General features: G+C 43.0%; 1 protein-coding gene and 1 pseudogene across 1 annotated transcript; both read left to right on the top strand.

Annotated features, from left to right (window-relative positions):
* Positions 1 to 24,826: 24,826 nt before the first annotated feature.
* On the top strand, positions 24,827 to 93,041 carry LOC141476809 (G kinase-anchoring protein 1-like; annotated as a pseudogene).
* A 13,032-nt stretch (positions 93,042 to 106,073) lies between these two features.
* On the top strand, positions 106,074 to 143,976 carry LOC141476559 (ubiquilin-1-like). Its single transcript, XM_074165250.1, has 11 exons — positions 106,074 to 106,290; positions 123,195 to 123,346; positions 127,783 to 127,898; positions 129,100 to 129,362; positions 130,708 to 130,866; positions 131,573 to 131,813; positions 132,364 to 132,506; positions 133,539 to 133,622; positions 137,700 to 137,815; positions 138,167 to 138,326; positions 140,151 to 143,976. Exons 1-11 carry the CDS (start codon positions 106,144 to 106,146, stop codon positions 140,301 to 140,303), a joined length of 1,734 nt encoding a protein of 577 aa, XP_074021351.1. The 5' UTR covers positions 106,074 to 106,143; the 3' UTR covers positions 140,304 to 143,976.
* The last annotated feature ends 203 nt before the right edge of the window (positions 143,977 to 144,179 follow it).

Raw genomic sequence — 144,179 nt, 5'->3', positions numbered from 1 at the left:
TATAGCTTGATGGTATTAGGGTACACTGTGCACCTGTGTCCACTAAAGCTCTATACTCCTGCGGGTCTGATGTGCCAGGCCATTGAATCTACACAGTCCAGTAAACCCGCTTGTCCCTTTCCCCCACCTGGCTGGAGGCAGGGCCCCTCTCATCCTGGTCATAGAATCCATTACTCACTTCTTGCAGAAATGACCTAGAAGTCCCTTCAAGAGGGTCAGAAGTAAGATCAGGCCTTCTACTCTGTCTGGTGGAAACTGGGGTGACACTTTTCCTGGAGGTGTTCCCTTTTCTGATTGTTCTTTCTTGCAACTCACATACTTGTTCTTCTAGAGGTTGGTAGGTTGTCCATCCCACTTCCTCATGTCCTCTCTGTGGTCACACAGGTAAAACCACAGAGTGCCTTGTGGTGTGTACCCTCTGTATTCTCTCTCTTGAGCAGAGAAACGTCTGCTCCTAGTAGCTGAGATACTGGCCCATATAGGTGGGAAGTAGGACATATTCTCTTCGAGTTACTTGAACGTCCAGGACAGTTTCCCCACCGCTGAGATGAGGGACGAAGGGGGACTTTTATTGTATCAACAGAGTTGGCCAGCCACCTCATCCACCATTGGATGAGGTTCCATTCACCTTTCTATTCCATTACTGCCAATGAGCTGGCATACGATGATGGTGTGCTCTGTACAAACTTCTGCCACTTGGGCCTTGTGCATTGTCCGGGTCATAATAAACTATTTCCCACATGGCTAATTCCCTCAGGTACTGGATACCTCTCCACTTGCTTGGATGACATAAAACATCTTCACTGAAGGGGTACCTTTCCCTCCCACCTGACAAGAGTCGCCTTCAGAGGCTGAGGGCTTGTGTCTTTTTCCCAATCGCCTTGTCAATGCCCCCTTCCCTAGATAGAGATCCCAGCTGCCTGGCTTCCCTACTCTCCAATTCCAAGCTACTTGCCCCATTATTCCAGCATTGGAGCAGCCAGGTGACAATGTGCTTGCCCGGATGGCAGCTGAAATCTTTTTGCACATCTCACAGCTCACTCAGGGATAGGGACTGAGTGATTATCTCTGGTTCTGCCTCTTCCTCCTGTTCTCGTGATGGCCCTGGTTCATCATCATCCCTTACTAATCAAACTGATTTCTTGGTGTATTTTTTCTTCTGTATTGGGGCGATTGATACCGGCACGGGATGGTTTTCTGGTTTAGCTGCAGTGCCTGTTACCAGGGTTTGAGTAACCACAGTACCTGTTGCAGGGTTTGGAGTAGCTGCAGTGCCTGTCGGTTTGGTTTCTTTTTCCCTCTCTTTCCACTGAGGGTGCTGCATAATATCAAGCAGTATTTGGTAGATACTGGCCAGGGCCCAGCACAGTGCACTAAGTTGTGTGTCTCTGGAATGGCCACAGCATTCTCCTTTCAAATATTCTATGGCTTTATCAGGGTCCTGTAGTTGTTTAGGAAAGAAGTTTCCGACCATTATAGGTGAGAAGTTTTCTAAATACCTCCCTATATTCTCCCACATGCCATGCTGCCCATGACTATCAAGCCTTGGGGCTGGTTTGAACATCCCAAGGATATTCAAAATTCTCAAAAGCTGTTGTACTTGGCCCGAAGGAGAAAAGGGAGGCAAAGGAGTGGAGGAAAGTTTCCCCCCATTTCCCCCATAGACTGTGATTATCAATAAATTCTGAGATTCTCCCCCCAGCGGCAGAAAAGGCAAAACTCATGGGTTGAGATAACGGCAGTTTAACAGAACACTGAAGGAAAGAGGAAAACAACAATAATACTGATAGAGGAATGTACAAAACACGATTAATGTACCACTGCTCTCCAACCAGAAGCCCCCAGCCTGCTCCCAAGTGGCGATTTCCTGCCCCCTCCCCTGGCTATTTACTGGACAAGGCAGTCACATGGAATCGAATACCTGTTTGGCTAGTTTGGGTCAGTATCCTCCCCCCCCATCTCCTTGTAAAAATTAACCCTATCCCCGCCAGAACCAGGAAAACACCCTACTTGTAAAAACAAACAAAAACCCTAATACCAGATGACAGGTATCATATTATCAACATTGTTTCTGTGGCCACAGGTCGAGATCTCACAAATAAGACTTTGACTTTAATACAGGATTAGGAGGGGACTGAACTTAAGATGCAATATCTCCAAACAAACCAGTGTTTTTCAGTAACTCTCAGTAACAGAAATATGTATGATAATGAAATAAATCCTTTAGTAGTATCATACTGTCATAGACTACTACAACTCTCCTATGTTCTGTCCTCCTAGGGGAAATTGTAAAATTGAGACAATTCTTTGGCTATGTATTTTACAAAATATATACACAAAACACTTTTTGAAATTACACATCGCTGAATCTAATTGTATAAGTTGCCTATGTTCTGTTGCTTCTGAAAAGTAAATTGCAAAAAAAAACCAACCACCACTACCTACCCTCCCAACCTTTTTATCCTTGCATGGACTTTTTTGTATTTAAATGCTGTGCTGAATATGAATCCTGGTAGAAGTTATTTGGACTGCCATAGTTGCATATTCAGGATTTTCATACCCCGACACATACACAGTGGAGTCCTTTCAGAGCTTTGTTATTGATGTTGCATGTATGTACCTTTTTTTCCTCATCATTTGGGACTGAGTATGTAAAATTTTTGTGATCCCCCTGTTCTCTGATTTTTGTACTAGCTGTACTATCACACTTTGATCTTCACAATACTTCTTTCCCTTCATATCAGTAGGTCAGAATTGGTCACGTCTCTCGATACTGGTTCATTGCACTGGAGAGGAGATGCAAGTGTCCCCATGTTTGGTAGCTTTTCCTGGAAAATGAGAGTGTTCTCAAAAAAGCAGTTTGGTTGTATTGCCATCAGGTAAAATGCTTCATTTTGGACGAACGACACTATCTTTGAAACATAGTATCATATACCTGTCGCGACGGAGGGAAGACAGGGTCACTCAATATGAGTGATCAGCAAGCTTCGTTTATTGAATAGTACAGCCGTCTTTTATGCTTCGTTATAATTAGCTAATACATATTCTGCAATACATCTTTCTGATTGGCCTGTCCTCCAAACTTCAACCCCGCCCTTAGTTCCTTCTTTACAGTTACTTTCATCCTCTTTTCCCATGCCTGAGCAGCTGCAATCTCCCTGTTATCATACAACAGTTACAGTCAAGGACAGGGTGTCCTTGCCAGCTCAGTAGTTACGGGGGCTGAATCCGATGTTTCTCAAGTTCTTGCTCAGCCAGCTGGATCATGTCTACGCGACCCTTCTCAGCTAGCCAGTCTCCCACAATTCCCCCGTTTTTATTTTGGGCAAGTAATACCTTTTCGGTGACTTGTTCAACTTTCTTAACTACACATCCCAGTATTACACGTGCTGCTATCAAAATCAGTATAATGATACCAACCCAACGAAGACCTTCCTTAATTCCATAATTATTTGCGTGGTTACATTAGATTGCTTAACTGCCCAACAAGCAAGCTTCTTTATGTGAGCTAAAGCATGTGCGGTCCCAACAGCGGGGATGATAGAGGCGACTACGTTAGTTGCTGTCCCCCACAACTCCACATTGTCATTACAATCAGAACCTAGGGTAGAAAGAGATCGTCTATTTCTAGTATGATATCTGAGGGTATGTATATCTGGAGCAAACAGTGTTAGTTGGCCCAGATAGCAGGGGCCTAGCGTAACATTAAGGCTATTAATTATGCATGATGCAGTTTCAGACACCTTGTCTTGGTTAGTACAGTTGCCTGTAGAGAACCCTTTCATTACAGTGGCTAGATGCTCAGGGTCTCCTATAGGCGCGCCAAACAAACAGGTTCGAAAGGGATCAGTAGCCGAGGCGAGGGACAGACAAAAGGAGGTCTGCCCTGTTTGGTTGGCCCACGTGACCCACATGTTTTTAGTTGGTTGAACTTCGTGGAGGCTGACGGCAGCGACGCCGCCCGCATTGCCGTGGGGTCCGTTGGCGAGGAGGCGTAGTAGCAAAACGACGACACAACTCCCCCCAATCCAGGGGACCGACCATCCACAGGCGGGGGACCTTAATGCCATCCCCGCACACTCTGGTCAACATTTGTGATTGTTGTTGCCCAAGGATTCTGTTAACCTCCCTGGTGATCTTCCAGCTCACCCTTGCCATGGTCTTTTGCTCCTCGCTTTCATACAATCGTGCTCCTTGGAATTCTGCAAGTACCATTCCAGGTCAATTTGCTTTATTGGCACCCATATTGTGCTTGGCGGGGTGCCATCCACCTGTAGGATACGGCACCGACCCTTCCTGATCAGATCTGCTAGCGTGGCAATTTTTTCCTGTATTATCCGCCGTGGTTGTAGCGGAGGGGCTATCCATTCCAATATGATAGTGGTGGACCCCTGCTTCTCCCCCGTTTTTATTTTTTTGCTGAGTTAAGGCTGCCATAAGATACTGCTCACCACATAAAACAGTCAAGTCAATGGGCAGACCTTCAACACGCCGATGCGTGGAACGTGTAGTTACCATAGAAGCTATTTGTTGCAGCGTTTGTCTTTGTTGCTCAGTAAGCTGCACTGGCGTTGCAGGATCCGTTCCGAGGCTTCCGCTTGTGGCTGACTGGAGAGGAAGGGGTTGTGCGCTGCTGGGTAGGCAGCCGCTTTTTGTGTCGGCGCGGGGCAGCTTTTCCCGCTGGGTTGTCCGTTTCCCGATCCAGCTCGACGACAGGCAGCTTCGTTGTGAGTGTCTGATCGACAGTTCTTGCACCACACGGAGCTGGCATTGCAGTCCCGCCTCATGTGTCCGGCGACGCCGCAACAGAAGCACCGCAAACGAGGTGGGCCGCGGGCATTTGACCGCCCAGCGGAGGTTTGCAAAGGAGCAAGGGCTGCTAAAACCTGACTCTGCGTAGCCTGCGCGTGTTCCTTTAAACTATTCCCTAGCTCCTTTACTGCCTCAACTAACATTGCCTGTGGCCCCACCGGTACCTGTGCCATTCTTTCTAGTCCTTCCTCGATGGTCCATGTCCCTGGCAATGTAGCCAAGATGTTACGCGTGGCCGGATTACTATTTTGTATAGCACACTGCTTTAGTATAGTGCCTTTGAGATAATCGGGCACCCCGGCCGCCTGTATGGCGTTTGCTACTCGATCGATAAACAAACCAAATGGCTCCTCTCTTCCTTGCTTAATACCCATATATGAAGGGATTCCTTTTTTTTTTTTTTTTTTTTTTTTGCTTTTTTTTTTGCTTTTTTTTTTTTCTCAGCTCGGTGTTGCAATGGGGCGTTAGCGACTGCCCGCCACGGCTTTATCAACTTTTTGGCTGATTTATTATCGCATATAACTTCGTCAAGCAATTTATCCCCATATTTACGCCATTCCTCGTGTTCAAAAACCGTATCTGGATTATCAAAGCAACCTCTCGCTACTCCATACACTAATAACCCAGGCAACTCCCTTTTACAATCTATACCCTGAACGCTCCGCTTTTCTAAAAAGCATGTGAGCAAATCATACGCCGCTTGTCTGTTCATACCTTTGTCAGCGCTGTTGCAGCCTTTGCAAGACCTCGGCAGCGCGTGGCCGGCGGGACCCTCTATAGGTGCTCCCGGGCGCGGGGATCAATCCCTTAATCCCTTTCGCCTCCTGCGCTGCTTTCAGGACCGGTACCCAGGCACGCTGCTTGTCTATTCATACCTTCGTCAGTGCTGTTGCAGCCTTTGCAGACCTCGGTGGCGCGTGGCCAGCGGGACCCTCTATAGGTGCTCCCGGGCGCGGGGATCAATCCCTTAATCCCTTTCGCCTCCTGCGCCGCTTTCAGGACCGGTACCCAGGCTCCGTCGACTCATAGCTCGCAGGTTCAGCCCTCTCTAGGGTCCCTGTTCGGGCGCCATTTGTCGCGACGGAGGGAAGACAGGGTCACTCAATATGAGTGATCAGCAAGCTTTGTTTATTGAATAGTACAGCCGTCTTTTATGCTTCGTTATAATTAGCTAATACATATTCTGCAATACATCTTTCTGATTGGCCTGTCCTCCAAACTTCAACCCCGCCCTTAGTTCCTTCTTTACAGTTACTTTCATCCTCTTTTCCCATGCCTGAGCAGCTGCAATCTCCCTGTTATCATACAACAGTTACAGTCAAGGACAGGGTGTCCTTGCCAGCTCAGTAGTTACGGGGGCTGAATCCGATGTTTCTCAAGTTCTTGCTCAGCCAGCTGGATCATGTCTACGTGACCCTTCTTAGCTAGCCAGTCTCCCACATCCACCTGAGGCTTTCATTGCCTTCTGTTGAAAAGAATAGTGGAAAATTTTACTAGAAATGCTAAGTAGTATTTTTCATATATAGAATTTTACATAAATTTCAGAAGTTCTTTGCAGCATAAAAATTAATAATTGAAACAATGAAATTATAAATTCATGCTTGATGAGAAATTTCAGACAGTATTTTTCTTCCAAATTTAATTTCTGCATGAGATGGAAATTTCCATTTGAATTGTCCCTTCTTCTGCTATTGCAAAATGTTGTAGTTCTGGAGTCTATCAATTCTTTACTATATATAACAAAATCTTAATGCTATCAAAAGAGCAATGTCCTGGGTTTTCATTAGCTTCAGGGCAGTAGGAGTTATAATGGGATTTGGTCTATTAATTAATTATTTATTTCCTGTTGTGATGTTTTAAATGATATTTTATTATTTAAGATACAAAATTGTCTATAGTATTCTCTAGAAGTAATTTTGTGCATCTATGCCAAGTAGGGAATGAAGTACAGAGAAAGAAACAGTTTTCAAAATGTTTGCAGAAGTTTCTGTTCTGTGAAACATAGGACATCTTGTTCTCTGTTTTTGGAGAATAGCACTTAATGACAAAAATATGCTCTCTTCTCAGGAATAGTCTTGTACTGTGTCTGGCTAGGATGGAGTTAATTTTCTTTATAGCAGCCTGTGTGGTGCTGTGTTTTGTATTTGTGACTAAAATAGTGTTGATACACCAATGTTTTAGCTATTGCTGAGCAGTGTTTACACATCTCAAGGCCTTTTCTTTTTCTCACTCTGCCCCCCAGCGGATAGGCTGGGGGTGTACAAGAAGTTGGGCGGGGACACAGCTGGGACAGCTGATCCAAACTGACCAAAGGGATATTCCGTACCATATGACGTTGTGCTCAGAAATAAAAGCTCAGGGAAATGAGGAGGAATGGGAGACGTTTGGAGATATGGCATTTGTCTTCCCAACTAATTGTCACGAAAATTTCACAACTGGCCCATGCTGACCAAGGAGAGAGGCTAGGACACAAAGTAGAGAATTACAAGAGTCATTCTTTATTCATGCACATGAGATGTCCCATTCAAATTGGGGCACCCCGAATGTGGTTTTATGCAGGGTCCTTATACCTTTCAAGCATTCAGATACAACGTGATTTGACCAATCACTACTTAAACACACACATACTGCTCTTTTGCAAAGCAACTATAATTCTATGGCATCACCATCCATCTGCTTCTCTCTTGATCTAGATATCCCTGGAGTTGGTCTTTCTACAGTTACCTATGATGCCAGATAATGGGAGGGTTTCACAGCGGTGTTAGAGGGGCTAGGATGCTGGGATTATCTTGGTAGCTCAGGGGTATACTTTATTCTTCAGGGTGGGGGCTGTCCTTCTCCTCTTTGCAATGAGCTGGGCTCCTTGAATCATGCTTACTTAAGCATGACTATGCAGTATACAATATAAACTATATATATTGTGGTGTGTTGACCTTGGCTGGATGCCAGGTGCCCACCAAGCTGCTCTGTTTCTCTCCCTCTTCAACTGGACAGGGGAGAGAAAATATGATGAAGGGTTCATGGGTCGAGATAAGGACAGGGACACCACTCAGCAATTACTGTCATGGGCAAAACAGACTTGACTTGGGCTAATTAATTTAATTTATTGCCAATTAATAAGAGTAGGACAATGAGAAATAAAAGCAAATCTTAAAACACCTTCTTTCCACCCCTCCCTTCTTCCTGGGTTCAACTTCACTCCCGATTTTTTCTACCTCCTCCCCTCTGAGCAGCGCAGGAGGATGGGGAATGGGGGCTGCAGTCTGTTTATCACACGTGTTCTCTGCTGTGCCTTCCTCCTCATGCTCTTCCCCTGTTCCAGTGTGAGTCCTTCCCACAGGCTACAGTTCTTCAAGAACTGTTCCAGCATGGGTCCTTTCCACAAGGTGCAGTCCTTCAGGAACAGACTGCTCCAGTGCGGTTCCCTCATGGGGTCATGAGTCCTGCCAGAAGACCTGCTCCAGTGTGTGCTCCTCTCTCCACAGGGTCACAGGTCCTGCCAGGAACCTGTTCCAGCATGGGCTTCCCACGAGGTCACAGCCTCCTTCAGGCACGTCCATCTGCTCCAGTGTGGGGTCCTCCATGGGCTCCACTGCTAACCTCCATGGGCTGCAGGGGAACAGCCTGCTTCACCATGGTCTTCACCATGGGCTGCAGGGGAATCTCTGCTCCTACGCCTGGAGCACCTCTTCCCTCTCCTTCACTGACCTTGGTGCCTGCATAGTTGTTTCTCTCACATATTCTCACTCCTCTCTCTTCTGGATGCTGTTGTACAGCAGTTTTTTTCCCCCGTCTTAAATATGCTATCACAAAGACGCTACCACGGTCACTGGTTGGCTCAGCTTTGGCCAGTGGTCTTGGAGCTGGCTGGAACTGCCTCTACTGGATATGGAGGAAGCTTCAGGCATCTTCTCACAGAAGCCACCCCTGCAGCCCCCCCGCTACCAAAACCTTGCCACACAAACTCAATACACATATAGCTCTCTCTCTTAAGAAAGTTCATACAATTTCATACTATAAAGACTAAGTGTTACAATAGTTAGGGAATTACATTTTCCTAATATAACTATTGTGCATGCTGAGGCCCTGCTTTTCAGGAAAGTGGCTAAACATCTGCCTGCCAATGGGAAGTAGTGAGTGAATTCCTTATTTTGCTTGACTTGCACGCACAGCTTTGTTTCACTTATTAAACTCTCTTTATTTTGACCCACAAGTTTTTTTCCCTTTTGCCCTTCCAATTTTCTCTCTTGTTCCAGTGTGGGGGAGGTGAGCCAGAAAGTAACTGGGTGGGGGCTTACCTGCCAGCCAGGGCCAACACAGCACAAGTCTGTATCTTGACAATAAGTAAAAATAAATTAGCTTTTAAAAATGTCATTTGTAAATTGTGGCTATACGAAGGAGGATGAAAATAAATAGAATTCCTATCTTTTTGTATTTAAGATTAGTGCAAAGACCTGCACCTGGGGAGGAACAACCCCAGGCACCAATGTATGTTGGGGGCTGACCTTCTGGAAAGCAGCTTAGCAGAAAAGGCCCTGGGGGTCCTGGCGGACACCAAATTGAACATGAGCCAGCAATGTGCCCTTGCAGCAAAAGAAGGCTAACGGTATCCTGGGCTGCATTAGGAAGAGTGTTGCCAGCAGGTCAAGGGAGATGATCCTTCCCCTCTACTCAGCACTGGTGAGGCCACACCTGGAGCCCTGTGTCCAGTTCTGGGCTCTCCAGTACAAGCAAGACATGGACATACTGGAGAGTCCAGTGCAGTCACAAAGATGATGAAAGGACTGGAACATCTCTCATATGAGGAAAGGCTGAGAGAGCTGGGACTATTTAGCCTGGAGAAGAGAGGGCTCAGGGGAGATCTCATCATACCTGAAGGGAGGATGCAAAAAAGATGGAGGCAGGCTCTTCTCAGTGATGCCCAGTGACAGGACCAGAGGCAACTGGCACAAACACAGGAGGTTCTTGTCTGATCATAAGGAAAGACTTTTTTACTGTGAGGGTGACTGAGTACTGGAACAGATTGCCCAGGGAGCTTGTGGAGTCTCCCTCCTTTGGAGATGCTCAAAAGCCATCTGGACATGGTCCCAGACAACTGGCTCTAGGTGGCCCTGCTTGAGCAGGGGTGTTGGACCAGATGACCTCCAGAGGGCCCTTCCAACCTCAACCAGTCTGTGATTCTGTGAAATGAGTAAAGCATTAAATTTATTACTCACTAGCCAAGATAACAAATGCTTTTTCATTGCCTCAAAATTATATGGTGCATATGTATAATACTTATCTTATGCTGGTGATATATGAATCTGAATAATATGTACTTTTGGTTTAAGGAAATCTGTTCACAAACTCTTATAGTTTAAAACAGACTGCAAAAATAGTTTAACTAATCATCTGCTACTAGCCCTACAAAGCAGAAAGTTTTGAAACAGGTTCTTGAATTACTGCCTTAGTGATATCGCGACTTTAAAATCCATTCTTTAATGATCTTTTCTCTAACACAGAAATGAAGGGATAGTTAACTTTCTTAATATATTGAAGTCTGTCTTGAAGAATATGAGTAGTGCACAACAAAAATGGGAATGACTACAGATTCTCTTTTTTTTTTTACTTGAGATGTTAATGAGCTGCTTAAGTGTCACAACCACTTTTTGTTTCCTTTTATTCCTCTCACAGACTTTCACTGTTCTCTATATAGTAAGAAAGTAAGGAGAGGAGTTGTCTTGTGTTTATGTAGATAGGTTTGGGTCAACTGAATGTTACCAACTCCTAAAATTTCTCAGACTGCCAAACTTTTAATTGAAAGCACTATAAAGGTTGAAATGATTTTTCAGATCATAGTTTGAGCTGTGGAATTACAAAATTTCCTTCTGCAACTTGGACCTATTTCCCCTCCTTTCCCCCCCCACCTCCCCAAAACCTCTTCAGGCACAGTTAGAATATTTTCAGCTCAAGAATACCAATATTAATTTTCTAATACTCTTCATATCTGTCAAAATAAAGAGCAACATTATTTTTAATTCCTTTTTTAAGAAAAAAAAAATAAATCTTGTAAAAGCGCTAGCAAACATACTTCCTCAGCTGAAATCTTTGAGTTATAGATCCATTGGTTTCCAATATTTGAGAATATTTGACACCATTAATGACTGTGAACTTAATAAAGACTGTGTTGTGCCATTTAATTACTTATATTAAGAACAAAATGTATTATAATTAGTACACAGAGCACTAGAGGTATCAAGCTTTTGACTGACAAAGTCATTCCGGAGAGGACTTTTAAATTTTTTTTTCCTTAAGTGGAATACAACAAGGAGTTACAAACTTCAAGTCTTATGACTGGTGCAGTGCCAAAAGTAACATCTGGTGTTGTAAGTTCTTTTAATACCATGACTGAGCACTTGTCTCTGATGGTGTGTCCCCCCCCTCCCCCCGAAGTATCTTTAACCTTTTTTAAGTTTTGGATTTCAATTTATTGCGTGTTCTAGAGTAGTAGTAGCACAACATCTCTCAGCTGTAACTAAGCTCCTAAGAAGGATAACTATAGTGTTCTTGAGTATTAAAATATATTTAAATAACAAACAAACACGCACACACACACAAAGGAAAACCCAAACTTACCATATTGCTTCATCATTTAAAGATTTTAGGTGTTCTTGACTTGTTTTTCCTTGATCCATGGTTTCTCACTTCTGCCCTGCTCCCAACACACCCTCAGACTTTTGCTCTAAGAATAGGTGCTTAATGTTTGAGAAAAAGTACCAGCCAGAATGCTGGGCTCACCTTCCTGTGGAGAAAATTGCTTGTTGAATTTCATAGAATCATAGAATGGTTAGAGTTGGAAGGGACCTTAAAGATCATCAAGTTCCAACCCCCCTGCCATGGGCAGGAACACCTCCACTAGAGCAGGTTGCTCAAAGCCCCATCCAGCCTGGTCTGAACACTTCCAGGGACACAGCTTTTCTGGGCAACCTGTTCCAGTGGCTCACCACCCTTGCAGTAAAGAATTTCTTTCTAGTATCTAATCTAAATCTCCCCTCTTTCAATTTAAAACCATTACCCCTCATCCTATCGCTACACTTCCTGACAAGGAGTCCCTCACCAGCTCTCCTGTAGGCTCCCTTTAGGTACTGGAAGGCCGTTATAAGGTCTCCCCCAGAGCCTTCTCTTCTCCAGGCTGAACAACCCCAACTCTCTCAGCCTGTCTTCATAGGAGAGGTGCTCCAGCCCTCTGATCATCTTTGTGGCCCTCTGCTGGACCTGTTCCAACAGGTCCATGTCCTTCCTGTGTTGAGGACTCCAAAGCTGGACACAGTACTCCAGGTGGGGTCTCACGAGAGCAGAGGGGTAGAATCACCTCCCGCGACCTGCTGGCCACGCTTCTTTTGATGCAGCCCAGGATGCTGTTGGCTTTCTGGGCTGCCAGCGTGCACTGCCGGCTCATGTTGAGCTTCTCATCCACCAACACTCCCAAGTCCTTCTCCTCAGGGCTGCTCTCTAGCCATTCTCTGCACAACCTGTATTTATGCCTGGGATTGCCATGTCCTTGGCTTGGTTTAACCTCATGAGATTTGCACAGGCCCATGTCTCAAGCCTGTCCAGGCCCCTCTGGATGGCATCCCTTCCTTCCAGAGGGAGTCCTGAGGGAATTGGCTAATGTAGTTGCCAAGCAACTCTCCATGATATTTGAAAAGGCATGGCAATCAGGTGAAGTCCCCAGTGACTGGAAAAAGGGAAACATTGCACCCATTTTTAAAAAGGGTAGAAAGTAGGACCCTGGGGACTACCGACCTGTCAGCCTCACCTTCATGCCTGGTATGATCATGGAGCAGATCTTCCCGGAAGACATGTCAAGACATATGGAAAGCAAGGAGGTGATTAGAGACAGACAACATGGCTTCACCTAGGGCAAATCATGCCTGGCTAATCTAGTGGCCTTCTACAATGGAGGGACTGTGTTGGCTGATAAGGGAAGAGCTATGAATGTCATCTATCTGGACTTCTGTAAGGCCTTTGATACAGTCCCCCACAACATCCTTGTCATTAAATTGGGTTTGATGGATGGACTGTTAGATGGATGAGGAACTGGCTGGATGGCTGTGTCCAAAAAGATATAGTCAATGGCCCAATGTCCAAATGGAGATCAGTAACAAGTAGTGACCCTCAGGGGTTCATATTGGGACCAGTACTGTTTAATGTTACCCATGGGCACGAACCACAATGAATTTCACACTGTCTTTCCTACCCTGAGAACCTGATCTGCTGTGAAATGGACTTAAGCTTTTGTATATAGAGATAAATTATAACTGAGTGATTTACACATATCTATCTATATATGTATGTATGTATAGATTTTATAGATGATAGCAGTTGTAATCTAAGCATGATGCAAATGGTATGGAATAAGGGGTGGAATGTCCCGGTTTGAAGTAAAACAGAACCAATTTTCTGTTCTGTAACTTTACATCCTAGCTAGGCCTCCTCTAACTCTGAAATTAATGGCATATTGTGGAGAAAACTGCTCGTTCTCAGAATGATAAGACCAATGTTTCTGCTCCATGCCACGGAATGGTATGCAGGGAGGCCCTTGCTTATACTTATTGCTATAACAACCAAGGTCAGCCAATTTCGTTATTTGCCCCCTTAGAGGGTCGGAAACGGAAAAAACATACAGGGATAGCTTTTACCTCTGCAAATTGACTTGATTCACCTTCTCCTTCAGTAGCTTCTGCAACTCGTCGTGTAGGACTCCATACAGCAGCTTTCCATCTTCGATGCTTTCCTACAATATGACAAGATCCATCAGTGAACAAAACATACTGTTTCTCATTATCTGAGAGTTCATTATATGGTGGGGCTTCCTCAGCACGTGTTACCACCTCCTCTGGTGGCATTGTGAAATCTCCGCCTTCAGGCCAGTTTGTGATCACTTCTACAATTCCTGGACGATTTGGATTTCCTATTCGAGCTCGCTGTGTGATTAAGGCAACCCACTTACTCCAGGTAGCATCGGTGGCATGATGAGTAGAAGGAACTTTACCTTTGAACATCCAACCTAACACTGGCAATCGGGGCGCCAGGAGGAGCTGTACTTCAGTACCAATTACTTCTGAAGCAGCTCTAACTCCTTCATACGCTGCCAAGATTTCTTTCTCAGTCGGAGTATAGTTGGCCTCGGAGCCTTTATAGCCTCGACTCCAAAATCCCAGGGGTCGACCTCGAGTTTCCCCTGGCCCTTTCTGCCATAGGCTCCAGGTAGGGCCATTATCTCCAGCTGCAGTATACAGCACATTTTTAATGTCCTGTCCTCTTCGGACTGGTCCAAGTGCTACTGCACACACAATCTCTTGTTTAATTTGTTCAAAGGCTTATCGTTGCTCAGGGCCCCACACAAATTCATTTTTCTTTCGAGTCACTTCACAGAGAGGTTTCACAATCTGACTATAACCTGGAATATGCATTCTCCAGAAACCCACAACGCCTAAAAGGGCTTGTGTTTCCTTTTTGTTAGTAGGTGGGGACATAGCTGTTATTTTGTTCATCACATCCATTGGGATCTGGCGACGACCATCTTGCCATTTAATTCCCAAGAATTGGATGTTTCGTGCAGGTCCCTTGACCTTACCTCTTTTCACAGCAAAACCTGCTTTCAGAAGAATCTCAATTACTTTCTTACCTTTCTTGAAAACTTCCTTTGCTGTATTACCCCACACAATGATGTCATCAATGTATTGCAGGTGTTCTGGAGCTCCACCCTTCTCCAGTGCAGTCTGGATCAGTCCATGGCAAATAGTAGGGCTGTGTTTCCACCCCTGGGGCACTCGATTCCAGGTGTACTGGACGCCCCTCCAGGTGAAAGCAAACTGTGGCCTGCACTCTGCTGCTAAAGGAATAGAGAAAAAGGCATTAGCAATGTCAATTGTGGCATACCACTTGGCTGCCTTCGACTCTAGTTCATATTGCAGTTCTAGCATGTCTGGCACAGCAGCACTCAGTGGGGGTGTGACTTCATTCAGGCCACGATAGTCTACTGTTAGACGCCAGTCACCATCAGACTTGCGCACTGGCCATATCGGGCTGTTAAAGGGTGAGCGAGTCTTGCTGATCACTCCTTGGGTCTCCAGCCGACGAATCAGGTTCTGAATGGGAATCAAAGAATCTCGGTTAGTGCGATACTGTCGTCGATGCACCGTGGAAGTAGCAAGTGGTACCTGCTGTTCTTCAACCTTCAGCAGTCCCACCACAGAAGGGTCATCTGAAAGGCCAGGTAAGGTAGACAGCTGTGTAATACCCTCAGTCTCTACAGCTGCTATACCAAAAGCCCACCGATACCCTTTCGGGTCTTTGAAATACCCTCTCTTGAGGTAGTCTATGCCAAGGATGCACGGAGCATCTGGGCCAGTCACAATAGGATGCTTTTCCCATTTATTCTTATTCAAGCTCACTTCGGCCTCCAGTACAGTCAGTTCTTGAGATCCTCCTGTCACTCCTGCAATAGTGACTGATTCTGTCCCTCTATGATTCCATGGCATTAGGGTACACTGTGCACCAGTGTCCACCAGGGCTCTATACTTTCGTGGCTCTAATGTGCCAGGCCATCGAATCCACACAGTCCAATAAACTCGTTATCCCTCTCCTCCTCCTGGCTGGAGGCAGGGCAACCCTAATGCTGAGGACGGCATCTACAATTGCAAGGTGAGTTCCTGTCTGGACAGGGGCAGTGCATATTCTGAACTGGAGCAGCCATATTCATGTAACCATCCTTTCTTCTGTTTGCTTTACCTTGCAACTCAAGCACTCGTGACTGTAGGGCTGAAGTAGGTTTTTTATCCCATCTCCTCATGTCCTCTCCATAATTGCAGAGGCAAAGCCACAGGAAACTTTGGAGCGAGTCCTGTTTCCCTTTGGTTGGTCTCATAGGAGGGCGTTTTTTCTTAATGGCTGCAACTCTGGTCTTAACTGCAGCTTGGGTCTGAGCAGGCACCTCAGTCTGAGCTGCAACTTGGATCTGAGCAGGAGCTTGAGCCTGAGCTGCAACTTGAGCCTGAGCTGGAGAAGAGTAAGATTCTCTCCCAGTCTCAGCAAGTTTTTCAAGCAGTTTGTGAAAAATTGTCTCGTTTTGCTCAACTATTGCCTTGGTCATTTTCTCCATTGTCTCAGTCTGTGTCTTATTCTGTTCAGCCATCTTCTCAGTTTGTTCAGCCACTTTCTTAGTCAGGTTTTCTATTGCTGCAACACCGATGGGACGAGAGAGACTATCTTCATCCTGTCATACCCTGTCAGCAACCTCATTTACAGTTGGTGTATCAGTATCAGATCCTCCCAGGGGATCCCCCCTCCAGGGGACCGAGCCGACCTCTTTTTCTGCTTCCTGGTCACCGGAGCAACTTGTGCCGGTTCTGCTGGCGCTGGGGGAGCGGCAGTGCTCGGGTTGGGGGCTGGAGCAGTGACAGCGCTGGCTGTCGGGGCCGGAGCGGCCGGTGCAGCTGCGGGCGTGGGAGGGGCTGGCGATGGAGATGTGGGGGGTGCGGGCGGAGTCACTTTTACCGCCGGCTGCGGAGTGACCGGGGCCGGGCCGGGCCGGGGCGCGGCTTGGGCCGGGGCCGGGGCCGGGGCCGGAGCCGGAGCCGGAGCCGGAGCCGGTGGGGGGGCCACCGCTGCCGCTGGGGCCGGTGTCGGCGGGGCCAGGGGCGTGGTTTTCGCCGGTGCCGGAGCCTTGGCTTGTGCCGGTGGCTGTGGGGGAGCAGCCGATGCCGTTGGCACCGGTGTCAGCGTGGCCTTGGCCGGTGCCGCTGGCTTGGCTTGGGCCGGGGCCTGGGCTTGGGCTGGTTCTGTTTGTGTCTGAGTAGCAATAGTGCATGTCACACAACGCTCACTTCTGCACTGACGTTTCATAGCAAATACTGCCTGCATTACATTCAGTGAAATCGACAGCACTATTACAATTAAGTGACCGTAACAATAATCACCATCATTCTCTGTGGGACAGGATTCAGCTGGTCTCAGCAAAACCCCCAGCACTGCTCAGTTGATAAAAGAAAATGTGCTGGAACTTGTGGGCCACAGGCCCTGGGAAAGATAAGATAAAAACTTTCAGAATAGGGAGTACTGACATCCTACAAGGACAGCTGGTGAGGCTGTAAAACAATTATCCTGTTGTCCTTGCTCAAGATAGATTTATAGGTGTTTAGAAAAATACTTTTTGCATTAGCATCAGCATTAGCCAATCTGTGAGTGCCTAATGTGGAATGTGAACCAATTAGCTTAGAACACGCTACCTTAGGACTAGTATAAATGTATGTAAAGAATTATAATAAAATCGACATCTTGCTTGCATCAAGCTGCGTCCCGTCTCTCCATCGCGGCAAATTGGTGACCCCGACGTGATGGGTTTATGAATCGCCTAGCTGAGCGACTTGCTGCGAGTCCCACAGAACTTTGAATGAGCTGCTGAAAGGAAGCAGGAGCCGGCCGGCAATCAATCCCTCCGGAGTAGAGAGGTGAGCTGTGGGAAACATGGGGAATCAAGCGTCTTCCCCTGAGAGAGACGTATATGAGCTTATGAAAGCTCTCCTTAAAAAGCATGGAAAGAATATCTCTGGGCATGATCTTAAAACGATACTTAAATGGGTGCAAGTGAAAATACCCACTGTGACTGCATCCACTATTTTTACGCGAGAACTTTGGGACGATGTGGGAGTGAAATTATGGGATGCAGCGACTACGGGGAATGCTGAAGCACAGCGCATGCTTCCGTGGTGGAGAAGTATTTTTGAAACTTTAAAAGCCCAGGAAAAAAGTCACAAAGATGAAGCAGAGAGAGAGGAAGACTCTCCTGCGATACCTCCGTTATCGTCGGAGGGTAAAAAATCCATTGCACCACTAGAGGTGTGTGCTGCGGGGTATCCCCCAGAGGAGGATCCCTTTGATCCGGGACCAGTGGACCCTGAAAAGGAGCCAGACCTCTACCCCCCCGACCCACACGATGTGTGGGCTAACATAAGGCGCCAAGCCTTAAAGGAAGGAGAACTAGAGATTGCTAAAATGATGGTAGCTCCGGTGATTTATCAAGGTCGGGGGGCACAGTGGGAAGCTCTATCTTTTCCGGTAGTTAAGGAGTTGCGCCGTACTGTCACTGAACATGGACTTTCCTCGCCGTATTTTGCAAGCTTGTTATCCTCTGTTTTTGATACATATGTTATGACTCCGCATGATTTAAAATCCTTAGCGCGATTGCTATTGACACCGACTCAATACACTTTGTGGGAGGCTCATTGGAGAGGGGGACTCCAAGCACTCCTTTTAACTTATGTAGGTCATAATAATAACGCTATTGCTGCACTGACCTTGGAGCACCTCACAGGCACAGGTCAGCACACTAACCCTGTAAATCAAGCTCGAATTCCACGGGAGGCCCTCGAGGCAACTCGTGAAGAAGCGAAAAAGGCCTTTTTCAAGGTTCCCGATTCTCAGAAACCGCAAAAGGCTTTTGCTACTATCACCCCAGAACCCCGAGAGCCTTATATGCAGTTTATTGACAGACTAAAACAAGCCTTGGAACGCCAAATAGATAACACAGAGGCACGGGAAATTTTGTTGCTAAAACTGGCTGTTGAAAACGCTAACGCGGATTGCAAAAAATTGTTAAAATCCCTCCCAAACCCGAACCCTACATTAATTGAAATGGTGGAGGCTTGTAATAGAATTGGTACTATGGATCATAAATTTGAGGCCATGGCCGCTGCTTTCGCAGCCATGCGTGGTCCAACAGGACCGGGGAACTGTTATGGTTGTGGCAAACCTGGGCATCTAAAGAAAAATTGTCTAAATGCTAATACCAGTGCTAGACCCCAAGCCCCCGGGATTTGTCCCAGGTGCCAAAAAGGGCGTCATTATGCTAATCAATGTCGGTCCAAGTATGATTTTCAGGGACAACCGATACAGGGAAACCGGCTACGGAGCGCGGAGCAGCGACGCGTGCAGACACAAATACCGCAGCCGACGCTTCAACCCCCTCGGAGGGAAGCAGCAGTGCCTCAGGTCTTCGCCCAGCAACAACAGGCAGCGCCGGACTGGACCTGGCAACCGCTCACACAGTAACGTTATTCGATTCCTCGGTTCACCTATTGTCAACAAATGTCTCGGGACCTTTACCCCCTAAAACACAAGCCTTATTATTAGGAAGATCATCTACAACATTGTCAGGGCTTTTTGTGTTACCAGGTGTTATTGACTCTGATAGCATTGATGAAATTAAGATTATGGCATGGACCCCGTTTCCTCCTTGCACTGTACCGAAAGATAGCCGTATAGCGCAATTGATACTGATTCCCACAGGCACAAGTTGCCCAATTTCTAGTCAGCTCCAACAAAGGCAGGGTGGGTTCGGATCTACGGGGAGCCCACAAATCTTATGGGTACAGTCTCTCTCCCAAAAACGGCCTATATGCCAATGCACCCTCATTCGCGGAGGGCAGCAGGTGGTGTTAAACGGAATTATTGACACTGGGGCTGATGTTACAGTAATATCTCAAGCTAAGTGGCCCCCACAGTGGCCCCTAGCCAATATTTCCCAGGCGTTAGCTGGGATCGGTGGAACCGGCAGCAGCCACCAAAGCTTGGAATTAATCCAAATTCAAGGCCCAGAAGGACGTATAGCCTCTGTCAAACCTTTTGTATTACCTGTTCCCATGATTTTATGGGGGCGTGACGTACTATCACAATGGGGAATGTCCATTCGAACTCATTTTTAGGTGGGGCCATTGAAATGCGCGACACCCTAAAATTAACCTGGAAAACCGATGTCCCCATTTGGGTAGATCAATGGCCCCTACCTTTAGAAAAGCTTCGCGCCCTTCAAGAATTAGTTACGGAGCAACTAATGAAAGGACATATTGTACCTTCTACTAGTCCATGGAACTCACCGGTTTTTGTTATTAAAAAACAGACCGGCAAGTGGCGCTTGCTCCATGACCTTAGAAAAATTAATGATGCTATGGAAGACATGGGAGCCCTACAACCCGGACTCCCGTCCCCTACTATGATTCCTCGAGATTGGCATTTGACTGTTATTGACCTCAAAGACTGTTTTTTTAATATTCCTCTACATCCAAATGATGCTCCTAAATTTGCTTTTTCAGTTCCAAGCGTCAACATGCAAGCTCCGTTACAAAGATACCAGTGGGTTGTGCTGCCACAAGGAATGAAAAATAGCCCCACGATATGCCAATGGTATGTAGCCAAAGTGCTTAGTCCAGTCAGGACTGCAATGTCTAGTGTCTTATTGTACCACTATATGGATGATATCCTGGTGGCTGCACAACATCACGAGGTCATGGAGGAAGCTGTAGCCCTTGTCACGGCTGCCATTAATTTGGCAGGCCTCTGTATCACGCCGGAAAAAATTCAGAAAACACTGCCGTGGAAATATTTAGGCTGGCGCATAAGGGCTCAAACTATAGTTCCTCAACCTTTACAGATACAGACAGATATAAAAAACTTGCATGATGTGCAAAAATTGCTGGGAACAATCAATTGGGTCCGACCGCTGTTGGGAATTTCTAATGCGGACTTAGGTCCTTTATTCGAACTGCTTAAAGGAGATACTGACTTGCGTTCCCACCGCAGTCTTGATCCTGAGGCCATTGACTCCTTACAAAAGGTTGCTACCGCAATCACTCTTAAACAAGCACACCGGTGGACTCCCGAACTACCTTTTTATCTAATTATTTTAAACCCCGCTCGACAGCCTCATGCACTAATATTTCAATGGGACTCTCAAAAATCAGACCCATTGCTGATTATCGAATGGGTTTTTTTGTCGAATCAATCTACAAAAACCATTTCGACGCAGCATGAGATGTTTGCTTCTTTGATAATTAAAGCCAGGCAACGCTTGTTAACGTTATCAGGAGTAGACTTTGCTTGTATTTGCTTACCTGTGACAAATATGTATCTACAATGGCTTTATCAGCAGTCAGACACCTTTATTATGGCGTTGGCAGACTATACGGGCCAACTCACATCCCACCCACCTTCGCATAAGCTGCTTAATGTCGATTTTCGCTTGATACCCAAGCCGAAAAGGAGTGATCAGCCATTACAAGCCCTTACTGTATTTACAGACGGGTCTGGAAAATCGCACAAATCAGTCATTTTATGGTGGGACAACCAGCATGAACGCTGGGACTCGGACATAGAGACTGTTCCTGGTTCTCCCCAGATAGTGGAGTTAACTGCGGTTGTTCGAGTTTTTCGGAGGTGGTCCACACCGCTTAATCTCATCACTGATTCAGCCTATGTTGCGGGGATTGTTGAGCGAGCTGAAGCATCTGTGTTACGCAACGTCCCACATTCTGACCTATTTGCTTTATTACAAGAACTTATCTTTCTCTTGGACTCTCACCCTCACCCCTATTTTGTTACACACTTCTCTACCTGGTTTTATTGCAGAAGGGAATCGACGAGCCGATTTGCTGACATTACCAGTACAGGTGTTGCTGGATCGCGTGGCACAGGCTAAACTCAGCCATTCCTTTTTTCACCAGAATGCTGGAGGTCTCAAACGGCAGTTTGGACTTACCTCTCAACAAGCATGTAACATTATTGCTGTATGTCCTGACTGCCAAAGGCATTCTTTCCCGTCAGTCGCAGGAGGAGTTAATCCCAGAGGACTACAGAGTCTACAGCTATGGCAAACAGACGTTACACATTATCCAGAGTTTGGTAAATTGAAATATGTCCATTCCTCCATTGACACCTTTTCAGGTGCTTTATTTGCTTCTTGCCACACAGGAGAGAAGGCACGTGATGTCCGCAAACACTTGATGCGCGCTTTTGCTACTTTAGGTATACCTTCACAAATAAAGACGGACAACGGTCCTGCTTATGTCTCTACGGCAACAAAAGCATTTTTTGACTCCTGGGGTGTGACTCACATTACTGGTATTCCTTATTCCCCTACAGGTCAATCTCTAATTGAACGCTCTCACCAATCTTTGAAGCGTTTGTTACAACAACAAAAAGGGGGAGTAGGAACTGCTACTCCTGAGGAACGTCTGCAGAAAGCTTTGTATGTTTTTAACTTTTTGAATTGCTCTTTGTTAGATAGCAACCCTCCAATAGTCCGACATTTTAACACGAATGCTTCACTTGAGGTGCGAGTCAAAGCCCCCGTGTTGGTTCGTGATCCGGAAACAGGTAAGATCATGGGACCGTATCCCCTTATCACATGGGGCAGAGGCTATGCTTGTGTCTCCACAGAGAAAGGCCCCCGATGGATCCCGGCAAAGAGTGTACGACCCTTCCGTGAATCCCTACCACAATCATCCAGCAGCTCAAAGCTGGGGTCTCTAAGCTTCGACAAAGCGACAGTTGGGATTGGTTAGATAAACTTTTTGAAGGATGGGGATTGTCAGGGTGGTTAAGGAGTCTTGTGAAAATGATTATGTATGCTTTGGCTGTCTTTGTTTTCTTGTTACTTTTTTTGCCGTGTTTGTTGCAATGCTTACAAGGATTGATAGCACGCTCCATAAAAAGAGTTCTTACTGTGCAACAAGAAGGGGGAGATGTGGGACAGGATTCAGCTGGTCTCAGCAAAACCCCCAGCACTGCTCAGTTGATAAAAGAAAATGTGCTGGAACTTGTGGGCCACAGGCCCTGGGAAAGATAAGATAAAAACTTTCAGAATAGGGAGTACTGACATCCTACAAGGACAGCTGGTGAGACTGTAAAACAATTATCCTGTTGTCCTTGCTCAAGATAGATTTATAGGTGTTTAGAAAAATACTTTTTGCATTAGCATCAGCATTAGCCAATCTGTGAGTGCCTAATGTGGAATGTGAACCAATTAGCTTAGAACACGCTACCTTAGGACTAGTATAAATGTATGTAAAGAATTATAATAAAATCGACATCTTGCTTGCATCAAGCTGCGTCCCGTCTCTCCATCGCGGCAATTCTCCAAAGAGCCCACAGGTTTCTCATCCCCTAATTCCGTTGGTATCACTTTGGGATAATCACTAAGAGGCAAGGTAAACTTTCCCCAGCAAAAATCAAAAGTGTGATTAGCAACAGAATCCATCATGTGATGCCCAAGATATGCAGGTACCATAGCAATCCAACTGACCACATTATACATCTGGAGGCACATCCACACGAATATAGCACGCTTGACCCACCGCATCCAAACACAGAACCAATATAAACCCATCTCAATACAACAAGTCAATATGTCCGACCAGTTAAGCACCACTACATCAATCAACTTCATACAAAGGTCTCTAAAAATACCATATACAATATTCTGTAGGTACAACATGGTGAAAGCTGTCGGTTCTCCCTGAGCAAACTGGAATTCAAACTATTCAGGCAATCTTATCAGACCACAGTTGTCGAGCCCCACGTTGGGTGCCAATAAATCTGTCGTGGTTTCGGCCGAATTTACCAAAACCGGACCGACAGATGGCCCTTCCCCCCCCCCCTCCCCCCCCCAAAAAAAAAAGAGGAGAGAGGAGGAGAAAGAGATAAAGGAAATTCAGAAGTTTAGAATGAACTAAACTACTTTAATGAAGAATTAATATTAAAATAAAAATAAAGAAGAAAATAATGAAATAGATACAATATATACAAAACTGTATCAAGCTCCCAGGATGACAGTCACATCACCGGCAGGCACTGGGGAAGTCCCAGACTGGACTCAGTGACGAATGGGAACTGGATTCCAGCTCTGGAGTCAGGAACACACAGATCGGGATCAAAGGCAGATGAACAGACAGAGTCCTCTCTGGACGTCGGCCATCGCAGGAAGGGGCTGACCCTTTGATCCCTCAGCCTTTATACTGAGCATGGGGCAGATGGGATGGAATACCCCAGTTGGTCAGGTTTGGGTCACCTGTCCTGTCCACTCCTCCCCACTGATGTGACCCCTCTACGTTTTTTCCGTTTCCGACCCTCTAAGGGGGCAAATAACGAAATTGGCTGACCTTGGTTGTTACAGCAATAAGTATAAGCAAGGGCCTCCCTGCATACCATTCCTTGGCATGGAGCAGAAACATTGGTCTTATCATTCTGAGAACGAGCAGTTTTCTCCACAATATGCCGTTAATTTCAGAGAGTTAGAGGAGGCCTAGCTAGGATGTAAAGTTACAGAGCAGAAAATTGGTTCGGTTTTACTTCAAACCGGGACAATGCGGTTGGCTTTCTGGGCTGCCAGCATGCACTGACGGCTCATGTTGAGCTTCTCATCCACCAACACTCCCAAGTCGTCCTCCTCAGGGCTGCTCTCTAGCCATTCTCTGCACAACCTGTATTTGTGCCTGGGATTGCCATGTCCTTGGCTTGGTTTAACCTCATGAGATTTGCACAGGCCCATGTCTCAAGCCTGTCCAGGCCCCTCTGGATGGCATCCCTTCCCTCCAGCATGTCGACCGCACCACACAGCTTGGTGTCATCGGCAAACTTGCTGAGGGTGTACTCTAGTTTCTTGGGAACAAAATTATACTATCCAAAGGTGGACTGTTGTCATCTCTGCCTCTGCATAATATCTACTTGTTTGCTTTCTCAAATGATGTATTTATCAGGCTCCAAGGATTGCATCTGAAACAGTTTTGGAGCACTATGTTTTTTTAAAATTTTATTTTATTTTTATTTTAGTTTTTTCCCCAGAACATGGAAGCTATCTTCTTTTAGAGGTTTCTACTTGATTATTTCCCCCCTCCCATGCTAAATGCAGTCTCTCAGGAGCAAATGTATTGAAGTCTCAACTTTTTGTTTTTATAAATTATTCTTTCCTTTTGTTCTTCTTTTTCAGGTATTTAAGATAATACAATGTAGTTGGTTAAAATATAAAGAAATAATACTATTGGTTAATTCTGATCTAAAACTGCTGCAGCTAAACAGATATCAGTTATTGATTCATTGATTTTTTGGTTAAACAGTATTTCCATTCTTATTTCTGTTCTGCTTTGCCAAGAAGCCTAATCATTAAAGAAGTTGTCTCAGTAGAATTTAAGACATGGCAATGGCATCAGCTGTAATCAGTTAATTTCCTACCACGGCATCTCATTTTGCCTTACTACAACATGACAGTGATACTGGTTCAGAGCCTGGAAAGGGCAGAGGTAGCCAAGGTGCTGGTAAATCTCAAGCTTCAGGAGAAAGCTCTACAAAATGACCGGCCGGTCACCAGTGGTGTCCCTCAGGGCTCAGTTTTGGGGCCAGTCTTGTTTAATATCTTTATTGATGATCTGGATAAGGGGATTGAGTGCACCCTCAGTAAGTTTGCAGATGACACCAAACTAGGTGGGAGTGTTGATCTGCTTGAGGGTCGGAAGGCTCTACAGAGGGATCTGGAAAGGTTGGATCATTGGGCCAAGGCCAATGGGATGAGGTTTAATAAGGCCAAGTGCCGGGTCCTGCATTTCGGTCACAACAACCCCAGGCAACGCTACAGGCTTGGGGAAGAGTGGCTGGAAAGCTGCCCAGCAGAAAAGGACCTGGGGGTGTTGGTGGACAGCCGGCTTAACATGAGCCAGCAGTGTGCCCAGGTGGCCAAGAAAGCCAACGGCATCCTGGCCTGTATCAGGAATAGCGTGGCCAGCAGGAGTAGGGAAGTGATCGTGCCTCTGTACTCGGCCCTGGTGAGGCCTCACCTTGAGTACTGTGTTCATTTCCGGGCCCCTCACTACAGGAAGGACATTGAGGTGCTGGAGCGTGTCCAGAGGAGAGCCACCAAGCTGGTGAGGGGTGTAGAGAACAAGTCATATGAGGAGAGGCTGAGGGAACTGGGCATGTTTAGTTTGGAGAAGAGGAGGCTGAGGGGGGACCTCATTGCCCTCTACAACTACCTGAAAGGAGGCTGTAGAGAGGTGGGTGTTGGCCTCTTCTCCCAAGGGAATAATGACAGGACCAGAGGAAATGGTCTGAAGTTGCGGCAGGGGAGGATTAGATTGGATATTAGGAAGAATTACTTTACTGAGAGAGTGGTCAGGCACTGGAACAGCCTGCCCAGGGAGGTGGTGGAGTCGCCATCCCTGGAGGTATTTAAGAAATGTGTAGACATGGCACTTCAGGGCATGCTCTAGTGCCCGAGATTGTTGGTTTGTGTCTGTTTGTGGGTGGGTTTTTTGGTTTTTTTTGTTTGTTTGTTTGTTTGTGGGTTTTTTTTTTGGTTGGACTCTATGATCTCAAAGGTCCCTTCCAACCATGAAGATTCTGTGATTCTGTGAAATGAGAAGAAACAAGAGAAAATGAGAAAGAAGAAAGAACATCAGCAGTCAGGCTAATGAGGTAAAGGGATTTTTCAACTGGCAAAATATATTTACTATTTGATTCCTTTGTTATGTGGCTGCAGTGTTCCTGATCCAATCTTAAGATCCAAAAGAAATTTTACCTTCTGGTGTGTACCATCACTGATTAAACAAAAATGTAGACCATACTGCAGAACAAGGTAAAATATATGCATGTCTATTAGTATGTGTGTCTGAGTGTCTTAATCAAGACAGTTTCTATATATTTGTTAATATTCTGATTAACTTACTGTGTTTTTCAGCTCAGAAATCTTGCTTTTAAAAAGATTCCTCCCAATGGAGGCTGTCTATCTCAGCATGAACAATCACTGCACACCACAAGGCAGATGTGTTCTCAGGAAGAAAATTGGCAGGAGTGGAGACAAAGAGATGAGCATGTACAGCTTACTGTATTGAGTTATCTTTGGTTTCCTGAAATATGTTACTCTATGAAGTTAAATCTCATGGATAGAGATGGCTGGGGAGAAAGAAAGGGTTTCAGTAGAAGGTCAGACTACATCTTCTGTCAAGTCTAGTGAATGGCTGTTCAGTATATTTGTAGCTTAGAGCCAGTACCTGCTGCTGCTTGCATGCCTCATAGGTGAGGTGTGAAATTTAGAGTGTGGTAGGGGGAGGATTTATATAATTTGGACAAGAAGTACAAGTATATCCATGGGAGGATGGTAAAGAGCTGTGGTGGAAGCAAAGCTGGGGATGTTTTGGTGGAATGATGTATGGATATACAGTACAGATCCATAGTAAACCAGGCTTTGAAAGTTCTGTTAAGCATGGAATGATTAGTACCTTTCTAGATAATCAAGAGTACTTGAACTCTGAAAGCTGACTGTCCTTTAGGACACTAGGATAGCTCTATCAGTTTAAGAACCTCTGGTTTTTATTGTTAGAACTTGGTTTTGGTAATAATATAATTGTTAGTAAGGTTCATGAATGCTTGAAGAATGCAGTAGAGATAAAGCAAAGACTGCCTGTGCATGTATGAAGAACAATATAATGCGTTTAGTGTGTTTCTGCCAAAGCTACCACTGTGGTGGGTTGAGCCTGGCTGGATGCCAGGTGCCCACCAAAGCCGCTCTATCACTCCCCTTCTCAGCTGGACAGGGGAGAGAAAATATAACAGAAGGCTCATGGGTCAAGATAAGGACACTCGGCAATTACCATCACAGGCAAAACAGACTCGACTTGGGGAAATTAGTTTAATTTATTACTAATCAAAAACAGAGTAGTATAATGAGAAAATAAAAAACAAATCTTAAAAACACCTTCCCCCACCCCTCCCTTCTTCCCGGGCTTAACTTCACTCTCGACTTCTCTACGTCTTCACCCCGGGGGTCACAGGGGGATGAGGAATGGGGGTTGCAGTCACACATTGTCCCTGCCACTCCCTCCTCCTTAGGGGGAGGACTCCTCACACTCTTCTCCTGCTCCAGCATGGGCTCCCTCCCACGGGAGAGTCCTCCATGAACTTCTCCAAAGTGAGTCCTTCCTATAGGCTGCAGTTCTTCACAGACTGCTCCACGGGGTGCAGTCCTTCAGGAACAGACTGCATGGGTCCTCCGTAGGGTCACAAGTCCTGCCAGAAAACCTGCTCCAGTGTGGGCTCCTCTCTCTCCATGGGGCCACAGGTCCTGCTAGGAGCCTGCTCCAGCGTGGGCCTCCCACAGGGTCACAACCTCCTTCGGGCGCATCCACCTGTTCTGGTGTGGGGTCCTCCACAGGCTGGCATTGGTTCTACTGGACATAGAGGAAGCTTCTAGCAGCTTCTCACAGAAACCATTCCTGCAACTCCCCCCCCACTACCAAAACCTTTCCACGCAAACCCAATACAACCACAAACAGAAATTGCATAAGAAATACACTTGATCCAAAAGAGTAAAAAAATCTTTAACTTAAACAGATGGACTACTTTGTTGACCCTATGATGTCAGTTAGGAAGAATACTTGCATTAAAACTAGTCATTTTGGTTCTTGACTGTATTAAAAAATATTTAAAAAGCTGAATTACTGAAGAATGTATAGCAATTTTTCTTGTATGATGCTGCATATAAATGTTTTGAATTATTTGCAGCATTTTAGCTATTTTAGATTAAAATAGCAGATGGACAAATAATTTCTTTCAGTGCATTTATTGGGTGATGCTTAAAGAAATATTTCAGTATGCTTTTTTCTAGATTCCTTTTAAATGACTGCCTGCTACAGATTTGTGTTTTCTTTTCCATATAACTCATTCACATAGATCCTCAGACATCTCGCTTCACTGTGGATAATACAGTTTGGGCTGTCCTTGAGATGCTATGCTTGGGCTATACTTGAAGATGCCCTTGAGAGTATTTAACTTTGAACAGACGTTTTTCAAGGCAAACCACAAATAAGCGATACCAACTGGAGTTACAAAGTGTTTTGTGAAGCTACTGAACTTCTATGCTGGCACCTACTAGGATGTTATTTTCTTTTACAGAGATATCTTCAACTTATGTCTTGCCAAAAAGGATTGTATTGAACTGCTGTCTGTTTAATTAAGAGAAAATACAGGAAGCTATATTGACAAATGATTACTGTTTGGATGCTGTCCTTAGTTTTTGATTGTTGCTAATGCTTTTTTATATGTGCCTCCTAAAACAGTATAGCCAAGTTCTTAACTTTCTAGGCTTCTGAATGATTGTCCTAGCAGTGGAGTAATGACCTGATAATCCTTTTGAAAATTTCCTGAGCTAATTAGCTTCAGTATTACTTTTAAGGTACAGGTTTACTTTGTTCAGTACTTCTTGTATTCTGCATGCTATAAAGCAAATTCAGGCAAATAAGAGCATTGTACAGTCTAACTATTGGATGGTAAAATGGTCAGACAAAGTAAACTCAGTTACAAACAGTTTATTTTTATTCATATCTTACTGATGTATAGGCTACACTTCTGTAAAAGTTGCCTTGGGATTCTTTTATTTTAAAAGTAATTTTAGAGTAATACCAAAGTTGTAACATGATAGTTATGTTTCAGTTCTGAAGATGTTTTATATCCCTCTTTATGGAAAAAACAAAAACCAGACCAAACCTAAATGCTATCACAAGATTCAAGGTTGGAGAGCAGATTGTTTTGTAGTATAGCTACATTTCAAAAAATTTTCTGCAGTCACAAGGGTCTGAGCATAAAGAATGGAGGTACAATGCAGACTGTAAATATTCTTCTGACAAATTCTGTGTTAACTTTTATTTTGCTAGAATGAAAGTTTAGTGAAATAGTTGACATGGGAATGATTACTGTTAGAGTGCAGTGTTGATATTCCATAAACATGAAGGCTCATGGGGAGAAGGACTTTTTTCCTATCTTCCCACCACTCCATTGATTAGACAGTAAGAGAGTCATGACCCTGAAATAAACTTTAAATAGAAAGGCCAGTGTCAAGCACAGCCATGTGGCCACTTCCTGTAAATACTGACCAGCCTCAGCTATACTTTTCCAGGATGATGCTTTATTGTCCTAATCAGTAGGTGAGGGTTACTCTGCTATTAAAGCTTCCTAAAGCCATACACACAGGGAGTGGGATACATTACCCTGTGCTTCTCTCAGCTGCTGGGTAATCATAGGTTTATGCAAGATGACATCCAAGCATTTTAATTCTTTAGGATTTAAATATACATTATCTCCTCCAAAGTCCAATATTCACAATAGCCAGTGTGCCAGCCTTTCTCCTGGCTTTTGCTGACATGTTTTTGTTAAACCTTGCAACTTAGGCTGTATAAAATTGCACACTGAAATAGCATGCTGGAATGCCCCCTGGGGGCCCCCTTTGCTTTGTGGACAGAGGGAAATGCTGTTGCCACACATCCTCTGATCCCTCTGTCCACTTGTCCTCACCAGAGGAACAAGGATCCTCATCCCACCATTCATCCTTCTGGCAAATAACTTGTACCTCAGTGGTGCCCTTCCTGGGCTGCACTGTGGGTGCCTGCACTGCCATTTGCAGCCCAGGGGCTGCTGTGCAAAGATGTGCCTGCAGCTTGTAGTTTTTTGCATCAGCTCTAGACATCCCCATGTTCAATTGAAGCATGTTAGTAACAACCAAAGATGGTGCAAAGTTTCCTTGACTTTTTCTTTCCCTAGCCCCTGTTTTCTAAGACAACATAATACTTCAGCTGGGGTAGGGCATTCCTTCTCAGTTTCCCACCTTTAATATTTGTTTATATGAGATTTCTTTAAAATCATTGAATCATAGAATGATTTGGGTTGGAAGGGACCTTTAACAATCATCTAGATTTGATCGCCTGCCATGGGCCATCTTCCACTAGATCAGGTTACTCAAAAAAACCCCGTCCAATGCTTCCAATGATGGGGCATCCACAACTTCTCTGGGCAACCTGTTCCAGTGGCTCACCGCCTTCATCATAAAAAATGTCTTCCTGTCCTGGTTTGAGGTAAAACAGAACTAATTTTCTGTTCAGTAATTTTTCCTTTTTAGCTGGGCCTCTTCTAACTAACTAAACTCTGAAATTAACAGCATATTGTTCAGAAACTGCTCGCTCTCATAGTGATAAGACCTGATAATACCAAGGAATGGTAGGCAGAGAGGCCCTTGCTTATACTTATTGCTATAACAACCAAGGTCAGGTAAATTTGTTATTTGCCCCGTTGGAGGGTCGGAAGTGGAAAAGCGTAGAGGGGGTCACACCTGTAGGGAGGAGCGGACAGGACAGGTGACCCAAACCTGACCAACAGGGTATTCCATCCCATCTGCATCATGCTCAGTATAAAAGCTGAGGGATCAAAGGGTCATCTCTCTTCCTTCAATGGCCGACATCTGAGGAGGACCCTGTCTGTTCGTCTGCCTTTGATCCCGATCCAAGCAATCCTGACTCCAGATCCGGAATCCAGCTCCTGTCCATCACCGAGTCCAGCCTGGGACTTTTCCCCTGTGCCTGCTGGTGACGTGTTCATCACCCTGGGAGCTTGATACGGTTTTGTATATACTGTATATATATATTTTTTTTTCTTTTTTCTTTTTTTATTATTTATTATTTCATTATGTATTAATATTTTCATTAAAGTAGTTTAGTTTTTTTCTAAACTCATACATCTCTTTTATCTCTTCCTCTCCTCTCTTTTCCTTGGGGGGGGGGAGGGGCCATCTGTCGCTCTGATTGGTTAATCTGGTCAAAACCACGACAGATTTATTGGCGCCCAACGTGGGGCCCGACTGTGGTACGACTAGAGCTCTGGTAGATTGTCTAAATAGTTTGAATTCCAGCTTTCTCAGGGATTAAAACAGACAGCTCACATCATGTTTTTAGACAGGATATTGTATCATATCTTGATGGGGATTTCGTCCAGGTTACTTGATTCGGCACTGTATAATTTGCCTTGTGTTGTATAATTTACTTGCTCTTTGTGTCTGTATGCGGTGGTTCAAACGTGGTATTCTGGTATTGTGTTTGATCCTGATCCATACCATGATTGAATGGCTGGTTTCTTTACCTAGATTCCTCGGGCATTTTGTACTGAATTCGGTTGCTAATTATACTTCGAATTTTACCTTGGGAATGTTTACTTCACCCTTTACTGCTTATGCGAATATGTCATCATCAGAGACAGAGGATGCAGCCCCTTTGAATAGTGTGAATGACAGCTGCATTTTTAAAATCATTATTTTAGTGTCAGTTTTGCTGCATGGGCTGCAGGGGTGGTTTCTCTTTAAATCTTGGCGCAGAATTGCGATATGCACTGACACTGACCTTACTCGGACTCCATCCGCACCGGTACAAGTTGCTCCGGTGACCAGAAGGAAAAGGAGGAGGTCAGCTCAGCCTTCTGTCCCTAGTGACAAACAGCAAGTAAGGCCAGACAGCAGGGGAGAGGACTTTTCTGACGGAGATGCAGAGGAGGGTTCTTCTAGAGCTGATAAGGGAGAGGCTCCTGTGCCAGCAAGGGAGGAGGACTCAGACACAGAGATAATCATTAAATCCTTCTCTATGAAGGATTTGCGGAATATAAGAAAGGATTTTAGCCGTAATGATGGTGAGACACTTGTCTCCTGGTTGCTCCGATGCTGGGATAATGGAGCTGGTTGCATGGAATTAGACGGTGCCGAAGCCAGGCAGTTAGGAAACCTGTCCAAAGAGGCCGGTATAGATAAAGCTCTTGGGGAAAAGTCACAGACTCTCAGTCTCTGGAGACGACTCTTATCAGCTTTAAAGGACAGATACCCCTTTAAGGATGATATTGAATGCTGCCCAAGTAAATGGACCAACATAGAGAAAGGTATTAAGTACCTGAGAGAATTGGCTGTGAAAGAGGTGATTTATGGTGACTGGGATAAAGCTGTAAATCCTGATGAGATGCCATGCAGACAACCTATGTTGTGGAAGTTTTCACGGAGTGCACCACCAATGTATTCCCACACTTTGTCGGTACTGATTTGGGCAGGAGTTGATGATGATTCATCATTAACTGTAAGTGAAGTGGCTAGCAGAATGCGACAGTATGATGACAGTCTCTCTCGTCCCCTAACTGTAGCAGCTGTAGAAAAATTGACTGATAAAACTGAGAAAATGATTGAGAAAAATGAGAAACTGTTTGATAAACTGTCTAGGATGGAGGAAAGATCCTATTCTTCCCCTCCATGGACCAATGTTGCAGCTGTCAGGAGAAGACACCCTCCTGTGAGACCGACTCAGAGGAGACAGAACACGCTACGAAATATCCTGTGGTTTTGCCTCTGTGACTATGGAGAGGACATGAGTAAGTGGGATAAAAAACCTACCTCGGCCCTACAGGCACGAGTAAGTGAGTTGCAAGGTAAAGCAGATAGAAGACAGAATCATTCCAGGAGGACTGCTGCTCCAGTTCGTAGGGGGCGGTTCTCCGGTCCACGTAGAAACTCATCTGCCAATTATAGACGTTAGAGGTGCCCTGCCTCCAGCCAGGAGGAGGAGAGGGATAACCAAGTTTATTGGACTGTGTGGATTCGATGGCCTGGCACATTAGAGCCACAAAAGTATAGAGCCCTGGTGGACACAGGTGCACAGTGCACCCTATTGCCATCGAATCATAGAGGGACAGAATCTGTTACTATTTCTGGTGTGACTGGTGGGTCTCAAGAACTGACTGTACTGGAGGCTGAAGTGAGCCTAACTGGGAATGAATGGGAGAAGCACCCCATTATCACTGGCCGAGATGCTCCATGCATCCTCGGCATAGACTTTCTCAAGAGAGGGTATTTCAAAGACCCAAAAGGGTATCTGTCGGAGTGGGAGACGGACCCGGAGTAACGATGAGTCTCAATATGAGTATGGTCGTTCTTCCTTTATTCAAGTTCACACAGAGTATATAAAGACAGACAAGCAGAGCACGCGCTAGCAATGATTATACGATTGGCTTACAGTCTCTGTTCACGCGCCTAGAGCGCTCACACAATTAGTGCAGACCTCTTGTCCACGCGCAGCAGATGTTTCTCTATCTCCCGGAGGCAGTACCACTTATCACTTACTTATCATGTAGCTACTTCTTCATACTTCTGTTTCTCAAGGACAGTTCACAGCCTCCTCCAGGCTTTCATCCCTATCAAAGACTGGGTTGCTCATTGTAATCAAGTCATGCCCTTTTTCACTCAGCCATTCCTCCACAGGTATCGATGGGCTTTTGGTGTAGCAGCTGTAGAGACTGAGGACATTACACAGCTGTCTACCTTACCTGGCCTTTCAGATGACCCTTCTGTGGTGGGACTGCTGAGGATTAAAGAACAGCAGGTGCCAACTGCTACTGCCACAGTGCATCGGCGACAGTATCGCACTAACCGAGACTCCCTGATTCCCATTCAGAACCTGATTCGTCGGCTGGAGACTCAAGGAGTGATCAGCAAGACTCGCTCACCCTTTAACAGCCCGATATGGCCAGTGCGAAAGTCTGATGGTGACTGGCGTCTAACAGTAGACTACCGTGGCCTGAATGAAGTCACACCACCACTGAGTGCTGCTGTGCCAGACATGCTAGAACTGCAATATGAACTAGAGTCAAAGGCAGCCAAGTGGTATGCTACAATTGACATTGCTAATGCCTTTTTCTCTATTCCTTTAGCAGCAGAGTGCAGGCCACAGTTTGCTTTCACCTGGAGGGGTGTCCAGTACACCTGGAATCGACTGCCCCAGGGGTGGAAACACAGCCCTACTATTTACCATGGACTGATCCAGACTGCACTGGAGAAGGGTGGAGCTCCAGAACACCTGCAGTACATTGATGACATCATTGTGTGGGGTAACACAGCAGAAGAAGTTTTCAAGAAAGGTAAGAAAATAATCGAGATTCTTCTGAAAGCAGGTTTTGCTGTGAAAAGAGGTAAGGTCAAGGGACCTGCACGAGAGATCCAGTTCTTAGGAATTAAATGGCAAGATGGTCGTCGGCAGATCCCAATGGATGTCATTAACAAAATAACATCTATGTCCCCACCTACTAACAAAAAGGAAACACAAGCCTTCTTAGGCGTTGTGGGTTTCTGGAGAATGCATATTCCAGGTTATAGTCAGATTGTGAAACCTCTCTGTGAAGTGACTCGAAAGAAAAATGAGTTTACGTGGGGTCCTGAGCAACGACAAGCTTTTGAGCAAATTAAACAAGAGATTGTGCATGCGGTAGCACTTGGACCAGTCCGAAGAGGACAGGACATTAAAAATGTGCTCTATACTGCAGCTGGAGATAATGGCCCTACCTGGAGCCTCTGGCAGAAAGCACCAGGGGAAACTCGAGGTCGACACCTAGGATTTTGGAGTCGGGGATACAGAGGATCTGAAGCCAACTATACTCCAACTGAGAAAGAAATATTGGCAGCATATGAAGGAGTTAGAGCTGCTTCAGAGGTAATTGGTACTGAAGTACAGCTCCTCCTGGTGCCCCGATTACCAGTGTTGGGCTGGATGTTCAAAGGTAAAGTCCCTTCTACACATCATGCCACCAATGCTACCTGGATTAAGTGGGTTGCCTTAATCACACAGCGAGCTCGTATAGGAAACCCAAATCGTCCAGGAATTGTAGAAGTGATCACAAACTGGCCCGAAGGCGGAGACTTCACAATGCCTCTAGACGTGGTGGTAACACGTGCTGAGGAAGCCCCACCATATAATGAACTCTCAGATAATGAGAAACAGTATGTTTTGTTCACTGATGGATCTTGTCGTATTATAGGAAAACATCGAAAGTGGAAAGCTGCTGTATGGAGTCCCACACGACGAGTTGCAGAAGCAACTGAAGGAGAAGGTGAATCAAGTCAATTTGCAGAGGTAAAAGCTATCCAGCTGGCCCTAGACATTGCTGAACGAGAAAAGTGGCCAATGCTCTATCTTTATACTGACTCATGGATGGTGGCAAATGCTCTGTGGGGATGGTTAAAACAGTGGAAGCAGAGCAACTGGCAGCGCAGAGGTAAACCCATCTGGGCTGCTGACTTGTGGCAAAATATTGCTGAACGGATAGAGAAACTAGTTGTAAAGGTACGTTATGTAGATGCTCATGTACCCATGAGTCGAGCCACTGAGGAACATCGAAACAATCAGCGAGTGGACCAGGCTGCTAAGATTTTCCAGACAGATTTGGACTGGGAACATAAAGGTGAACTGTTTTTAGCTCGGTGGGCCCATGACACTTCAGGTCATCAAGGAAGGGATGCAACATACAAATGGGCCCGGGACCGAGGGGTGGATTTAACCATGGACGCTCTTGCGCAGGTTATCCACGATTGTGAAACATGCGCCGAAATCAAGCAAGCTAAAAGGTTAAAACCTTTGTGGTATGGGGGACGATGGCTGAAATATAAGTACGGAGAGGCTTGGCAAATAGACTACATCACACTCCCTCACACATGCCAGGGTAAGCGTTACGTGCTTACAATGGTGGAAGGAAGCACCGGATGGTTGGAAACCTATGCCGTGCCCCATGCCACTGCCCGGAATACCATCCTGGGCCTTGAAAAGCAAGTCTTGTGGTGACATGGTACTCCAGAGAGAATTGAGTCAGACAATGGGACTCATTTCAAAAACAATCTTGTAAGTACTTGGGCAAAAGAACACGGCATCGAGTGGATATATCATATCCCCTATCATGCACCAGCTTCTGGCAAAATTGAGAGATACAATGGATTGCTGAAAACCACTCTGAAAGCAATGGGGGGTGGAACCTTTAAAAATTGGGACAAGCATCTAGCACAAGCTACCTGGTTAGTTAACACCAGGGGATCCATCAATCGAGCTGGTCCTGCTCAATCAGACATTTTACATAATGTAGAAGGGGATAGAGTCCCTGTGGTGCATGACAGGAATATGTTGGGAAGAACTGTTTGGGTTTTCCCTCCTTCAGGCAATGGCAAACCCATTCGTGGGACTGTTTTTGCCCAAGGACCTGGATGTACTTGGTGGGTGATGCTGGAGAATGGAGAAAGTCAATGTGTACCTCAAGGAAATTTAACCCTAGGTGAGAATACTCAATTCTGAGCTGTATGATATTAATTGTTATATAATACTAACTTTATCTAATCAGTGTTTTTCAGGATAAATAGTGGTGGTGAAACCTGAGCTAGCTTCTCCGAGTGATGTCCAGCAAACTCTTCAAGAGGGACATGCTACCTGTGGATATGGACCACAATGAATTTCATATCATCTTTTCTGCCCTGAGAGTCTGCTATGACAAAAACCTGCAATTATGGACTAAAGGAACTCAATGAACTTTTGTGTATAAAGATAAATCATAAATAAGGGACTTCTGTATATATATTTGTATGTATTTGATGGATAAGATGTAATGATAATCAGAGCACAATGCAAATGGTATGGAATAAGGGGTGGAATGTCCTGGTTTGAGGTAAAACAGAACTAATTTTCTGTTCAGTAATTTTTCCTTTTTAGCTGGGCCTCTTCTAACTAACTAAACTCTGAAATTAACAGCATATTGTTCAGAAACTGCTCGCTCTCATAGTGATAAGACCTGATTATACCAAGGAATGGTAGGCAGAGAGGCCCTTGCTTATACTTATTGCTATAACAACCAAGGTCAGGTAAATTTGTTATTTGCCCCGTTGGAGGGTCGGAAGCGGAAGAGTGTAGAGGGGTCACACCTGTAGGGAGGAGCGGACAGGACAGGTGACCGAAAACTGACCAACAGGGTATTCCATCCCATCTGCATCATGCTCAGTATAAAAGCTGAGGGATCAAAGGGTCATCTCTCTTCCTTCAATGGCCGACATCTGAGGAGGACCCTGTCTGTTCGTCTGCCTTTGATCCCGATCCGAGCAATCCTGACTCCAGATCCGGAATCCAGCTCCTGTCCATCACCGAGTCCAGCCTGGGACTTTTCCCCTGTGCCTGCTGGTGATGTGATCATCACCCTGGGAGCTTGATACGGTTTTGTATATACTGTATATATATATTTTTTTCTTTTTTCTTTTTTTTATTATTTATTATTTCATTATTTATTAATATTTTCATTAAAGTAGTTTAGTTTTTTTCTAAACTCATAAATCTCTTTTATCTCTTCCTCTCCTCTCTTTTCCTTAGGGGGGGGGGAGGGGCCATCTGTCGCTCTGATTGGTTAATCTGGTCAAAACCACGACACTTCCTTATGTCCAATCTAAACCTACCTTCTTTCAGTTTAAAACTGTTTCTCCTTGTTCTGTCACTACAGGCTCTGATAAAAAGTCTTTCTCCATCTGTCTAATAAGCCCCCTTTAGGTACTGGAAGGCTGTTATAAGGTCTCCCCAGAGCCTTCTCTTCTCCAGGCTGAACAACCCCAGCTCTCTCAGCCTGTCTTCATAGGAGAGGTGCTCCAGCCCTCTGATCATCTTTGTGGCCCTCTGCTGGACCTGTTCCAACAGGTCCATGTCCTTCCTGTGTTGAGGACTCCAAAGCTGGACACAGTACTCCAGGTGGGGTCTCACGAGAGCAGAGGGGTAGAATCACCTCCCGCGACCTGCTGGCCATGCTTCTTTTGATGCAGCCCAGGATGCAGTTGGCTTTCTGGGCTGCCAGCGTGCACTGCTGGCTCATGTTGAGCTTCTCATCCACCAACACTCCCAAGTCCTTCTCCTCAGGGCTGCTCTCTAGCCATTCTCTGCACAACCTGTATTTATGCCTGGGATTGCCATGTCCTTGGCTTGGTTTAACCTCATGAGATTTGCACAGGCCCATGTCTCAAGCCTGTCCAGGCCCCTCTGGATGGCATCCCTTCCTTCCAGCATGTTGACTGTGCCACACAGCTTGGTGTTGTCAGCAAACTTGCTGAGGGTGCACTCTATCCCACTGTTCATGTGTCTGACAAAGATGTTAAAGAGCACTGGTCGCAGTACCGACCCCTGAGGAACACCACTCATCACTTGCTTCCACAGTCACTTCCCTCAACCTGCTGGCCAAGCTTCTATTGATGCAGCCCAGGATACAATTGATTTTCTGGGATGCAAACGCACATTGCCGGCTCATGTCCAGCTTTTCATCTATTAGTGTCCCCAAGTCCTTCTCTGCAGGGCTGCTCTCAGTCCTTTCATCCCCCAGCCTGTACTGATGCTGAGGGTTTCCCCAACCCAGGTGCATGATCTTGCACTTGGCCTTGATGAACTTCATGAGGTTCACACAGGCCCACTCCTCAAGCCTGTCAAGGTCCTCCTGAATGGTATCCCTTCCCTCTAGACAATCAACTGCACCACTCTGCAAACTTGCTGAGGGTGCACTCACTGTCTATGTCATTGATGAAGATATTAAACAGTACTGGTCCCAATATGAACCCCTGAGGGTCACTACTTGTTACTGATCTCCATTTGGACATTGGGCCATTGACTATATCTTTTTGGACACAGCCATCCAGCCAGTTCCTCATCCATCTAACAGTCCATCCATCAAACCCAATTTAATGACAAGGATGTTGTGGGGGACTGTATCAAAGGCCTTACAGAAGTCCAGATAGATGACATTCATAGCTCTTCCCTTATCAGCCAACACAGTCCCTCCATTGTAGAAGGCCACTAGATTAGCCAGGCATGATTTGCCCTAGGTGAAGCCATGTTGTCTGTCTCTAATCACCTCCTTGCTTTCCATATGTCTTGACATGTCTTCCGGGAAGATCTGCTCCATGATCATACCAGGCATGAAGGTGAGGCTGACAGGTCGGTAGTCCCCAGGGTCCTACTTTCTACCCTTTTTAAAAATGGGTGCAATGTTTCCCTTTTTCCAGTCACTGGGGACTTCACCTGATTGCCATGCCTTTTCAAATATCATGGAGAGTTGCTTGGCAACTACATTAGCCAATTCCCTCAGGACTCTGGGATGCATCTCGTCAGGTCCCATAGACTTCTGTATGTTCAGGTTCCACAGGTGGTCACGAACCTGATCTTCTCTTACAGTGGGAGGGACTTTGTGGTTTATCCACTTGAGAGGTGTGGGAAGACAGGTTGCCAGTGAAAACTGAGGCAAAAAAGTTGTTGAGTACCTCAGCCTTCTCCTTGTCTGTTTTTATCAGTTTGCCGGTCATGTTCATCAAATTCTTAGAAGCCATGTCAGTATTGAGCTGAACTTTGAGCTTTGCATGGCATTTTAACACTCTGGGTAATCAGGCTAAGAAAACCTTAGATCAAAGCCTATTTGAACAGATTCCAGACAATAAGTGAGCACTGTTTTCTTTCTGTCTCTCATTCTTTAATAGAACAAGCTTTATCTAACCATATCTGTGATAAACCTCATTGTCTCTGACAACAGTTTATTTGGAATTAGGTTTTGGATTGTTTTTTAAATTAAAGAGCCATTTAATACTATGCAAGCTGAGCAGTTCTGCATCCTGATACACTTGGATTATTGAGCTTCTTGATGTGTATTGTGAAGTTGTGCAAGCTGTAGGGTGACTATAAATAAAATAACACTTTTGGGGGGCAGCTAATTTCCAATTTGATCCACAAAAGATGATGGCTTGATTCATAGGAGACAAAAGCTTCTCCCCTCCTCTTCAACACAGTGAAATGAGGTGGTGGAGCAAACTGTCAGGAAAAAATACTTAATAAAGACTTATTAAATGCACACTGTCCCCATGAATGGAAAGATATGAAGAATATGAATACATTCGGTCTCTTAACATGATACTCTCTTATAGTGAGATTAGGGAACAAAGGAAATACAATGTAGGCTCTTTAGAATTTTGCTTGTTACCTTTAACAAATGGATCCCTATGCACAGAATTCACTGTATGTCCTCAAGCTTTAGCTACAGGGAATACCTCTTCTGTTGCAAACACAATAAAAATATTTTTTATCTGTAGGTGTTATTTAAGACAGCAAGCATGTTGTTTCAGGTGTCCACTGTTCTACATATGGCAATTGTCATAATAAATATAAATTCCTAGACATAATTACTAATCAGATGATTTAGACAGGGCAAAACTGAACCAACATCACAAAGATGAAGCAGATAAGTCATGCTCAGGCTATAGGGAAGCTACAGGGAAAATACAAAAGCCCACGACTTGCAAATATCCAAGCAATAATCAGAAAGTGCTCAAATAAGAAGTGGAACCATGTGAGACGATGTATATAAATCTCCCTCTTTGAGACAAAAAGAAGAAAGGAGAGGTTGAGTGAGGGAAAAAGATAAAATATAAGAAAGACAAAAGGTCTGTTGGGAAATTTAACAGTTGTTCTCATGATCATCAAAGGAACTTGATATTTAAAAGATATCATGACCGGCATATGTTGCCAAAAAGTAGAGGAGCAATTCTGCAAGACTCTCTTTGTATTAGGAATATTAATATAAAAGCACACTTTGTAGATGATGTGGCCCATCATAACCCAAATGGCAGGTTTTAGCACAAAAATTATTGCTGTATGCAAAGCTTTTGCTCTTCCAATGGATTTGTACATTGAAAAGTACTTGCAGTAGCATAGAAATTAAATTGCAGTATCTTTCTTTGAAGATTATAATTTTGTTTATTCTTGGAGATTATTTATGAGAGATTGCTTTTAACTCACAGCATTCAGATCAGGATGCAAAGTTTATCAAAAGTCAGCTATATTCAAATATTGATTTTTGGTTCAAGCCCTTCTGTAACTTCATTAGATTTTGCTTACAACTTTGCCATGCTTAAAGCTAAGTTTTAGTTTCTATTCTCAACATCCTTTCTACTTTCACATGCTTTCCTCTGGACAAGTTTCTTGGGGGGTATAGATGAAAAGTTTCTCAGAAATAATTGTGCACTTTGATACCATCAGGCAAAATGTAAGACCATAATGGGGGTTAAATAGCTATTAGTTTATTGATAACATATTCACACTCCAATCAGCGTGGGGAGCCCCAGTAATCACGCAGAGGGTTGAAAGGGAAAAGCGAATGGTTGGGTCAGGCGTCCAATCAAGGCTCAGCTCAGGGACGTCCCTGACAATTTATATACTCTTTTCTTTTTGACAGCAGATTACATCATGTCCACATAGTTACACATCAAACAATACAATGTTATACTTTGAAGCTAGGGTCACTGTGACCTGATGATTAACAGTGGGGAGAGGATGTTTGCTTTGTGAACTGGGACTAGATTGCACACACCAAGCCGTGTCCTTGATTCCTCATCAGACTTCCAAGTCCTCCCCTTATAGGGGGTCAAAGTTGGTAGCCTCTGGATAAGAATGAGGGAAAAAAAGATCAGTGGAGCCCTGTGCTGATGCGCAGGCATTCTGCATAGTCTTCTGTATGAGATTACTCTCCAGTTTTTTGTCTAATGATAGCCTTTAATGAGTGGTTCCTGTGCTGTAATGCAAAGGGAGAGAGGAAATAAGATCCTAGTGTCTTTGTCACCTTGCACAACCAGAATAATGCAGCTTTATTAAATTATTCCATCTTCAATTTAACTCCTCCCCCTCCAATGCTCTGTACTAAAGGAGGGTTATAGACAAGATTTTTAAATGTACAGAAGTAAAGCCATTCGAAAATAGAATTTTCCTCCCAACACTTCAAAATTACTTTTTGCTTTAAAATCAGAATGTAAGTTAAAACAGAGGACACTATTCATTTTGTCTCAAGTGTCTAACTGAAATGTTGAAATGGAAAAATGTGTATCTTCAATAAAACTGAAATGGTTTAGTATTTTAAAATCAAAAGTTCATTTTGAGTAAATATTTCAAAACTGGATTTAAGGGGTTTTGGATCAGCATTTTGTGGAAGGAAGCTTTTTTCATTTTGGAATGTTGCATTTCACTCTCTTTTAGAAAGCCCAAAAGGCAACTGAAAATCAACATTTTTCCTGCTGCTGAATCTTTATTTTACATTGTTAAAATTTTTCAGTCAAATTTTTGGACTGGTTTTATGCTAAAGTCAGTGATATGGGAATAAAAATTTTGAACTTATATACATTTAAAATTTGACATAGTTTCTTTTGTTCCTATATCTGTTTCCATTAATTTTCTTGTTGAACTCATCTGGGAGGGAGAGTCACTCTAAAAGAGAAATGTGGGTTTATGTAATTGCAAGTGATATCCAGCTAGTCCAAACTTTCTTATATTAAAGGGTGAAACTCCACTGAAGTCAATGGAGCTTTAAATGCTGGCACCAACAGAAAAAATTTTCCCCTTTAGTGCAATTGCATTGTCATGTATTGAATACCATTCATGCTCATGATAGATGTTAGTGAATGGCTCTCTTTTCAAGCAGATATTTATTAATTTCAAAACTCATTTCCGAAGAGAGATCAAAAGTTCTTCTCATCACCATAATGAGCCAATGAAAATTTTGGCATTCTGAAGTATGACAATTGTCCAACTGCATTAAACTGTTAACACTTTTTTTTTGTTTGTTTTGTTAACATGTTGTGGTTTTGTCATGAATCAAAAGTAGTGGAATCTATTTTTTGCTTAAGAGAAAAGCATTCCAGCAGGAAAAATGTCCCAATAAAATGGGATTGCTTCCAACTAATCCATAAAATAAATTCCAATAGTGAAAATGCCTTATCCCCAATTGTTTTGTATCAGTAGTGCAATGCTAGAATACCATTTTATACTATGCTTCTGGCAATCCTTGGTATAATCTATATAAAAATTAGATTTCAGTTGTCCTCTGAGAACCAAACATTTTTCCCTGCTTGGCTGTACAGTAATGGAGTTTTCCCCCCTCACTTGTGCTTATATTTGTCCTTAAGAAGAGAGGAGAACAATGCAGTTGTTTATGATTATTATTTGTTTGCATTACTTTAGAGTCCTAAAGCCAAAACAAGATCTCACTGTGAAAGGCACTTTGGGACTCTACAGCCACAGATAATCCCTGCCTTAATTGCTTTTGGGCTAAGGCTCTGCTCCTGTAACCTGGAACTAGTTGGTTGGTCCCTGTGCAGATTACAGACTTGGGGCCTGGTGCATAGGATAAAGAATGGGAGAAGGATGCTTTGTTGTCCTCCTTGCATGGACAGGGAGACGCATAGATTAAACACTTTGTCCCAGCTCACACAGGAAATCTGTGGCCAATCTTGAAGTGGAAGCCAGATCTCCTGCCTGGTGGCATGGCTCCTTGGCTCCTGACCCATCCTCCCTCCCTAGTGTAATGCTGGCCTCCAGCACAGAAACTTGTGTCCAATGAATTGTCCATTAGAGTTTTGCTGTTGATGAGTTTCTTTCTCACCAATAGGTGGAAACTGACAGTCTGGTTTCTCAGGTGAAACAAGGAACAGTTTTGCCATCCTAAATGAGGCAGGGAAAAACACCACACAGAACAGGGAATTTTCCATAAGAAACTCAACCATAGCAACTGAAAAAGACATTAAAGCACATCATTGTACTTTCTCTGCTTGATGCAACCTGCATAAACTCATAAATCTCTTTATCTCTTCCTCTCCTCTCTTTTTCTTAGAGGGGGGAGGGAGGGGCCATCTGTCATTCTGATTGGTCAATCCGGTCAAAACCACGACAGATTTGATGCAACAGGACATCAGAAAAGCAAAGACGGGTTTTTGTTTTTCTTTTCCTTACTTAATTCTTTAGCCAGATAACTTACTGCATTAACTGATGATGCTTGGTCATAATGAATTTATTGCAAAATTGTGTAACCTTTCCGCTTCTGTCTCCAAAGTCCATGCTAGAGTCTGTGTTCTGGCATGTGTTATCATGCTCTAGCTGGAAAGGATGAGGGAACTACATCTGCAGACTTCCATAAGAGATCACAAGCTTTTGAAACTGTGGAATCACTAACCAAATGCAATACAGAAATATTTCCAACAAGCTGGCAGCTGTGCAATATGTGGCACTGAAAATAAATCTGAGTCACTAAGAAGTAGTGGCAAATGACTGGCAAAAGTTTGTCTTTTTTTTTTTCTAAGCATACTCCAAAGAAAATTGTCTAGTGCAACAAAAAAAAATCATGTTGCAGAAACAAGTGGCTGTGACACTGGTTTGGATATGGACAATTTCTTGCTGTCTTAGGGATAGCATTTAATGAAAATGTTGTATAAACTAAGACAAGTCTTTGCTGGGCAGATGTTTAGCATGTTCCTGAGCAGCTGTAACAGGCTGTTCAAGATGAACAAATCTAAATTAACAGGAACTAAAATGCTGAAGTGGGAGGAAATCTGATTAGCACTACTAATCAACTGAGGTCTGGAGATTCCCTTCCTTTTGAACTGGAACTGTTTAGTCACCTTCTTTTGCTTTTTTCAGAGTTCATACTTCACCTTGCCTATATTTGATCTCTCCCTTGTGTCCCTTTGTCTTGGTTGAGGTAAAACAGAACTAATTTTCTGTTCAGTAATTTTACTTTTTAGCTGGGCCTCTTCTAACTAACTAAACTCTGAAATTAACAGCATATTGTTCAGAAACTGTTCACTCTCACAGGGATAAGACCTGATTATGCCAAGGAATGGTAGGCAGAGAGGCCCTTGCTTATACTTATTGCTATAACAACCAAGGTCAGGTAAATTTGTTATTTGCCCCGTTGGAGGGTCGGAAGCGGAAAAACGTAGAGGGGTCACACCTGTAGGGAGGAGCAGACAGGACAGGTGACCCAAACCTGACCAACAGGGTATTCCATCCCATCTGCATCATGCTCAGTATAAAAGCTGAGGGATCAAAGGGTCACCTCTCTTTCTTCAATGGCTGATGTCCGAGGAGGACCCTGTCTGTTCGTCTGCCTTTGATCCCGATCCAAGCATTCCTGACTCCAGATCTGGAATCCAGCTCCTGTCCGTTGCCAAGTCCAGTCTGGGACTTTTCCCTGTGCCTGCTGGTGATGTGATCATCATCCTGGGAGCTTGATACAGCTTTGTATATACTGTATACTTTTTTTTTCCTTTTTTATTTTCTTATTATTATTTATTATTTCATTATTTATTAATATTTTCATTAAAGTAGTTTTATTTTTTTTCTAAACTCATAAATCTCTTTAATCTCTTCCTCTCCTCTCTTTTTTAGAGCGGGGAGGGAGGGGCTATCTGTCATTCTGATTGGTCAATCCGGCCAAAACCACGACACCCTTTTTGAGCCCATTAGCAGTTCAGTCTAGTGCTTCTCACTGGAGAAAATGATCTCCATGATGTGAATGATCCTCATCTGTATCTACAGTATGAATTACTGGGTGGAGAGATGCATCATATTGTTGTCCCAAAGCAGGGTCATTTACCCAGTGTGAAAGATGCCAATATACACACAGAGGAGAGGTATTTATTTAAATAATTTCTGTAGAGATGGGTGCTAGGTGGTAATCCACAAAGCTAGCACACTGGCCTCCTTTTCCTTGGAAAATTTATATGATTCAAAACAGAAATACACACCCTTAATTATAAGTATTCGTTAGTACCTTATCTTAACAATTTCTATTGGTTAGTACAGTCTCTGCTACCACCAGCCTATTCTGTAGAGCCATTTTTGCAGTTGCTTGCAATTATTTAAATCTTGTAATCCAGCTTTGGTTGCATTAGCTAATAATTCCACCTGGCCTGTCAGATTATTTAACCACATTCCATTTTGAAAGGAAGTGATATGGGGGTTGAAGATAGCTTCTAAGGCCCATTCTACCTTAATCACAGTGGATGGATGTCATCAAGGGTCTATTTCATTTTGTTTTAATTTCCCCCATAGTAGTTTATCCAAGGGTCTTTGTCTCCATAAGGGACACAAGGTTAACATACCTAAAGTATGTTGACGCACTTTTCCTTCTAAGGGTAATTGAGTAGTCCAAGTTCCATCACTACTAACCCAGACAGTATGACCCACGGAAGGCATTGCTTTCTCATTGCATTTAACAGATTCCTTTCGTATCATGGTGCCGGTCCAATTATCATATATATGAGTGGCATGGTTTCTACAAAGGCACCCTAATCATAAGGCTCTGGCCACTAGACCCAATCGTTGGATTCCATAATCAGTTGTAGAACAATTAAAGACTTGTGTAGAATTCCATTTAGCATTTTGGGATTTTCTGCTCCTTGTTTAATGACTGGATATTCGCATCCTTAAATTCCTCCTCTCCAGTCCATCCAATACACCAGGGGGTATTTTGCATATAAGGCCACTTGCCTTCTTCTAACTTTGGCCAAATTTGTGGTAAATCCATTCCCCAGGGAAATTGTTGGCAAGGTGCAGAGGATGCAGTTTGCACATTCCAGCACATATTTTAACCCTGATCATTTTTAAAACAATCTAATTGTTCTGCCAATTGATTTTCCTTCTCAGGGTATTGCAGGGGTGATAATTCTAAATGATGTTCTGGAATTAGAGCTCCTTCAAATTTTGATTTCCTTAGCGCCGCTTCTTTTGCTAACTGCTTTTCGGTTTTCCTTTGTGATTTTGCTGTTCCCTTTCTGATGAGTTTTACAATGCATTATTTCAACCTCCTTTGGTTGAAGGACTGCTTGCAAGAACTTCATTATTTCTGCTCCATATTTAATCGGAGCCCCTTGTGAACTTAGTAATCCTCTTTCTTCCAAAATTGCCCCATGTGCATGTACTACTCCGAATGCATATTTAGAATCTGTGTAAATGTTAACTCTTTTTCCCTGGCTGAGCTCTAAAGCTCATGTTAGTGCAATCAGTTCTGCCTTCTGAGCAGATGTATTGCTGGGCAAAGATTTAGCCTCTAAGGCCCGAGTAGGTGTTACCACTGCATATCCAGCTTTTCATTGTCCTTCCAACTTAAAGCTGCTCCTATCAGTAAATAGCTCCAGTTCTGCATCTGGCAAAGTTTCATCTTGCAGATCAGGCCTACTAGAATACACTTGTTCGATAGTGGTTAGACAATCATGATGTAGTTCATCAGATTCAGAAATCAGAAACAGGGTGGCAGGGTTTAGAGTAGAAGTCACTGAGATTGTAACATCATCTTTTTCCAACAGCACAGCCTGGTATTTAGCTAACATGCTTGGGGGGATCCGATGATGCTCTTTGTTTTCAAGGAGAGAAAAAACATCGTGAGGCACAAACACAGTAACTGGTTGACCTAAGGTCAATTTCTGGGATTCTTCAATCAAAGTTACAGTAGCTGCTACTGCTCTTAAACAAGCAGGCCAACCTTTACTGACTTCATCTAATTGCTTGAAAAAATATCCTACCGGTCTTTTCCAGCTTCCCAGTGTTTGTGTCAGAACTCCTAATGCCCCTTGTTGTCGTTCATGTACATATAATTGAAAAGGTTTCCTCAGATTCGGGAGTCCCAAAGCAGGAGCTTCCATGAGCTTTCTTTTAATTTCATCAAAGCTTTTCCTGCACTCAGGTGTCCATTCAAGAACTCCCTCAGGCCCTTTTATAGCAGCATACAGTGGTTTTGCAATTAGTCCAAAATTGGGAATCCATAAGCGGCACCATCTGGCCATCCCCAGAAACTCTCTTAATTGCTTCTTAGATGTAGATACAGCAATTCTACAAATTGCCTCCTTTCTCTCTGTACTTAAATCTCTCTGTCCTTTGGTGATCTCAAACCCCATGTATTGGACCTTTTCCTTCCCAATGTGAGTTTTCTTCTTAGAAACTCAATATCCTGCCAGGCCCAAAAAGTTAAGCAAACTGATGGTAGCTTCCAAACATGCCTCATAACTGTCAGAACCAATCAGTAAATCATCTACATATTGTAACAGTGTTACAGTATCATAGAATCATAGAATCATTCAGGTTGGAAAAGACCCTTGGGATCATCGAGTCCAACCATCTACCCTACTCTACAAAGTTTCTCCCTACACCATATCCCCCAACACCACATCTAAGTGACTCTTAAACTCATCCAAGGATGGTGACTCAACCACCTCCCTGGGCAGCCCGTTCCAGTGTCTGATCACTCTTACTGTGAAGAATTTCTTCCTAATGGCCAGTCTAAACCTACCCTGTTGCAGCTTGAAGCCATTCCCTCTTGTTCTATCGCTATTTGCTTGTGAGAAGAGACCAGCATCAACCTCTCTACAATGTCCTTTCAAGTAGTTATAGAGAGTGATGAGGTCACCCCTCAGTCTCCTCTTCCTCAAACTAAACAGTCCCAGCTCCCTCAATTGTTCTTCGTACGATTTATTCTCCAGGCCCTTCACCAGCTTCGTTGCCCTCCTCTGTACCTGCTCCAGTCTATGTTTTAAAAAGGAGCTTATTATTGGTTTCATTCCTTTCCGGGCCTCTAACTTAATGGGGTACTGTTTTTTTCTTACCGGTTGAACTCCTGGCTTCAGTTCAATTTTTACCACACTTACATTCTTTGTAAGATACCAGGTATCTTTGATGCCCGTACCAGAGGTACAATTGCATTCAATATTTCCTCTGGAATATTTATTTCTTCATTAGGATCCTTTTCCATTAACAGACATATCTGGGCTTTCCAGGCAGCTTCTGGAGGAATATGTAACTGAACAGAGGCTTCAGTAAAGGTTAGTTGTACATTCAGTTTGCAAAGTAAATCCCTTCCAAGCAAGGGGAGGGGGCATTCTGGCATATAGAGGAATTAATGAACTAATTTAGTATCTCCAATTGAACATTCCATAAGCTGTAAAAACGGCCTTAAAGTCTTTTTCCCTGTTGTACCAACAACGCTTGTCTTAGTTTTACTCAAGGGTCCCTTACAGCTAGGTATGACAGAGTATGTGGCTCCGCTATCAATTAAAAAATCTATTATTTCCTTGTCCAGCTTAACTGGAACCAGAGGATCGGCTGGGGAAACTTTAATAAATTCCTCCGGTCCCCTTCAGTCCAATCCGATCTCTGCCATGACCCCTGTGACTTCTCTGATCTTTCTTTCCTGACTAGTCGAAAGGCGCAATCTTTTTTCCAATGTCCCTCTTGCCTACAATATGCACACTGATTTGGTCCCAAAGGAATGGCACAACGATTTCCATTACAGTTCTCACAGCTCCTTCCTTGGCCCCGAAATCCACTCTGCACATTTCCTCTACCTCTCCCTGTTTCTTGTCCTCCAGTCAAGACAGCCAGCAAAGAAACTTGCAGCCTTGCTCGTCCTCATTTCTCCTTCTCTTCCATTTCTTCCCAATTATTATACACCTTATATGCAATTGACAATAGCTGTGAGATTGTCATGCCATCCACGCCCTCCACCTTCTGCAATTTCTTTCTTATATCTGCTGCCACTTGGCCAATAAACAGCATGTTAAACAACTTCAAATTACTAGCATCCTCCGGATCCAGATCTGTTCATTTCCAAGCCACATCACACAATCTCTCATAAAAGGCTGCCAGCGTTTCCTTATCATTAGTCTTGATTTAAGAAAAAATTTTTTCCAATGAGACTGTTGAGATGCTTAGCTAGAATAGCCTTCATTGGGATGCAGTTTACCATTTTCCTAATTTCTACAACTAGCACTTCTGATGCCTACATTTAGCACAATATGAAGGAAAAACATTCCAGAAGGTCCTGTTCAGAAATTTTTATTTGTTTACATTTACAAAGGTGTGGAAAGCAAGCTAGAGCAACTAGTTTTGAAGTGCAGGTTGCGGTATGTTAATCACTGAAGGCCTGTTTATTTTTATGCAGGATGGAAGATAAAAGACTGTAAACTAACAAAAAACATACTGGAGTAATTGAAGAATGTATGGCAGTTAGCTAAGCAGCAGACTAAGCAGGTTTGCATGGGCCCACCTCTCAAGCCTGTCCAGGTCCCTCTGGATGGCATCCCTTCCCTCCAGCGTGTCAACTGTACCACACAGCTTGGTGTCATCAGCAAACATGCTGAGGGTGCACACAATCCCAATGTCCATGTCACCAACAAAGATGTTAAATAGTACCAGTCCCATTACCAACCCCTGGGGAATGCCACTTCTCACTGGTCTCCACTTGGACATTGAGCTGTTGACCGCAACCCTTTGAGTGCGACCATCCAGCCAGTTCCTTATCCACCGAATGGTTCACCCATCAAATCCATGTCTCTCCAGTTTAGAGACCAGGATGTCGTGTGGGACAGTGTCAAACACTTTGTATAAGTCCAGGTAGATGATGTCTGTTACTCTCCTCTTATCTACCAATGCTGTAATGCTGTTGTAGAAGGCCACCAAATTTGTCAGGCACAATTTGCCTGGCACAATTTGCCCTTAGTGAAGCCATGCTGGCTGTCACCAATCACCTCCTTATTTTCCATGTGCCTTAGCAGAGTTTCCAGGAGGATCTGCTCCGTGATCTTGCCAGGCACAGAGGTGAGACTGACCGACCTCTAGTTCCCTGGGTCTTCCTTTTTTCCCTTTTTGAAAATGGCGGTTACTTTTCCCCTTTTCCAGTCAGTGGGAACTTCACCAGACTGCCACATCTTTTCAAATGTAATCAAAAGCGTTTTCCTTCCAGAGAGGGCCCACATCTTCCCTAGTCTTGCCTTTCTCTCTGACATAGTTACAGAAGTTCTTCTTGTTGTCCTTGATGTCCCTGGCCAGATTTAATTCTATCTGGGCTTTATCTTGCCTAACCTGGTCCCTGGCTGCTTAGACAGTTTCTCTGTATTCCTCCCAGTCTACCTGTCCTTGCTTCCACCCTCTGTAGGCCTCCTTTTTGCTTTTGAGTGTGTCCAGAAGCTCTTTGTTCATCCATGCAGGCCTCCTGGGTTTTTTTGCCTGACTACTACTTTCTTGGGATGCACCGCTCCTGAGCTTGAAGGGAGTGATCCTTGAATACTAACCAGCTTCCTTGTGCCCCTCTCCCCTCCAGTCCTATATCCCATGGAACCCTACCAAGCAGATCTCTCAGGAGGCCAAAGTCTGCTCTCCCGAAGTCCAGGGTAGCGAGCTTGCTGTGCACCCTCCTTGGGGCCCTAAGGATCTTGAAATCTATCATTTCGTGGTCACTGCAGCCAAGGCTATCCTTGAGCTTGACATTCCCCACTAGGCCCTCCTTGTTGGTAAGGACAAGGTCCAGCATAGCTCATCTCCTAGTTGGCTCCTCTGTCACTTGGAGAAGGAAGTAGTCATTGACGCATTCCAAGAACTTCCTGGATTTCTTGTGCCCTGCTGTGTTGTCCTTCCAACAGATATCAGGGTGGTTGAAGTCCCCCATGAGGACCAGGGCCTGTGAACATGAGGCTGCTCCTATCTGTCTATAGAGGACCTCATCCACTCTGTTGTCCTTGTCAGGTGGTCTGTAACAGACCTTCACTGTAACATCACCTGCCCCTGTGTTCCCTTTAATCCTGACCTTGTTTGGCTCTTCATCTATCCCCAGGTGGAGCTCCATGCGCTCCAGCTGGTCATTGACATAGAGGGCAACACCCCCTCCTCGTCTCCCCTGCCTTTCCTTCCTAAAGAGCCTGTATCCCTCCATTCCAACACTCCAATCATAAGAGCCATCCCACCATGTCTGATGCCAATGAGATCATAGCCCTGGAGGCATGTGCACATCTCTAACTCCTCTTGTTTGTTCCCCATGCTATGTGCCTTTGCATAGAGGCACTTAAGCTGCGTCCCCTATTGTCCTGGTTTGGGGTGAAGCAGAGTCAACTTTCTGTTCAGTGAGAGAGGCTCTTGCTTATACTTGTTGCTGTGGCAACCAGGGTTAGCTGACTTGCTTGTTTACCCTGTGGAGAGGATGCACCTGTGGGGAGGAGTGAACAGATCAAGTGACCCAAAAGTGACCAATAGGATCAAAAGGGTCAGGGTTTTCTTCAGTGGCTGACATCTGAGGAGGGCTCTGTCAGTTTATCTACCTTTGATCCCAATCTGTGGGTTCCTGAATCAAGATCCAGAATCCAGTTCCCATATGTCACTGAGTTCAGTCTGAGACTTCCCTAGTGCCAGCTGGTGACATCTCTCTGGGAGCTTACTATGGTTTTGTATATATTGTATCTATTTAATTATTTCCTTTTTTATTATTAATTTTTCATTAGTTTTTTTCCTAAACTCACAAATCTCTTTATCTCTCTTCTTCCTCTCCTTGGAGTGAGAGGTGGGGGAGAGCATCTGTCATCTTGTCATTGGGCAATGTCCCGGTTTGAAGTAAAACCGAACCAATTTTCTGCTCTGTAACTTTACATCCTAGCTAGGCCTCCTCTAACTCTCTGAAATTAACGGCATATTGTGGAGAAAACTGCTCGTTCTCAGAATGATAAGCCCAATGTTTGTGCTCCATGCCAAGGAACGGTATGCAGGGAGGCCCTTGCTTATACTTATTGCTGTAACAACCAAGGTCAGCCCATTTCGTTATTTACCCCCTTAGAGGGTCGGAAATGGAAAAAACGTAGAGGGGTCACATCGGTGGGGAGGAGTGGACAGGACAGGTGACCCAAACCTGACCAACTGGGGTATTCCATCCCATCTGCCCCATGCTCAGTATAAAAGCTGAGGGGTCAAAGGGTCAAGCTCCCTTCCTGCGATAGCTGACGTCCAGAGAGGACTCTGTCTATTCATCTGCCTTTGATCCCGACCCGTGTGTTCCTGACTCCAGAGCTGGAATCCAGTTCCCATTCGTCGCTGAGTCCAGTCTGGGACTTCCCCAGTGCCTGCCGGTGACGTGACTGTCATCCTGGGAGCTTGATACGGTTTTGTATATATTGTATCTATTTCATTATTTTCTTCTTTATTTTTATTTTAATATTCTTCATTAAAGTAGTTTAGTTCATTCTAAACTTGTAAATCTCCTTATCTCTTTCTCCTCTCTCCTCTTTTTGGGGGGGGGAGAAGGGGGGGGAAGGGCCATCTGTCAGTCCGGTTTTGGTTAATTAGGCCAAAACCACGACAGATTTATTGGCGCCCAACGTGGGGCTCGACAACTGTGATCTGATAAGATTGCCTGAATAGTTTGAATTCCAGTTTGCTCAGGGAGAACTGACAGCTTACATCATGTCATACCTACAGAATATTGTGTATGGTATTTTTAGAGAGCTTTGTATGAAGCTCATTGACGCAGTGGTGTTAAAGTGGCCGAATATATTGAAAGGTTTATTTGTTTTTTGTGTTTGGATGCGGTGGGTCAAGCGTGCTATATTCGTGTGGATGTGCCTCCAGATGTATAATGTGGTCAGTTGGATTGCTATGATACCTGCATATCTTGGGCATCATGTGATGGATTCTGTTGCTAATCACACTTTTGATTTTCGCTGGGGAAAGTTTACCTTGCCTCTTAGTGATTATCCCAAAGTGATACCAACGGAATTAGGGGATGAGAAACCTGTGGGCTCTTTGGAGAATGATGGTGATTATTGTTACGGTCACTTAATCGTGATAGTGCTGTTGGCTTTACTGAATGTAATGCAGGCAGTATTTGCTATGAAATGTCAGTGCAGAAGTGAGCGTTGCGTGGCATGCACTATTGCTGCTCAGACACAAACAGAACCAGCCCCAGCTCCGGCTCTGGCTCCAGCCCAAGCCCCAGCCCCGGCCCAAGCCAAGCCAGCGGCACCGGCCAAGGCCACGCTGACACCGGTGCCAACGGCATCGGCTGCTCCCCCACAGCCACCGGCACAAGCCGGTGCTCCGGCCCCGGCGAAAGCCACGCCCCTGGCCCCGCCGACACCGGCCCCAGCGGCATCGGTCGCTCCGGCACCGGCTTCTGCCCAAGCCGCGTCCCGGCCCGTCCCGGCCCCGGTCACTCCGCAGCCGGCGGTAAAAGTGACTCCGCCGCCCGCACCCCCCGCATCTCCATCGCCAGCCCCTCCCACGCCCGCAGCTGCACCGGCCGCTCCGGCCCCGACAGCCAGCGCTGTCACTGCTCCAGCCCCCAACCCGAGCACTGCCGCTCCCCCAGCGCCAGCAGAACCGGCACAAGTTGCTCCGGTGACCAGGAAGCAGAAAAAGAGGTCGGCTCAGTCCCCTGCCCCTTACGACAAAAACGTGCCCAAGCCAGACAGCAAGGGAGAAGGCTACTCTGATGAAGACCCAGGACAGGGTCCTTCTGATGGGGATAAAGAAAAGCACCCTCTTACAACACAGTCAACCAGTTGGGGAGCTCCTTCTCAGGTAGATAGGGGAGAGGGTCCTTCTCAGCCAGCCTCGATACAGGATGATGCCTCAGATGTAGATGTAATTATTAACTCTTTGTCCTTAAAGGATTTGCGAAATCTGAGGAAGGATTTTACTCGTCATGATGGGGAGCCACTTCTCTCTTGGTTGCTCCGATGCTGGGACAGTGGAGCTAATTCCATAGACTTAGATGGTAGAGAAGCCAGCCAGCTGGGAAATCTGGCCAAAGAGGGAGGTATTGATAAAGCGATTGGGAATAAGGCAGATGTTCTCAGTCTCTGGAGGCGACTGTTATCAGCTGTAAAGAGCAGATATCCCTTTAAGGATGATATCCAATGCCGTCCAAGGCAATGGACCAGCATGGAGAAAGGTATTACATACCTGAGAGAACTATCTATTCGAGAAGTGATTTATGGCGATTGGCAAGTGACTATAAATCCTGATGAAATGCCATGTCAACGACCTTTGTTGAAAAAGTTTGTGCAGAGTGCACCATCAGTGTATTCCCACACTTTGTCAACAATGGTCTGGGGAGGATCTGATACTGACACACCAACTGTAAATGAGGTCGCTGACAGGGTACGACAGGATGAAGATAGTCTCTCTCGTCCCATCGGTGTTGCAGCAATAGAAAACCTGACTAAGAAAGTGGCTGAACAAACTGAGAAGATGGCTGAACAGAATAAGACACAGACTGAGACAATGGAGAAAATGACCAAGGCAATAGTTGAGCAAAACGAGACAATTTTTCACAAACTGCTTGAAAAACTTGCTGAGATTGGGAGAGAATCTTACTCTTCTCCAGCTCAGACTCAAGTTGCAGCTCAGGCTCGAGTTCCTGCTCAGATCCAAGTTGCAGCTCAGACTGAGGTGCCTGCTCAGACCCAAGCTGCAGTTAAGACCAGAGTTGCAGCCATTAAGAAAAAAAGCCCTCCTATGAGACCAACCAAAGGGAAACAGGACTCGCTCCGAGGTTTCCTGTGGCTTTGCCTCTGCAATTATGGAGAGGACATGAGGAGATGGGATAAAAAACCTACTTCAGCCCTACAGTCACGAGTGCTTGAGTGGCAAGGTAAAGCAAACAGAAGAAAGGATGGTTACATGAATATGGCTGCTCCAGTTCAGAATATGCACTGCCCCTGTCCAGACAGGAACTCACCTTGCAATTGTAGATGCCGTCCTCAGCATTAGGGTTGCCCTGCCTCCAGCCAGGAGGAGGAGAGGGATAACCGAGTTTACTGGACTGTGTGGATTTGATGGCCTGGCACATTAGACCCATGAAAGTATAGAGCCCTGGTGGACACTGGTGCACAGTGTACCCTAATGCCATGGAATCATAGAGGGACAGAATCGGTCACTATTGCAGGAGTGACAGGAGGATCTCAAGAACTGACTGTACTGGAGGCTGAAGTGAGCTTGAATAAGAATAAATGGGAAAAGCATCCTATTGTGACTGGCCCAGATGCTCCGTGCATCCTTGGCATAGACTACCTCAAGAGAGGGTATTTCAAAGACCCGAAAGGGTATCGGTGGGCTTTTGGTATAGCAGCTGTAGAGACTGAGGGTATTACACAGCTGTCTACCTCACCTGGCCTTTCAGATGACCCTTCTGTGGTGGGACTGCTGAAGGTTGAAGAACAGCAGGTACCACTTGCTACTTCCACGGTGCATCGACGACAGTATCGCACTAACCGAGACTCTCTGATTCCCATTCAGAACCTGATTCGTCGGCTGGAGACTCAAGGAGTGATCAGCAAGACTCGCTCACCCTTTAACAGCCCGATATGGCCAGTGCGAAAGTCTGATGGTGACTGGCGTCTAACAGTAGACTATCGTGGCCTGAATGAAGTCACACCCCCACTGAGTGCTGCTGTGCCAGACATGCTAGAACTCCAATATGAACTAGAGTCGAAGACAGCCAAGTGGTATGCTACAATTGACATTGCTAATGCCTTTTTCTCTATTCCTTTAGCAGCAGAGTGCAGGCCACAGTTTGCTTTCACCTGGAGGGGTGTCCAGTACACCTGGAATCGACTGCCCCAGGGGTGGAAACACAGCCCTACTATTTGCCATGGACTGATCCAGACTGCACTGGAGAAGGGTGGAGCTCCAGAACACCTGCAGTACATTGATGACATCATTGTGTGGGGTAACACAGCAAAAGAAGTTTTCAAGAAAGGTAAGAAAGTAATTGAGATTCTTCTGAAAGCAGGTTTTGCTGTGAAAAGAGGTAAGGTCAAGGGACCTGCACGAAGCATCCAATTCTTGGGAATTAAATGGCAAGATGGTCGTCGCCAGATCCCAATGGATGTGATGAACAAAATAACAGCTATGTCCCCACCTACTAACAAAAAGGAAACACAAGCCCTTTTAGGCGTTGTGGGATTCTGGAGAATGCATATTCCAGGTTATAGTCAGATTGTGAAACCTCTCTGTGAAGTGACTCGAAAGAAAAATGAGTTTGTGTGGGGTCCTGAGCAACGATAAGCCTTTGAACAAATTAAACAAGAGATTGTGCATGCAGTAGCACTTGGACCAGTCCGAAGAGGACAGGACATTAAAAATGTGCTGTATACTGCAGCTGGAGATAATGGCCCTACCTGGAGCCTATGGCAGAAAGGGCCAGGGGAAACTCGAGGTCGACCCCTGGGATTTTGGAGTCGAGGCTATAAAGGCTCCGAGGCCAACTATACTCCGACTGAGAAAGAAATCTTGGCAGCGTATGAAGGAGTTAGAGCTGCTTCAGAAGTAATTGGTACTGAAGTACAGCTCCTCCTGGCGCCCCGATTGCCAGTGTTGGGTTGGATGTTCAAAGGTAAGGTTCCTTCTACACATCATGCCACCGATGCTACCTGGATTAAGTGGGTTGCCTTAATCACACAGCGAGCTCGAATAGGAAACCCAAATCGTCCAGGAATTGTAGAAGTGATCACAAACTGGCCCGAAGGCGGAGACTTCACAATGCCACTAGACAAGGTGGTGACACCTGCTGAGGAAGCCCCACCATATAATGAACTCTCAGATAATGAGAAACAGTATGTTTTGTTCACTGATGGATCTTGTCGTATTGTAGGAAAGCATCGGAGATGGAAAGCTGCTGTATGGAGTCCTACACGACGAGTTGCAGAAGCTACTGAAGGAGAAGGTGAATCAAGTCAATTTGCAGAGGTAAAAGCTATCCAGCTGGCCCTAGACATTGCTGAATGAGAGAAGTGGCCAATACTCTATCTTTATACTGGCTCATGGATGGTGGCAAATGCTCTGTGGGGATGGTTAAAACAATGGAAGCAGAGCAACTGGCAGCGCAAGGGTAAACCCATTTGGGCTGCTGAATTATGGCAAGATATTGCTGACCGGCTAGGGAAACTAGTCGTGAAAGTACGCCATGTAGATGCTCACGTACCTATGAGTCGAGCCACTGAGGAACATCGAAACAATCAGCAAGTGGACCGAGCAGCTAAGATTTTCCAGACAGATTTGGACTGGGAACATAAAGGTGAATTGTTCTTAGCTCGATGGGCCCATGACACTTCAGGTCATCAAGGAAGAGATGCAACGTACAAATGGGCTCGTGACCAAGGGGTGGATTTAACCATGGATGCTATTGCGCAGGTTATCCACAATTGTGAAACATGCGCCGAAATCAAGCAAGCTAAAAGGTTAAAACCTTTGTGGCATGGAGGTCGGTGGTTGAAATAGAAGTATGGGGAGGCTTGGCAAATCAACTAAATCACACTCCCTCAAACCCACCAGGGTAAGCATTACGTGCTTACAATGGTGGAAGGAAGCACCGGATGGTTGGAAACCTATGCTGTGCCCCATGCCACTGCCCGGAATACCATCCTGGGCCTTGAAAAGCAAGTCTTGTGGCGACATGGTACTCCAGAAAGAATTGAATCTGACAATGGGACTCATTTCAAAAGCAATCTTATAAGTAGCTGGGCAAAACAACATGGTATTGAGTGGATATATCATATTCCCTATCATGCACCAGCTTCTGGAAAAATTGAACGATACAATGGATTGTTAAAAACTACCCTAAAAGCGATGGGTGGTGGATCCTTTAAAAATTGGGACAAGCATTTAGCTCACGCGACTTGGTTAGTTAATACCAGGGGATCCATCAATCGAGGTGGTCCTGCTCAATCAGACCTCTTACATATTGTAGAAGGGGATAAAGTCCCCGTGGTGCATGAAAGGAATATGCTAGGGAAAACTGTATGGGTTTTTCCTGCCTCGGGCAAAGGCAAACCCATTCGTGGGACTGTTTTTGCTCAAGGACCTGGATGTACTTGGTGGGTGATGCTGAAGAATGGAGAAGTTCAATGTGTACCTCAAGGGAATTTGACCCTGGGTGAGAATACTTAATTCCGAGTATGATGTTAGTTGTTTATAATACTAACAGTGTTCTATAAGTGTTTTTCAGGATGACACTGCAATGATGAAACCTAGCCGGATTGATCAAGTGGTGTCTAGTAAAACTTCTCCGAGATGGACATGTTACCCATGGGCACGAACCACAATGAATTTCACACTGTCTTTCCTACCCTGAGAACCTGATCTGCTGTGAAATGGACTTAAGCTTTTGTATATAGAGATAAATTATAACTGAGTGATTTACATATATCTATCTATATATGTATGGATGGATGGATTTTATAGATGATAGTAGTTTTAATCTAAGCATGATGCAAATGGTATGGAATAAGGGGTGGAATCCGAAACCACGACAGGAGCCCAGGTTAAGGACGTTACCAGGAAACTTCCTGGCTTAGTACATCCTTCAGACGATTATCCATTACTGGTTTTTCATATAGGCACAGAGGAATCTGCAACTCGCAGCCCCAGATCCATAAAAAGAGACTTCAGGAAGTTGGGAGGGCAGGTAAGAGAGTCTGGGGCACAGGTTATCTTATCATCACTCCTTCCAGTTGCGTGTAATGATGCTGGGAGGAACAGACGAATACAAACAATTAATACATGGCTCCGTGGCTGGTGTCACCACCATAATTTTGGGTTCTTTAACAGTGGATTCACATATACAACACCGGGCTTGTTAACAGCAAATGGAAGGCACCTCTCTCAAAGGGGGAAGGGGGCTCTTGCGCAGGAGATTGCGGGGTTGATTGACAGAGCTTTAAACTAGATGTGAGGGGGGAGGGGGTTAATAATATCAGACTTGACTGTAGCAAGCTGAGTGATAACACATCAGGGTTAGGGGAACAGGATGCTAGTAAGGACCTTCAGCCTGGCTCCCTGAGCCAAGCTGATGACACTGCATTTCACTCAAAGTCTTATGGAGAAGAGCCAGCAGCTCCTGAGGAAGTTGAAGTAAACAGAGAAACCCCTGTGAGACACCTCAAGGGGTGTTCCCTTAAAAAGGCAGCACAGCCAACAGCCCAGCTGAAGTGCCTCTACACAAATGCACCCAGCATGGGCAACAAGCAGGAGTTGGAGGCTATCATGTTGCTGGAAAGATATGATATAGTGGCCATCCCTGAAACCTGGTGGGATGAATCCTACGACTGGAGTGTGGCTATTGAGGGCTGTGATTCTGTGATTTCGTGACTTGTCAAATTTCATCCCATTAATCATTGCCCAATGCTCCAATCTATCTAGACCCCTCTGCAAGGCTTCTTTGCCCTCAAGAGTCACCAGCATTTCCCAGTTTAGTATCATCAGCATACTTGCTAATAGTGCATTCAACTCCTGCATCCAGATCATTGATAAATATATTGAACAGAACTGGCCCTAGAATTAAGCCCTGAGGAACCAGGACTGGTGACCAGTTGCCAGCCAGATGTAGCCCCATTCACTACAGCCCTTTGAGCCCTGCCCTTCAGCCAGTTCACCCAGTGCACCGTGAACCCAACTCATCTCACAGTTGGACAACTTGTCCAGAAGGATGCTGTGAGGGGACAGTATCAAAAGCCTTCCTAAAATCCAGAAAGACTACATCCACCACCTTCCCATCTTTTACTAGGCAGGTGACCTTATTGTCAAAGGATATTAAATTAGTTAGAAAGGACTTTCCCTTTGTGAACCCACATTGACTGTGCCTTTCAGTGGAATTATTCCCAGTTTACACTTTCTGAGAGCAGAATTAGTTTCATGGTATAATAAATAACACTGAAGAATGCGAGAGAGACAGTGATGTTGTAAAACCCTTTTTCTGAATGTATTTTTTTCCTTCCAGTTGTTCTTATTTCTGACTCTGTTTAATGCATTTAAACTTTCAAAGAAGCCAGAATCCAAATGAGATATTTGTAAAAATGAAAGGAACTATTCATTACAACCAAATTCACATCTTAAGAGTTTCCAAATGAGAATCTGCGATTAAGTGATGGATAGGAAGAGTTTCAACCATTGTTTTCAAAATATACTAAATAAGAACTTTGATGAATTTAAGGCTCACGCTTTAAAGTTTTGTGACATTGTCCAAATAGAAAGTAATAAATCTTTAAAAAAGCACTATTTCTCTGAGATAGTCAGGTAAGCATTTCCATCCTTATTTTTCAGATGAGGAAAACAATAATGAAGGGATTCAATGAGCAAAACCTTAGAAGTGTTGTTTGTTAAAGCCCTGATGCCAGATCTCTTTCCATCTTTGTTTGTGTGTCTGTCTAAGTTTCAGAAGTAAACAATGATGCTTCTCTGTAGTTTGTAGGGTGTCGGAGTGGGAGACGGACCCGGAGTAACGATGAGTCTCAATATGAGTATGGTCGTTCTCACTTTATTCAAATTCACACAGAGTATATAAAGACAGACAAGCAGAGCACGCGCTAGCAGCAATTATACGATTGGCTTACAGTCTCTGTTCACGCGCCTAGAGCGCTCACACAATTAGTGCAGACCTCTTGTCCACGCGCAGCAGATGTTTCTCTATCTCCCGGAGGCAGTACCGCTTATCACTTACTTATCATGTAGCTACTTCTTCATACTTCTGTTTCTCAAGGACAGTTCACAGCCTCCTCCAGGCTTTCATCCCTATCAAAGACTGGGTTGCTCATTGTAATCAAGTTGTGCCCTTTTTCACTCAGCCATTCCTCCACAGTAGGGAAAAATGCAAATCAGTAATGCTTACCTTTGCAGTTAGGGCATGTTACATTTTTGGAACATGTGGTTAAATTACCATTCTCGTAACCAGGGAAATGTTATAACAAGGGAGGAATAAATATGACAGCAGCAATGGTGAAAGCAATACACTTCCCTGTAAGTTAGTTATAAGAGTTGCACATGGGAAAACATTGCAAAAACTACCCCATAAATATTGAAAATGGTTTATGAACAATTATGTTAGCTTTCTGACCAATCTTCCTCTCTTTAAAATTCTGACTAGTAGAGGAGACTAGAAACCAGTGTCTTGGGAACATCCTGAGGACGATTTTGTGGATGCTGGACTATCAACCTAGTCTCCCAGCTCCATAACAGGCTCCAGACCAGTCCTTCCTAAAACCAAATCTTTCCTTGCCCTCCTGCTACTAGTGGTCTTTACAGGAGGCGATAGTTAACCTATACTGCTTGTAGTCTGCTAATCTACCCTGGTGACATCTGGCGTGTAGGGCTGAACAGTAACTATCATTTCCTGTACTTCCATGTTTTACTTTAGTATATACTGTGTACATGTCAACAAACAATACCTTACCCTTTTTAAAAATGGGTGTGATGTTTCCCTTTTTCCAGTCACTGGGGACTTCACCTGATTGCCATGCCTTTTCAAATGTGACGGAGAGTTGCTTGGCAACTACATTAGCCAATTCCCTCAGGACCATGGGATGCATCTTGTCGGGTCCCATAGACTTCTGTATGTTCAGGTTCCACAGGTGGTCTTGAACCTGATCCTATGATGTCCTGAGGTTCAGGGACTCAAAGAAATGTGGGAAGAGCAATTGCAGGGAAAGCTGAGGCAAAAAAGTTGTTGAGTACCTCTGTCTTTTCCATGTCAGTTGTCACCAGATCCCCTGTCTCATTTGTTGGGGGTGGGTGTGTGTACAATTTCTTTTATCTTCCTTTTCTGGCCAACGTACCTGTAGAAGCCCTTCTTATTCTTCACATCCCTTGCCACATTCAGTTCCAACTGTGCCTCAGCTTTCCTGATCCCACCCCTACACTCCTGGAAAGTTTCCCTATATTCTTGCTGGGATACATGGCCCTGGTTTTACTGTCTGTGTATTTCCTTCTTACACTTTAGTTTGACCAGGAGGTCCTTACTGAGCCATGCTGGTCTCCTGCCTTACTTGCCCGAAAATTAGTTTTACCTTTTCAGTTTTCTGCACTATAAAGACACTGTAATTTTAAAAATTCAACAAGAGATCCTCCCCTTACTTCCTCAGGAAAAAATCCATCGTGCTTGGAGAGTCTGAGAATGAAAGCACTGACTTTGCTTTATGCCCTGAAGTGTTAGTTATGTTAGTCTTTTGCATTTTTGCTAACGCTTTTTCTGTTTTCTCCCCTCTGTTTTGTGTTTAAATATTTTAGTTCTAATAAGCAGTCTACATATTTCTCTTATCTGATCAGGATGCTATTTCTGGCTACTTCTTTTAGGGAACACAAGGACTGGCTGCAAAAATGTATGTCATAGTGTGCTCAGATGAATTTTTAATTTCTAACAGGAACTTATTTCTTATTTTCAGTGTCAGGAGCCTATGGAATGTTATGAAAATTCATTAAATTTTAACAATTAGGCATCATAAAGAAGCAAAAATTACATATCTACTTTTGTGCAAGCACCATTGTACAATAATTCAATTTGGAGGAATACTATAATTATTAAAAAAATCAGTATTAAATTTGTGTATTAAAAGTTCTTTCTGAAAGTGAAGACTCTTCAGGCATAGTGAAATAGCAGCTTTTGTAGACTTCTTGAGAATTAACTTTGCTGAACAATTTAAAGTGTATACTGTATCTCTTAAATATACGGTATACATGAGTATAGATAAACAATTTTGCTTTTACAGAAAAAAAAAGTATTCAGTTTCCATTATTGTTTTCTATATAACAACCTTTTCTTAAGATTATTTTGGCTAAGAATCAAACCAAATGTAGGATATTGACAATTTGCTAAGAATGTCAATGCAGATGGAGGGGGGAAGTGGCACAGGCAAGTCTTGGATTAAAATGGATATCATGTATCAGCCTGTCTGTTTTCAATAGGAGACTGGGGTCAGTCTTTTTTCAGTAGTGCCCAGTGACAGGACAAGAGGTAATGGGCACAAACTTGAACATAAGAAGTTCCATCTAAACACGAGGAGGAACTTCTTTACTTTGAGGGTGGCAGAGCACTGGAACAGGCTGCTCAGAGAGGTGGTGGAGTCTCTGTCACTGGAGACATTCAAAACCCGCCTGGACACGTTCCTGTGCAACCTGCTCTAGGTGGACCTGCTTTGGCAGGGGGGTTGGACTAGATGATCTCCAGAGGTCCCTTCCAACCCCATATCATTCTGTGATTCTGTGATAAGGTTGTTTGGTAGAGCATTGCTGCACACTAATAGTTGTCTGACTCCTAGTGAATGAGTAAGTATATTTTGAGAATAAAATGAAGGTACGGTATACCTGCTGTGTGTAGCACTTTGTCTTCCTGTGTTTGACTACATTATGCTTTCAGATTATCAGATTTTGGACAAAAATTTATCTAGGTTATAGGGGGTATTAGGCTGATAATTCATTCACTACTTAGTGAAGAGCAATACTCTATTTCAGAGAACAGAGTTGATGTTCAATTGCTGATTGGCTTAAAGAGTATAAGGCACCTATCAGAAGCCTGCAAGTTATTGTACAGGCTAATATCTGCTGTAGTATATTATAATTTATTTTTTTCTTTATAAAACTTGGGAAAAATATTTGGGTATTGAAGAAAATGATACCAATGTGACTTTATTCTTCCAGAATTATGAAAACATGGAAAATCCTTCACCTCAGTCAAAGTCTGTGAATAAGAAATAGAAAAGAAAGAGCCAGAAAGGAAAAGACAAACCTCTCACTGTGTCTCTGAAAGATTTTCAGTCAGACAGTAATATAGGTATGCCTTATCATATTAGTTCATGAGCTATTCTACTTGGAATTTTGACAGTGTGTATATTAACAGCAAAATGCCCTCTGAGTTGGAAATCTATATTTTTGTCTCTGTTCATTAATACTGTGTGTTATGGTTTGAGAAAACCATAACAACCTGTTGTCATTTAGACAATCATTCTATCACCCGATGACCCCTCCCCACCCAGGAAGGGGAACCAGGGAAAACAAGGAAACACGAGGGTTGAAATATAAATAGATTTAATAGGATAAGACTAAATAATTAGCAATAATAATAAAGAACCAGTATTGATCCTGATACCAATATAAAATATACAAGGATTATACTCAGACAATTATATCAGTAGGAAGCTGTGCACTCCCAGCAGTGGACAGCAAATGTCAGACACTGCGAGTGTTACGGCTTCGGGAGGAAGGGAAAGCCTCAGGGGTCCTGCACTGGGCAAGAAATTCTCTGGACCGCTGCCATCAAGGGAGAGAGAAAAACTACATAGCAAACTTTCTAATTTATATTGAATGTGATGTTCATGGTATGAAATACTCCTGTTGGCCAGCCTGGGTCAAGTGCCCAGGCCTCGCTCCTCCTCATTCCTGCACCTGACAAGGCTTGAAAACACCAAGACCTTGAATCCCACAGAGCCTGGCTGGCTATAAAGTAAATATTTTCATGAATTCAGACACTAGAGCCTTCTAAAAGCACAGTGTTCCCAAGCATTAGAAGAGAAGTTAGTCCTGCGTTGCTCAAACCAGGACACTGTGCTTGAACACTGTGTGTCCTATTAAGTCTAAAAATCTAAAAGTTCATTATATAACAGTGGACTAGTTTTAGAAGATGTTAGGGAAAACATAAGTTCATGTATTACTAGGGTGGGAGTGTGGAATAACTCCTAAAATATATTTTTTATTAAAAATATATAGCATTGTTCACACATTAAGGAAAGGTATAAAATCGAAACGTTTCCAGGGTGGAACACAGCAGCAGCTGGTATGCGAGGAATCCACTACATCTCTGACTCCCTGAACAATATTGCTTGCAAAAGCAACACGGAGGATGGAGTGGAGTGAAGATTCCACGGCCAAGCTCTGTGATTACACAGCAGATATGGGAACAAAGTGATCCTATGGAAGTGATAAGCGGCATGCTTGCTACCCTGAGCCAACAGTCTGTCAAATTTTGATGAAATGCTGTCCTTTGTGCAAACTTTGCTCATTATAATGTCATTATAATACCAAAACACACCTCCAGCCCGAAGGCTACCTGCCTCCAAGGTGCGACCACTCCTCCTTGAGTCTGCGCCCTGAATTTTTCATAAACTATACCTTTAAATGTGAGGCGAGAGAATTTTACACCAATCATAATAAAGGTATTTATGACTAGAGTCACTCAAACTCCACCTTGAAGGTAAAAAATAATATAAAAATAGCCCGAGAAAGGGGGGATGCTAGGGAAGACACCATCGTAAACAAGTCAGGGAGGACCCCATCATGGACTGCCTCTGACTCCCGGGACCAGTCGACGGGATGAGCCTTTCTTCCCCCCCATAGGGATGCCTGTGGGTAAGACTTAGACTATACCGAGTGCTTCCTCGGGGAACTTAGAAATCTCTCTAGAGGGTTATCTTTTTACATTTATAGCCAGGCTGTATTGTTTGCAAGTTTGTCGCACACTTTGTACCATTAACATTTTTTCTTTTACTTCCACGTGCTTTGCAGACAGCGTATTTATCACCAGCAAACCATAAGAACCTTTATATCTGTTGCTTAAATAAACTGCACTGCTTAAGTAGCTAGCCGTTTCAGTTTCTCATTGAACGCGACCAAACATTAAAGTGTGGCCGTGCTAGTTCATGAGCATGACTAGACTGAAGGTGTGGAGGAATGGCTGAGTGAAAAAGGGCATGACTTGATTACAATGAGCAACCCAGTCTTTGATAGGGATGAAAGCCCGGAGGAGGCTGTGAACTCTCCTTGAAAAACAGAAGTATGAAGAAGTAGCTACATGATAAGTAAGTGATAAGCGGTACTGCCTCCGGGAGATAGAGAAACATCTGCTGCGCGTGGACAAGAGGTCTGCACTAATTGTGTGAGCGCTCTAGGCGCGTGAACAGAGACTGTAAGCCAATCGTATAATTGTTGCTAGCGCGTGCTCTGCTTGTCTGTCTTTATATACTCTGTGTGAACTTGAATAAAGTGAGAACGACCATACTCATATTGAGACTCATCGTTACTCCGGGTCCGTCTCCCACTCCGACATCTGGTAGCAGAGGATGCCCAGAGATCCATAGTTCAGCGGGACTGAGTTCTCCGAGTCTGCGGTAAGCAGCTAGAGGAGGGGAGTGGGAAACCACGGCTGGGAGAAGTGCTGCTCGGGCGCAAAGACGGGAGCAGACAACGGTGCGAGGTGGCCTCTCGCCTCCCAGGCGCAGTGATGCAAGTAGAAGCTGCGGCCACGCTACTCGCTGGAATCCTCTCTAAGAGAGGGAGTGAAATACCGGCGAAACTGTTGATAAAGTTAATTAAATTAGGACAGCGATGGGGTCATTTTTCTGACACACCTATGCTGTTTTCTGTTTCGGAATGGCAAGATTTTGGAGGGACGATGTGGCAAAAAACAATCGAGGGGGATGAAAAAGAGGAGAAAGAGATAAAAGCCGTCCGTGGGTTGTGGCATACTGTGCTAGAGACTTTAAAAGCGATGAAAGCGGAGCGGGAAGTAGCCTGTGCAGCTGCTCAAATGTTAGGTCCAGGAGCGGCCGCCTTAAAACCTGAAAGTAAGCCTGGACCTATTGCGCGGTTCTTTGGGCTGCCCGCGGTAAAGGGAATGACCGGGACTGTGTGTAAAACTGTTGCTGAAATTCGAGCTAATGAGGACTCCGACCCTCCTGAGAAAAGTAAAGACTTGCCGCTGAACCCCTTGCAAAACTCGGGAAAAGCGGAAGTGACCGATGCGAAACCAGAACAGAAAAGTAATGCAAATGCGGAAGCGTCTCCTCAGAAAACTCCAGCAGGGGAGGGGCCTGAAACGTCTACTGATCTCATCGATTTGGGAGGAGCAGCGTGTCGCCCTCCGCCCACAGCACCGCCTCCAGCAACTCCGCCTCCCTTGTATCCACCGCTACCCCCCTCCAGTGACTGTCTGGTCCGCCAACTCCACCCCCGGACAAGAGTCGTAAACTGTCCACAGACAAACTGCTACAGACAGTTTTAAGGTGGCTCGACGAGTTAGATTTACGTGTGGGAAGGAAGGATGATAACATGCCTCCATGGCTAGTGAATCCCTCAACACCTCCGAGAACTGCACGCTGGAGTGGCGTTATTAGAGACGCTATACTAGAAGGACAATGGGGAGCAGCCGCTAGTTTGGGTGGAACTCCACCTCTCGCGTGTCCTGTCATACATGTAAACAATACTGGCAAATGGGAACCACATGATTGGAAAATTTTACAACAAGCTCGCACCACCATCTCAACTTATGGATTAAAATCTGAGGCTACCCGACAAATTGTCAGCTGGATTTTTTCTGCTGATCTGATGTGTCCATATGATTGTCGTAACCTAATGAGACTGTTGCTTACTCCAACACAATATTTGTTGTGGGAGTCCTCCTGGCAACAACGAGCTATGAATGAAGCAGCTCGAAGACAAGGGGAGGGAGACCCCCTCCGTGGAGTCACGGCAGAGATGTTCACAGGGCATGGAAAATTTAGTGACTTGGAAGTACAATTGACATTTCCAGCAAACCTATTACAGCGATCGGCGCAACTTGCCCTAGAGGCGTTTCTCGGCCTCCCAGGATCTACTATTCCGTCATTTGGTACCATGATGCAAGGAACTACAGAAAAATATAGTAACTTTGTTGACCGACTGTGGGAAGCAATCATGAATCACCCTGATTTAGATGACAGCGGTAAACAACAGATGTTCAAAGTACTGGCTTTTGATAATGCCAATAAGACCACCAAGCAAATTCTAGCCAGTCTACCAAAAGGAGCAGGTGTTGAAGAAATGTTATTGAGAGTAGAAAGGGCTGAAGCTCAAAAACAAAGCACCATGGTCCATCATAGACTCCAACATTCGACCACAAAAAACCGAGCTTGCAACTCAATTGCGCACACTGACTGATGTCCAAACCCTGCTTGGAGACATTCAATGGGTGCAGAACTGTGTTGGTATCTCCAATACTGACATTGCACCCTTAACAGAATTATTGAGAAGCAATCATCCAGCCAACGGCATTACTCTGACAGTGACACAGCAAGCAGCACTACAACAAATTGCACAAAAACTGCAGTCGACGTGGTCATCTCGACGCATTTTAATGTTGCCAGTGTCTCTGATAATATGTAATGGGAAAGATTCACCATATGCAGTCATTTGTCAATGGCAAAACAAAAAGGGGGAACTTGCTACTCTCTCCTTCTTTGGTGATGCCACTGACAAATGCGAAGGGAAGGTAACAAAAGAGAATGTGTTCAATGTCTTAGAATGGGTATTCTTAAGTGTACAACCAAAAACGAGCATTCAAACGCGAACTGAAGCAGTAGGTGAATTGATACAAAAAGGAAGATCACGAATCATAGAAATCAGTGGTAAAGAACCAGAGGATATTAGCATACCTGTTAACGCTGTAGATTTAGAATGGTGGCTGCGTAATGATGCTGCTATGCAAAAGGCCTTGTTAGGCTACAGTGGGAGAGTGCATTCACAACAGCCACAAGGGAAATTATGGCAAGTTCTAAAAAGAAATCAGTGGCTAGAAAGACCCAAGGTACGGAAAGACCCATTGTCAGATGGTATCACTGTGTATACAGATGCAGGCAAACGCTTGCGGCGTGCAGCCTGTGTTTGGCAGGAAAAGGGTCAATGGTGTCAGCATATCATAGAGGGACAACCTCGAGATTCCCTTCAAACATTGGAACTAACTGCAGTAGTTTGGGCCTTGAACAATTGGTTAAGCACTCCCTTGAATGTAGTAACAGATTCATTATATGTGGCTGGAATAGTGCCACGCCTGGAAGACGCTCTACTTAGAGAGACAGCTAATCCTAGGCTGGGGAGTTTATTTATTCGGTTGCGATCTGTACTTGACCAAAGAACAGCTGCCTGTTGTGTTATCCATATTCGTAGTCATCAGCTAGACCTTGGATTAGGCCAGGGCAATCAACTTGCTGACAGCCTGGTTAGCTCAGTGTGTCATGTGCCCCCTATGGATAAATTTCAACAAGCTAGGCAGAGTCATGAGAATTTTCACCAAAATGCAAAAGGGCTAAAAAGACAATTTAATTTAACAGAAAATGAGGCTCGAGGCATTATCCAAGCCTGCCCGAAATGTGGGAGCCATGGCCCAGGAATAGGGTTAGGAGTGAACCCAAAAGGATTAAAAGCGTTAGAGTTGTGGCAGATGGATGTCACACATATCCCAGAGTTTGGTCGCTTGAAGTATGTACATGTGACCATTGACACCTTTTCAAAAATGATCTGGGCAACTGCATTGCCTGGAGAAAAGGCACATCATGTATGTAAACGCTTGCTTGCTTTGCTGTATTAGGAGTGCCTGAATGCATTAAAACTGATAATGGGCCTGCTTATGTTAGTCAAAAGGTTAGAAAGTTCTTGCTAAGATGGGGAGTCGATCACACGACAGGGATCCCACATTCACCTACGAGACAAGGATTAGTGGAACGCACTCATCAAGTATTGAAGGACTATCTAGGTAAACAGAAGGGAGTAGAGACAGATGCCCAGCAAAGGCTACATCGTGTGCTCTTTACGTTGAACTTTCTCTGTCTCATGGGTGATCGAGAGGAACCGCCAGTGATGATTCACCATCAAAACCTTAAGTTCAATAGTTCAACAATACTCCCGCAACTCAAAGTGATGTATAGAGATCCAGTCTCTGGAATTTGGATGGGGCCTGTTCCTGTTATACTTAATGGTCGAGGTTATATGTGTGTCTCCACAGATTGCGGTCCAGTGTGGGTGCCCAGTCGAGCTGTAAAACCTGCTCTGACTCGACATGATCCGCCTGACAACCAAGATGTTCAAGATCTTGACCCTGGGGATATTGATCCCGGCGGTAATGACCCTCCACAAGATTGAACCTAGGGAAAACGTGGGTCACCTGGGCGAATAAGACAGGACAACAAGCCTTTTGTCTATCGCTTGCCTCTGCTACAGAGCCTTTTCGGACATGTTTGATAGGAGTACCTGGTTTTAAGGTAGAAGACTTTAGCAAGTATAGTAAGCAGAACTGTATTAATTCTCAGAGTGTTAGTAATTGTAGTGCCACGCTCCTTAATAGCCTGAATGTTACGCTGCCTTGGGACCCTCAAGAATTAGAACTGTTAGGATCAATGAGAGTTGGAAATGCCTCCCAGAACTGGACTCAAACCTGCATATTTTTTGGAGGACCTGCCTTTACTGGCGTAAATTATTATCGATCATTTAATTGGACGGGGTGGACAAACGTCACACCGAAAGCAAACTACTATGACTATAGACATAAAGGTGCATTTTGTGGCACAAATGACACATCAAAACAAGGATTGGGAGCCCTTGGGGTTGGAACAAAAGGGGAACAGCAAATTTGGAACAATGGCACCCCAAAAGCCTTGCCGCCAGACATGTTTTTGATATGTGGTGACAGGGCATGGCAGGGAATTCCGAAAAATGCGATAGGTGGTCCATGTTATCTTGGCAAATTAACGTTGTTAGCCCCAAATCAAAACTGGTGGAAAAATGTGACCAAGGGAGAAAACGCCGCACGTACGAAACGGGCGGTCACGGGTCTCCCACCAAATTGCAATGATGAAGTCACCTTACTCAATCCCACTGAGAGAGTGTTTTTATCCCTGTTTGTACCTGGGGCAGCAGCAGGCAGAGCTTTGAAGGAGATAGGACGGTTAGCTTGTTGGGCTGAAAAACAAGCTAAAGTCACCACTGAGGTAATAGAAACTCTGTTAGGAGATCAAAATAGCTTACGCCATGCAATTTTGCAGAATAGAGCGGCAATTGACTTTTTGCTATTAGCTCAAGGTCATGGTTGCGAGGATTTTGAAGGCATGTGCTGTATGAATTTGTCCGATCACAGCGAATCAATTCATAAACAATTGCAGTGGTTAAAAGAGCATGCAAACAAAATTCATCAAAACCATGGATTTTTAGATGGGTGGCTGACTAACTTGTTTGGGAATATGCCACAATGGTTAGTAGGCTTGCTTATTGAAGGCTTGCGCATTATAATAACTCTTGTGATTATAGGTCTGTGCTTATGTTTAGTGCTTAGTTGTATTAAGAGAGCTATGTTAAAAGTAGTAAACCAAGCCTGGATTGCTCAAAACAAAAAGGGGGAATTGTGGAGGAATGGCTGAGTGAAAAAGGGCACGACTTGATTACAATGAGCAACCCAGTCTTTGATAGGGATGAAAGCCTGGAGGAAGCTGTGAACTGTCCTTGAGAAACAGAAGTATGAAGAAGTAGCTACATGATAAGTAAGTGATAAGTGGTACTGCCTCCGGGAGATAGAGAAACATCTGCTGCGCGTGGACAAGAGGTCTGCACTAATTGTGTGAGCGCTCTAGGCGCGTGAACAGAGACTGTAAGCCAATCGTATAATTGTTGCTAGCGCGTGCTCTGCTTGTCTGTCTTTATATACTCTGTGTGAACTTGAATAAAGGGAGAACGACCATACTCATATTGAGACTCATCGTTACTCCGGGTCCGTCTCCCACTCCGACATGAAGGTGCAGTCCTGTCCTGGTTTGAGGTAAAACAGAACTAATTTTCTGTTCAGTAATTTTACCTTTTTAGCTGGGCCTCTTCTAACTAACTAAACTCTGAAATTAACAGCATATTTTTCAGAAACTGCTCGCTCTCATAGTGATAAGACCTGATAATACCAAGGAATGGTATGCAGAGAGGCCCTTGCTTATACTTATTGCTATAACAACCAAGGTCAGGTAAATTTGTTATTTGCCCCATTGGAGGGTCGGAAGCGGAAGAGTGTAGAGGGGTCACATCTGTGGGGAGGAATGGACAGGACAGGTGACCCAAACCTGACCAACTGGGGTATTCCATCCCATCTGCCCCATGCTCATTATAAAGGCTGAGGGATCAAAGGGTCAGCCCCTTCCTGCGATGGCCGACGTCCAGAGAGGACTCTGTCTGTTCATCTGCCTTTGATCCCGATCCGTGTGTTCCTGACTCCAGAGCTGGAATCTAGTTCCTATTCGTCACTGAGTCCAGTCTGGGACTTCCCCAGTGCCTGCTGGTGATGTGACTGTCATCCTGGGAGCTTGATACGGTTTTGTATATACTGTGTACTTTATTTTTACTTTTTTCCCCCCTTTTTTTAATTATTAATTATTTCATTATTTATTAATATTTTCATTAAAGTAGTATTTATACTACTTATATAGTTATACTTATATACTACTTATATAGTTATAGTTACTACTTATATAGTTTTCCTTAGAGGGGGGAGGGAGGGGCCATCTGTTGTTCTGATTGGTCAATCTGGTCAAAACCACGACAAGTCCATTATTAGTGTATCTGGACTCGTGATAGTTTAATATATATTAAACGCGACTGGACTGATAGTGGTGAATTGGGCATCACTCAGAATTTAAACCTAGCCGCCCCTAGCCTCCCACGTCGGTGAGGAGTGTTAGAACGCAAGGGGGTTTATTTTCTGCCAAAACTATTTTGCCTCTTCACGCAACATGGGAGGTGGTGGGGGACTCAAATACTCTTAATGTGACTTTTTTTTTTTCTTTCTTAGTTTCCTTTTTAAGTAGAGGGTTTTGGGGGTTGTACTAAGCCTGAACTTCTTGGGCAACTGAGTTCCTCTGTTCCCTGGGTATTAGCAAGGCACTGTTTGCCTTTCTTCATGGTAGTTTTATTAAAATGAGCACAGAATCACAGAATCCTCATGGTTGGAAGGGACCTTTGAGATCATCAAGTCCAACCACAAAAAAAAAAAGAAAAAGAAAAAGAAAAAGAAACCCACACAAACAAACCACAAACAGACACAAACCAACAATCTCGGGCACTAGAGCATGCCCTGAAGTGCCATGTCTACACATTTCTTAAATACCTCCAGGGATGGCGACTCCACCACCTCCCTGGGCAGGCTGTTCCAGTGCCTGACCACTCTCTCAGTAAAGTAATTCTTCCTAATATCCAATCTAATCCTCCCCTGCCGCAACTTCAGACCATTTCCTCTGGTCCTGCCATTATTCCCTTGGGAGAAGAGGCCAACACCCACCTCTCTACAGCCTCCTTTCAGGTAGTTGTAGAGGGCAATGAGGTCCCCCCTCAGCCTCCTCTTCTCCAAACTAAACATGCCCAGTTCCCTCAGCCTCTCCTCATATGACTTGTTCTCTACACCCCTCACCAGCTTGGTGGCTCTCCTCTGGACACGCTCCAGCACCTCAATGTCCTTCCTGTAGTGAGGGGCCCAAAACTGAACACAGTACTTGAGGTGAGGCCTCACCAGTGCCAAGTACAGAGGCACCATCACTTCCCTACTCCTGCTGGCCACGCTATTCCTGATACAGGCCAGGATGCCGTTGGCCTTCTTGGCCACCTGGGCACACTGCTGGCTCATGTTAAGCCGGCTGTCCACCAACACCCCCAGGTCCTTTTCTGCTGGGCAGCTTTCCAGCCACTCTTCCCCAAGCCTGTAGCATTGCCTGGGGTTGTTGTGACTGAAATGCAGGACCCTGCACTTGGCCTTATTAAACCTCATCCCATTGGCCTTGGCCCATTGATCCAACCTGTCCAGATCCCTCTGTAGAGCCTTCCGACCCTCAAGCAGATCAACACTCCCACCTAGTTTGGTGTCATCTGCAAACTTACTGAGGGTGCACTCAATCCCCTTATCCAGAACATCAATAAAGATATTAAACAAGACTGGCCCCAAAACTGAGCCCTGAGGGACACCACTGGTGACTGGCCGCCAACAAGATTTCACCCCATTAATCACAACTCTCTGGGCATGGCCAGCTGGGCTTTTGCCTTCCTAATTTTTTCTTTTTATAACCTAACAAGATCTCTGTACTCCTCCTGAGTTGCCTGTCCCTTCATCCAAAGGTGGTAAACCCTCCTTTTTTCCCTAAGTCCCATCAAAAGCTCTTTGTTCAACCAGGCCGGCCATTTTCCCCGCCCTTTAATTTTGCGCCTCATGGGGACAGCCTGCTCCTGGGCCTTTAGGATTTCCTTCTTGAAGAGTGTCCAGCCTTCCTGGACCCCTTTGCCCCGCAGGATTATCTCCCAAGGGACCCTCCCAACCAGGGTTCTGAACAGGCCAAAGTCCACCCTCCGGAAGTCCAAAGTGGAGGTTTTGCTAACCCCCTTCCTTACCTCACTAAGAATTGAAAACTTGACCATTTCATGATCGCTAAGCCCAAGACGGCCTCCGACCTCCACATCTCCCACTAGTCCTTCTCTGTTTGTGAACAGTAGGTCTAGCGAGGCACCTCCCCTGGTAGGCTCTCCTACCAGTTGTGTCAGGAAGTTATCTTCCATACACTCAAGGAACCTCCTAGACTGCCTGCTCTCTGCTGTGTTATATTTTCAGCAGATATCTGGTAGGTTGAAGTCCCCAACCAGAACAAGGGCTGGCGATTGCGAGACTTCAGCCAGCTGCTTATAGAATACTTCATTTGCCTGTTCATCCTGGTTGGGTGGTCTAGAGCAGACTCCCAGCACAAAATCACCCACAGCAAATGTTGAAAGAACTGCTGCTTTCAATTACATAGTCTGAAAGATCTGGGAAAAGATGCAAGTATAGGGATTGACCTAAAACAGTGTTTCATCTTCTCTTCTAAAGCTTTAGTATAACTCTTTTTTTTTTTTATGTGGCTTTGAGAGGAGAGATAATGTTGAAGAACTCTAGTAGATTTCTCTTCACTTTTCAAAATGCCTTGCTTTAATATCGAGATGTACAAGATTTGAGTAACTTATTGTTGTTGCCTCTTTTTTCATATTCTTTTTCAGATAACCTTGGTAAAAACATGAGTCTTAATATTTTAATTAAACTAGTAAGACTAAATGTTTAGAAAGTAGCTATTTCTGCAAAAGGTATGGTCACTCACCATAGCAACAATCAAATATATATTCCAAAACTGACCGATCTGCATTGGGAAAATTTGTACAGATGGATGCAGATTTACTGGAGTTCTATGTCTGCAGGTCTAGTATGAGAGAACTTAGCAAAAGCTAGCTCTAAGAAAGCCTTTAAGACTATTTGAAAGCTAAAAAGTACATTTTGCAATTTTCAGATTTAAAAGCATGTCCAAATATATCAATTTTAGTACCTGTCGTGGTTTGGCCTCAGATGGCAACAAAGAACCACGTGGCAGCCGCTCACTCAGACCAGAGCCCCCACCGCCAGCACGGCCGTGAGGGGAGAATTGGAAGAAAAAGGCAAAACTCGTGGGTTGAGACAAAGGCAATTTAACAGAACAACAAAGGGAACAAGAAACAACAACAACAATAACACAGAGAGAGGAATATACAACCACGATTACAATACCACCACTTGCCGACCGGACCTGGGAAGCCCCAACGCCCCAGCCTGCTCTGCTCCCCCGTGGTGACTTCCTGTCCCTCCCCTTCCTCCGTTAGCTCCGGCTACCCCCTGGGCATGGCTCACATGGGATGGAATACCTGTGTCCCTGCTAGGTCCTGGGGAGAATTAACCCTATCCCCGCCAGACCCAGGACATCATCCACCCCTTATTCCATACCATTCCATGCCCAGATCCTACAGTTTCCAATTAAATGCTATCAGTTTCCCCTGACATATATATATGTATATATATGTATATCCCCATGCAGGTATAATGTCCTTAGTCTGTGGGCCATCACTCTAAAATGTCCGTTGAGTTCATTTAATTCATGACTTTGAGCTCCATCTGTTAGAACAGTCTCTCAGGGCAGGCAAGATGGTGTGTGTGGGGCTGGACTGTCGCATGCTGTATTTCTGGGGCTTGCAGCTGATGTATCCGGTGCAGCTCATGCCCATGGTCCATGGGTTGAAGATGTTGATCTCAATGAAGTTGCTGGGTGCCAGCTGCTGAGGTCAGTTCTGATCCCTTCACCTCTACACTTTACTCGTTTTTTCATCAGAGTCCATCTGTCATTAGTTTGGGTGATTCTTACTACAGTACAACCAGTAGCAGTTACAGAAATGAGATGTACAGTGGCAGGGTCATTTAGCAATTAACATCATACAGTTTCATTCATTGGCTATTCTCACCCAAAACCAGGTCCCCGTGAGGTACACATTGAACTTCCCCATCCTTCCACATCACCCACCAAGTGCACCCAGGTCCTTGAGCAAAGACAATCCCACGGATGGGTTTGCCTTTGCCTGAGGCAGGACTAACCCAGACTGTCTTCCCTAACATATTCTTCATGTGCACTACAGGGACTTTATCTCCCTCCACAGTACGTGGAAGTTTTGATTGGGCAGGGCCAGCTCGGTTGGTAGACCCCCTGGTGTTAACTAGCCAGGTAGCCTTTGCTAAATGCATATCCCAAGGTTTTAAAGTCCCACCACCCATTGCTCTCAGTGCAGTTTTTAACAGTCCATTGTACCGTTTTATCTTCCCAGAGGCTGGTGCATGATGGGGGATGTGATAGACCCGTTCAATACCGTGCTCTTTGGCCCAGGTGTCAATGAGGCTGTTTAAGAAATGAGTCCTGTTGTCTGACAATTCTCTCTGGGGTGCCATGTCGCCACAGGACTTGCTTTTCAAGGCCCAGGATGGTGTTCCGGGTGATGGCATGGGGCACAGGGTACGTTTCCAGCCATTCGGTGGTTGCTTCCACCATTGTGAGCACGTGGTGCTTGCCTTGATGGGTTTGTGGGAGTGTGATATAATCGATCTGCCAGGCCTCCCCATATTTATATTTCCGCCATTGTCCTCCATACCAAAGAGGCTTTAATTGCTTGGCTTGCTTGATTGCAGCGCATGTCTCACATTCATGGATGACCTGTGCAATAGTGTCCATTTTCAAATCCACCCCTCGGTCACGAGCCCATCTATATGTGGCGTTTCTTCCTTGATGGCCTGAGGAGTCATAGGCCCATCAAGCTATGAATAATTCACCCTTATGTTGCCAGTCCAGATCCACCTGAGACACTTCAATCTTAGCAGCCCGATCCACCTGCTGGTTGTTCTGTTTGTCAGTTGCCTGACTCTTGGGTCCATGGGCATCTACGTGATGTACTTTCACAGACAGCTTTGCTAATCGATCAGCAATATCTTGCCACAGTTCAGCAGCCCAGATGGGTTTCCCTCTGCGCTGCTAATTGCTCTGCTTCCACTGCAGTAACCACCCCCATAGAGCATTTGCCACCATCCATGACTCAGTATAAAGTATTGGCCAGCTTTCTTGCTTGGCTATGTCCAAAGCTAGCTGAATTGCTTTTACCTCTGCAAACTGGTTTGATTCACCTTGTCCTTCAGTGGCTTCTGCAACTTGTCTTGTAGGACTCCACACGGCAGCCTTCCACTTTCAATGCTTTCCCACAATCTGGCAGGACCCATCAGTGAACAGGGCATATCTCTTCTCATTTTCTGGTAGTTTATTATACGGTGGGGCCTCTTCTGCACGTGTCACCTCCTCCTCTGGTGACATTCCAAAATCCTTGCCTTCTGGCCAGTCCATGATCATTTCCAAAATTCCTGGTCGACTGGGGTTTTCCATTCAAGCCTCCTGTGTGATAAGTGCTTATTCCACTTATTCCATGTAGCATCAGCTGCATGATGTGTAGTGGGGACCCTCTCTTTGAACATCCAGCCCAGCATCAGCAGTCAAGGTGCTAGGAGGAGCTGTGCTTCAGTACCAACCACTTCCAAAGCAGCTCAAACCCCTTCATATACCGCCAATATCTCTCTTTCAGTTGGAGTGTACTGACCTTCAGATGCTCTGTATCCCCGACTCCAAAACCCTAGGGGTCTCCCCTGGCGCTTTCTGCCAGAGGCTCCAGGTTAAGGCCATTCTTCCCAGCTGTGGTGTAGAGCACATTTTTAATATCTTGTCCTGCCCGGACTGGCCCCAGAGCTACTGCATGGACTATTTCCTGTTTAATTTGGTCAAAAGCTTGTCGCTGCTCAGGACCCCATTTAAAATCATTCTTCTTCCGGGTCACTTGATATAGAGGGCTCACAATCAGACTGTAATCTGCGATATGCATCCTCCAAAAAGCCACAATGCCTAGGAAAGCTTGTGCTTCCTTTTTACTAGTTGGTGGAGACATAGCTGCTATTTTGTTGATCACATCTATCAGGATCTGACGGCGTCCATCTTGCCATTTTATTCCTAAAAACTGGATCTCCTGTGCAGGTCCCTTGACCTAACTTTGTTTTATGGCAAAACCAGCTTTCAGAAGGATTTGAATTATTTTATTCCCTTTCTCTGCATTCTACTGCCAGAGGGATTGAGAAGAATGCATTAGCGATATCAGTTGTGGCATACTGCTTGGCTGCCTCGGACTCCAGTTCATATTGAAGTTCTAACATGTCTGGCATGGCAGCACTCAGCGGTGGTGTGACTTCATTCAGGCCACGATAGGCCACAGTTAGCCTCCACTCTCCATTAGATTTCTGCACTGGCCATATGGGACTGTTAAAGGGCGAGCGAGTCTTGCTGATCACTCCTTGAATCTCTATTTGACAAATCAGCTTATGGATGGGGATCAGAGAATCTCGGTTAGTTCAATATTGCCACTGATGAACCGTTGTGGTAGCGATTGGCACCTGTTGTTCTTCGACCCTCAACAACCCCACAACAGAAGGGTCCTCCGAGAGACCAGGCAAGGTAGACAACTGTTTAACTTCTTCCGCCTCCAAGGCAGCTATGCCAAAAGCCCACTGGTACCCTTTTGGGTCCTTAAAATACCCTCTCCTGAGGTAATCGATACCAAGGATGCATGGAGCCTCTGGGCCAGTCACAATGGGATGCTTTTGCCACTCATTCCCAGTTAGGCTCACTTCAGCTTCCAGTACAGTCAACTCTTGGGATCCCCCTGTCACTCCAGAAATACAAATGGGTTCTGTCCCTCTATAGCTTGATGGTATTAGGGTACACTGTGCACCTGTGTCCACTAGAGCTTTATACTCCTGTGGCTCTGATGTGCCAGACCATTGAATCCACACCGTCCAATAAACCCGGTTGTCCCTTTCCCCCACCTGGCTGGAGGCAGGGCCCCTCTAATACTGGTCATAGTATCCGTTACTCACTTCTTGCAGAAAAGACTTGGAAGTTCCTTCAAGAGGATCAGAAGTAAGCTCAGGCCTTCTATTCTGTCTGGGGAACTGTTAGGTGGAAACTGGGGCGGCACTTTTCCTGGGGAGATCCCCTTTTGTGGTTGTTCTTCCTTGCAATTCCTGTACCTGTGCCCATAGGATCCAAGTACGTTGCCCATCCCACTTTCTCGTGTCCTCTCCGTGGTCACGCAGGCAGAACCACAGGGTGCCTCGTGGTGTGTACCCCCTATATTCTCTCTCTTGAGTGGAGAAACATTTGCTCCTAACAGCTGAGATATTGGCTCATACAGGTGGGGAGGACATATTCTCTTCAAGTTGCTGGACCTTCTGGGACAGTTTCTCCACAGCTGAGACGAGGGGAGAAGAGAGATTTTCTTCATATTGCCGAAGTCGGGCAGCCACCTCATCCACCGTTGGTCCCTCTTCGCCTTTCCATTCCATCACTGCCAATGAGTTGGCATATGACGATGGGGCGCTCCTTACAAACTTCCGCCACATGGACCTTGTGCATTGGATCTCATCAGGATCTGTGGGTAACTGTGCATTGTCCAGGTCATGATAAATCATCTCCCGCATGGCTAATTCTCTCAGGTACTGGATATCTCTTTCCATGGTGGTCCACTTGCTTGGATGACATACAACATCTTCACTGAAGGGGTATCTTTCCCTCCCACCTGACAGGAGTTGCCTCCAGAGGCTGAGGGCTTGTGTCTTTTTCCCAATTGTCTTGTCAGTGCCCCCTTCTCTAGACAGAGATCCCAGCTGCCTGGCTTCCCTACCCTCCAATTCCAAGCTACTGGCTCCGTTATCCCAGCACCGGAGCAGCCAGGTGACAATGTGCTCGCCTGGAAGTCGGCTGAAATCTTTTCACATGTCCTGCAGCTTGCTCAGGGACAGGGATTGAGTGATTATCTCTGGTTCTGCCTCTTCCTCTTGTTCTCGTGATGACCCTGGATCATTGCCATCCCTCACTAAGCGAACTGGTTTCTTGGCATTTTTCTTCTTCTGGATAGGGGCAACTGATACGGGCACAGGTTGGTTTTCTGGTTCAGTTGCAGTGCCTGTCACTGGGGTTGGAGTAGCCACAGTGCCTGCTGCAGGAGTGGCAGTAGCCACACTGCCTGTCGGCCTGGTTTCCATCTCTTTCTCCTGAGGATGCTGCACAATATCGAGCAATGCTTGGTAGATACTGGCCAGGGCCCAGCACAATGCGGTGAGTTGTGCCTCTCTGGAATAGCCACAGCATTTTCCTTTCAAATATTCTATCACTTTATCAGGGTCCTGTCATTGTTCGGGGGTGAAATCCCAGACCATTGGAGGTGAACAACTCTCTAGATACCTGCCCATGTTCTCCCACCTGCCATGCCACCCATGGCTATCCAGCCTTGGGGCAGATCTCTGGGTGGTAGTCTTAAATAGTTGCTTAACCCTAAACAAAACCTGAAACACATTCAGGAGACCTAGCAATAGGACCAAGCTGGTTTGCATGTCCCAAGAGTATTCAAAATTCTCAAAAACTGGCATATCCAGCACGAAAGAGAAAAGGGAGGTGAAAGAGCTGGGAAAAGTATCTTCCCCTGCTTCCCCCATAGACTGAGTGTGATTATTAATAAATTCCCCGAGGTATGGGCAGGAAAGCAGTGCCGAATAAATGCCCCAACATAACCATCTGAACAGTGATGTTATCATATCATAAATTGATATCACACAGGACAGCAAAATTATAATCCTGATCCCTCTCCCAGAGGTGATAAACATCATCACGGGAAGTACATAGGACATGTAAGAATTTACATAGCACAGCCATGAAAACAAACGAAGCAACATTGTGCCCAGAAAATAATACAATAAATGCATATAACAAATTTGTTTTAACACGCTCTGGTCAGATCTGTCGTTATCTCAACCCTCCGAGTGCCCCACGTTGGGTGCCAAAAAGGACTGTCGTGGTTTGGCCTCAGACGGCAACAAAGAACCACGTGGCAGCCGCTCACTCAGACCAGAGCCCCCACCGCCAGCACGGCCGTGAGGGGAGAATTGGAAGAAAAAGGCAAAACTCGTGGGTTGAGACAAAGGCAATTTAACAGAACAACAAAGGGAACAAGAAACAACAACAACAATAACACAGAGAGAGGAATATACAACCACGATTACGATACCACCACTTGCCGACCGGATCTGGGAAGCCCCAACGCCCCAGCCTGCTCTGCTCCCCCGTGGTGACTTCCTGTCCCTCCCCTTCCTCCGTTAGCTCCGGCTACCCCCTGGGCATGGCTCACATGGGATGGAATACCTGTGTCCCTGCTAGGTCCTGGGGAGAATTAACCCTATCCCCGCCAGACCCAGGACAGTACCAAAAAAAGAGAAGCAAAGTAGATAAAAGATACTGATGGTACTATGTACCAGTACAGTCCGCTGATATTAAAACTCTTAGAGAGAAGAATAGTTACCAGTGAAATAAAACCAATTAGTGTGGGCATGGTGCAAAAATATTAAATTCTAATTTAATGCTTTTGTGTAATCTCATCAGTTAAATGTTAATTGATTTCTAGACTCTTCAACTGGAATAATTTTCTAGGTGGAAGTCACAGTGTTCTCGTGACGTACAACAATACATCTGGGTTTTGTGCTTTTCTGTGACAAGCTATTTTTTAAACATTTTTTTTTCACTCAATATTAACTTATGTTTAACGGGAGATAAGTTATAATACTTTTTTTTTTTTTGACAGAAACTGAACTCATCTCAGACATGATGGTTACATGGTGGAGGGTTTTTCATTAGGGTGGAAGATGATGTTCGATGTTCACAAAATACTTAAAACAGAAAAAAAGGAGAGTCCAGGTCACCAATTACAGTGGAATGGATAACCGTACATCTCATGAATGCAACCAGGCATGTATGATGGGAGTCACTTTTAAGTGAAGAAAGCCTCTTTAATGATTAGAAGAGAGCACCCGATTAGAAGATATCATGAAAAAAAGCATGATAATCTTAAAAGAGCATTTAAAAAACATGTTTGTATTCTTCTTTTACTGGAAGAAGTATTTAAATCACTTAGTGTTTTGTGGGGTTTTTTTAACAGAAAACACTTGTGATGATTGAAATATTTTTTGCTCCATAGAACATGCCAATACTTCTTTTTTTCTATAACAAAGGAGAAAAGTTTCCTTTCCCAAGAATAAAGTTCACATAACTGAGCTATTAAGAAATGATACTTGCTTGTTTATAGGAAAGTGTTTTGAAACATGGATAAACAGAAAGGCTAAAGTGCAAACTTGAAAAGAAAGATGTAGAAATTCAGCAACTGAAAAATATAACAACTCAGTGGGAGGTATGTAGCTGATAATACCTTCAAGTAGTAAATTTAACCTTTTTATACATTTGGAACAAAGTATTTATTAAAATGTGACTAATCTGTAGGGATGCTTTAGATTGGCTACAGATTATTTCCTTTCTAGAACAAAGTTATTCCTGCAGTACCACATGAAGTGGTCTTTCTTGCTAAGTTAAGCATCTAAAAGTAATTAAAATATCAAAACAAAAACATCCAGGAATAAACTTTGTATCTGATCTATCTACCCACTAGCTGTTTCCTAGTGTTGCTCTTTTGTTCACTGTCAGGAAAAAGCAAAGACTTGATCTAGGATTTGGCAAGACCTTGAACAACCCGATCTGACTTGTAAATTAGATCTGCTTTGAGCAGGAAGTTGGACCTCCATGGGTCTTCTCCAACCTATTTTTTTTCCTAAGATTCTAAGAAGCTTTTCTTGCATTTAAGAACACTATATTGTTGTGGGATTTTGTATATTTGCTCCACTATTTGAAGTGCTTAAAGAGAACAATGTATATTTTGTCAGATTTAAGAGGAGTCCTTTAAAGCTACAGTGTAAGAATAATGGAACCCTGTGTTCTGTTTTACCTTCTCCTATTACATACAAGCAAGGCTGGAGATCAGATTCAACATATGCTCAAACACACCAGGAAATAGATTTGCTCATTAAAAAATATCACAGTGTTGCTATATAGAGACGTGAACTTTGTTAACAGCTATCTTTACTATGCAGTAGAGTTGGACTCCCCAAATGAAAATTTTGAAGTATAAAATAATTTATATTTACTGCAAGTAGCACTTGATTGCACTTGACAGAATGTCGTGGGCGGAGTGATTAACTTCACTCGTAAGAGAGAAGTAGTGAAATATTTATTAAGGTGAAACAGTGATTTAACAAAACCAGTAGTAAATGCGATAGTGTTTTACGAGATTCGATGTCAAGGTACACTTGGTTATTTACTGCATAGAGGACAGGGTCAGACAAGCTGTCAGGGAGACCCTCCTGTTGAGTCACGAGGTTCAGAAAGGACCCCCTTGCTTTCTAAACTCCTTCTCAGAGAGGAGTCTAGGTGTGGCTGGATCCAATCCTAGTCCCAGACTTGGTCAATGGTTTATGTCTAAAGGATTATACATGCGCAATCAACCCTTTACATTACTTAGCTAAGATTTCAAAGTTTATCATGCTATTAGTCACTTACCGAGAATCTGTTGCGGCAAGGAATCTCCCAACCTCGAGGAGTAGAACCTTAAGCGAGCGTCCTCACAAAAGGGGAGATCCTCGCTTGTAGCCCGCTGCCATACAGGAGAGCTCAAAGGGCTCTTGGGCTGTCCACTATTTATAGAGTAAGATAATTGACCTATAGTTGTATTCTCATGGGAATAAAATACCTAGGTCCCCACTCCAGACAGTGTTTTGGCTGTGTTGCCAGCCATCCCCCAAAGTCCAGGTGCAAGTTATCGCAACTGATGTTGTGATGGCCATGGCCCAAGCAGGAGCCGGGGGGGGGGGGGGGCGGGGGGAGAAGAGGAAGAAAAATAGGGAGAGCACACCGCCACACAGAATAAACACAGTGCATAAAGATATTGGCAAGGTGATGATTTCTTTTATAGCTGTTTGACTTTATAAACTTTTCTAGAGAGCCTAATACAGTTCTAGGTGGCCATCAAAGGCCTTGCTAACATGTATTTTTTTGAAGTATTAAATACTGCATCTATTAAAAAGTGATTTCATTTCCTTCCTTCTAGTTCCTGTAAATACTGACATTTATTGTGATACGATGTTTTGATACACTACAATTGGAAAGTTACTCTGTTTTTAAAGATCCTTTTTTTTTTGGGGGGGGGGGTGTTACAGCAGCGAAATGTGATGCATGTGTATGCATATGTGTGCATGGTTCCATGACATTAAGAAACTGGGCATTCCACTGAGCTGTACTATAGCCATTTCCTGTTTCCAGTGGGTTGGAGGGTAAACAATAACTGTTTTAACTTTCTGAATGGAGTAAAAATTAATTAGGGACTGGGGTGATATATTATAAGTTAAAGGTGGCAGCTTCTTTATTTGAAAAAAGCTCTTTCAAAAACCAACAAGAGCAAGCTATACACGAAGAGATTTGTGACAGGAAAAATAAGTATACAGTTAAGATACATGGCTAGAATTGACATTGATGGCCAATTAAGGAAAAGGCTGCCTTATGAAGAAAGTATGCAGGTAGATAGATAGGTTGGAAAAAAATCAAACAAAGATAGGTTCCCAAGTAGAAAACTGTAAATAGTCTAAAATGAAAGAAAGTGGGGGAGTTCTACTAGTTGCCAAGCAATATAAACCATTTAAACTATCACAGTATCCAGAAAGTGCATTAAAATCTTTCTGTGGTCTAGTGAAAGGTGTCCCTGCCCATGGCAGAGGGGGTGGAACAAGATGATCTTTAAGGTCCCTTCCAACCTAACCCATTCTATGATTCTAGGAATATTTTTTTCAGAGGAGAAATCATAAAGCCCTAGATGTAGTAGGCAGACCTGTATGGCAGTTTCTGCACTGACATCTTTTATTATTTTTTTTTTTTTTTTTTTTAAGCTTTAGCTTAAAGGCTTTAGCCTTATGCTTGCATTAATTTCTGGACTCAGTTATCAACCCATTTGCCCTGTGGTACATTCATTCCTTTGGCTGTGGTTTAAGACAGACATCAGATTCCCTCCTGTGTGAGCCGATGCAGGCAGAACACAGGAACAACCACAAAACCGTGGATTAAGGGCAAAGAACAAATTTAATCTCAATACCTCATGGATTGGGGAACCTCTGAAGCAGCACCCAGGCAGAGGCATGCAAGCAGGGGACACAGGCACCACAGAGCTAGAGAGAGTCCTTATTAGCAAGAGAGTCCTTGTTAGCAAGGGAGTGTGAGAGCGAGAGAGCTCCCACTTGCTGTTTGGGCCTGTATTTCAAGGATTCCGGCAGGCAGAGTTTTCCGCTGTGCTTTGTTCTCTTCAACAGCAGGGCAGGAATCTCAGGCGTGTTCGATAAGGTGCCCCTGAGTCCATCCCAGGCCTACTTTATCTAAGTGCAGATGTTCTACTTGTTGAGCACACAAAACTAAGCAACAATTAGTGTGATATCTGTGTTTTCCAGCACCCCACATGCAAGTCACTTGAGCGTGTTTACAGTCCTCCTCGCCAATCTTCCATTACTTTCCCACACCTGCAAAAGTAATAATTTTCAACTTTGTAACATGCTCATTTTATAGAATACTTCTTTTATAGGGTATATATCTAATAATTCCATCTCTTTAATACCAGGCAAAGTATAAAGAAACAAAAGCAAGAAATGCACAACTTCTGAAGATGCTACAAGAAGGCAAAAGTAAGTAGAGTTTTGTCAGGCAAACTTGAAAATTATTTTTAAAAGTTGGAAAGCACTTTCAAAGCAGCTTTTTAAAAATAAATTGATACAGTGACAAATATAAGAACTAGGAAGTTATTAATATGCAGCAACTCTAGTGAAATATGCAATTTGGACCACACTACTGCGTTTCTGTTATAATTAACTTTCAAATAATTATATTAAAATGCAACTGATTAATTCCAATAATCATTGTGCCTAATACATGACTGAGCAGTTGAAGTAGACTTTCCTTTACTAGTGACTTGATTTCTTCTGGACTGATCTTACCATAATCTCTGTTCAGACCCTCAAGGAAGCTGTTTAGTTCAAAGCTGTGATTTGAACTGTTAGAAATGTAATACTACACCTAAGCAAGTCTTTTGTCATACAATGAATAGGGCCAACTAAGCTAATATTCAGAGAGTATTATATATGTAACTCTGTGTTAACTTTCTTTTGTTGCAACACTATTCATAGTTTTTATAATTCAGAGCTTGATGTCAAAGACTGATTATATAAGTAAATTTACCGGTATCTTTAAATTTGTTACCTGTAGTTATCCTTTAATATTCCTCATCTTGCATGATGTTGTCTATGAGACCAGGCACACTAAGTGGGTTTACAAAATTGCCATTGCTTTTCAAGTTTTTAATTTAGCTCTTAAATGTAGTTTCTTCTCTGGACTAAATTTTTGAAATAAAAAAAGAGCTGAATTTTTGTTATTTAAAATATGTTTATAAACAAGCTATGGCTAAGCCAGTCCAAATGTTCACAATGTCATTGAGCACTGCAAATTTTAACTTGTGGGAACTTTATTACTTCAGGTCAATCTCTGAGCCAAGATGAAATATTTTCATCTTGAAAGGAAAGAGGTGAAGTTCTTGCTTAAGGTTGGGTTTTTTTGGGTTCCCCCACCTATGTTTGTGGAATAGTAATGTACTATAAAATAGTAATTCTGTGGTTTTACCAATTCCAATCTTCTACAGATTTAGTAATATTCTCTATTTGGGGGAAAGACAGTTCATGGCAAAATTGAGCCTTGAAAAGCCTTAGTTTCTGCATATGGAGAATTTTAAGTTATCCATAGATATTTCATAGACGTTAACTAAATAAAAACTTTAAACATTCTTATTTTAGTAAATATTTAATACTACTATAAATTTCCATATCTATGTCTGAACTCATACATTAAGTTTACAGTCCCAAAATCTTGACCCATGGCCAAGATTCAGTTTTCCAATGAATTTTGTTTACAATGGATGTCTCTCAAATCCCTGCTGCCTACAGAGTTAACTATGGGGAAACTAGAGCAATGTTGGGTGTTGTAGGAATGCCACCTAGACCATGGTAGGAATTATGCAGTTCCCACCTCAACAGAGCTCGTCCCTAGGTTCCACTTTAATAAAAGAATCAGAGTTCCTTCTTCTACTGTCACCAAAATCGGGAATAAACTCCTTAACATCAATGTAGTCTTAAGAAGCAGGCATTCTTTTATTCAGCACCGGGGACATGGGGGATCTATCCACCCAACATGTCCACCGAATGCGAGATTCAGAGAGACTTATATCCATACAGAATATGCATAGTCATTACATTTCCCAGAACTCATTATAATATTCACATCACCCTGGCACATGTGCATTAAGTCCGTTAGGGGCTTCATGGAAGGTCTTGGGCGGTCCCCAGTGGTGTTTGGTGGTCACTCAGGAGGGAACTCTCAGTGAATTCTTGGTGGTTCTTTCCATGTGAGGCCTTGACTTGGAGTGTCCTTCTGTTTGATCAGTAGGGCTGGTTTGCGCTGATAACTCTTTGAGTGGATTGCAAAAGCTTTTGCAACTCCTCCATTTATTTTGCAGGCTTGTAAACAGGTTCTTTCTGATGGTATTCTTCACTGTCTGTTTTTGCTCGTATTTGCGAAAGGTGCCCTTAATCCTTTTAGTTACACATTTATATATCCGCTAGACTCTCAGTTCCTGACTGTAACACTACTATGTTTAATATGCATTAGTAGTTACAGCTCGAGCTGGGTGCCTCTGAAGAGGAACCCCGCCTGTCAATTGTTACTGGATTTTATAGTCTCTATAGGTCGCTTGATTTCCTGATGGCACTTCTGCTCATCCAATCCTGTTCGCAGAGTCTGGGATCTTCTCTTCTAATTTGCTTTTGCAGCCTCCAGGCACCCTTTTTTTCTGTCTTGAGACATTTCCTTATCTTTTGTTACAGAATATCCTGTAGTTAAAATTTTACTTACACTTCCTTCCCTACCGCTTACATTTCCATAGATAAAAACAAGGTTGAAGCCTTAGGCCGTATGAATTGTACTTTGTTTACTTTAGTCACTAGTGCTAAACTCTGGCACAAATTAGTCTCTCACTTCATTGGGGGTTACTCTTCAGAACTTTTCAAGCTGCTACTAATGGTTTTTTTTTAATTAACATCTACTGTTCTCTCAGTGAAAATGGGAGTTATTTTAAAACAGTGAAATAGAGCAATATTACAGTGCTGTTGCAGATAAAGAGCTGTAAATCTAGAAAAATCTTCACACTCAGTTTCTCTCTCTCTCTGTAGTGAAAGACGAAGCAGAAATATTGCTACAGGTTAATGAATCGCAAAGTATCAAAAATTGACCATACAGGTGAGCAAGGATTTCTTAATATAAAATTTCATGATTGTTTCAAAGATGCACTTTATTTGGGCACACAGAGATGGGGTGACAAACAAGCAAAAAATGTTACATTTCATCCTTAGCCAGGCACTATGTGTCAGAGGACGTGTATTATGTAAATTTCCACCATGATACATTTAGAGGTATTTCTGTAATACTTCAGCATGCCTGAAAGGATCTTGCCCTCAACAGCACTTTAAGAATATCATCGTTTGGTAACCCAAGCTTAGGAAGCTCAGAAAGATGCTGCAGAAGAAGGTGCTGCTTTCCCTTTTTTTGCTTTTTAGTCTCAAGTTTGAAAATGGCTGGTTTACCAACTTAACTGAACAATGAATTATTTATGGACATAACTTAATAAGGCACTGTAGTAAGTAACATGGAACATTTTTGTGTTTAGTTTTGGTTTGCAGTGACTATTAGTTTTAAGTCCTTAACTTGCACAAACCTAGTATCATAGAACACTACTAATTTTTGAGGGTGATGATCATCTGTATTGCATAATATTATATCAGTTAAGTGCTCTATGGCAAGAATTAATGCAGAGTCCAAAACCTGGAAGAGTTTCTAACTTTGTATCTTTCATATAACATTACAGAGGTAAACCAATAAATGTCACTTGGGAAATAATTGTCATTATGCAATATTTTACTTGTTCATGCACAATCATAGTATTAATCTTTCTTGAAGCCAGCATGTATTGCTTGTTTATCCAACACGATACTAACTGAGAACTATTTTGATTTGGTAAACTTGTGGATGTAAAGCATATTTTATAAATTAACATTCTGTGTGTTTTTAGGTAACTATGCTTCATGCTGCATTAGAGCAAGAAAGATCGAAAGTGAAACTATTGCAGGCAGAATTAATAAAATATCAGGTATTCTTATTTTCTGTAGATGAAAATTTAGCTGTTTTTCAAGATGGGCTCAGTTACATCAAGTAATGTACTTTTGTCCTGGTTTGAGGTAAAACAGAACTAATTTTCTATTCAGTAATTTTACTTTTTAGCTGGGCCTCTTCTAACTAACTAAACTCTGAAATTAACAGCATATTGTTCAGAAACTGTTCACTCTCACAGGGATAAGACCTGATTATACCAAGGAATGCTATGCAGAGAGGCCCCTGCTTATACTTATTGCTATAACAACCAAGGTCAGGTAAATTTGTTATTTGCCCCATTGGAGGGTCGGAAGCGGAAAAGCGTAGAGGGGTCACACCTGTAGGGAGGAGCAGACAGGACAGGTGACCCAAACCTGACCAACAGGGTATTCCATCCCATCTGCATCATGCTCAGTATAAAAGCTGAGGGATCAAAGGGTCACCTCTCTTTCTTCAATGGCTGATGTCCGAGGAGGACCCTGTCTGTTCGTTGGCCTTTGATCCCGATCCGAGCATTCCTGACTCCAGATTCGGAATCCAGCTCCTGTCCATCGCTGAGTCCAGTCTGGGACTTTTCCCTGTGCCTGCTGGTGACGTGATCGTCATCCTGGGAGCTTGATATGGTTTTGTATATACTGCATACTTTTTTTTTCTTTTTTTCTTTTCTTCTTATTTTTTATTATTTCATTATTTATTAATATTGTCATTAAAGTAGTTTAGCTCTTTTTCTAAACTCATAAATCTCTTTAATCTCTTCCTCTCCTCTCTTTTCCTTAGAGGGGGGAGGGAGGGGCCATCTGTCGTTCTGATTGGTCAATCCAGTCAAAACCACGACAGATTTATTGGCCCCCAACGTGGGGCATGACTGTGGTGCAACTAGAGCTCTCGTAGATTGTCTGAATAGTTTGAATTCCAGCTTGCTCAGAGATTAAAACAGACAGCTCACATCATGTTTTTAGACAGAATATTGTATCATATCTTGATGGGGATTTCTTCCAGGTTACTTGATTCCGCACTGTATAATTTGCCTTATGTGTTGTATAATTTACTTGCTCTTTGTGTCTGTATGCAGTAGTTCAAACATGGTATTCTGGTATTGTGTTTGATTCTGATCCATACTGTGATTGAAGGATCCCATACTGGGATCAAAGGGTCACCTCTCTTTCTTCAATGGCTGATGTCTGAGGAGGACCCTGCCTGTTTGTCTGCCTTTGATCCCGATCCGAGCATTCCTGACTCTTCCTGTTAGCTCTATGTTTTTCCGATTTAAAAAACAAAAAAATCTGTGGTGGTTCATATGGTAAGGAAAAAACAGTAGCAAAACTGAAGCACAGTTTTAGCAAATAGAACTTTGCCCATTTTGTGCTTTGAAACTTATTGAAGTATGCTGGTAAATAAATAACAAATGCAACAAATTCCTTTAATACGCTAACTGTGTATACCTCGACTAACTTGGACTTCATGGCTTTTTTTGCCATGTGTTCTTTCACGTATTCTATATCTTATTTCTGTATGTAATCAAGTCTTTGTAGGAGATTCAGAGCAAATTCTTTTGAAGCGTGAGTGATCAGTGTCTTGCTGATTGTAAGTATGCTTGTTTGTTCAACTTGGCTGCGAATGCATCTCATGTTAGTGAATTTCAGTTAACTTTCATATAAATAGTATGCTGCTTAAACTTCTGAGGACTTAAAGTGTAGTTATTTAGTCCCATGAGAATAAGGATTTATACTTGTGCATGGCTTATTTAACACACTTGTATTTTTCTTTGACATTTCGCATAGGTTACAAGGAGAGCTTATAGTTTATAATGGAAACTTTTCAGGTAGGACTGTAGTCTTTGGCAAGCGATCTTGTTTCAAGTTGTAACACACTGTTTGTGTTGGAATGCTATAAATTCATGAAAGCTGACTCATTAAGCCATAATTACTCTATCTGAAACAACAAATCTTTTCTGATTATATCAAATTCTTTGGCTAGCATTACATGGTGTTCTGTACTTAATCTCGTCTTTTTTCCCTTGTCACTTTACCATGAGTAAGCTCCTTCTTAAAATTGTCTTACAGCAGTTCCCAAATATATGTTCTTGTTCAGTCCCTTACAGAAAAGCTGAGTGTTTATACCACTATTTTCAACAAAAATAAATCTATTGTTACTGTCATTTATTCACATCTCTTTTCAAACTTACAACTTTAGTCTTTCTGCCTTCCTCTGCTCCCATGTTTTTGCTAGCGTTTAGTATTTTTCTCTGTAAATAGAAAATTTTGAAAAAGAAAAATAACTGGTTTGCAATTAATTGTAATAAATTAACAGAATAAAAGAATTGACAAAAAGTCTTGGTCTTTGTTTCATGCTTCATAATTACTACAAAAATCATTCCCTCTCTTGCTTATTTTGCCCCTCCCAGTCTAATATGCTGTTATCTTTACACATCTTTTTTTTTTTTTTTTAAATTCAGTCTCATCTACCTCACAGGGATCATCATTACTGCTTTTATTATTCTCTCCTATAATCCTCCCAGGCTGTCCAGGATAACCCTTCTTATACTACCACTTTTCTTGTGGTGTTGTCTTTAATAACATTAGATTTGCCTTCTTTATTGGAATACTGCTTTAAAATATTAGGAAGCCCTTAAAAAAACCCAAACAACCCACAATCAAAACAATGTGAGTGGGTTCAAAATAAAAACAAGAAAAAAAAAAAAGCAAGCAACAAACCAGTGTGGTTTTTATCCCCAGATGTTCTCTCACTTGTGTATCCTATAAGTGCCTTGACTGTATTCATTTATATATCGATATCTGGTGTTCAGATGGGTTTGTGTCCCATATAAATATACTTGTATAATTTTACAAAAGTATGCAGTTTAAATAAATCCCGAGTCTTTATCTTGTTAATTTATACAACTTTAATATGGAAAATAACTGCAGATATAAAGTGTCATGTCTAGTATATTAGCTAAACATTTTTTTCAATTCTCTCACAGAGTGGGAAAAAAGGGAAAAGGCATTCAGAATCTGACTAGTGCAGGTGATCTCCTCTGCCACCAGATTCAAAGCAAAAAAACCCAACAAACCACCAAACAAAAAGCCCCTGCTCAACTATGCAGTTTTTTGAAGAGAAATTAACAATTACTAGTTTGATTAGCATTCTGAATAATTGATTTGTTGCACTTTCTGCTAAAAAAAAATAGAAAACTAGTATTCTAGCAAAGCTCAAATCTTAATTGAAATGCGATAATTAGTTTTTCATCATTCAATAAAACTTACTCTTCCGTTTGTATGTTTGAATTCTTCTTCTATAAGTATGCCAGAGATAAAGGCAAGACTAGGGAAGGTGTGGGCCCTCTCTGGAAGGAAACAGGAGACCTGGTGAACCAGGATATGGAGAAGGCTGAGGTACTGAATGACTTTTTCACCTCGGTCTTCACTGGCAAGGGCTGTAACCACACTGCCCAAGTCACAGAAGGCAAAAGCAGGGACTGGGAGAATGAGGTACTGCCCACTATAGGAGAAGATCAGGTTCGAGACCATCTAAGGAACCTGAAGGTACATAAGCCCATGGGACCTGATGAAATCCATCCACGGGTCCTGAGGGAACTGGCAGATGAAGTTGCTAATCCGCTTTCCATTACGTTTGAAAAGTTGTGGCAGTCTGGTGAAGTTCCCACTGACCGGAAAAGGGGAAAAGTAACCGCCATTTTCAAAAAGGGAAAAAAGGAAGACCCGGGGAACTAGAGGTCAGTCAGTCTCACCTCTGTGCCTGGCAAGATCATGGAGCAGATCCTCCTGGAATCTCTGCTAAGGCACATGGAAAATAAGGAGGTAATTGGTGACAGCCAGCATGGCTTCACCAAGGGCAAGTCATGCCTGACAAATTTGGTGGCCTTCTACGATGGTGCTACAGCATTGGTAGACAAGGGGAGACCAACAGACGTCATCTACCTGGACTTATGCAAAGTGTTTGACGCTGTCCCACACGACATCCTTGTCTCTAAATTGGAAAGGCATGGATTTGATGAATGGACCACTTGGTGGATAAGGAACTGGCTGGAGGGTTGCGGTCATTGGCTCAATGTCCAAATGGTGAGCAGTGATGAGTGGTGTTCCTCAGGGGTCAGTACTGGGACCAGTGCTGTTCAACATCTTTGTTGGTGACATAGATGTTGGGATTGAGTGCACCTTCAGCAAGTGTGCAGATGACACCAAGCTGTGTGGTACAGTTGACACGCTGGAGGGAAGGGATGCCATCCAGAGGGACCTGGACAAGCTTGAGAGGTGGGCCCATGCAAACCTCATGAAGTTCATCAAGGCTAAGTGCAAGGTCCTCCACCTGGGACATGGCAATCCCAAGCACAAATACAGGTTGGACGGAGAATGGCTGGAGAGCAGCCCTGAGGAGAAGGACTTGAGGGTGTTGGTGGATGAGAAGCTCAACATGAGTCAGCAATGTGCGCTCTCAGCTCAGAAAGCCAACCGCATCCTGGGCTGCATCAAAAGAAGCGTGGCCAGCAGGTCGCGGGAGGTGATTCTACCCCTGTACTCTGCCCTCATGAGACCCCACCTGGAATACTGTGTCCAGCTCTGGAGTCCTCAGCACAGGAAGGACATGGACCTGTTGGAATGAGTCCAGAGGAGGGCCATGATGATGATAAGCTGTAAATTGTGTATGTAGCAACATATATAGGAAGACTCAGCAAATAAAGATTATGCCTTTTAAAAAAATAAAATAAAAATTAACAGAATTTCAAGACCAAAGGTGAGATGACAGAAATCCTGAATAGCGAGAAGAATGAGAAAGGCTCCTATTTACTGACTTAACAGTGTGAATAAAGCAACAAAAATAAGTAGTGATAATGCTTAGATAGTAGAGTCCAATTGGAAACTGCCTTTCTTCTGCTCAGGGTAATCAAACTGATGAATGTTGTTGGGTTTTTTTGTGCTGTTTGTGCAGCATTATGCCTGTGGTTTACTGTATTAAAGGCAGGGTATTCATAAAGTGAGCCCCATAACAACAGTAGAAGATAACTGTTGTCTATCCGGTTACACTTCATCATGCAACATTTTCAATTTAACCTTTTTAATTAACTCTTAAACAAGAGTCCTAACCTCAACTCCGGAATGGGAAGGGAAACTCTTTTTTTCTTTTATTTTTCTTTTTTCCTTTTGGATATATGAAACTAGACGTTAATACTTTTTTTTTTCTTTCTTCCCCTATACATGAAAAACATGAAAAGTGAATGTGTTATCTTCTGGTTTTAATTTTCAGAAATATAAGGAATGTTATGTCTAGTTTATAGCAAAACTTTGGAGATCTTGGTTGTAAGTTTAATGTAATTATACCACCTGAGGTGGTATAATCTGATTTGTCTAAACTCAGAATTGCATCATTTTATCTTAAGGTATAACTTTAAACTGAGTTTAACTAAACTGGTTGTTGAGGGTTATTAGTTGTTTAGCATAAATAAGTAAGTTTTAAGTAGAATAAATTACTTAGGATTATAGTATGGTGTGATTTGTGCTGTTTGCCTAGCTTTACTTAGCAAGAGTAGCTAGATTTGCTGAAGCCTGTGGGCCATGATAGAGTTATTTTTCTTAGTAATTTTTCTAAAAGCTGGTACAGTTCTGTGTTTAGTCTTTTAGTATGGGAAAGATGTTGATATCACACTGATGTTTTGTTAGTGTTTTTCCCAAGTCTGGAACTTTTCAGTTCCCCATGTTCTGCCAGTGAGTGCAGGTGCACAAGGAGTGTAAACCAGAAGATAAGGAGGTTCCAATCCTTGGCTGAAACTGCAAATCAACAAGATAAGAGCTTGCCTGCCTGGACACAGAAAAAGAATCCAATAAGATGTTAGAAGACCCCAGACCAAAAATCACCATTGGACTAAAAGACGCATGAACAGCACGTGAAGAGCGGGTGTATAGATCACAAGGGTATAATTGCCCAGGGATTTCTATGTTTGAGGTCCCTCTCTTTGGAGGCACCCAGCCCGGGCTGTCCTTGCTGCTGTACCTTTCAATTAAATTAATTATTTTATAAAATCTGATGCCTGAGACTCTGCTGTGGGAAACCTAGGGTTGAGCCTGAAGAAGGAGGAAGCATGCCCAAGATTAAGTGTGTATGTGTGTGACACCATGAATGGTATGTGCATGCTTGGGCAGCAGCTTCTAGTTTACCACTGATTCAAAACCTTTTACTGATATTCTCAATTTGGTTCAACTTGGCTTGAGCTAGTATTTTGATTTTGATGCAAAATATTCTCTGGTCACTGCAAGTTCATTTCCAGTTGTGTGTGGGGTTTTTGTTTGTTTTGGTTTGTGTTTTTTTTTAACAAATTTAAGTGACTACATTTGATTAAAACAACTACCTTTCCATGAAAGGAATCACAAACTGGAGCTGTCTAGTCAGAGTTGGGAATTAAGGTGAAATGAAAACTGGTAAGATGCTTGACTCAAAGTAAATAAGGTCTATTAGATAGAAGGCAGAATATTCTTCTTCTCAGATACCTATTAACAAGAAACAATTAAAGGAAAAAATTTTGAAAATTACATTATTTGGAATTATTAGGAGTGTAAAGTATTTTAAATTATATGGAATAATGCTCAGAATTTGACTTCTAATGAACATTTACAGCACCTGGTAGAGTTCATATTAGTGGTCTGACTGAAGTGGCTGTTGTAGTTTAGAGACTTCACTGGAAGGAAGGTTGTGCAAGATTTCTGTCTGGCTTGAGTATTGATCTGTTTATTAATAGCACTTTGTACTGTATGAAGTTATTCATCTGTACATAAAGAAGCTGAACTGCTGCAGTAAATGCTGTAACTGTAGGTGAGGAAAAAGGAATAGTGTGGGAAACTTTTTGGAAAGCAACGGGCACGTTGAACTGATGAGCTTATGAACTTTGTATAACAGAAGAGATACCGAAATACGGAATGAGCTAGTACAGTCTGAAGGTCAACATGAAGGAGGAAATCACATGCTGATACTGAAACTGCTACTCCTCAACAGATGCTGAATGTGTATTAGTAAAAGATTGACTTGGCATAAACAGTAACAAAGTATAGATAATAAGTTACAGCTGTATTTAACCAATAATAGTTTGTGTGTATAAGTTTAGAAGCCAATGAGCACAGAACACGGAGCTAACCCACGTTGTAGTAAAGTATATAATGGTTTAAGTATTTTAATTAAACGGCTTCAGCATGATCATATTGGTCTGCGTCTGACTCCCACTGCATTTGGCGCCCAACACGGGGTGGGGACACCATGCAATTTCTTACTGAAATTGACAGTTTGCGATTTAAGAAGAAGAAGAAGAAGAAGAAGAAGAAGGAAGAAGAAGAAGAAGAAAAAGAAGAAGAAAAAGAAGAAGAAACCGGCTGCGAGACGAGAAGCTTTTGTTAATTGTGGCCACGAGGAAAAAAAAAAAAGGTGAGCAGCTGAACGCAATTTGGGTCATACGTTATCATGGGTAATAATTTAAGCTATGAAGAGCAAGCTATCTTGAAGCTTTTGCAACATTTCCTCTCTACGAGAGGGCTTAAGTATGACCCTGATATCTTAAAGAAATTGCTTTTATGGGCAAAAGAAACGGGCATAGTGAAGGATGCCCAAGATATTTTCCAGACGGCAATATGGGATAGCCTTGGACAAGAATTATGGAAAGATATCTCGTCTGGAAAAAAGGATCTGATGCCTCTAGCAACATTATGGAAACTGCTTAAAGATACAGTAGCAAGTATGCAAGCGGAGAAAAATGTTACATTGCAAGCGTGTGCGGCTTTTTCGGATACCGGGCAAAACCAGGACGGGGCGAGGGATGTACAAAAGGTAGTGCGCCGTAAGGTCCGCATGTTTGATGACCCCCCTCCGCCCCCCGTGCCGATGGCCGCGCCGCCGCCTCCTCCGGCTGCCGCGCCGCCGACTCCGGCCGCGCCGCCGACTCCGGCCCCGCGCGCGCTGCGGCCGCCCCGCCTGCCGGGTACCGCGCCGACGCCTCCGGCTCCTCCTGTACAAGGAAAAGAGCCGCCTATGCAGCTGCCCGGTCCTCTGCCAGAACCAACGGCACCTCCGTTGGAGGGTTTTCCTGACGATACTCCGGAGGTATATCCTCCGCCGCCCTCCTCTCTAGAACTTTTGGAAAAGGACTGGCATATTCCGGTTCAAAATGAAGACATAGACAGACAGTTGACAAACTTACAGCGACGCTTAGAACGATTGACGATGCCGCAACAAAAGAACGTTAATCCCTGTAACATTCCATTACCTGATGATTTACCTCTTCCACCAAAAGGCAAGCCGTCGGCAGATGGCGCAGCTGCCCACCGTTGGAAAGGAGTTATAAAGGACGCTATGATAGATGGGGTTATTTTGCCTCTTGATTTGCCTCGGGCTTTTCCGGTAATGGTTAATGCTCAAGGGCAAAGGGTATTGCAGAATTTAGACTGGAAGACTTTAAAAGAACTGAAAAATGCTATTGCACAATATGTGTTGACATCTAATTATACACAGCAAATGCTTAGTGCGATGTTTTCTACTGCACTTTTGGTGCCTAATGATTGTTATCGTTTAGCTAAGTTCTTGCTTACTCCTTCCCAAGCGTTACATTTTAAAAGTGCCTTTGAAATTTTAGCGGATCGCGCTGCAGATGATAATGTGAATCGTGGGGATAATGATCCGTTACGTGGAGTTACATATGACATGCTGGTGGGTCGAGGTCGGTTTAGCTCAGAAAATGTACAAATGCACATGGCTGTTGAAGTTTTGCAGCAATCTCAGGAGCTTGCTTTGGCAGCTTTTAAAGCAGTTCCTGAAGCTGGAACACCTACTCCATCTTATGTTTCTGTTAAGCAAGGACCAAATGAATTGTATATGCAATTTATTGATCGGCTTACTGCAGCTATTGAGAGAAATGTGGATCTGGCCCCCGGAGCAAGGGAGTCAGTGTTGATGTCACTTGCAGTAGAAAATGCTAACCCAATTTGTAAGCGTATTTTGCAGGTTTTGCCGAAATCGGCGGGATTGCAAGACATGATGGATGCATGTGCAAAAGTGGGAACAGCTGAAGAGAAGGCTGGGTATCTTGCCAATGCGTTTGCCGCTGCCGTTAAGCCACTGCTTAATCATGAGAGAGGAGCCAAAGGATCCTCCTCTAATGTATGCTGTTACAATTGTGGTAAGATGGGGAGCTTTGCAGCCAGGACTACCTAGTCCGGTCATGATAACGAAAGAATGGAATGTGTTGATAATTGATTTGAAAGATTGCTTTTTTACCATACCACTACATCCAGACGACTGTGAAAAATTTGCCTTTTCCGTACCAGCTATTAACAAGAGTGAGCCATCAAAGAGATATGAGTGGGTAGTCTTACCTCAAGGGATGAAAAACTCTCCTACTATTTGTCAACTATATGTTTCTTGGGCTCTGCAGCCACTACGGAAATGATTTAGTACCTTTGTGATTTATCATTATATGGATGACATTTTAATTGCGGGAAAAGAATTAAATCCTAACATTGTTGTAACTATTTTTCAGCAGGAGTTAGCAAAGGCTGGATTGGTTATCGCTCCAGAAAAGGTGCAGCAACAATCACCATGGAAATATTTAGGTTGGATCATATCTGGAACTACAGTTACTCCACAAAAAGTAACTCTAAATGAGAAAATAGAAACACTATCTGATGTCCAAAAATTGATGGGTGATATCCAATGGGTACGTGCAATATGTGGTATCACTAATGATGACCTTGCACCACTTATGCCTTTGCTAAAGGGATCTCCCGATGTGGGAGAACCTCGACAGTTGTCTCAAATGCAGAAGAAGGCATTACAAAATATTGTTGATAAAATCTCTATGTCCAAAGCCAGCCAATGGAACCCTGAGCTACCAGTTCAAGCCTTTATTTTTAATGGTGGTATTCAGCCGTTTGCTATCTTGGCACAATGGGATGAAAAACAGGTTGATCCTTTATGGAATGGATATTTTTGCCATATCGATTGTCAAAAACCATTGTAACTAAGGTGGAAGCTATTGCCCAAGTTATCATCCGTTTAAGAAAACGATGTCGAGAGATAGCCGTTTTTGACCCTGCTATTATCTATGTCCCTGTTATAGTGGAATACTTTAATTGGATATTGCAAAACGATTTTGTGTTAGCCCTGGCCTTGAATGCCTTTATTGGAGATCTTACCATCAATTACCCAGCTCACCGACTAATAAAGTTTTTACTCCGTTATGGTTTTGAAATTATTCCAAAGTTCTCTAGGAGACCAGTTAACGGACTGACCGTTTTTACAGATGCTAGTAAGAATAGCCATCAGGCCGGCTATGTGTGGCATCACAATGGGCAATGGCACTCACAGCGCTTGACAGGTGAAGTTACTGATACCCTTCAAACGTTGGAATTATATGCTGTTCTTAAAGTATTTAGGAATTGGTCAACAGAGCCTATTAATGTTGTTTGTGACTCTTTGTATGTTGTTGGCATAGTGTAACGACTAGAACACGCTATCTTGAAGGAGGTGAATAATCGTCGACTTAGTCAACTTTTAACCGAGTTATGGCAACTGATAAATTGCCGTAAGCATGAGTATTTTATCGTCCACATTCGTAGCCATTCTGGCCTTCCTGGTAGTTTAGTGGAAGGTAATGAGCGTGCTGATCAATTGGTGGCCGCTGCATGGAATGGTCCGCCTCCTAATGCATTCCAGCAGGCTCGAAACTCACATATGTTTTTCCATCAGGCTCCAAAAATGTTAGTTCAACAGTTTGACATTCCATTATCAGACGCTAAAGGAATTGTTCAAGCTTGCCCTGACTGTCAAGGACAAGTGCTGGGGGTGGGCTTAGGAGTCAACCCCCGGGGCCTACGGCCATTACAGCTTTGGCAGATGGATGTTACCCATGTACCCAGTTTTGGTCATTTGAAATACGTACATGTTACAGTGGATACCTTTTCTCACGCTGTTTGGGCTACCCCTTTGTCTGGGGAAACAGCTCGACATGTAATGCTACATTTACGCAGATGTTTTGCCGCGCTAGGAGTTCCTCTTGAAATTAAAACAGATAATGGTCCTGCTTATACTTCGCAGGCCTTGCAGTGATTTATGAACCTCTGGGGAGTTAATCATGTTACCGGTATTCCTCATTCCCCCACAGGACAGGCAATTGTAGAACGCGTGCATCAAGTAATCAAACAGTTACTGTTAAAACAAAAAGGGGGAGAAGAGGAGAATTTGTCTCCTGTAGCACGAATACAGAAGGTAATATATGTGATGAATTTTTTACGGTTAGTGGGAACAGACACTGAGCCCCCTGCAGTGATTCACAGCCAAGCTTTGGGCTCGAGACATAAAGAACAGAACCATGGTATTTTGGTCCAGTATAAAGACCCTGAAACTGGAGTATGGAAAGGTCCCGCTGAACTGCGATATATTGGCCGAGGGTATGTTTGTATCATTACAGAAAGAGGTCCTCGTTGGATTCCAGCCAGATGGATCAGGCCATGGAAGGGTCTGGCTGAAGACCCGGTCGTCCAGGAGCAAGACAAAGAATAGCTAGCCAACTGCATCGTGGATCGACGTGCGATCACCTATGTTGACTGTTTGAAATGTGAACTTTGGGTGCTTTGTACTTGTGAAACATGCGGTAAACGACGATATCAGCGTGCGTGGCTGGTGGGTCGATGGTGTGATGTGTGTTTCCAAAATCAGTTTACAAGGTATTGCAGGCTGTGCATACTGCTGTTTCTGTAGGCTGATAACATGGCCTTTTGGATGTTAATCTTGTGTTTTGGCCTTCTTTATGAAGGAGTGGGAAGTATCTTTGACATTTCACCGAGACAGAATATGTGGATAACATGGGCCAACCAGACGGGCCAAGAGGCTTTTTGCCTGTCAATGGCTACGTCTTCTGATCTTTTTTGAACATGTTTGATCAGTTTTCCATATATGCGCTTAAAAGATTTTGAAGGTTATGTTAGCAATAGTAGTCTATTAAACGAGAGTTTAGTGAATGATGCTCAAGCTAATGACACTTGTTATAGCCTTTCAATTTAATCTTACCTCGGATATCATTAGTGCATTATTGACAGATGTAGATAGTGTTAGGCATGCTGTATTGCAAAATCGCGCTGCTATTGATTTTTTTTTCTGCTTTTAGTGCAAAGTCATGGCTGTGAGGAATTTGACAGTATGTGTTATATGAACCTTTCTGACCATTCGACTTCGATTCATAAGCAATGAGATCAGCTCAGAGCTAATATGCACAACTTAACCAAGGATCGCTCATGGCTTGACGAATTATTTTGAGGGATGGGGATTAACAGGATGGTTAAAAGGGATCCTAAAACAAGGGCTATTGATTCTTCTTATAGTGCTGATAATTTTGATACTTGTGCCACGTATAATATCTTATGTAAAGCGATCGATACAGAAATCTTTAGAAGAAGTTTGGGCCGCCGAACTAAAACAAAAAGGGGGAATTGTGGGAAACTTTTTGGAAAGCAACGGGCACGTTGAACTGATGAGCTTATGAACTTTGTGTAACAGAAGAGATACCGAAATACGGAAAAAGCTAGTACAGTCTGAAGGTCAACATGAAGGAGGAAATCACATGCTGATACTGAAACTGCTACTCCTCAACAGATGCTGAATGTGTATTAGTAAAAGATTGACTTGGCATAAACAGTAACAAAGTATAGATAATAAGTTACAGCTGTATTTAACCAATAATAGTTTGTGTGTATAAATTTAGAAGCCAATGAGCACAGAACACGGAGCTAACCCATGTTGTAGTAAAGTATATAATGGTTTAAGTATTTTAATTAAACGGCTTCAGCATGATCATATTGGTCTGTGTCTGACTCCCACTGCAGAATAGTATAAACATTAAACTGCTGTCTAATATCAAACTTATTCTGAACTATATTCTTTAGGATCAGAAGATGATGCAGAAAAGTTGTGCAGATCATAGAATCATAGAATATCTCAAGTTGGAAGGGACCCATAAGAATCATCAAGTCCAACTCCCTGCTCCTCGCAGGACTACCTAAAACTAAACCATATGACTAAGAGCATTGTCCAGATGCTCCTTGAACTCTGACAGACTTGGTGCCATGACCACTTCCCCGGGGAGCTGTTGCAGATGGAAGTATTTGACACAGTTATGATTTAGTAGCAAGTCAAAATTTATTAATGATATGAGATAGATCAAGAGGTTAAGTTTTAGCAGCACTTAATCATTAACCGATTTAAGGATTTAAAAGATGAGTTAACAAAATAATTGAACAGCAACTTAATTACAGATTCGAAGATGGCAAGATTCACACTAACTTACTATAAGGTATCCTAAATCAATACATATACATATAAGCATGAACATACAAACAAACAACACTTAAGAGATCGCACACACAGCTACACCTGAATTTTTAACTATTAGAACTAAAGGTCCCTTCGCAATGGGCGACTCCAATGAGCCGATGGGTGCCCCTTTTACACGTGCACAGACAAATATTGGATCTAGTAAAATATAAGAACATCCACACTTGTAAGAACTAATGTGCATATAGAGAGGTGGATGAAAAAGAGGCTAGCCTATTTAAATTAAAATTTTAAGTTAAAATTTCCCTCTTCAAGTTCAGAGTAAATACTCACAATCCATCAGCACTCCTCAGCAGGTGATAACTGGGACTCAAGGGGAGTTGACTCGCCCTGGCCTTCCAGTCCTTGAGGTGTTTGCCTGAGCGGCATCCTGACTCAGGGGAGTTACTAGCCACAGCCCGCTGCGATCCAGGAGAGCTCAAAGGGTCTCGCTAGAATCACTACTTATAGGATCCGAGACAACTGACTTTTGTCAGGTATTTTTCCACTCCGGCTCAACTTGGATGATGGAATATTCCAGTACTTTCCACCAGTTGTGCAAATCCAGAACTTGCTAGATCTGCAAGTTCTGGTATCATCTCCCTTTGGGCCATGATCCAGGTACAGATGTACTTGGTTGTCAGGAAGTGATAGTCCCAAGCAACAGGGGAAGCAGAAGCCAGGTGCGTTAAGGGAGTGCCTTAATGCTCTGGTCCTTTATCTTTTGCAATTCATGCCTGATATCTCCTAGGTTGGTATGTGGCCCAGGGATGGGGAATCACACCGAGCACCGAGTGGCCAAATGGGGTGGTGGTCGTGGGTTGCACCACCACAGGAGCCTGTTCCAGTGACCAAGCACCCTCTCAATGAAGAACTTTTAACTAATGTCCAATCTGAACATCCCCTGATGCAGCTTCATTCCATTTCCTCGTGTCGTATCACTGGTCACCAGAGAGAGATCAGCACCTTCCCCTCCACTGTCCCCCTTAAGGAAGTTGTAGACTGTGATGAGGTCACCCCTCAGCCTTCTCTTCTTCAAGCTGAACAAACCAAGTGATCTAAGCTGCTCCTCATAAGTCTCGCCCTCAAGACCTTTCACCATCTTGGTCGCCCTCCTCTGGACACACTCTAATATTTTGATGCCTTTCTTATATTGAGGCACACAAAACTACACACAGTACTCGAGGTGGGGTCACACCAGTGCAGTGTACAGTGGGACAATCACCTCCCTCGAACAGCTAGCTATGCTGTGCTTGATGCGGTCCAGGACACAGTTGGCCCTGATGGTTGCCAGGGCACACTATTGACTCATATTCAACTTGTCATCAACCCAACCCCCCAGATCTCTTTCTGTGGGGCTGCTCTCCAGCCTCTAGTCCCCCAGTTTGTATATATAACCAGGATTACCCTGTCCCCATCTATCATAATAGATGATTATAGAAAAAGCACAGGAGGAAGGAAGGAAGTGGGGAAAAAAAAAAAGTAAAACCAAGAGTAAAGAAATGTAAAGTGAAAAGATCTTGTTCAAAATAAAAACAGCCTATGGAGGAGTAAGAACTCAAAATCCTTTGCTGGATCAGAATTCAAATCTTTGTAGGGTAAAGTTCTAATGTGTGGAAAAGGAAACAGCATGACCAAGGAAAGGTTCAGTGGTTAAATATGCCTGAAATAATTTTTACTGTAACAAATTGAAGCTCTAGGAAAGACAAAACTTGGGATAGGCTTTAGCCATTCTTTGCTCTTCCAGTTTTAAAACCTTTTAACAGGCTTTTAATTAGTTTAGTAAAAATTTACTGAATCAATTTAAATAGTTTCTGAGAAATTATCCCAATAGTAGACCAAGCCAACAAATCACTTGATGAATCAGACTATTGTAGGAAAAGGTAATTCCAGGATAACTTAAGGATAAGGAAGAAAAGACATTTGACTCTAGAATTCAAAGCCATCCATATATTTGATACTAAAACAGGGATAGGAATCTGGAATTTCCTATCTGATGTATAGGAAAATCACTAATGTTTTGGGAAAGGACCTATTTTGGCGATACTAAATTTAATTATGGATTAAGGGGGGGGTATGGGGGGAAGGTTTGTGTCTTTTTTTGTCCAAGTTTGAGAACAATCTGATTCCCAGCTATGGAATGCTGGTAATTCTATTTTTAAAGTAGTAAAAGGTTGTTATTTGAGATATTAAGTTTTACTCTGAAGCTGATGCTGAACAAGTAACCTAGAAGCAAAAAGGCAATGTTATGATCTCTCTTCACATGGGTTCAGAAGCTGTATATAACTTTTCTCCCTCTCTTTTTAAGATGAAAGTCATACAGGTTATGGCACGGCTTTGTTACTTCATACAATATCATTGTGCATTATATTATATGCAAGTAATAGTGTAAGTATATGTAGGACATCTACACTTTAATATTGTAAAAGTCATAATAACATTTTTAATGTATTTACTTGGAACTTCAGAGTACTGAAGTCAGCTGACTATACCCGAAAAAAAAATTAAAAATTCCATATGATAGTTTAAAGAACTATTTGTCACTGCCTCTTTTTAAGATTTAAAATACCACCCCTAGCGCGCAAGCGCGCCGAAGGCGAACCCACGTCTTGGGAGACAGCTCCCCCTTTCTAGTAACTTCCCCGGTTCAGGGCGTCATCAGTGCGCGCCGTGGGTGGGCTGGGTTGTTTCCGTCCGCCGCTTTGGGAGCGAGGCCGCAGTGTTGAGGACTTGCCTGGAACTGTGCGGTTGGAGCGACTCAGGCCCCACTCGTCATGTCAGAGAGCTCAGAAAGCTCTGCGGGGGCCCACAGCTCTTCTGAGTCCTCCGCTGCTGCCCAGCCGCGGATCATCAAAATCACGGTGAAGACTCCTAAGGAGAAAGAAGAGTTTGCTGTGCCTGAGACCAGCAGCATCCAGCAGGTGAGGGGTTGGGGGCGCAGCTAGGGAAAAGAGCTGTGCCCTGTGGCTTCCGCCTCCCACACTGGAGGGTGAGGGCCCTTCGCGATGACAAAGCAGTTTCTGCTTGTCCGAGCTGTTCTCGGCTGTGCTGGGCGAGTATCGGGGCTGGCCCGGCCTTGTGGAGGGCTGCTGCTAACTGAGGCTATCGGGAGCGGTGAAGAAACCTTCTGCGTCGTCTCCTCCACGGCTCCTCCCTGTTGCGATGCTGAGAGCAGGCCTGGGAGGTGGATGTAGCTCGTTTCATAATTCTGACTTGCCCTGCTGAGCTGACTCAGTCTGGCAGTAGGAGGCTCGCTGGCTAACTAGTACAACTGCATAAAACATATGCAATCACCTACGTGGCAGTGCCAATAATTATCTTGATGTAAAATTGGCTTTAGAAACCGTGAGTAGGCTATGGCAAAGATCTCTTAATTTTAGAAAAGCCATGTCTTTAGACTGTATAAAACTTTCACTACAAATAAAGCACAGCTTCTGCTGTGCTTCAGTGTACTAGTGTCTGATAACTCTGAATTGTTAGGGTATTTTTTCTAAGTTTTTATGGAAGTTAGTATCTCATTGTGCTTTTGGTCCAAGAGAAACAGTGGCACCTACTGAATCATTAACACTATTTCCTGCAGCACTTCAGTATTTTGGAGGCCTTCCATGTGCGTATTTACCAGCACCGAATTTGTTTAGATTAGGAGGCTACAAGTCATAGGAAAGGTGTGGTCAAAGCATAAGGCGTATATTTATAAAGCCAGTCTCTCTTACTTGTGAAGGATGTAGGTATTGCTGTGCTAAAATACTTGAAAAAGTGAAGTTCCCTGAAGGAGATTCAGAGTGTACTTAATTTTCTATAAAATTTCCCTGAAATTCAATGTATGCATGTTATTTTTTTGTGCAGTTGGTAACTGCAAACCTCACCAAAAAAATGGTTACGTATGTAAGAGTGCAAGTGATGTATAGAAATGGAGCTTTAAATCATTAGTTGCTGATGAATCAGAAGACACATGTTTTCAGAGGGGAAATGCAAAACTGTGAGTTAAAAAGCTCTGAGTGATCTTCTAGCCAGGGTGCTGGCTCTATATATTTTACAGACTCTTGCGCCACCTAATTGTAAATTTCTTTGTAGTTGCATTTTGATTTTTATAAAACAGGTCGGTCACATTTATTGATTGCAATAATATTGGGGACTTCAGAAATTATAAACAAACACATTTAAGATGTGATTTTGTAATATATCTAACTTTAACGACATGACTTCAAATGTGAGTCCCAATGGGAATATCAGGTTTTTCTAGTAGATGGTTGTCTTAAAAACTGAAATAGTTATACAAGCTAACAAAGCCATAATTTTTTAGTGGAAACAATCATAAAAATTTAAGTGATTAATAGAACATATTGCTTTAAGGTGTCTTCATCGTCTATAGATATCTTAAACTTTAAATATTGTTTTGGTATCCCTTTGAGCTGATATTAACAGATTAGATTTGCTGTTGAATCTTCCTGTGAAGTAAGACTGCTGCTGCCCCTGTGGGTCTGCCATTTGCTTTGATTCCTGGGCAAAGTTATGGCTAGCAGAAAAAAATAAGCAAGACTGTAGTGTGACTAGTATTGGCTGTTTTTTCTTAAACTGTCAAAATAAGTTGTTGTTAATAATAAGCATATAGCATAATAACAATATATTAGCACAATGGTTATTATCAATATTATATCAATTATTAATGTTATTCATTTATTAGTATAATATTAATAATTTTATTAACATGCTAGTAATAATTTAATAATAACTGTTAGCATAATGGTTATTAATAGATCAGCAAGTGGGTTATTCTGTTGGTATAGGCAAGCTGGCAATGTCTACCCTATTAGGGGGGGAAGGCCTAAACTCGTATAACTGAATAGCTTTTATTTTTCTGTGTGTTCCTGTAGCTAATATTACGACTTAGTGACTTGCTCTCGTTTGTAGTCACTTCAGAATACAGCTAAACCAAAACTCTAAGACTTTTAGATAAATATTTTGGGTTATTTGGGAAAAATTTAGGGCTATACAAAGTGTATTTTATGTTGCTCCATTGATGTAAGTTTGCAACCGTTCAAAGCTGAGGAAGATTTGCCTATGTTAGAAACATAAAGCCTATGTTCAGTAACATAGACTTTGTTATTGCTGATCCTATCTTGTGCCTCTAAGAACAGGCAGTATGTAGGTTAGAATGGAAAATAACCCTCAAGTACCAAACTGTCCTGGGAGGTCAGTTGATTGTAAGCGTCACTCCATCTGTCTTTATTTTCCACAGAACTTATTTGATTATGTTGAGCACAGCTTGGCTCAGTATTAGGACAAAGAGCAAATATTTGCTTTCTTGACTTGGTATGATACTGAGCTTGCAGGCCCATACGTTGCTCTATACAAAGACTTCTATTTATGGTAGGTAAAGATGAATACCTATAAGCCTGCTGATTTAAAATCCCACTACAAAGGAGACTCAGCTCAGCTGTCTTTCATTTTTTTCCTTTGTTTTATTTTGTGGGTTCTGTGCGCTTGACTTAACAGTGTGTTTTGGTAAAATTTATATACACAGAGAGGGTGAGCAGTCATGTTATGGGCTACTTGTGCATTGCTGTCCTTCTTAGTGAATGACTTGAATTATTTGAGTGATGAGGTGTTGAAACCGGTTCCATTAAAAGCAATTTTACCTTCTTCATTTAGTCTGTTGTGGTGGATTGAGCCTGGCTGGACACCAGGGGCCCACCAAAGCCTCTCTATCACTTCCCCTCCTCAACTGGACAGGGGAAGAGAGAAAATATAACGAAAAGCTAGCAGGTCAAGAGAAGGACAGAGAGATCACTCAGCAATTACCGTCATGGGCAAAACAGACTAGACTTGGGAAAAATTAAATTAATTTATTACCAATCAAATCAGAGTAGGATAATGAGAAATAAAAACCTAAATCTTAAAACACCTTCCCCCCACCCTTCCCTTCTTCCTGGGCTCAACTTCACTCCCAGTTTTCTCTATCTCCTCACCCCAAGTAGTGCAGGGGGATGGGGAATGGGGGTTGTGGTCAGTTCATCACACATCTCTTCCTCCTCATGCTCTTCCCCTGCTTCAGCATGGGGTCCCATCCACAGGAGACAGTCCTCCATGAACTTTTCCAACATGGGTCCTTCCCACTGACTGCAGTTCTACATGAACTGCTCCAGCATGGGCCCACTGAATAGAGTGTGGTCCTTCAGAAACAGACTGCTCCAGCATGGGTTCCCCATGGGGCCACAGGTTCTGCCAGGAGCCTGCTCCAGCATGGGATCTCCACAGGGTCACAGCCTCCTTCGGGCTCATCCACCTGCTCTGGTGTGGGGTCCTCCACAGGCTACAGGTGGATATCTGCTCCACTGTTGACCTCCATGGACTGCAGGGGGACAACCTGTGTCACCATGGCCCTCTCCACAGGTTGCAGGGGAATCTCTGCTCTGGCACATGGAGCACCTCCTCCCCCTCCTTCTTCAATGACCTTGGCATCTGCGGAATTGTTTCTCTCGCATATTCTCACTCCTCTCGCGGCTGCTGTTGCGCAGCGGTTTTTACCCTTTCTTAAACAGGTTATCACAGAGGCGCTACCACTATTGCTGCTTGGCTCAGCTTTGGCCAGCGGCATGTCCATCTTGGAGTAGGCTGGCATTGGCTCTATCAGACACGGGGACAGCTTCTGACATCATCTCACAGAAGCCCCCCCCAGCTACCAAAAGCTTGCCATGCAAACCCAATACAGTAGGTTATCTCAAAGCATATGGAGGAAATGAAAACTATCAGAAGCAGTCAACACGGATTCACCAAGGGGAAATCATGTCTGACTAATCTGATAGCCTTCTACAATGGCATGACTGAATGGATAGATGAGGGGAGGGCGGTGGATATTGTCTACCTTGAGCAAGGCTTTTGACACCGTGTCCCATAGCATCCTCATAGGTAAGCTTAGAAAGTGTGGGTTAGATGAATGGACAGTAGGGTAGATTGAAAACTGGCTGAAAGACAGAGCTCAGAGGGTTGTTATTAGGGGCATAGAATGTAGTTGGAGGTCTGTAACAAATGGTGTTCCCCAGGGGTCAGTACTGGGTCCGGTCCTCTTCAATGTATTCCTCAATGACCTGGATGAAGGGATAGAGTGTACCCCCAGCAAGTTTGCTGATGACACAAAACTGGGAGGGGTGGCTGACACACCAGAAGGCTGTGCCACCATACTGCGAGACCTGGGCAGGCTGGAGAGTTGGGCAGAGAGGAACCTGATGAAGTTCAACAAGGGCAAGTGTAGGGTGCTGCACCTGGGGAGGAATAACCCCATGCACCAGTACAGGTTGGGGGCTGACCTGCTGGAGAGCACCTCTGAGGAAAAAGACCTGGGAGTCCTGGTGGGCAGCAGGATGACCATGAGGCAGTAATGTGCCCTTGTGGCCAAGAAGGCCAATGGCATCCTGGGGTGCATCAGGAAGAGTGTGACCAGCAGGTCGAGGGAGGTTATCCTGCCCCTCTACTCTGCCCTGGTGAGGCCCCACCTGGAGTACTGTGTCCAGTTCTGGGCTCCCCAGTTCAAGAAGGACAGGGAACTGCTGGAGAGGGTACAGCAGAAGACTACAAAGATGATTAGGGGCCTAGAACATCTCTGTTATGAGGAAAGGCTGAGGGACTTGGGTCTTTTTAGTCTGGAGAAGACAAGACTGAGGGGGGATCTAATCAATGCCTATAAATACTTAAAGGGTGGGTGTCAAGCAGATGGGGCCAGTCTTTTTTCAGTGGTGCCCAGGGACAGGACAAGAGGAAATGGGCACAAACTTAAACATAAGGAGTTCCATCTAAACATGAGGAGGAACTTCTTTACTTTGAGGGTGGCAGAGCACTAGAACAGGCTGCCCGGAGAGGTGGTGGAGTCTCTATCACTGGAGACATTCAAAACCCGCCTGGACACGTTCCTGTGCAACCTGCTCTAGGTGGACCTGCTTTGGCAGGGGGGTTGGACTAGATGATCTCCAGAGGTCCCTTCCAACCCCATATCATTCTGTGATTGTGTGATTCTGTTATCAAAACACAGCTCTGCTGCAAGAATCACTATTTACACATAATCCTTTTTATATCCCTTTCCAATCCAAGAGAGTTGTTTGGATCAGACTTGTTCTGTTTCCATCCGTGGTTTGTGAAGTGCTTTTACGGAGAAAGGAAGTATTGCGAATCCGTCCTCCAAAGTCAAAGTATAGAGGACTGGAGTGGTTTGCTTAACTGGCTAGAACATGAGTCTTCTTTCCACTAGATAGCACTATCTCGGTTTTCTATTCTGGACTACGCTTTGTAAACTCATCAAGAATTTGAATTTGTTTCTTGAAATAACTTTTTTTTAAAGATTTGGTTTGATTGCAAAGGTTTGAGGAAACAATTTGGTTGCGTGATTAGCATGCATAGTTGGCAAGGGCTGACTTCTAAGCACAGGAAGATAGTAACTGACAAGTCATGAAAGACTGAAAAGGCTTTGGGTGAGCTTTCTAGCTGTGCTTCATCTGTTGTAAACCATAGGTGGTGTCAAAAGTCCTATGCTGTGTTCAAAACAGTTTGGGAAGAGTCAGCAATTTTGTTGCTTTTTTTTATTGTCATCTAGATAATATTTTCAAAGCAGTCATAGTTTTAGGAGCCTGTTTTACATTGGTTTTCAGTGGGAGTTAGGTGTTTAATTCCTTTAGGTCTGTTAATGTAATTTATTTTTTTTTAAATGTGTCTTATATTAAACCAAGGTTGAGAGGAATTGGGAAAGTATCCTCTTATTTTTGTTTTCTTTCACAGCATTTTGTCATGTGAATGGGCATTAATGCTACTATAGTTGCTGGTTTTGATGGCATACTTTGAGTCAGCAAAAAGCTATTGAATCATTACATGATGGTAAAATATTAAAAGATGACAATTTTGGTTTTAAGATTTTTCTACTTTACCTAGGATAACTACTATTTTTTTTTTTTTTTAAATGGGACCTTCCTGTGCCAACTTATCAGATGTTAATAAGTTAACATTATCTAACTGGAAGGCATGTCCTATGAGGAGCGGCTAAGGACTCTGGATTTGTCTAGTTTGGAGAAAAGGAGGCTGAGGGCTGACCTCATTGCTCTCTACAGCTTCCTGGGGGGGGAAATGGAGAGGGAGGTGCTGATCTCTTCTCCCTGGTATCCAGGAGAGGTTCAGACTTGATGTTAGGAAACAGTGGTCAAACACTGGAACAGGCTTCCTAGAGAGGTGGTCGATGCCCCATGCCTGTCAGTGTTTAAGAGGCATTTGGACAATGCCCTTAATAGCATGCTTTAACTTTTGGTCCACCCTGAAGTTTTCAGGCAGTTGGTCTAGATGATTTGTTGTAGGTCCCTTCCAACTGAACTTTTCTATTCTAATGTTTAAAGTATGGATCTGCTCTGCAAAGTGACTGTACAGAAGTGTCTCCTTTTTAGTCAGCTGTTCTACTTCATGTGCACACAAACATATTGGCTTTGTTCAGTGACAAAAATTTTTACTAAAATTAGCTCAGCTACGAGTGCAAGTTGGATTCTCCTTGCTTCCCCCTCAAACTGTGAATCAACAGACTGCATCACCTATGCATGTCAAAAACCTTCAGAGGCAATCAAGTTGAGCAGGTGTAGTAAGTTCTAGCTTGACTTGTGGAGCTTGTCCTCTTCTGCTACTGTGGAACAAAAGAGCAGAGTTCTGTTGTTAAGAGTATTGGGATTGGGTTTTAAGATCATGTGAATTTGAGGAATATTTGGTATGGAAATTTTTGAGTGTGTAAACAAGAAGTGGTAGAGTGCCACTAAAACATTCTCAGGGTAAAAAAACCTATACTGTTCCTGTCCTTAAAAAAAAAACAAACAAAACAAAAAAAAAACAACACCAAAACCAACAACAAACACACCACCACCACCTCTCCCCCCCCCCCAAAAAAAAAAAAAGAGGGGAGTTGTTAATAGAAAGTAGTTAACTTGAGGTGAAATGGTAATGCAGGCAAAGCACTTCAAGACTAGCTTCAGATCTGCTCTAATTCATGTCAAATTGACACGTTTTTATGCTTTTAGGAGCATATGCTTTTAGGACCTTGAATTAATTCACTTCAGTTAATGCTTTTTTTTTTCTTTCTTGGGGAAACTAGGCCTCTGTCCATCTACATGATAATTGTGTATTTCTGTCTTAATGCTCCCATGTTTTCTTCTCACTGATGCCCCTATTATGTCAAAAATTGATATCACTTTTTACATTATTGCTATTGTATTCAGTTACTAGAGCAGTACAATCAACTAGTTTCTGTGAACATGTTAGGTACTAGGTATGGAGAAACATTACTTTTCTACAATTTCAAGCCCTTTTTTATGTTTGGCTAAAACTGAACACGTTTGTGACATTGTAATGGCTAGTACTGTTGCAATGAAGTCAAGCTTGAATTTTTGAACAGTAAAACAAATTGGCTGAAACCATTGTTTGTAGTATCTACATATTAATAAAAAGGGAAGAGTTAGTGCAGTAGGAGAATTTTATGGAAATGTTCATCATTCCCAGCTAGCTGGCAAGACTTTGAACTTTACCTGCTTCTGGTTTCCCGAAGTGCCAAACTATTATAAAGCATTGTTGTGGTTTCAGCCAAATTTACCAAAACCAGACTGACAAATGCACGCGCACACACACACACACACACACACACACACCCCCAAAAGAGAGGAGAGGAAGAGAAGGAGATTTACAAGTTTAGAATGAGCTAAACTACTTTAATGAAGAATTAATATTAAAATAAAAATAAAGAAGAAAATAATGAAATAGATACAATATATACAAAACCGTATCAAGCTCCCAGGATGACAGTCACGTCACCGGCAGGCACTGGGGAAGTCCCAGACTGGACTCAGCGACGGATGGAAACTAGGTTCCAGCTCTAGAGTCAGGAACACACGGATCGGGATCAAAGGCAGATGAACAGACAGAGTCCTCTTTGGATGTCGGCCATTGAAGAAAGAGAGTTGACCCTTTGATCCCTCAGCCTTTATACTGAGCATGGGGCAGATGGGATGGAATACCCCAGTTGGTCAGTTTTGGGTCACCCGTCCTGTCCACTCCTCCCCACAGATGTGACCCCTTTACGCAAGGGCCTCTCTGCATACCATTCCTTGGCATAAAGTACAAACATTGGTCTTATCACTCTGAGAACGAGCAGTTTTCTCCACAATATGCCATTAATTTCAGACAGTTAGAAGAGGCCTAGCTAAAATGTAAAATTACTAAACAGAAAGTTGGTTCTGTTTTACTTCAAACTGGGACAAGCATTATCTCTAGTTTACTGATAGCATTATCTAGTTCAGTTGCACAAACTGAAGATTTAACTACTCCAAAGTTTCTTGTCTTACAACTGCCTTAATATGTATGAATTCCCATTGTTGTCTCCTTTCCCTTCCTTCATTTGCTGTCAGTTGCATACGTTAAATTTGAGACACTGAGATGATGCGTACTGGATTGCCACTTAAAGTTCCGTTTAGAGTAAAGAAAATTGAACTAGTTGTCCTCCCTGCTCGTATAGAGGTGACATCCAGAATGAGCTGTTCCGTCACCTTTCCAGAGATGGAGGTGAGGCTGACTGGCCTGTAGTTTCCTGGATCCTCCTTCTTGCCCTTTTTGAAGACTGGCGTGACATTGGCTTTCCTCCAGTCCTTATGTTCTCCAGGACCTTTCAAAGATGATGGAGAGTGGCTTTGCAACATCTGCCAGCTCCCTCAGCACTCATGGGTACATCCCATTGGTGCCCATGGATTTGTGGGTGTCGAATTTGCTTAAATGATCTCTAACCCAGTCTTCCTCAACCAAGGGATAGTCTTCCTTACTCCAGGCTCTCTCTCCTACCTCCAGGGTCTGGGGTTCCTGAGGGTCAACCTTAGCAGTAAAGACTGCAGTAAAGAAGCAAAGGTGGCATTCAGTAACTCCACCTTCTCTGCATCCTCTGTCACCAGGGCACCCACCTCATTCAGCAGCAGGTCCACATTTTCCCTAGTCTTCCTTTTGCTACTGATGTACTTGAAGAAGCCCTTCTTATTGTTCTTGACATCCCTTGTGAGATTTAGTTCCAAGTGGGCCTTAGCCTTCTTTGTTGCATCCCTGCATACTCTGACAGCACTCCTATACTTCTCCCAAGTGGCTGGTCCCTTTTTCCACATGCAGATCTCCTGCCTCCTTTGATTGATTTCTTACTCATAGGGATGCGCTGATCTTGAGCTTGGAGGAAGTGGTGCTTGAATATTAGCCAGCTCTCCTGGATCCCCCTACCCTCCAAACCTATGGGATTCCTCCAAGTAGGTCTTTGAAGAGGCCAAAGTCAGCTCTCCTGAAGTCCAGGGTTGTAATTCTACTTTTTGCCCTGCTTCTTCCACGCAGGATCCTGAACACCACCATCTCATGGTCACTGCAGCCAAGGCTACCCCCAACCTTCACATCCCCAACCAGACCTTCTTTGTTTGTCAGCAAAAGGTCCAGCAGAGCACCTCTCCTCATTGGCTCTTCCACCACCTGTGTCAAGAAGTTATCACCAATGCTCTGCAGAAACCTCCTGGACTGTGTGTGCCTGGTTGTGTTGTCTTTCCAGCAAATGTCAGGGGTGCTTGAAGTCCCCCATGAGAACCAGGGCCTGTGATCATGGGGCTATTTCCAACTGTCTGTAGAAGGCCTCATCGACTTCCTGATCTGGTGGTCTGTAGTAAACACCCACAACAGTGTCTCCCATATTAGCCTGATCCTTAATTCTTACCCACAAGCTCTCAACACGTTCTTCATCCACCCCTAGGCAGAGCTTGCTACGTTCCAGTTGCTCTCTCACATAGAGAGCAACTCCACCACCATGCCCCGCTGGCCTGTCTTTCCTAAAAAGTAGGTAGCCATCCATGACAGCATTCCAGTCATGCGAGCTATCCCACCATGTCTCTGTAATTGCAATGAGATCATGGCCCTGCGACCACACACAGATCTCTAGTTCTTCCTGTTTATTCCCCATGCTGTGTGCATTGGTGTACAGGCATTTCAGAGAGGCAGTCGAGCGTGAGGGTTTTCCTGGAGGGGAGCAAGAGGATCCACTATAGCCATATACATCCTTGAGGTGGTTGGCCTTCTGGATCTCATCTTGGGAATCAGCTAAGGAACATTTGTCACTGCTCTGGTTGTCCTGGCTTATTCCCAGGTTGGATGCGATGGCATGAGCATTGCTGTTTTGGACACCCCCCACCTTTCCCCCCCGAGTCCTTCAGTTTAAAGGCCGCCTCACCAAGTTGGCCAGCCTGCTGCTAAAAATTCCCTTGCCTCTTCTAGACAGGTGGATTCCATCCCTCTCTAACAGGTTATATTCATCAAAGAACATCCCATTGTCATAAAAGTGACACTTAAATGCACTGGAGCACCTAATTCCCAAACTCTTTGTTGCCAATAAGAGTGATGGAGTCCTATTAAAGCTACACAGACAAGACCTGTGGGAATAAGAATGCAATTGCTAGTCATAACTCTTGTCCTTTCACTGTTTGAATTTAAAGAAGCTTTTTTTTTTTTCCATTCACTATAGGGTAATGGTCTTGCAGTTTATTTATGGTTAACTGTGAGAGATGAAGAATAATGAAGAGGAATCTTTGCCTGCAGAGGATGGTAAAAAGTCCTCTTCCACCCCCAACTTTATTTTGTAATACAACTAGTAGTGATTTGTGTCAAACTTCAGCTTGGGCTTTTCCAGTACTGGCAGAGATAGGGTGATGCTGAAGACTGAATTGTATTAATCTTTTGAAATTTTCTTTTTTTAGAAGCAGCGTATTAGATACAATTTAAACAAAAACCCCCATACTTGTATTGAAAATGGTTTTCAGAATTCTTTTGGACAGATACGTAAATGATTCTCTAACCTCTACCTCAGAAAAAAGTGAAGTGTGCTATAGATCATAGAATCATAAAATGGTTTGGGTTGGAAGGGACCTTAAAGATCATCTAGTCCAACCCCCCTGCTGCGGGCAAGGAAATCTTTGACTAGACCAGGTTGCTTAAAGCTCTATCCAACCTGGCCTTGAACACTTCCAGGGATGGGGCATCCACAACTTCCCTGGGCAACCTGTTCCAGTGCCTCACCACCCTCACAGTAAAGACTTTCTTCCTAATATCTAATCTAAATCTCCCCTCTTTCAATTTAAAACCATTACCCCTCATCCTATCACTACACTCCCTGACAAAGAGTCCCTCCCCATCTCTCCAGTAGGCCCCCTTCAGGTACTGGAAGGCTGCTATGAGGTCTCCCCGGAGCCTTCTCTTCTCCAGGCTGAACAACCCCCCACTCTCTCAGCCTGTCTTCCTAGGAGAGGTGCTCCAGTCCTCTGATCATCTTTGTGGCCCTCCTCTGGACTTGCTCAGAGTCTGTGTACTCTTTACATTGGGAGCTCCAAAGCTGGACGCAGTACTCCAGGTGTGGGGTCTCACAAGAGCAGAGTAGAGGGGTAGAATCACCTCCCTCAACCTGCTGGCCACGTTGCTTTTGATCCAGCCCAGGATGCAGTTGGCTTTCTGGGCTGCAAGCGCGCACTGCCAGCTCATGTTGAGCTTCTCATCCACCAACACCCCCAAGTCCTTCTCCTCGGGGCTGTTCTCAATCCATTCTCTTCCCAACCTGTATTTGTGCCTGGGATTGCTGTGACCCAGGTGCAGGGCCTTGCACTTGGCCTGGTTGAACTTCATGAGGTTCGCATGGGCCCACCTCTCAAACCTGTCCAGGTCCCTCTGGATGGCATCCCTTCCCTCCAGCGTGTCAACCGCGCCACACAGCTTGGTGTTGTCGGCAAACTTGCTGAGGGTGCACTCAATCCCACTGTCTGTGCAGTTCCTTCTTGCCTTTTAGTTTGACCAGCAGGTCCCGACTCAGTCATGCTGGTCTCTTCCCTTTCTTGCTTGATTTCTTACACCTGGGGATCAAGAGGTCTTGTGCTCTACGGAAAGCATCCTAGCATAAGCTAGCTCTGTTATGACAAGGGAGCTGATCTCAAGCAATGCTAAACAACATCTAGTTTAAAGCCCTGTCGATCAACCCCGAAATCTCTTGGGCAAAGACCCTCTTCCCCCTTTGAGGGGGGAATACCTACAGGTATATATACCCCCAATACCTACAGGAGAGATGGGGAGGGACTCTTTATGAGGGAGTGTAGCGATAGGACAAGGGGTAATGGTTTTAAACTGAAAGAGGGGTACTGGAAGGCTGCTATGACTCCAGCCATTCTTTTCCCAACCTGTATTTGTCCTTGGGATTGCCATGTCCCAGGTGGAGGACCTTGCACTTGGCCTTGATGAACTTCATGAGGTTTGTTTGGGCCCACCTCTCAATCCTGTCCAGGTTCCCTCCAGCCATGTCTCCATCCCTTCCCTCCAGCATGTTGACCGTGCCACACAGCTTGGTGTCATCTGCAAACTTGCTGAGGGTGCACTCTATCCCACTGTCCATGTCGCTGACAAAGATGTTAAACAGCGCCGGTCCCAGTACTGACCCCTGAGGAATGCCACCTGTAACTGGTCTCCGCTTGGACATTGGTTTTATGTTGCAATGGAACGTTTATTTGTACTGTTTTTGGCTGGGATACTGTTAAATTTCTTCATAGTAGCTAGTATGGGGGCTATGTTTTGGATTTGTGATGAAAGGTATTGATAACACAGGTTTTTTAGTGGTTGCTGAGCAGTGCTTACACAGAGTTAAGGCCTTTGCTGCTGCTCATGTTGCCCCCACAGTGAGTAAGCTGTAGGTGCATAAGAAGTTGGGAGGGGACACAGCTGGGACAGATGACCCCAACTGACCAGATATCTCATACCATATGATGTCACGTGTGGCAATAAAGGCTGTGGGGAGGAAGGGGGGGATGTTTGGAGTTATGGCGTTTGTTTTCTTAAGTTAACTGTTACATGTGATGGAGCCCTCTTTTTCTGTAGGTGGCCCTAAACACCTGCTTGCCTATGGGAAGTAGTGAATTAATTCTTTGTTTTGCTTTGCTTATGTGCACAGCTTTTGCTTTACCTATTAAACTGTCTTTATCTCAACCCACAAGTTGTCTCACTTTTACTGTTCCGATTCTCTCTCCCATCCCACTGTGGGGGAGGTGAGCGAGCAGCTGTGTGGTGCTTAGATGCTGGTTGGGGTTAAATCATGACAGTATTCTTAAGAATAGTTAACCAGAAAAATGCAGAGTGGGAAGCAACTGCCTACATAATTCCTCTGCAGAAAAGGGTCTAGAGGTTATAGCCGTTAAATGAGTCAACACTGTTAAACTGATATTTTCCCATATTTTCTAACTTATAAATGGGAATATAGCTTGCAAGATGTGGAATTTATTCTTTTGTTCTAAGTGTGGATAAGAATTCTGTCCTGGTTTGAGGTAAAACAGAACCAATTTTCTGTTCAGTAATTTTACTTTTCAGCTTGTCCTCTTCTAAGTAACCGAACTCTCTGAAATTAACAGTGTGTTTTTCAGATGCTGTCTGCTTCCAGAGTGATAAGACCTGATTGTTTATAATTTATGCCAAGAATGGTATGCAGAGAAGCTCCTGCTTATACTTATTGCTATAACAACCAAGGTCAGCTAACTTTGTTATTTGCCCCATTGGAGGGTTGGAAGTGGAAAAGCATAGAGGGGTTGCACCTGTGGGGAGCAGCAGACAGGACAGGTGACCTAAAACTGACCAACGGGGGTATTCCATCCCATCTGCCTCATGCTCAGTATAAAAGCTGAGGGATCAAAGGGTCAGCCCTCTTTCTTCAATGGCTGGTGTCTGAGGAGGACTCTGTTCATCTGCATTTGATCCTGATCTGTGCGTTCTGGAATCCACATCCAGAATTAGTTCCCATCCATTGCTTAGTCCAGTCTGGGACTCCCCCAGTGCCTGCCGGTGATGTGATCATCATCCTGGGAGCTTGATACGGTTTTGTATATCTTTGTATATATTTCATTATTTTCTTTTTTTTATTAATATTTTCATCAAAGTAGTTTAGTTCCTTCTAAACTCATAAGTCTCTTTCTCTCTCGTCCTTCTCTGAAGGGGAGAGAAGTAAAAGAGAGCATCTGTTGTTTGCTTTAGTGTCCAGTCCGACCTGAACCATGACAAATTCATATGGAATATCGTAGCCAGTTTTGGGCCCTACACTTGCAGAAAGTGGTTGGATTTGAAAATCCAGAGTGGTGTGAATGATTAGATTAGAAAACACAACCCTCAAGGAAAGATTAGCTGTATTGCAACCCTTTATTCTGAAGAGAACAACAATCTGTTTGCCATGTCCGTGATGGACAGGACAATGAAAAATAGGCTAGTGAAGCACTGAAACAGGTTTCTTGGAAGAAAGCTATGGAGTCTCTATCACTGAGGACCTCTGGGAACAGGATGGATAAATATGTCTGTATTGGGCTTGTGTGGCAAGGTTTTGGTAGCTGGGGGGAGCTGTGGGGGTGGCTTCTGTGAGAAGATGTAAGAAGCTTCCCCTGTGTCTGATAGAGCCAATGCCAGCCAACTCCAAGATGGACATGCCACTGGCCAAAGCTGAGCCAAGCAGCAATAGTGGTAGTGCCTCTGTGATAACCTATTTAAGAAAGGGTAAAAACCGCTGCGCAACAGCAGCCAGAAGAGAGAGGAGTGAGAATATGTGAGGGATAACTGCAGACACCAAGGTCAGTGAAGAGGGAGGAGGAAGAGGTGCTCCAGGCACCGGAGCAGAGATTCCCCTGCAGCTTGTTGAGAAGACCATGGTGAGGCAGATTGTCCCCTGGCAACCCATGGAGGTTATTGGTGGAGCAGATATCCACCCTGCGTTCCGTGGAGGACCCCACACCAGAGCAGGTGGATGTTCCCTGAAGGAAGCTATGACTCCATGGAGAGCCCCTGCTGGAGCAGGTTTTCTGGCAGGACCTGTGGCCCCTGCATAGGACCTATGCTGGAGTCAGTATGTTTCTGAAGGACTGCACCCTGTGGAAAGGATCCATGCTGGAGCAGTTAATGAACTGCAGCCCGTGGGAAGGACTCAATTTGGAGAAGTTTGTGAAGGACTGTCTCCTGTGGGTGGGACCCCATGCTGGAGCAGGGGAAGAGTGTGAGGAGGAAGTAGCAGCAGAGATATGTTATGAACTGACCACAACCCCCATTCTCTGTCCCCCTGTGCCACTCAGGAGGGAGGAGGTAGAGAAAACTGGGAGGGAAGTTGAGCCCAGGAAGAAGGGAAGGACGGGGGGGAAGGTGTTTTTAAGATTTGTTCTTATTTCTCATTATCCTATTCTGACTTCTGATTGGTAATAAATTTAATTAATTAGCCCAAGTTGAGTATTTTTTGCCTGTGGTGGTAATTGCTGAGCAATCTCCATGTCCTTATCTTGACTCATGAACCTTTTGTCATATTTTCTCTCTTCCCCGTTCAGTTGAGGAGGAGTGATAGAGCAGCTTGGTGGGTACCTGGTGGCTAGCCAAGGTCAACCCATTACAATGTCTGAATAATTTAGGTAAGTAATCCACTTCAGGCAGGAACAGATTAAATGACTTCCTAGAATGCTTGCAAGTCTAAATAATAGCAGTATAAAGGTTGACTCAAAAGATGTTTCTCTAAGAAATGAAACCAATTCTGTGTGAGCAGACTTCTAACTGACCAAATGCTGCCTGCTACCCAGGCATAGAGATTTCTTTCCTCTGTTGTCTCAGGCTTATTTTTTTGGGATCTGTTTTATCTCTTCCTATACTATAAACCTTTTCAATTAGGAACTCGCCTTCAGAGAACAATACAGTGGGGTTTTCCTTTTTTTAGCACTGCCTCTTATAATTATTTAATAATAAGTCATTGCAAGATTAGTATTTGGGGTTTTTGTATGACAGTTCACTAAGATGTTTGGAATAGGAGTCTTTTAAAAATCAAGTTGACCATACTACTTGAAAAATGTTAAATATTGTGAACTTCTGGAGGGCTAACTGCCTAAGATCCTTTCAGAAACATTTAGTCCCCTGACTAGTCATGTTGAATAAATTGATTTGATTTTCTTATATTTGTCTTTTTACATTTTGTGAACTAATTGCTTTTTCTGCAAGGGTATTTTTTTCTACAGAATAATGAATCTCAGTCAGAAGTCAGTCAAAGCATAACATGGTTGTTCTTGGTTAAGAAAGCAGAAAGAAATATAATTGCTTTTCCAGGTTCAGTTGTTTTAATGAAGGTATGATTTCAGAGTCAGCTGAAATATGTAGCTATTCACCATGCCCTGGGCTGGAAGCACATTTCATGTAGCTGTCACGGGTTGGATGAGAGAGCAGAGCCACCTAAGAAATAATTTTTGACTGTATGGAAAGGATTTCCAGTTTTGACACGTGAAAGGTAGCGGTAATATGTCCGTGAAGAAAGGATACTGCTCTTTTCAGTGCCTGCACAAATGTGGACTGCATTAACATAACGTGTTGTTGCATCCTCAGCATGTCAGCAATAGATGGTTTCAATGGTACGTGTACTACTATATATTTATTGTGTCATGCCCAACTGAAATGACAATATAGTCTTTAAGTGGAAGCCAATTTTTGTTACTGCCAACTATATACTTAGTGATCTAGATACGAAGCACTTGACTCTAATTGTACAGAAAAAGAATGACTTGATTTCCCATCTTCCTTTGGATAAAAAGAAAGTTGAGATAACTTAGTGAAGTGTTTCTAGGTTGTATAAAGCAAAACATATTGTGCAAGTGGATTAATATAATAAATGTGAGAAAAATAATTCTTCCTTAAATTATTAAAAAATTAATAGTTCAGCATTCAATTACATGACTATATAGTTAACTTCTTAATTATATAATTAACTTCTGTTTAGTTCAAGGAAGAAATCTCTAAGCATTTCAAGTCCCACACTGATCAGCTTGTTTTGATATTTGCTGGAAAAATTTTAAAAGATCAAGATACTTTGATTCAGCATGGGATTCACGATGGACTCACTGTTCACTTGGTCATCAAAACGCAAAACAGGTAATCTGACTGATGAGCAATCTTCTTACCTTTAAGTAGTAAAAATATTCTTAATTCCTAGTATGATAGCTTTCTGTTGGGCAAACCTAGGCTTGACTAAATGCATTCAAAAGCAGTACAAATACTCCTGCTATTGAACAAGAGAAGCAACCCAAATTTGGTAAGGTTGTGTCCCTAGATATCATACGTATGTCTTTTGAAAGTTAATGTTACCTTCTAAACTGAGCCATTACTATTAAATCACTTGAATCAGCTCCTTTGTTACAGTTGGTGCAGAACAACAGTCTGAAGACAATCTGAACAGTCCTTGATCTGTTTCACTGCTGGGTAGCACCCATGCTTATGCCCCTGCAGTAGACAGGTGTGGTGAGCATACGAATTGGGCAAGCAGCTTTTAGTGCTTGTGTTAGTTTATGATGGCATTAACTTTGTGTAACTACATTGTTACTATGCTCTTAGAGTCTTAAAGAATATTGAAATTCTGATATTAGTCTTGTGATGAAATAAGACTAACTTAATTTGACATTCAGTGGGGCATCCTACTAAAGGTGTGGTATGGAATAAATCCTGTATTATAGATCTTGCTAGTCTTCTCTTCTTTAAGCCATGGACATGGAATTAGTACTATTTTTGAGGGGGTAGCAGTACATCCAGATGCCTAAAGCAAAGTAAGGACTGAGGAAGCAATTCATTGACAGGCATCCCAGGGATAGGATGAAAAGGTGATAACGGTTGCAGTGATGCCCATCCATTTTCTTAATGATAGAAACTACTGTTTTGAAGAAGTGCTGATATAGATGTCTGAGAATCACAGTATGAGTGAGGTTGGAAGAGACCTCTGGAGGTGATCTGGTCCAACACCCCTGCTCAAGCAGGGCCGCCTAGAGCCAGTTGCCTGGGACCATGTCCAGACAGCTTTTGAACATCTCCAAGGGGGGACTCCACAAGCTGCCTGGGCAACCTGTTCCAGTGCTCAGTCACCCTCACACTAAAAAAGTCTTTCCTTATGATCAGACAAGAACCTCCTGTATTTGTGCCAGTTTCCTCTGGTCCTGTCACTGGGCACCACTGATAAGAGCCTGCCTCCATCTTCTTTGCACCCTCCCTTCAGGTATGATGAGATCTCCCTTGAGCCCTCTCTTCTCCAGGCTAAATAGTCCCAGCTCTCTCAGCCTTTCCTCATATGAGAGATGTTCCAGTCCTTTCATCATCTTTGTGACTGCACTGGACTCTCTGGTATGTCACAGAATCACAGAATGATATGGGGTTGGAAGGGACCTCGGGAGATCGTCTAGTCCAACCCCCCTGCCAAAGCAGGTCCACCTAGAGCAGGTTGCACAGGAACATGTCCAGGCGGGTTTTGAATGTCTCCAGTGATAGAGACTCCACCACCTCTCCGGGCAGCCTGTTCTAGTGCTCTGCCACCCTCAAAGTAAAGAAGTTCCTCCTCATGTTTAGAGGAGGCACCACTGAAAAAAGACTGGCCCCATCTGCTTGACACCCACCCTTTAAGTATTTATAGGCATTGATTAGATCCCCCCTCAGTCTTGTCTTCTCCAGACTAAAAAGACCCAAGTCCCTCAGCCTTTCCTCATAACAGAGATGTTCTAGGCCCCTAATCATCTTTGTGGTCCTCTGCTGTACCCTCTCCAGCAGTTCCCTGTCCTTCTTGAACTGGGGAGCCCAGAACTGGACACAGTACTCCAGGTGGGGCCTCACCAGGGCAGAGTAGAGGGGCAGGATGACCTCCCTTAACCTGCTGGCCACACTCTTCCTGATGCACCCCAGGATGCCATTGGCCTTCTTGGCCACAAGGGCACATTACTGCCTCATGGTCATCCTGCTGTCCACCAGGACTCCCAGGTCTTTTTCCTCAGAGGTGCTCTCCAGCAGGTCAGCCCCCAACCTGTACTGGTGCATGGGGTTATTCCTCCCCAGGTGCAGCACCCTACACTTGCCCTTGTTGAACTTCATCAGGTTCCTCTCTGGAGAGTTGGGCAGCCTGCCCAGGTCTCGCAGTATGGTGGCACAGCCTTCTGGTGTGTCAGCCACCCCTCCCAGTTTTGTATGTACTGCTGTACGTTCCATCTCTTCATCCAGGTCATTGATGAATACATTGAAGAGGATTGGACCTCCATGTCCATATCTTGCTTGTACTGGGGAGCCCAGAACTGGACACAGGGCTCCAGGTGTGGCCTCACCAGTGCTGAGTAGAGGGGAAGGATCATCTCCCTTGACCTGCTGGCAACACTCTTCCTAATGCAGCCCAGGATACCAATAGCCGCCTTTTGCTGCAAGGGCACATTGCTGACTCATGTTCAATTTGGTGTCCACCAGGACCCCCGGGGCTTTTTCTGCTAAGCTGTTTTCCAGCTGGATGGCCCCCAACATACATTGGTGCCTGGGGTTGTTCCTTCCCAGGTGCAGGACTTTTTCAACAAGGAGAAGTAGTGAATGCATGAGGTTCCTGTCAGCCCATTTCTGCAGCCTGTCAAGTTCCCTCTGGATGCAGCACAGCTCTCTGGCATATCAGCTACTCCTCCCAGTTCTGAGTCATCAACAAATTTGCTGAGGGTATGCTCTGCCACATCATCCAGATCATTATTGAAGATGTTAAACAGGATTGGAACCAGTATTGACTCCTGGGGTACACTGCTAGCTCCTGGCCTCCAACCAGACTTTGTTCCACTGATCACCACCCTCTGGATCTGGCCACTCAGCCAGTTTTCCATTCCTCTCATTCAGCCCCTACTTCATCAGCTTCTCTATGAAGTTGCTATGGTAGACAGTGTCAAAAGCCTTCCCAAAGTCCAGGTAGACAATCATAGAATCATAGAATGATTCGGGTTGGAAGGGACCTTAAAGATCTTCAAGTTCCAACAATATCCAATGCTCTCCCTTCATCTACAGGGCCAGTCATTTCATCACAGGTTATCAGGTTGGTCAAGCATGACTTCCCCTTGGTGAATCCATAATCCGTGCTGACTGCTCCTGATGGCTTTCTTGTCCTTCCTGTGCCTGGAAATAGTTTCCAGTATTAGCTGCTCCATCACCTCCCAAGGGATCAAGGTGAGGCTGGCTGGCCTGTAGTTCCCTGGGTCCACTTTCTTGCCCTTCTTGAAGATAGGAGTGATAGTTACTTTCCTCTAGTCTTCAAACACTTCTCCCAGTCACCATGATGGATCAAAGTTTATCAAGAGTGACCTCGCAGTGACGTCTGCTGACTCCCTCAGTCCTCATGGATGCATCCCACCAGGGCCCATGGACTTATGTATGTTCAGTTTCCTTTAAGTATTCCTTAATCTGATCCTCTTCCACAAAGGGTATATCTTCCTTGCTCCAGCCTTTTTCCCTGATCTCAGGGGCCTGGTATTCCTGAAAGCTAGACTGAGACAAAGAAGGCATTCAGTACCTCAGCCTTTTCCGTGTCCTGTGTAACCAGGTCCCTTGTCTCATTAAGCAGCAGTCCCACGTTTTCCCTAGTCTTCTTTTTGTTACCTATATACTTATAGAAGTACTTCTTGTTGTCTTTGACATCTCTTGCCAAATTCAATTCCATTTGGGCTTTGTCTTTCCTAACTCTGTATAAGAAAGAGAGACTCGGACAATGTCTTTATATTCCTCCCAGGTTACCTGTCCTTGCTTCCACCTTCTGTATATTTCTGTTTGAGTTTGGCCAGGAAAACATCTAGAGATAATAGTTTATTTTAGAAATAATAAAAATGTAAATTAAGATTCTCAAGTATGATACTGTTTCTTTATTAAATGTCATTATTACATTATATTAAATGCCAGATCTTGTGTACTGGGTCTGGCTTGGATGGAGTTTTACTTTATTCATAGCAGCTTGCATGGTGTGGTGTTTTGGATTTTTGACCTAACAGTGTTGATAACACACTGATGTTTTAACTATTGCTGAACAGCGCTTGCACAGCATCAAGGCCTTCCTTCTCTCTTTCTCACTCTGTGCCTTCTCCCTCCCCTCAGTGAGTAGGCTAGAGTTGGGAAGGGGACATAGCTGGGGCAGTTGAACCAAGCTGACCAAAGATATTGCATACTGTATAATGTCATGCTAAGCAATAAAACTGAGGGGGAACTTTTCCAAAGTAGCTGTTGCTTGGAGACTGGCTGGATATTGGTCTGCTGGTGGGAGGTGGTGAGCAATTGCCTTCGCATCACTTTTTTTTGTTGTTTGGGTTTTTTTTCTTTGCTTATTAAACTGTCTTTATCTCAACCCATCAGTTTTTTCTACTTTTGCCCTTCCCATTCTCTCCCCTGTCCTGCCAGGGGTGGGGGGAAAATGATGTAATTGGGTGGGGGGAAAATGATGTAATTGGGTGGGGGGAAAATGATGTAATTGGGTGGGGGTTAAACTGGCTGAAGTCAAACTACCGCACCTTGTTCAACTTTAATTTTTTTAAACTTGCTTTTTATAGATCACAAGACCATCCAGGTCAACAAACACACACCACTGGCAGTATTGCTACTACATCAATATCAAGCAGTAATACCTTAACACCAACTTCAACAAATAGCAACTCTTTTGGCTTGGGTAAGAATATTTGTTAGGTAACATGGTGGGTATCTTGGTTTCAAGTAAGTATCCCTGGAGCTTTATTCTAATGTAAATGGGATTTTAAAAAGAAATTATAAAATTACTGATTACAAAAATCTGTGATATTGGTTGTAATTTTCTGATCAATAAGTTATCAGAGGTAAGTTGTTTCCTTAATTTTTATGTACAGAACTTCAGGCTTGTGCTGTTTCATCTTCAGTAGTAAGGTGCAACTGATCTCATATTCTGGCACTATAGATAATTAAACTCCTTCCAGTCTCCTCCTCCTCCTTAACAGTGCTTTTGAATTGGCCTGAAGAGAGTACTGAAGTTGGACCCATAACATCATGACTTGGAACAGAAGTGACAAAGTTACTCCTATCCTACAAACCAGTGTTTCTCAGGTTCTGAGTCTGATTTGCATTATCAGTCTTCTCTTTCAGGAATAGAGACAGAAGTCTAAGGATTTAAAAATATTATCTCTTTCCATAGTTACTGGGTTTTGTTATTCATGCTCTTTCATTGTTTTTTTAAAAGAAAGCAAACACAAAAAAACCCCAAACCACACCACCACCACCCCCCCCACCCCCCCCCCAAAAAAAACCCCAAACCAAAAAACCTGAAAAACTATGTTAAGCAATTGGGTTTTTTTAGTTGTAAACAGTTTTCCAGACTGACTAGTACCTTCTAAAAATGTGAAACTTTTGTGTTTGCTGCACTCTGCAAAGGAGGAGAATTTAAAGCATTACTAGTTGTTCTTGTATCAGCAAAAAGAAGAGCTCTACATTTGTTTAGAATAAGGAGTATTCATCATATTAAGAGATGGCAATGCCTTGTGGCAGTGGTCTGTCTATAAATGATTATTACAAATGTATTGGAAAGTGTTGTGAATTAACCTGAGGCCCCAAAACTCAAACATCCTTTGTATCTCAGCTCTAGTAAAGTAGAAGAAAAGCTGTTAGAGTTGTAACAAGTTATATTTCGGATGTGATTTGGATTTCTAGGTGTCTCATTATGTAAAGAAGCAAACTCTTAGTGGATGACTCCTTAACAGCCTTGCAAAGATAGAATTTCCATTGAGTTTCATTATTTTGAAGTGTGGGTTATGGTTATGTATTTTTGTACTTAAAAAGAACCTGGATGTGTTTAGAAATATACTAGAAGCTGAAAATTTAAATTTTTTTCTTTCCTCTTAAAGGTGGCCTTGGAGGTTTGGCAGGGCTGAGTAGCCTGGGCTTAAATGCATCAAACTTTTCAGAGTTACAAAGTCAGATGCAACGACAACTAATGTCCAACCCAGAAATGATGGTTCAGATAATGGAAAATCCATTTGTTCAGAGCATGCTTTCAAATCCTGATCTGATGAGGCAGTTAATTATGGCTAACCCTCAAATGCAGCAACTGATACAGAGGAATCCAGAAATCAGTCATATGCTGAATAATCCAGATATAATGAGACAGGTATGTAGAAAGATCTCTAAGTTCATGACCTTTGATTATACTGTAACTGTGAACAAAAGACCAAGAATTGGATGTACTTAGATGAGTGCTGAAATATTGTTGAGGAATTTAGGCTTGTTAGACAATCTGTAAAAGGTCATTATAGACACCAGTGGCTAGAGAGAAAAACCTCAGTTTCCTGAAATAAGCTGATAATTTAAAAAAAAAAAAAAAGACAGCATGGTTTTGAAAGATGATGAAGACTGTATAATAATATCATCTGAGTTTAGAGTTGGATGCCGCTTGAAATCTTCTGTTGTCTAGTGAACAGTGAGTTTACTATAAAGTAATAATTCTCCAAAATACTGCTAATTTCCAGTTTATGTAACTGTGGGTACTTCTGATTGCTTGTAAAGTTATGTGATGTAAGGTATGCCTTATGTGGCAGAAAGCATCAAGAAACAAATGGAGGCATTGGAAAATTAAGGTATTTATTTTTCAAGTTCATGTTATAAGCTGCATGCTGTACCGATGTTAGAAATGGTAGAAATATATTATGTTGAGAAGAGACAAGAAAGAACAGGATGGTGCATTCAAGGGTTTTTTCTTCTGTCTAGTCAATGCTTTCTGACTTAGCCAGCATACTGACAGTTGTGGCAGAATGTTGGCTAAATATCAAATTCTATTGACTCCCCTCCTGCTAAGATGACATCTTGATTTGGCTTTAATCCTAATTTCAAATGGAGTTAGACATTAGTAACTGAGATACTGTTAAATGCTGATGTTTTCACAGAATGGTAGGGGTTGGAAGGGATCTTGGGAGATCATCTAGTCCAACCCCCCTGCCAAAGCAGGTTCACCTAGAGCAGGCTGGACAGGAAAGCATCCAGGCGAGTTTTGAATATCTCCAGAGAAGGAGAGCCTGTTCCAGTGCTCTGTCACCCTCAAAGTAAAGAAGTTTTTCCTCATGTTCAGATGGAGCTTCCTGTGTTCCACTTTGTGCCTGTTGCCTCTTGTCCTGTTGCTGGGCACCACTGAGAAGAGCCTGACCCCATCCTCTTGACACCAACCCTTTAGATATTTGTAAGCATTGATGAGGTCCCCTCTCAGTCTTCTCTTCTCCAGGCTGAACAGTCCCAGGTCTCTCAGCCTTTCCTCATAGGAGAGGTGCTCCATTCTCTTGATCATCTTTGTAGCCCTCCGCTGGACTCTCTCCAGCAGTTCCCTGTCCTTCTTGAACGGGGGAGCCCAGAACTGGACACAGTACTCCAGATGTGGCCTCACCAGGGCAGAGTAGAATGTTCTAAAGTTTTCACTTTAAAATGGATTGTTTTATTAATATGAATTAAATGTTTTACTTTATTAGACACTAGAACTTGCTCGAAACCCTGCAATGATGCAGGAAATGATGCGAAACCAAGACCGAGCCTTGAGCAACCTTGAAAGTATACCAGGTGGCTACAATGCCTTGCGACGAATGTACACAGACATTCAGGAGCCAATGTTGAATGCAGCACAGGAACAGGTGAGAAATGATTGTAGGGGCCACTGAAAGTAAATGTTGAGGTTGCTTTGTTTGGTTGGGTTTTTTTGTTTGTTTTCTTTTTGTGGGTTTTTTTGGGTTTTTTCTTTCAAAAGTGAAAGAAGATAAATAATGTAACTTTTCAAATGTGTACCTGACAAAACTTAATTTCTTGAAGCTTGAAGTCAGTGTGGCTTGTTCCTATGCTCTTTTAAACTTGAAGGAATAAAGATTGTTTTGTGAGTTTGATAAGCTATTTTAATGTTAATATTTTTTTCTTATATATATGTATTCCAAATGTATTTATTCTTATTCTTGAACTTAATTTTTCCTGAACCTCAGGAATTTTATAAGAGTGTGTTTAGTAACTTGGAACCTAAGGTGAAAAGGTAAAAGGCTTTGAGATTTTTCTAAGTTGGAAAACGCTATGCAAGATATAACTTACTGTGATCAAAGTACTAGTGTAGTAGCAAACGCTGTGTTTAAAACGAGGTGTGATTAACTTATCTTTCTTGTTGTTGTTGGAGATAATATCTCTTTCAACATTGGTATCTTTTCAGAATATTTACAATGGCTTATTTTAGGAAGGTGATTATAATTGAATCAACGTTTATCTTCATGTGTAATTTTGGAAAGGTAACTTGCCATTTCTAGCACACTTAAAAATAGTCAACTAATGGATGATGTGTGTTTATTTCTCCTTTTGTAGTTTGGAGGTAACCCGTTTGCTTCCTTAGTAAGCAATGCATCATCAGGAGGGGACAGTCAGCCATCTCGTACAGAAAATAGAGATCCTTTACCAAATCCCTGGGCTCCTCAGTCCAGCTCTCAGAGTTCCACAAGTACCAGCACCAGTGGTGAGAGCAGTGGCAGTAGTAATGTTGGAAATAGCACCTCTGCTAGTACAGGACGGAACTCAACTATACCAAATTTGGGACCTGGAATAGGAGGTGTGTCTGTTATTGCAATTGTATATATTTGCAAATATTCAGGAGTTTGCTGAAATGATTCTGTTATTTGAAAGAGATGTTTTGATTCAAAATTTGTATTGCTGTTTTTTTCTGTAGAACATTTGACTATTATCAAAGTCCTCTGTAGAAAAACAACTATGAAAAGTAAACCAGGAGTACTAACAATACTTGTGTACTGCCTTAAAATAACAAAAGCAGACAATCTCTAGATGAATGACAATATTTTTTTCTATTTGGAGACAAACAGGAAAACAAGCTAATAATGTAGATACTTAGCGGGATTGCTTGTTGGATATGAACTCTGGCTTAACTTGTTTCTAGGGCAGATGCATCTGTGTAAGCAGAACCACGTTGAAATATATTTAAGGGACTAAAGCTCATTTAAAAAACCAAAAACCAAAACAAAACACAAAACAAGAAAAAATAACCCCACACAGTTGTATTCCAGTTCTAGGCAGTCTAATTAATTTGATTATAGTCAAGATTTTTACTGAAGTGACCTTTTACTTTTTTTTTTTTTTTTTTAAAGTTGGTATGTTCAACACACCAGGAATGCAGAGCTTGTTACAGCAGATAACAGAAAATCCACAACTTATGCAAAATATGTTGTCTGCACCCTATATGAGAAGCATGATGCAGTCATTGAGCCAGAATCCTGATCTTGCAGTACAGGTAAATGCTTTTGGTGTAGCAATATGTTGTGTGCACTGAAGTGAAAAAGGGAGTTGAATTTATGATAAGTTATATTTTCAATACAGCTTAATTGTGCCAACTTCTCAACAATAACTTATCTGTTGTGGATGGTCCAGTTTTTAATGTATGTTAATGCCTGACATTGATAAAGGTAACTAGGTAATAATTTCAATCTGTTGCAGTAAGTTTCTTCAATTTGTAGTTGGACATCACGTCAAGCATTCTCTTGCAACAACTTGTAAGTTCGTGTATGTTTCATACAGCCCTATAATTTTGTGGCTTAGCATAAGAACCAGTTAAACAAAACAAACGTTTTGATTATAAATTAAGGTAGGTCTGGTAGTAAATAAATACCCACCCTAGCTTGGGAGGACAGAAGTGGAGGGGAAGGAGTTGGTGCCATATCTAGCTGTATTTCTGGTTTTCATTTTTCATCTCTGATCCTTGCTCACAATAAAAGAATTGATATTTCCTGCTGTTTTATGAATGGTATTGTAGAATTGCTTTTCAATTTTACTTACAGCAATAATATCCAAAGTCAAATCTTGAACTGAGATAATATTATTATCTTTTGCATATTAAACACTTAATTGGAAAATATCCCAGGCTTTTTGCAGACAATGTTTACAGGGAAACCATCACATCTGTAGTAGAGGCTGACCAGAAAAGGCTTTTCTTGTTACATAAATGATGTTGCTTTGGTAAGGATCTGGCAAGAATTCACTTCAAAAGTTTAACACACTCCCCTAAAAAAAAAACATACCCAAAAATACCAAACAAACCCAATTCCACACCACCAATGATTTCAGTCAATTCTCAGGCTGGGTGGTTCATTTTTTCAGAACAAATTTTGGCCAAAGGAGAAGTGGGAGATAATTACTCTGAGGTTATCCTAAACTGTTATCTTGTTATCTGATTCGTATGTGGTAAATAGTTGTCTTAAAATCCACTCTAGTATTTACTTTTTGATTTACTCTTTGATCTATGATGATAAATATTTTTGTCCCATAGATGATGTTGAATAATCCTTTATTTGCTGGAAATCCTCAACTTCAGGAGCAAATGAGACAACAGCTTCCTACTTTCCTTCAACAAGTAAGATGAGATACTAAGTGTTGTTAATAAATGTCTGAAATTCAATGAGCAATTTTTGCAATAAACTGGTGCCTTTCCTTGATTTCACTTAAAGGTAGATCGTTACGTGTATTCTCATTAGCTTTAGACACCGAGTTCCATTGTCCCTTGATAATTAAATGCTTGATTTATCTCCATCCCTTTCAAAAGTCAAATCTGACTTTTAGTGTATCTTTTTGTCTGTGACTAGCACAACTGCCTTGATTTGCTGTTGTGTCTTTGCTTAGAAGAAATGACTTCTTACTGTGCACCAAGCCAGAGAAAACCTGTTTGCTACATGATTTCTTTTGCAAATTAAAGAAAAAAAGATTATTACTTTTCCTGCTACTAAGATAAGCTTTTACGGTACTTTTCTCATACCTCCTCCACCCTTCCCTGATTATTTGGGGTAAAGAAACCTTACAGCATGCCTTGAAAGAGGCAAGTCATAAGCTAATTCAAAAGTAGTGGAGTGGGTTCTGAAGATATTTGCCTGTAAAGATTGCCTTACCACCAGCTTTCCCTCTTACACCATTGTGGTTGCAGCCCCGATATCTGCTTTATCTTAATTGTCACAGTGTATAGTAGGACTGTGTCCAATAAATAGGACTAAGCAAAATTTTTAGAAATAAAAAATTTAATCCAGTGCATGAGTTCCATCATTAGGCAGTCCTTGCAAATCAAAGTAAATGTGTGTTGCTAGGATCTCATTACACGTAGGCAGCGTTATGAGTAAAATAAACAACAACATGAATTTCATGTCACTGATCGTTCCCTAATGCTCCAATCTATCTAGATCCCTCTGCAAGGCATCTTGGCACTTGAGAGAGTCAGCAGCACCTCCCAGTTTAGTATCATCAGCATACTTGCTAACAGTGCATTCAACTCCTGCATCCAGATCATTGATAAATATATTGAACAGAACTGGCCCTAGAATTGAGCCCTGAGGAACCAGGACTGGTGACCAGTCGCCAGCCAGATGTAGTCCCATTCACTACAACCCTTTGAGCCCTGACATTTAGCCTGTTCTTCACCCAGCGCACCGTGTACCTGCTCATCTCACAGTTGGACAACTTGTCCAGAAGGATGCTGTGAGGGACAGTATCAAAAGCCTTCCTAAAATCTGGAAAAACTACATCCACTGCCTTCCCTTCTTTTATTAGGCAGGTGACCTTATTGTAGAAGGATATTAAATTAGTTAAACAGGACTTTTCCTTCATGAGTCTGTGTTGACTGTGCATGATGATTGCATTGTCCTTTAAATGTCTTTCACTAGCACCCAGTATGATCTTCTCCATAATTTTTCCAGGTACTGAGGTGAGACTAAGAGGTCTGTAGTTTCCTGGGTCTCCCTCGTTGCCCTTCTTGTAAATTGGAATAACATTGGCTAGCTTCCAGTCAGTGGGGACCTCCCAAGACCTTTGGTAGATGATCGAGACGTGTCCTGCTGTAACATCCGCGAGCTCCTTCAGTACTCTGGGATGAATCCCATCAGGCCCCATGGACTTGTCAACATTCAGCTGATACAGCTGAAGCCATACGGTTGCAATGTCCACAAATGGAAAGTCACTGTTCCCACACTTTTGGCCCTCCAACGACGGGGGGCCGAGGTCTATCAGTATTATTAAAGACTGAGGCAAAAAAAGTATTGACTGCCTCCGCTTTTTTTCTTCAGCCCTATTTTTCAGGTAACTATCTTCAACAAGTATCAGTCCAATGTTTTCTTTAGACCTCTTCTTGCTATTAACATACTTAAAAATGCCTTTTTTGTTGTCTGACAAAACACTGGCCAGTTTTAACTCTAGTTGAGCTTTGGCCATTTGTGTCTTCTCCCTGCATATACAAACCACGTCTCTGTAAATCTTCCTGTGAAGCCTGACTTTGCTTCCAGAGGTTGTACAATTTCTTTTTCCTCCTGAGTTCCACAAGGAGTTCCCTGTTCAGCTAAGCTGGTCTTCTGCCCCACTTGCTTGACTTATGACACAGTGGAATTGCCTCTGCCTGTGCTTTCAAAAGGTGGTTCTTAAACACTGACCAGCACTCATGGACCTCTAAGCCCTCAAAGGCAGATTCCCAGGGGACACTGCTAAGTAGCTCCCTGAGTAGCTTAAAGTTTGCTCTCTTGAAATCCAGGGCAGCAACTCTGCTGACCGTTTTTCTCATTACACTGAAAATTTTTAACTCAACCATTTTGTGATCACTGTGGCCAAGACAGCCACCTACTATCACATCTCCCATGAGTCCTTCTCTATTTACCAACAACAAGTCTAGGAGGGCATCTTTCCTAGTTGACTCACTGAGTACTTGTGTCAAAAAATTGTTCCACAAACTTCAGGAATTTCCCAGACTGGCTCATCACAGCAGTATGGCATTCCCAGTTGATGTCTAGGAAGTTGAAATCTCCCATAAGGACAAGGGCTATTGATCCAGAGATTTCTCCTAATTGCCTATAGAATAACTTGTCAGTGTTAACATCCTGGCTGGGCGATCGGTAGTAGACACCCACCCACTATGACATCTGCTTTGTTTTAGTTCATTCTAAACTCGTAAATCTCTTTATTTCTCCCCCATTTTCTCCTGGAGTGAGAAAGTGGGGGGAGAGCATATGTCGCCAAATTGACCTAAACCACGACACGACCCATACTTCCTCACTCATCTGTTGTCATTATATTATGGGATTGGATGATGGAAACTATGAAATGTTTCTCTGTATAACGGAAAGCACTTGCAATAAATGGCCAGTTGCTCAGCACAACTAGGAAAATATATCTGTGAGCTACTCTTTCTACTGCTTTTACATAAGTTTTACCTGGAATTGCTGCTACTGTACAGCTGGAATTAAAAACATTGTATGAGATCTAAGTCACCTAAGTGCTCAAAGGATCATTGGGTCAGTTTTCTGTAAAAACAACTCTAAATATCAGACAGTAAGTCATGGCTTACACGTTATTTTCTTAAAGTAATCGCAGCAGCATACTTCAGTGAATTTAAAATGCTTTCCGCCTTTAAAGATTTGGGTTCACTTCACCAGCTATACATTTAGTTGTCCTCTGTCTTTTAGCTATCATGAAGATACAAATCCAAGAGACAAATGGAGCGTATTTAAAAACTTGCTGTGCTCAAGTCTCATTACACACCCATATTTCAGGACAGAATCAACATTTGATCTTTGTGCCCTATTCTCCTCTTCTGTTTTGCACCAGAGGAAGCTTAACCTTAATTTGTGCAGTTCTTTGAATCAAAAAATGTTTTTGTAGCAAAAGGAATTTGGTCTGGTTGCCAAGTGAAGGCTGCTGGGATTAATCAGCCTGTCTGCTATTTGAAGCAGGTCTGGCTACCAAGACTTCTGACTGAAACAAATAACTTGTCACTTACATGGGGCATCTATAAGCAGAGGTGAGCATAAGCCATTAGTTTTGGTGTTGTAACTAAAATAGTCTGGTTTTTAGATTTTTAATTTCAGAAATCAAAAGTATGTCTTTTATTTGTGAATACAAAAGCCAGTTTTTAGTTGAATTTGCAGTAGAATGAGGTTCCTTGAATATTAGATGTTTGCTAGTATGTTTTGCAGAGTATTTGTATGTCTGTAGGTGTTGATGGCACTACAGATATGAACACAGGCAGAAATTATCGTGATCGAATAGCTGTAGTCTGAATTTAGCTAGAAAAAGATATTTTATAACTTTCTGTATTAGATACTTACTAGTCAGCTGTGGCTTACCAGTAGTATGATATAGGAGACTAATTTAGAATTACGTTGAACTAATACAGTCCTATGGCTTTGGAAGATGATAACTCTACTAGAAGAAGTAATGAGAAATACTTTTCCTTATGCACTCCTTATTTCAAAGGAGTCTAGAGAGCTCGTTGATCACCTCCTGTGAAAGTTTTCTAAACAAAAAAAATAATAATCAGAAATATTTAATGTAAGCATGCAAATACAAAGTTGAGAAACAGCAAGTTCTGAAAGGACGTCAGATTCTATAAAGCATCTAGTGATACAGATCAACTTTGAATGTCTATATATTATTAAATTATGAGCGTCTCTCCTGGTTTTAGATGCAGAATCCTGACACGTTATCAGCTATGTCAAACCCTAGAGCAATGCAGGCTTTGCTACAGATTCAACAGGGCTTGCAGACACTAGCAACAGAAGCGCCGGGACTTATACCAGGGTAAGAATTGGTCATACAAATTTATGCAAGAACTTTTCTCTTGTGATTGCTTTTTTTTTCAGCTTTTTGTCTTTCTTTTTAACATGTAGAGGTTTATCCAGTTTTTACAGACTGTTCCTCTTGCATTTTTTAGTTTCAATAAACTTATTTTAGAATCTGTCACACTTTTGTCTGAAACACGCTTTTAAGCAATGATGGCTATGGTCTTTGTTTTTGGTGCTTTACTGAAGTTGTCATCCTTTTTTTTTATTTGACAGAATATTTACTTAGTAATTACATATAATGGGAAGAGACATTGCAACTAAGCCATTTTCTATGTTAGTGTTGTATTTCTCTTTGTTACTTGTGCAGATTCAATCCTGGTTTAGGTGGCTTGGGAAGCACTGGAGCTCCTACAGGGTCCACTGTACCTAGTTCTGTTCCCAGTGAAAATACATCAGGGGCTGCTGAACCTGGTCACCAGCAGTTTGTCCAACAAATGTTGCAGGCACTTGCTGGTGCAAATGCTCAGGTAAAGTAGATCACTGTATTCAAGTGTGGGAGGGGTGGTTGTTTGTTTTGGGTGGTTGGTGGGTTTTTTTGTTTGTTTGTTTAAATATCCAGGCACCCCTCCCCCCAGTGTAAACCAACAGAATGCTTCTGGTCAAAGGAGAGCAGAGGAAGCTTGAAAGTGACATTCTAGCTGTGCAAATAAATGCTGGGAAAAAATTGCATTTGAGTAAAAGTGTCCTCAATGGTTGATCATCATACACCTATCTTCATACCCTTAAGTTTCTGAAATGCCTGGAAAGAAGCAGATTTAGGTGTTAAAGGGAAGACTGGTTCCCTAGCAAATGAAATGTGGGCTCAGATGAGAAAAGAACTTAAGCATACTGAACATCATTATCTGTACTTTTTATCTATGTTGCTGGTTGTTACTCTGTAGCTGTGACAGCCTCTGTTCCATGCTTCACAATAGCCACGCTCAGGTTATCTGGGGCCTGAATTTGTAGCGTGCTTCCTTGACATCCTGCAGGTCCAGACTGCACAGTGTACATTGAGTTAACATACCAAGTGGGATTCAGGCTTTCTGGAGAGCTCCAGAAGTCAAGCAAAGGTAGCAGCTTTGCAGGTAAATGTAGGGTGGTGAGCAAGACTGGCTTTAAAGGGGGCACGCCCATAATAGTGGAAAGATATCTCAAGAGTGCTGTGTGAAGCAGCACCATTACACTGTGGTACGTATCCAGTGTAATGGCAGACTTCTGGTAAAAGGGACAGTCCTGCTCTTACCGCCTCTGTTGCCACAGAATAAAGCAGTTCAGCTTGATGATCTGACAGAAAAATGTTATTTTATGTAATCATGAGAAAGTGGTGGTAGGCATAGCTATAGGAAACCACGTTCCCATATATATTTTTATCCTGCCAGATCTTACGCTACCAATTCAGTACTCTGTTTGGTTTTGCTTGGGGGAAACAGATGGAGGGGGGAAGGAATGTTTAAATTTCAGCCAGTATATTTGCGTTTTATTGGTTTGGAAGTATATGCAGTTTTTAAATACTGGGAAGAATTTCTCAATGGATAAAACTTTAAGTAGAAAAAAAAGGAAAATTAGCAGTAGCTGCAAAAATCTTGTATTGATATGTGAACTGTCTCACTTAATTCAAAATGTGGCTTCTCAGTATTACTCTGACCCTATATACCTAAAGCATATTATTTTCATATAACACTTCTGTTTCAAAAATGCCTCTGAATTGAAGATGACACAACTGAAATTATTGAGAATTTTGCCATTAGTTTATGAGCAGTTTATTTGAGCAAGATCAACTCATAAAGCACAGCTGTCGCTTTGCCTTAGGCTGAAGTTTTACTAACTAGAATTTTGGTAAATTTAATCAACAACTACTTGGAGCATTAAAAAGGTGAGGTAACTTTTATGTCAAGGAAAAAGCAGCCTACCACATTCACTGTTTCCAACAGTGACATTCTCAAAATCCTGCTGTCCCACATTACTAGATTAGACTCTTTCATTAAAAAAAAAAACCAACAAAAAACAGTCTGCGTGCACATCTTTAAGAAACTGTTCTTGGGATAAGAACAATCAGACAAGCAGCTACTCTTGTAGTTCAAAAATGTTGCATAAGTGAAGATACTGTTAAAATTTGAGGCTAATCTGACTTGTTTGATCAATAATTCAATTGTGAATGAAATTTGTCCTAGTCTAGTTTGGGGGACTTGAAGAAGATGCATTCAGAAATTATTAAAGATGAGAAGTGGTTCTGAACCAACTATGTTTAAATCCTGTACTTTTCCAGATGTGTATTATGCTTTTCTAGCTTGAGATTTTTCTTCTTTCAGTTACAAAATCCAGAAGTTAGATTTCAGCAACAACTGGAGCAGCTGAGTGCAATGGGCTTTTTGAACCATGAAGCAAACTTACAAGCTCTAATAGCAACAGGAGGAGATATCAGTGCAGCTATTGAAAGGCTGCTTGGAGCTCAGCCTTCATAGCAGTGTTTCTTTAACTTGAAAAAATGTAATTTATTTTTGATAACAGCTCTTAAATCTTTAAAATAGTTGCTTTATTTCATTCTGACTCTTGAGATTGTCTTGTTATAACTAAAATCAGCTATGCGTTTTAAGGTCAAGTGCAGTAGTTTTCTTCAAACGAGGAATTGATGCATTTTCACTCTTGTTCTTAATTATTTCTTAATTTTTTTGAAACAATATCAGCTTTCACAGTTGGTTGAGCAGGCTTTGTCTAACTTACAACTGTCTGATTTATTTACTATTAAACCATTAGCCTTCAGTAGTAATTTATGTAGGTTACAAATTAAAAAGGAAACAATTGAAGGCTATAATTTGTGGGTACCCATGCTGCTTATGGTGATTTCAGCGTGTATTTTTTTGCTAGCAAAATGCTGTAAGATTTATACCACTTGAGTAATCTACCATTTTTGCTTTTATTTGTATGAAGTATAAACAGAACATATACAGTGGAGACAGCTCATTTCTAGAAATTTACACATTGCAATAGAATGAAATTATAAGTAACCAAAAAAGGCCAGGAAAAAAATAAGTAGTAAGACATGGATTGTAGTGTAGAATCTTCCAGCATCTTTGGTAAACATCTCAGAAAAAATGCTTAGGCAAGTTAATTTAAAATATACTAGAATTGATGTTCTAGTTATCTCTTCTCATCTAGCCATAAAGCAACTTGCACTGTAACATTGTCTCATTGTAACATTGTTGCAGATTAACTGAACATTACCTTTGTGCAAATTAAAGGAGCGCTGCCTTGTGCTCTGAAACTGTTTCTAAGGCATTTTGGCTTGTTCCATTGAGATTCTAACATGCATTATGATTTGTAATTGGAAACATTACTTTCAGCCTTTGTCATGTGATATTCTAATTACTTTTAACCACCATGTAAAAAATACGGTATATCTCTTGAGTTTTTATTGGTAGTTACCTCTTGTGCACAGGTAATAAATGAATTAAAAAGTATATAAGCATCTTGTTTCAGTGTATTTGCAATTGGTGATTATCCAGCTTTCAAGATGACTTACCTTTCAGTGTTAGCTCTCGGACTATTTACAGACTTTGGGCTAAGATTAGCAAACAAAACTTGGAGTATAAAGTGGAAGACAGAGAGGAAGGGTCATATGATACTGAAGACTATTTAGATAGTGAAAGTAGTGAAATAAAGCATTCTGCTGTGTGTTACTGAATAGCATTTGCTTTTTATTGGTCTTTGGTGTCAGTGTAACTGTGAACATTCTGATTTAATTCCTGTATTGCATTAAACACTTCATCTGAACAATCTTTTCTTTTAGTACAAATATAAAGCCAGTTTGTCTAAAAACCATTGCTTGCAAATGGTTTAAACTTACCGGCCTTGACTCAAAAATATTAATAAGTTAAACGGAAACAAATTTATAATGGGATATAAAGGAGGGTGTTGAGCACACATTTTTACATACAATTAAATTAATAAGACTCTTGGCAAAACCAAGCATGCAGATTTTACAGGGAGTAACTGTGTTGTATTCTTCTCTCAGAAGCTGTTGCTGTCCAGTAATCTTGTCTCTTACTTCAGCAGTAAGTAAATATATCAAATACTGCTGATGCACAGTACTGGGTAAAGTTCAAGAAAATCTCTTGGTTGGCAGGCCTCTCTGCCTCTGGATCAAAGTCTCATAGATACAGCAACATAGAGTATTAAACAAACAAATCAATTAAAATAGAATCTCTTGGTGATTTGAGATTTATATGATCTCATATGATATGATGTGGTGCTTAGGGACATGGTTTAGTGGTAGACTCGGCAGTGCTAGGTTAACGGTTGGACTTGATGATCTTAAAGGTCTTTTCCAACCTAAATGATTCTATGATTCTATAAAGCCTTTTAAAATACTTAAAGTTTGGGTAGGAAATTATTACTTTTGTTTCCTAGCCAATGATAGTAAACCTGCAAGGGACTAGACCTTCATAGTGCCTTCTGTTTGCGTAAGTAGCTTTCACTGCACTGTATGAGGCTATGATAGGGAAGTGATAGCAAGTAGTTTCTGTAGAATAATCACTACTTTTTTACAATTACTTTCACAGTTACTCTTAGGATCTTCAAAGTAACTAATTTGACTTGACCTTATAGTATGCCTGATAGGAACTCTGCTTTTAAAAAGTGAGATCTCTGGTCATTCAGAAGGTAAGAATACAATCCATAACTTGCAAAAAGGCCACTGTCAAACGGAAAGAGCAAAGCTGAAGTAGTGAGGGGAATGATTTTTGCCAAGATTTACTAAGATACTAAAGCACTGAATCTGAACTCCATGAATGTTCTTTTGAAACAAGAACCAGTTCACCTATGTAAGTAAAACAGAGATGCAATATCTAAAGTCAAACTCTATTAGAATTTAAGGAAAAAGTAGAATTTAACCTAAACTACAGTGAACTGTTGAGCTAAGTTTTCTACTTGAGGTACAATTAAGAATTAATTTAACTATGTAACTACTGTCAACTAGTAATAACAATTAGTAACTGAGTAGTGGTAAAACACTGAGATGTCTTAAGCATAGGAGGAATTTTGGTTTTGTTGGAGAAGACCTTAACTGCTAAAAGTAGCAGTAGGTGAAACGAGTTCTGTAGTAGTGATAAAAATTTATTGTCTTTAATAACAGAAGATACATCACACTTGGTTTAATGGCATAATAGAATCTTTGTTTGCACACACACTCGCCACTGTTTCTCTAGCCTTTTAGACACTTACTTTCAAAAACATCCTATTTCTTTTTGGTTATAAGGGTTTGAAATTTAATATTACTGCTTGGTAATATGTCACATAGCTGCTTTCCTATCACTATGTAGTTTCCTGAATTATTTAGTTTTATTGTGTCTGAGAAAAAGTAAGCATAAATCTGCATTTAATAGTGGGTATATTAGAAAAGCTCTTTGCTTGTAAAATGGTATACTGGGAAAATATGAAGACTTCATTAAAAGCAAAGGTACCACAAGAGGGTGATGTTTCTTTAATTTTCATAGTGACTAAATTTGCATGGTAGTGTTAAAAATAATAAACCATGTGCAACTGTATATGGGGATGTTTCTATTCAGGTCTGGCTTGTAGAATCTTACAGAAACTATCTGCAGAGTTTTCATGAAGTTAAGCTAAAAAGGAATCTCTTGTGTAATGAGGGCTTTTAAAAAAACCAACACATTTGGGCAACTGAAAAGAGGAATTTAACCTTAAATTCTGTGAGTTATGTAACTGACTATATTCAGAATTTTCTGATCTCAAAAAAGTTGAAATATGTATTTGAAGCTGTTTGATTTTAAATTTTAAAGCAGCTGTATGAAAACCTATCTGTAAGCATATTATATTGTACTGGATATAGGCTGAGATGGAAGAGTAAAGCAAGCCAGAAAGGGGAAGTGAAGGAGAAGGTCCAACTCTGAAAAGAATGAGAATGAGTTTGTTTTGTGTTGTGGGGTGGTTTTTTGTGTGTTTTTGTTTGTTTACTTTAAAGAAGGAAATATCCATCAGTCTCATACTGGTTGATTTGCTCTCCACTGCGTTTCATCAGTTGGTTATGCTTTACACGTGAAAGATGCTAACGCAAAGTCAATATGATGCCCCCTATGTCACCGAAATTGGGAATAAACTCCTTAACATCAATGTAGTCTTAAGAAGCAGGCATTCTTTTATTCGGCGCCGGGGACATGGGGGATCTCTCCACCCAACATGTCCACCGAATGCGAGATTCAGAGAGACTTATATCCATACAGAATATGCATAGTCATTACATTTCCCAGAACTCATTATAATATTCACATCACCCTGGCACATGTGCATTAAGTCCGTTAGGGGCTTCATGGAAGGTCTTGGGC

Source organism: Numenius arquata, chromosome W (assembly GCF_964106895.1).
Source record: "Numenius arquata chromosome W, bNumArq3.hap1.1, whole genome shotgun sequence".
NCBI lineage: Eukaryota > Metazoa > Chordata > Aves > Charadriiformes > Scolopacidae > Numenius > Numenius arquata.
This window is presented reverse-complemented; position numbering and strand designations above follow the sequence as displayed.

What these genes read in the sequence shown, in the direction of transcription:
- LOC141476559 (XM_074165250.1), top strand. Translation starts at nt 106,144, where the DNA reads ATGTCAGAGAGCTCAGAAAGCTCTGCGGGGGCCCACAGCTCTTCTGAG. An exon ending in TTCCTACTTTCCTTCAACAA is followed by an intron (nt 133,623 to 137,699) that starts GTAAGATGAGAT and finishes TCCTGGTTTTAG; the next exon opens with ATGCAGAATCCTGACACGTT. An exon ending in GCGCCGGGACTTATACCAGG is followed by an intron (nt 137,816 to 138,166) that starts GTAAGAATTGGT and finishes TTACTTGTGCAG; the next exon opens with ATTCAATCCTGGTTTAGGTG.